The 134,881-nt window shown below is 50.7% G+C and overlaps 10 protein-coding genes, 2 long non-coding RNA genes, 9 other non-coding genes and 1 pseudogene across 30 annotated transcripts; 16 read left to right on the top strand and 6 right to left on the bottom strand.

Moving 5' to 3' along the window:
• The first annotated feature begins 10,032 nt into the window (after positions 1-10,032).
• Positions 10,033-12,473, top strand: CHRM1 (cholinergic receptor muscarinic 1). Its single transcript, XM_042906832.1, has one exon. It carries the CDS (start codon positions 10,090-10,092, stop codon positions 11,470-11,472), a length of 1,383 nt encoding a protein of 460 aa, XP_042762766.1. The 5' UTR covers positions 10,033-10,089; the 3' UTR covers positions 11,473-12,473.
• A 15,535-nt stretch (positions 12,474-28,008) lies between these two features.
• SLC3A2 (solute carrier family 3 member 2) lies at positions 28,009-34,828 on the bottom strand. The gene is made up of 9 exons (XM_042906022.1): positions 34,054-34,828; positions 33,199-33,372; positions 32,502-32,596; positions 30,675-30,743; positions 30,512-30,570; positions 30,170-30,350; positions 29,913-30,056; positions 28,604-28,687; positions 28,009-28,491 (listed from the first exon to the last, which is right to left on the bottom strand). The coding sequence occupies exons 1-9, from the start codon at positions 34,484-34,486 to the stop codon at positions 28,144-28,146; spliced, it is 1,587 nt and encodes a 528-aa protein (XP_042761956.1). The 5' UTR covers positions 34,487-34,828; the 3' UTR covers positions 28,009-28,143.
• A 15,351-nt stretch (positions 34,829-50,179) lies between these two features.
• LOC122201569 lies at positions 50,180-50,357 on the bottom strand (annotated as a pseudogene).
• Positions 50,358-52,984: 2,627 nt separating this feature from the next.
• LOC122200791 lies at positions 52,985-57,525 on the top strand. Of its 2 annotated transcripts, XR_006193934.1 has the most exons (12): positions 52,985-53,003; positions 53,376-53,426; positions 53,678-53,761; positions 53,988-54,038; positions 54,381-54,418; positions 54,609-54,657; positions 54,951-54,997; positions 55,181-55,215; positions 55,429-55,465; positions 55,858-55,900; positions 56,145-56,175; positions 57,296-57,525. It is a non-coding gene; the product is annotated as an uncharacterized LOC122200791 (long non-coding RNA). The 2 variants fall into 2 exon arrangements; XR_006193933.1 differs by lacking the exon at positions 52,985-53,003 and having other exon boundaries at positions 53,021-53,426.
• LOC122201522 lies at positions 53,496-53,571 on the top strand. The gene has a single exon (XR_006194222.1). It is a non-coding gene; the product is annotated as a small nucleolar RNA SNORD26 (small nucleolar RNA).
• LOC122201521 lies at positions 53,843-53,915 on the top strand. The gene has a single exon (XR_006194221.1). It is a non-coding gene; the product is annotated as a small nucleolar RNA SNORD27 (small nucleolar RNA).
• On the top strand, positions 54,237-54,311 carry LOC122201520. Its single transcript, XR_006194220.1, has one exon. It is a non-coding gene; the product is annotated as a small nucleolar RNA SNORD28 (small nucleolar RNA).
• On the top strand, positions 54,704-54,830 carry LOC122201527. Its single transcript, XR_006194226.1, has one exon. It is a non-coding gene; the product is annotated as a small nucleolar RNA SNORD22 (small nucleolar RNA).
• Positions 55,042-55,107, top strand: LOC122201519. The gene has a single exon (XR_006194219.1). It is a non-coding gene; the product is annotated as a small nucleolar RNA SNORD29 (small nucleolar RNA).
• LOC122201524 lies at positions 55,283-55,351 on the top strand. Its single transcript, XR_006194223.1, has one exon. It is a non-coding gene; the product is annotated as a small nucleolar RNA SNORD30 (small nucleolar RNA).
• LOC122201525 lies at positions 55,629-55,697 on the top strand. Its single transcript, XR_006194224.1, has one exon. It is a non-coding gene; the product is annotated as a small nucleolar RNA SNORD31 (small nucleolar RNA).
• On the top strand, positions 55,940-56,064 carry LOC122201526. Its single transcript, XR_006194225.1, has one exon. It is a non-coding gene; the product is annotated as a small nucleolar RNA SNORD22 (small nucleolar RNA).
• A 4,891-nt stretch (positions 57,526-62,416) lies between the features above and the next one.
• On the top strand, positions 62,417-70,995 carry WDR74 (WD repeat domain 74). 2 transcript variants are annotated; one of them, XM_042904976.1, is made up of 12 exons: positions 62,417-62,688; positions 64,938-65,380; positions 65,469-65,575; positions 65,667-65,788; positions 67,191-67,266; positions 68,064-68,210; positions 68,351-68,452; positions 69,657-69,757; positions 69,845-69,900; positions 70,229-70,374; positions 70,458-70,514; positions 70,816-70,995. In XM_042904976.1, the coding sequence occupies exons 2-12, from the start codon at positions 65,317-65,319 to the stop codon at positions 70,993-70,995; spliced, it is 1,158 nt and encodes a 385-aa protein (XP_042760910.1). In that variant the 5' UTR covers positions 62,417-62,688; positions 64,938-65,316. The 2 variants fall into 2 exon arrangements, with proteins under 2 accessions (XP_042760910.1, XP_042760909.1); XM_042904975.1 differs by lacking the exon at positions 62,417-62,688 and adding an exon at positions 63,367-63,698 and having other exon boundaries at positions 64,910-65,380.
• On the top strand, positions 63,362-63,552 carry LOC122201565. Its single transcript, XR_006194261.1, has one exon. It is a non-coding gene; the product is annotated as a U2 spliceosomal RNA (small nuclear RNA).
• On the bottom strand, positions 69,067-71,914 carry LOC122199702. 3 transcript variants are annotated; one of them, XR_006193600.1, is made up of 3 exons: positions 71,663-71,914; positions 69,827-70,088; positions 69,067-69,709 (listed from the first exon to the last, which is right to left on the bottom strand). It is a non-coding gene; the product is annotated as an uncharacterized LOC122199702 (long non-coding RNA). The 3 variants fall into 3 exon arrangements; XR_006193602.1 differs by lacking the exon at positions 71,663-71,914 and adding an exon at positions 71,051-71,463; XR_006193601.1 differs by lacking the exon at positions 71,663-71,914 and adding an exon at positions 70,813-70,897.
• On the top strand, positions 71,162-71,661 carry LOC122199701 (testis-expressed protein 54-like). Its single transcript, XM_042904979.1, has 2 exons — positions 71,162-71,275; positions 71,400-71,661. The coding sequence occupies exons 1-2, from the start codon at positions 71,200-71,202 to the stop codon at positions 71,603-71,605; spliced, it is 282 nt and encodes a 93-aa protein (XP_042760913.1). The 5' UTR covers positions 71,162-71,199; the 3' UTR covers positions 71,606-71,661.
• A 29-nt stretch (positions 71,915-71,943) lies between the features above and the next one.
• STX5 (syntaxin 5) lies at positions 71,944-92,383 on the top strand. Of its 2 annotated transcripts, none has more exons than XM_042904977.1 (11): positions 71,944-72,038; positions 72,741-72,984; positions 73,955-74,025; positions 74,181-74,236; positions 74,351-74,421; positions 78,938-79,054; positions 79,141-79,197; positions 79,372-79,453; positions 80,142-80,248; positions 80,419-80,540; positions 91,631-92,383. In XM_042904977.1, the coding sequence occupies exons 2-11, from the start codon at positions 72,760-72,762 to the stop codon at positions 91,788-91,790; spliced, it is 1,068 nt and encodes a 355-aa protein (XP_042760911.1). In that variant the 5' UTR covers positions 71,944-72,038; positions 72,741-72,759; the 3' UTR covers positions 91,791-92,383. The 2 variants fall into 2 exon arrangements, with proteins under 2 accessions (XP_042760911.1, XP_042760912.1); XM_042904978.1 differs by lacking the exon at positions 71,944-72,038 and adding an exon at positions 72,207-72,634.
• A 1,411-nt stretch (positions 92,384-93,794) lies between these two features.
• NXF1 (nuclear RNA export factor 1) lies at positions 93,795-104,291 on the top strand. Of its 2 annotated transcripts, none has more exons than XM_042904612.1 (21): positions 93,795-93,981; positions 95,822-96,005; positions 96,226-96,379; positions 96,993-97,076; positions 97,185-97,289; positions 97,431-97,466; positions 97,590-97,659; positions 97,807-97,895; positions 98,023-98,130; positions 98,262-98,371; positions 100,305-100,341; positions 100,651-100,719; positions 100,799-100,854; positions 100,990-101,097; positions 101,204-101,262; positions 101,367-101,482; positions 101,607-101,649; positions 102,237-102,309; positions 102,836-103,018; positions 103,736-103,796; positions 103,915-104,291. In XM_042904612.1, the coding sequence occupies exons 1-21, from the start codon at positions 93,954-93,956 to the stop codon at positions 103,951-103,953; spliced, it is 1,812 nt and encodes a 603-aa protein (XP_042760546.1). In that variant the 5' UTR covers positions 93,795-93,953; the 3' UTR covers positions 103,954-104,291. The 2 variants fall into 2 exon arrangements, with proteins under 2 accessions (XP_042760546.1, XP_042760545.1); XM_042904611.1 differs by having other exon boundaries at positions 93,796-93,981; positions 97,386-97,466.
• A 106-nt stretch (positions 104,292-104,397) lies between these two features.
• Positions 104,398-105,638, top strand: TMEM223 (transmembrane protein 223). Its single transcript, XM_042904614.1, has 2 exons — positions 104,398-104,801; positions 105,203-105,638. The coding sequence occupies exons 1-2, from the start codon at positions 104,486-104,488 to the stop codon at positions 105,493-105,495; spliced, it is 609 nt and encodes a 202-aa protein (XP_042760548.1). The 5' UTR covers positions 104,398-104,485; the 3' UTR covers positions 105,496-105,638.
• An 88-nt stretch (positions 105,639-105,726) lies between these two features.
• Positions 105,727-107,965, bottom strand: TMEM179B (transmembrane protein 179B). The gene is made up of 5 exons (XM_042904613.1): positions 107,811-107,965; positions 106,729-106,916; positions 106,512-106,646; positions 106,290-106,368; positions 105,727-106,082 (listed from the first exon to the last, which is right to left on the bottom strand). Exons 1-5 carry the CDS (start codon positions 107,904-107,906, stop codon positions 105,921-105,923), a joined length of 660 nt encoding a protein of 219 aa, XP_042760547.1. The 5' UTR covers positions 107,907-107,965; the 3' UTR covers positions 105,727-105,920.
• TAF6L (TATA-box binding protein associated factor 6 like) lies at positions 107,947-121,868 on the bottom strand. Of its 4 annotated transcripts, none has more exons than XM_042904609.1 (12): positions 121,625-121,868; positions 119,792-119,851; positions 117,415-117,574; positions 116,879-116,965; positions 115,103-115,253; positions 114,913-114,963; positions 114,080-114,174; positions 111,926-112,000; positions 111,568-111,788; positions 111,105-111,237; positions 108,958-109,086; positions 107,947-108,826 (listed from the first exon to the last, which is right to left on the bottom strand). In XM_042904609.1, the coding sequence occupies exons 2-12, from the start codon at positions 119,797-119,799 to the stop codon at positions 108,056-108,058; spliced, it is 1,881 nt and encodes a 626-aa protein (XP_042760543.1). In that variant the 5' UTR covers positions 119,800-119,851; positions 121,625-121,868; the 3' UTR covers positions 107,947-108,055. The 4 variants fall into 4 exon arrangements, with proteins under 4 accessions (XP_042760543.1, XP_042760542.1, XP_042760544.1 ...); XM_042904608.1 differs by lacking the exon at positions 121,625-121,868 and adding an exon at positions 120,591-120,667; XM_042904610.1 differs by lacking the exon at positions 121,625-121,868 and adding an exon at positions 120,591-120,612 and having other exon boundaries at positions 117,415-117,732.
• Positions 121,869-124,808: 2,940 nt separating this feature from the next.
• On the bottom strand, positions 124,809-128,437 carry POLR2G (RNA polymerase II subunit G). Its single transcript, XM_042904974.1, has 8 exons — positions 128,328-128,437; positions 128,085-128,194; positions 127,041-127,200; positions 125,781-125,831; positions 125,610-125,675; positions 125,442-125,513; positions 125,216-125,249; positions 124,809-124,992 (listed from the first exon to the last, which is right to left on the bottom strand). The coding sequence occupies exons 1-8, from the start codon at positions 128,337-128,339 to the stop codon at positions 124,979-124,981; spliced, it is 519 nt and encodes a 172-aa protein (XP_042760908.1). The 5' UTR covers positions 128,340-128,437; the 3' UTR covers positions 124,809-124,978.
• Positions 128,438-134,881: the final 6,444 nt, after the last annotated feature.

Genomic DNA, 134,881 nt, shown 5'->3' with positions numbered 1-134,881 from the left:
CCTTGCCACCAGCATCCCGCGGGAGGTTGACCCCCACCCCCGACATTGGGGTGCCAAGTCCCAGAACCTCCTCCTCTTCTCCCTCAGGGAACCCTGAATCCCACCACCCCCATCCACCTTCAGCCCCCCCAAGATGGACTGAACCAGGTTGCTGGCCACACGGACAAGCTGGATGCCAAGGTGGGTGTTAGGCCAGAAGCTAGTAGGAGACCAGACCAAGAGCCCCAGGGCTCTGGGGGAACAGATGGGCACATGGAAGGCCATCCCAGCCAGGGAACGTGGCCCTGACGTGTGCAAGGGCCCAGAGGGCCCTCTCTGTGTCCACGGTATCTTGGGCTCCCATAGGAGCAGGTCTCAGTCCCGTGTCCTGGTAATGCATGAATACTAATGGGCACCCATGCAGGCACCCATCCCAGGACCCCCAGACTCCACAATGTAGTGATGGGCTGGAGGCCACGAGCTCTGATTCTTGCAGACTCACCCCTGCGGAGGGGGTGGTCAGCTCTCCCTGGGCCATTCAGACAAGTGCTGCTCAGGGGTTATCGGTGCTACTGAGAAGGGTTCACCTCCTGCCACAAAACATACCACAGCTCCACCCAGGCTGACCCAACACCACCCTCCCCCTCCATCCAACTGGCCGGAAGGAGTCTGATTGTCTCCTACAGCCGGACAGTCTCCTGTCCTTGAGTAATCAGCTGCTCACTGAGCTGTCAGATAAGAGTTAGCTCTCTGCCCCCTGACCTCAGCCACTAGGCACACCGTGATCGCCGCTGCGATACAGCAGGCAGGGGAGGGGCTGGCGAGATGGGGCCGCAGAAGATGTGACTCTGGGGCCTGGAGATCTGAGAACCAGATCCCAAAGTGCAGAGAGGAGTCCAGAGTGTCAAGAAGGGTTTAGGCAGAGGTCACCTCAGCCCTAAAAAGGAGCCTCCCCATTGGAACAGACAGAGAGACTGAGGCTGAGAAAGGAGAAGGGACATGCTTATGGTCACAGAAAGGATATGTAGGGGTCCTCTTGGGCCGGGACCCCTTTTCCTTGCCCTCAGCGCAGCACTGCACTCCCACTCCCTGAGCAAGACGACGGGGTGGGGAAGCAGCAAGCTCTATGAGGCAGGAGCTTGGGCTCTGGAGGGGAGGGCGGGCGGGGAGAGGTGGGTGAATATCTCGCTGGGTTTCTGCTCTGCTGTGATGCCATGGTGATGCTTAGAAGGATGGGGGAGGGAGGGAGAGAGAAGAAAGGAAATGGGGAGGAGAACGCAAGGATTGAAGAGCAGGGGGCAAGTGATGAGGGGTGGAGCACTTCTGATGCTACCTTGGCAAAGTGACGTCGAGGGCCCAGCCTGCTGACTGTCTGGCTCTGGCCATGGTTTGGCTAAAGTCGGGCAACTGGTTAAAGTCCATCAGCAATGAGTGTATTTGGCAGTGGTTCCAGGGCTGACGCTCCTCTTCCGGCTCAGCAGCGCATTTATGAGCATTTAACTGATGGCTGCTGCCCTCCCCAGGACCATTTGGCACTCCAGTGACTGTTGAGCCTGAAAATGTGGTAAATTGTATTTGTTTACCCTGATTCCCGAGGCCAGGCATCAGAAGTAGGGATCTGTGCACCTGTAACGGGTCGAGAGCTACCTTCAGAGAAAAGTTAACCCAGGGGAAGAGAGCCACCTCTGACAGGCTGGCTTCTCCAGCAGAAGGGACCGGTCAGGAGATCTAGCCAGAAGGAACCCTCTTCACAGCACATGTGAAATCCCAGAAGCCCAGCCCCACAGGCCCCACCTCGTGTCTCCTTCTCCCCAGTATTACCCGTTCCCTCCAGTCAGGGCTCTGCCAGCTTCCCGGCCCAGAATCACAAGATGGCTTCATGCCTCCCTCCTGAATCTCTTCCCTAGCACCCTCTCATTCTCTGTCTCCCCTTCTCTACAACTTGGCCAGTGGTAAGAGTCGGGAAGCCCAAGTGTTCAGGAATCCCTCTCCCCATCAATCGCTCCTGACCTCCCCTTCCCTCTCGCCAGCCAGATCCCCAGCCCCTGGGGATTGGTCCAAGGCTCTGGCGGTCAACAGTCTGGGCAGCTGTTCTAGAGGCTCTGACCTCATCCCTTAACTCTTTGAGCCCAGGCTGACTTTTTCCTCTCCCAACATTAACAGGCCCCAACCCACAGCCGTGCCTGTCCTGTCACCTCACGCTGCTTCCTCGCAGCAGGTGCATCAGGGATCCCTTCGTCCATTTTACAGATGATGGGCCCGTGCTCTGGAGCCTGACCGCTGTGGATTCATCCTCATGCCCCTGAGCCTGAAGTCAAACAGAAGGACCTTATATACGTATTCATGTATTTATTCCACACATATTTGTTGAGCAACTCCGTGTGCCAAGCACTGGGATAAAGCAGCGAATGAGGCAGACACACCCGCTACCCTGCCTCTCTGAGAGCGATGGCTAGACCTCCCCCTTCCCACAGCGCTGTCATCATACATCACGCAGATGGACAACAGACACTGTCACACACACACACACACACACACACACACACACACACACACAGCTAGATTCTAAAGGAAGGCCTGATTCCCTCACTGACTCAGACTGTGGCCAAGCCAGTCAAGGTGGGCGAGGAGGCTGTCAAGTTCACGATTCCCACAAGGGCAGTTTAGAGTAGGCAGGGGTCCAAGAGGTTAGTCTTGGAAGCAGACTGCCTGGGTCTAAATCCTGGTTGCATCGTTGATGAGCTGTAAGGTCCTTACAGTCTCAGAGCCTTGGTTGTCCCTTCTGCAAATTGAGGATAATAAAACCTGCTTCACAAGGAGTTGTAACAGGTCAATTAAATCCTGAATATAATCTTTAGAGCCATGTCTGGTATATGGTAAGCAGTCAGCAAATATCAGTTGCTATGATAATATTAATAATATTATTAAAAGCTCCCAACAACCTTTATCAGGAGGCCATGGTCCCGAGAAAAAAGCACCTCCCTGCTTCCTTGCCCCCTTCCGGTGCCCCAGACATGACACCCTCAGAGGATGAGTCCCAACCCAACTCCACAAAGCTACAGACTCACCCCCACCATTTCCTGTTCTCACTCAGCAATGCACACACCCTCGCACACAAACAGTCATCCTACAGATGACCAGGGTAGGAAGTGACTTCCCCAAGATCACACAGCAGGGATTGGAGGAGGCCTCCAGGAATGTTCTCTTGAGCAAATCACTGTCCAAGAGAGGTTTGGGGGCAGACCCTTGCTTCTGATTGTGGAGGAAAAGCGGAGTTATTGACGGCTCTGCTCTTGGGCCCAGGGGCTCAGAAGATCCAGGGAGTGGCAAGAATCGGGGTCTAGTTCCCCAGAACTGCTACCCTTCTCCTTCCCCCAGTTGTCCCAGATGGGAGGCCTTAGGCCCTCCAGTTGGTAAGTGGGGCATAGAGGAGTCCGCTAAGTGGAAAGAATCCAGGCCCTGGAGCCCACAGGTCAAGGGGCAGAATCCCAGCTCCATTGCTTCCTGTGAGACCATCAGCAAGTCACTTAGTCCCCTGAACCTCAGTGTCTTCATCTGTGAAATAGGGATAAGAACCCTCGTCGGGGTGCCCTATGGATTAAAGGAAATGATATCATACATCAAGTGCCTGGCATGCAAGAGGTGATTAATTATGGTGGTCCATCAGTGTGGCTATTTTTTCTTAAGTTTTTTTAATTTATTTAAGCACTCTCTACACCCAATATGGGGCCTGAACTCATGACCCAAAGATCAGGAGTCACAGGCTCCTGCAGCTGAGCCAGCCAGGTGCCCCATCAATGTGGCTATTAAAATGAGCAGGTGGGAGGGACTTCCAGCCATTAAGGAGCGGGACTCCCAGCCAGCCTCCTCACTTCTAAGGATCATTTCTCATAGTTCCCCCATCATGAAAGCGTTTTTAAAACTCATCAAAGCTATAGCTAGCTTTAACAAGAGCTTGTGAGGGTCAGAGGTCGCCATGTTTCAGCCACAAGTAAATGTGATTCCAGCCCCAACTGGGAGAACCTAAGTGAGCCTTCAGCCTCTACAGCCTCCACTCAAGGACATGGGTCCTTTCTGATCAGAGTCTTGAGATGTCGATTTCAGGACCCTGTAAAATCTCCCCACATGCCAGGCGGGTTCAGCTCCTCTACTGTGCAAATGAGCACTGTGAGGGACACCTGGCTGGTGGAGCATGTGATTCTTGATTTCAGGCTTGTGAATTCGAGCCCTACGTTGGGCGTAGAGCTTACTTTAAACCATAAAAACTAGGGGCGCCTGGGTAACTCAGTTGGTTAAGCGCCCAACTCTTGATCTCGGCTCGGGTCATGATCTTGCACTCCGTGAGTTCAAGCCCCGCACTGGGCTAAGCGCTGACGGTGCACCTGCTGCTTGTGTCTCCCTCTTTCTCTGCCCCTCCTCCGCTTGTGCGCTCTCTCTCTCTCTCTCTCAAAATAAGTAAGTAAACATAAATTTTTAAAATAAATAATAAATTTAAAAAGAAAGAAAGAGAAAAAACAAATGAGTAATCTGGGGCTGAGAGAGGGGCTATGCCTGGATCTGGAAGGCCAAAGGGCACAGCAAGAGGTGGCTGGGCTGTGGCTCAGAATGAGGAATCAGGAGTAATAACAGAGAGGCACTTTGGATGCTGTCAGCCCCATCAGCTGGCAGATGCAGGGTGGCCAGGGAAAGAAAGGTTAAATGATTGCTAGTGATCAGATGGCTAGAGAGAGACAGTTTTGAGGGAGGACACACAAAATAACTCACTAATCAAGGTAAATAATATTGTAATGTAACATTTTAAAAATTCAAATGGCAAAAAAAAAAAAAAAAAAGCAACAAACTACAGCCCAGAGGCTGGCCGTCTGTTTTTGTAAATAAAGTTTCATTGGAACCAAGGCCAGGATTAGGGTGAGTCACGGGTGATAGGATTGTTTTGTGTAAGTGCAGTGTTAGATCCTGCCTTTGTTTAAAATTTGGCTCAGGGGCACCTAGGTGGTTCAGGTGGTTAAGGACATGATCTCCCTGTTTGCAAGTTCAAGCCCCACATTGGGCTCTGTGCACACAGCTCAGAGCCTGCTTGAGATCCTGTCTGTCTGTCTCTCTCTCTCTCTCTCTCTCTCTCTCTCTCTCTCTGTCTCTCTCTGCCCCTCCCCAGCTCACTCTCTCTCTCTCAAATATAAATAAACAGTGGGGTGCCTGGGTGGCTCAGCTGGTTAAGCATCTGACTTCGGTTCAGGTCATGATCTCGCAGTTCATGAGTTCGAGCCCTGCGTTGGGCTCTGTGCTGACAGCTCTGGGCCTGGAGCCTGCTTTGGATTCTGTGTCTCCCTCTCTCTCTGCCCCTCCCCCACTCGCACTCTGTCTGTGTGTCTCTCCCTCTCTCAAAAATAAACTTTAAAAAATTTTTTTAAATAAACATTAAAAAATAATAAAAAATAAAAATAAAATTTAAACAAAATAAAAATCATATCAAATTTTGTTCATGATGGGTTTTCCCACCAATTTCTTTTTCTTTTTTTTTAATTTTCTTTTTACATTTATTTATTTTTGAGAGACAGAGCATAAGTGGGGGAGGGGCAGAGAGAGAAGAAGACACAGAATCTGAAACAGGCTCCACGCTCGGAGCTGTCAGCACAGAGCCCAACGTGGGGCTAGCACCCACAAACTGCGAGATCATGACCTGAACCAAAGTCAGATGCTTAACCGACTGAGCCATCCAGGCGCCCCAGGCCTTTAAATATTGTATTAAAATATTGTTTTCTTGATCAATGAGTCTGGGGGCACCTCAGATTTTGCAACCAAGGCAAAATTGTCTCAGCTCCCCCCAGGGCTAGACCTGCTGTGGTGTAGGACCAAATCCAACACAGTGGAGGGCTTGTCACAGTGTTGAAGGCTGCACCGTGCCCAGGCAGACGGGAGGCCCCTGCAGCTCTGAGGTACAGCCTCTGAGGCCAGCAAGCTCCTCTTGTCTGACTCAGCCTTTTCAGGTAGTGGCCCAGGGCACCAGTGGGGGCTACATCGCTGCCCCAAAGCACCGGAGTTTGAGGGGTCGGGGAAGGGAGGCAGCACTCAGGCTAGGAGCCAGGAGACTTTGGGCTACACAATGCCTTCTTTCCCCTTTTCTCTGGGCCTCAGTTGCTCCATTTGTGCAATGGGAACTAAATAGCACCGAGTTCAGATCAGAGGGACAGGAGTTGCACAGGGCAACCTGCCAGGTGACATCCACCAGCACCTTACCAGGGAAAGCCCCTGCGTGCACAGTCCTATCCCGGCCTCCAGCCCAGCACCTGAGTTTGGGTACAGGAAAAAGGTGCAGCAGGACTCAGTAAGCAAGACAAATAATATTTTAGCACAGTACTTTTAAAATTCAGGAGCACCTGGGGGGCTCAGTCGTCTAAACGTCCGACTCCCACTCAGGTCATGATCTCACGGTCCGTGAGTTCTAGCCCCGCGTCGGGCTCTGTGCTGACAGCTCAGAGCCTGGAGCCTGCTTCAGATTCTGTGTCTCCCTTTTTTCTCTGCCCCTCCTCACTCGCGCTCTGTCTCTCTCTCTCCCTTTCTCAAAAATAAACATTAAAAAAAAATTTTTTTTTTAATTCAAGGGGCGCTTGGCTGTCTCAGTCGGTACAGCGTCTAACTCTTGATCCCAGGGTCATGAGTTCAAGCTTCACCTTGGGCGTAAAGCTTTCTTAAAAAAATAAAATAAAATAAAGTAAAATAAAATAAAATTCAAATTGGCAGGGCTCCTTGCCACCTCAGTCAGTAGAGCATATGACTCTTGATCTCAGGATTGTGAGTTTGAGCCCCATGTTGGATGTAGAGATAAATAATTAAATAAATACATACATACATACATAAAATTTAAAGAATAAAATTTTAATTGGCGGGGCACCTGGGTGGCTCAGTCGGTTGAGCGTCCGACTTCGGCTCAGGTCATGATCTCACAGCTCGTGAGTTCGAGCCCCGCGTCGGCCTCTGTGCTGACAGCTCGGAGCCTGGAGCCCGATTCGAATTCTGTGTCTCCCTCTCTCTGCCCCTAACCCACTCGCATTCTCTGTCTCTCTCAAAAATGAACATTAAAAAAGAAAAATTTTTAATTGGCAAACTGTGGCCTCCAGGCCAGCCATCAGTTCTTATTTTTTTAATGTTTTCTTTATTTTTGAGAGAAAGAGAGACAGGATACAAGTGGGGGTGGGGCTGAGAGAGAAGGAGACACAGAATCCGAAGCAGGCTCCAGGCTCTGAGCTGTCAGCAGAGATCCCGACACAGGGCTTGAACTCACGAACCACGAGATCGTGGCCTGAGCTGAAGTCAGACACTCAACTGACACACCACCCGGGTGCCCCCAGTCATCAGTTTTTATAAATAATGTTTCATTGGAACAAGCTGCTTAGGCTCAAATCTTGGTTCCTGCCTGTGTGATCTTGTACCAGTTCTCTTGCTTCTCTCAGCCTCAATTTCTTCATCTGTGAAATGGAGAGAAGAACAATCCCCGGGCCATAGGTTCCCTGTTAAGATTAAATGCAATAATGCACATGAGCACTTTGAGCAGGGACTGCCCCTCAGGGAGCACTAAACAGCAATGGTCACTATCATTATCAGTTGCTGCTGTCATAGTATTAGAATTTTTTAAAATTTTTTTCAGTTTATTTATTTATTTTGAGAGAGACAGAAAGGCGGGGAGGGGCAGCCAGAGAGAGAGAGAGAGAGAGAGAGAGAGAAAATCTTATCAGGCTCTGTGCTGTCAGCACATAACCTAACTCAGGGCTCGATCCCACGAACTGTGAGATCATGACTTGAGCCAAAACCAAGAGTTGGATGCTAACTGATGGAGCCATTAAGGCGCCCCTAGAATTCGTTTATTTATTTAAGTAATCTCTATGCCCAACGTGGGGCTCGAACTCATGACCCCAAGATCAAGAGTCGCGTGTTCTACTGACTGAGCCAGCCAGGTGCCCCAAGAGATGTTTAATCAAAGAAGCAGACGTTCATGGGGGGAGCCCTCATGGGTGCACATGCTAAGAGTCCACAGGCATCTAGTGCCTACCGTGTGCTAGGCCTATTCCATGCATTCTGCATCTGGGGACCCATTTAAGCCTCACAATAATTCCTCGCTTTGGTGGCTAGTCATTCCCATTGGCTGATGTCATTCCCGGTTTTCAGCTGAAAAAACCGAGGCACCTAGCAATGATACTACTCGCAGGGATCACAGACCCAGTAAATGGTGTTACCCGGGTTCAAAGGCAGGCCATCGAGCTCCACAGTCCAGGCCCTTCCACTGTGATGTTCCATGTCCCCCTGATGGGGACACTGCCCCCGACGCACAAGCACGCACTGACAGCCAGTCCTTCTCGCTCATTCTGTCACACTCCAGACTGCCATCCTGAGAGTCCCTCTCACACACCGGTTTACCGTGACCAGTGGAGATGACCTCCCTGTCACAGCCCCCCCCCCCACAAGGCCACCTATCATGCATCAACCTCCTCACAGGCACAGCACACTAGTCTCTCTGTCACAGACCAGGTCCTGAGGAGCACCAGGGCTTGGTGGGCCCTTGCCCAACATCTCTCCCTTGGAATTTTTCTTTTCTTTGTTTTTTTTTTAATGTTTGTTTATTTTTGAGAGAAGGATGGAGCGCATGCACAGGGGAGGGGTGGAGAAAGAGAGGGAGATGGGATCCGAAGCAGGCTCCGCGCTGACAGCAGAGAGGCCGATGCAGGGCGCGAACCCGCAAACCAAGAGATGGTGACCTGAGCCGAAGTGAGACGCTTAACCAACTGACCCACCCAGGTACCCTGGAGTTTTTCCAATGATACGGTCCCTGAGGCCACAGCTGCAGGTGGGAGGAGACCCCAGCTCTTCGATGGACAGATGGACACCTGAGCCCCAGAACAGGAAGGAACCAGCCAAAACATACAGCAGCAAGGCCACGGCTGAGCTGCGGGGGCCTCCTTCCCAGCCAGTAGGTTGCTGAGAAAGGGTTTTCCCTTTACCCACCTTTGGTGCCTGGGCTGGACTCCAGGCTCAAGAAAAATGTGGGGGATCTTCCCTTTGCCCTTGCCGTTCCCCACTCAGTTTGGACTCGGGAACAGAGCAGGGAAATAGAAGGGGCCTCCCACACCTCAGCTGGGGCCAGACCCCTGCCTACCTGGGAGCTGAGGCCCTCGTCCCCGCTGCCTGCTTTCACTCCAGGCTTTTTACCACCAGGCGAGCAGTCGGGCCCAGCACAACTTACCCGGCTGCCCTCATGGAGGATCTGATCCAGCTTCAAACGCTGCCTTCCTTCTCTCTCTCTCTCTTTCTCTATCTCTGTCACACGCACACACACAGACACACACGCGCGCACAGGGAAACCAGCAGACACACTAACATACACCTCTGTCCCCTTATCTTCCTCCCTCGCCTTCCCATCTTATTCGATGGAAGAATCCCACTGACGCTCTACATGCTCAGAGTAAGAAAGAGAAGCAGGTCCTAATCAGACTCACCTCCTCTGTCACTGGGGGCCAGGTTTATGTAGCTGCTCAGAGCCACGGTTGCCTCAGTGAAATGGGGATCATAAGAGACCTGCGTCCCAGAGATGTACGACAGTTAAATTAGGTAATTCAATGAAGCACTTAGTGCTGTGTCTGGCTGGTAGTAACTCCCTGGTAAATGAGAGCTTTAATAAAATTGAGTGAAGTGCTTTGAAAATTTGGCAGTGGTGTATACAAAGCGAGTCTCCCAACTCCTGCCACGTGAGTTAAGCAAGGCAAGAATTAGCAGCAATTTCCCGATGAGAAAATCGAGGCTCGGAGTCTGAAGGGGGACTCTGATCTCTGGATTCCAAGCCCCCTCCCCCCAGTGCCGCTGGCACATCCAGTCATGGCTGGGAAGGTGCGTTATAAATGACTGTGTGGGGCCACTGGTGGGAAAAGGGGAGGCTGTCTCGCCTAAAGATCTGAGGAGGCAGAGGCTGGGTTCCCGGCACCTTGCACCCCGAGCTGTCAGAGACGACCGGCAGCCCAACCGAAGGCCATGTCCTCTCTTTTCAGGTGATGACCTCCCCCTGAGGAAGCCCTGTAGTGTGACTAGAGAAAGGGGCTGCCCGCCCAGCCCCACCCGGCCACCATGAATACCTCGGCCCCACCCGCCGTCAGCCCCAACATCACGGTTCTGGCACCGGGAAAGGGTCCCTGGCAAGTGGCCTTCATTGGGATCACCACGGGCCTCCTGTCACTGGCCACAGTGACGGGCAACCTGCTGGTCCTCATCTCCTTCAAGGTCAACACTGAGCTCAAGACAGTCAACAACTACTTCCTGCTCAGCCTGGCCTGTGCTGACCTCATCATCGGTACCTTCTCCATGAACCTCTATACCACGTACCTGCTCATGGGCCACTGGGCTCTGGGCACACTGGCCTGCGACCTCTGGCTGGCCCTGGACTACGTGGCTAGCAATGCCTCCGTCATGAACCTGCTGCTCATCAGTTTCGACCGCTACTTCTCCGTGACCCGGCCCCTGAGCTATCGAGCCAAGCGCACGCCCCGCCGGGCGGCCCTGATGATCGGCCTGGCCTGGCTGGTTTCCTTCATCCTCTGGGCCCCAGCCATCCTCTTCTGGCAGTACCTGGTAGGGGAGCGGACGGTGCTGGCCGGGCAGTGCTACATCCAGTTCCTCTCCCAGCCCATCATCACCTTTGGCACAGCCATGGCCGCCTTCTACCTCCCCGTCACGGTCATGTGCACGCTCTACTGGCGCATCTACCGGGAGACGGAGAACCGGGCCCGGGAGCTGGCGGCCCTGCAGGGCTCTGAGACGCCCGGTAAGGGGGGCGGCAGCAGCAGCAGCTCAGAGCGGTCCCAGCGGGGGACTGAGGGCTCACCGGAGACCCCTCCGGGGCGCTGCTGTCGCTGCTGCCGGGCCCCCAGGCTGCTGCAGGCCTACAGCTGGAAGGAAGAAGAGGAAGAGGACGAAGGCTCCATGGAGTCCCTCACATCCTCGGAGGGTGAGGAGCCTGGCTCCGAGGTGGTGATCAAGATGCCCATGGTGGACCCCGAGGCGCAGGCCCCCGCCAAGCAGCCCCCCCGGAGCTCCCCCAATACGGTCAAGAGGCCCACCCGGAAGGGGCGTGAGCGAGCAGGCAAGGGCCAGAAGCCCCGCGGGAAGGAGCAGCTGGCCAAGAGGAAGACCTTCTCGTTGGTCAAGGAGAAGAAGGCGGCTCGGACCCTGAGTGCCATTCTGCTGGCCTTCATCCTCACCTGGACACCATACAACATCATGGTGCTGGTATCCACCTTCTGCAAGAACTGCGTTCCCGAGACCCTGTGGGAGCTGGGCTACTGGCTGTGCTATGTCAACAGCACCATCAACCCCATGTGCTACGCACTCTGCAACAAAGCCTTCCGGGACACCTTCCGCCTGCTGCTGCTCTGCCGCTGGGACAAGCGTCGCTGGCGCAAGATCCCCAAGCGCCCTGGTTCCGTGCACCGCACCCCGTCCCGCCAATGCTGATGGCCCCTCACCTGCACCCCGCCACCCCAGTCCCCGGGAGAGCCGGGTGGAAAGCGGGCAGGGGCTGCGACCTCAGACCCAGGGCCCTGCTCAGCCCTCGCCGGGCTTCGCAGGCCCCTAGGTCACCTTCCTGAACAGCCCAGAGAGACCCTGCCACCTTTCCAAACTTAGCTCTTTCCAGCCAGGGAATGAACCCGGGGAACTGGTTTTTCTGTTCCCTGCTGGGTGGGAATAGGCTCTTCACCAGGAAGAAGGCTGGGGGAGGAGGCTCCAGGCTTTGGATCCCTTGTTTGCCTTCAGGCAGGAAGTCTGTTAGGGAGCCAGTGGGGCGGGTCAGGAGAAAGAAGGTTTACATTTCAGTCATCTCTGGCCCCAGGGGGCTGGCCCAGATTGTGGGAGACGGCACCCCCTGGGGCGATGGCAAGCTTGCCTCTCAGGGAGCAGGGATCCCCCTCCCCTCCCCAGGCACAGCCCACTCTGCCGGGGCCCTAGGCACACTCTCCGGGATTGTCCAGCCTCCCTGAAAATGTCCCCAGAGTGTCCCTATGTGGGTCACCCCAAGGCAAATGTCTAAGCATCAGCAGGACAATGACACCAGAAGAGACCAGATGGGCTAGTCACACACCAAGTCCCAAGGCAGCCGCAGGACCAGGCATCGGGAGTCCTGATTGTCCCACTATGTAGTTTCCCTGGGAGTGAGGGGCAGGGGTCCCTGCTGTCCAGCCCCACACCTATGCCCTCAGTCCCTCCCTCCCCGGCTCACAGCCACCACCTGGATGGATCTGCTCCGTGCAGCTCTAGCCAGGCCTCCCGCATGCTGCCTGCCTCCGGCCTGCCCCGCACAGGCCTGGCCCGGCCCACCGGTCCTCTCCTGTGAGCTCCCAGTCCGACCATGCATGGCCTCCCAGCCGCCCTTATCTCCAGGCCCAGCCTGACCCCAAATGTTCTTTCCTTCCATCCTCAGCAAGTGCTGAGTCTGTGAATAAAGCCACGTGACTAGTGGGCGCAATGGGGCCTACTTCCCTGTGTGGATCCAGGGCCTGGTCTTAGACCAGGGCAGAATGGGACAGGGAGGGCCCAAGGATCATGGAGTGTGGGCCACTGTCCTGAGGGTGGTCCCAGGAGGGGGCAGCACTGAGTGGCTGGATCTACTGAAACCTGTGGGCCCCAGCACCCCGGGGGCCCCGGCTCAGGTGAGTAGGGCTGTAATGGGCAGGCCTGGATACCGGAAGTAGGGAGGCCAGGTGAAATAAACTGCCCTTGCCCATAGCCCAGCATATTTTTTATCAGCTTTGCCATATGTGGCTGCTCCGGGGGCCCTGTTACACCCAGGGAGAGCGGAACTGCTCCAAAGCCCTATTTATAGATGGGGAGACCAAGGCCCAGTGACCCAGGAGGACGATTCAGGGTTACCCTACCAAGCAACACTCAGGCTTCCAGGCAATTCACAGCCTCCTGACCCCTGGACTATGGAGATGGGGCGCCAGGCCAAAGCACTCCATAAAGGTGACCCTCAGGCCAGGTTCTAACGCATTTCATTGATTAGGGGAGCCCTAAAGCCTAAAACAAAGGAAGCGCAGAGAGGTTAGTCCCACAGCGTAGAGTAGTGGTTCTCAAAGTCTGGTTACCACTGGGGGTCCTCAAGACCACCCTTAGGTTCAAGGATTCACTAGAAAGATACCCAGAACTCAGCAAAACTGTTACACTCATGGTTATAATTTATTATAGTAAAAAGGATATAAATTAGGGGCGCCTCGCTGGCTCAGTTGGAGAAGCATTTGGCTCTTGATCTTGGGGTTGGGAGTTCGAGCCCCACAATGGCTATAGAGATTACTTAAAATCTTTTTTTTTTAATGATATAAATTAAAACCAGCAAAAGCTAATCGTACATAGGGCTGAATCCAAAAGAGACAAGCTTCCAGTTGTCCTCTCCCAGTGGAGTCATGGGGACAGCACTTAATTCGCCCACATGTGACAACATGCATGAAGGTTTGCTTGCCAGAAAGCCTACCTGAGCCTTGGTGTCCAATATTTCTACTGGAAACTGCTCGTGTAAGCATGGCTGACTCCAGTTACTTAGTCTCCAGCCCCTCCAGAGGTTAATCTGATACCACAAGGCCCAAAGCCCGTAGGTATGCAAAGATACGCTCATCAGGCAGAATATTCCAAGGGTTTAGGGGTGATCTCCCAGGAGCCAGCTAAGGGCCAAACCTTCCTTTGGAATGACCAGGGTTTGGACAACCCAGACCCCCTGAGTTAATCCTTGAAGGCACAGTAGTCCTGACCGGTAACATTAGTATCACCCAGGACCTTGTTAGAACTAGAGGTCCTCAGGGTCACCCCAGATTTACTGAATCAGAAACTCTAGCCATGTGCTTCATTGAGCCTTCCGGGTGTTCTGATGCAGGCTGAAGTTGGAGGAAGGCTAGCCAGAGGAATGAGGTCCTGGGTGGGGGCTAAACGCTTGCAGAGAGGGAATGAAAGTTCACGCCACACACAGCTGTCGGGACTTCCCGAAGCCCTTTTTTTTTTTTTAATTATTTTTCATGTTTATTTATTTTTGAGAGAGAGAGAGAGAAAGAAAGAGAAAGAATGCGAGTGGGGGAGGGGCAGAGAGAGAGGGAGACACAGAATCCGAGGCAGGCTCCAGGCTCTGAGCTGTCAGCACAGAGTCCGAAGCGGAGTTCGAACTCATGAGTCACAAGATCATGACCTGAGCTGAAGTCGGATGTTTAACCCACTGAGCCACCCAGGTGCCCCCCGAAGAATTTGGAAAAGAAGCTGCCAACACTATGGGCAGGGGCAATGCACAGAAGAGGTGGATGGGACAGGCTGGCCAGGAGCTGACAGGAGCACAGCACCGTGGAGAGTGGCCCCAGGACACTGACCCTAGACCCCTCTCCCTCCAGCATAGGTTTCTGGGCATCAGCTCTAGACTCTGGGAGCACCCCTCCCTCGCCACTGCTCCCTAATGGCCCTGAACCCCCTTTAGGGTTAAATGCCCTGCCCTGTGCTGAAGGCACTGGAACTAAAGTCCTGGTGGTGGAGAGACCCAGGAAGCCTGAGTGGTGTTGGGAAAATCCTGGAATCCGATTGGCCTGAGCTCCTGCTGGGAGCCAAGAGTGGGAGGACAGAGCTGGTATTTGCATTAGGAATGGGGTTAGCAGTTCATACTCCATCCTTTATCCCAGGCACAGGTCCTACCTGCCCATGCCCCCCCTCACCACACAACCCCAGGCAACCCTCTTATTTTCAGTGTCCTCATCTCTGAAAGGGGAATGAGTTCCTCGCTGAAGAGTGAAGAGGCCGAGACAGACTAAAAAGAAAGCATCTCCACGGCTCTGTGAGCAGTGTTACCCCAGGATGAGGCTGTTCTCAGGTAAAGGCCGGAAACCAAGTGCTTCCAGACCCACACCTTTCCCTCCACCTGCAGCAGGGGTTTCACAGAGTCCAGAGTCCCTTCCCCCACCCCACCCCACCCCCCAGCCAGGGGGAAGAAACCGGGCTTGAAGAAAGGAGTATCACGGGGCAAGCCTGGGTTGGAGGAGGGTGTGCAGTCCTGGAAGGCATCATCCCAGAAATGGGGCCTGGGCCCTGCAAGCCTCTGAAGCAAGATTCCTTCAGACCCAGCTGCCAGAAGGTGGAGGAAATGACTTGAGCCTGACGGGAGGCTCAGTGGCTGGACATGGCATCAGTCCACCCCAAACATTGTGCGCGCGCGCGCACACACATATACACACACACACACACACACACACACACCGCGGAGGGAGTCCTTCTTGGCCCCAGAAACAAGGCTGTCATACGTGAACGGGAAGTAGAGAAAGAATGAGGTGGCTCTGTGAATGTCACCTCCTCCCCTACCAGGTTGGAGCAGGCCCGGGGAAGGGGCAGGACTCTCCCCCGCCTCCCCACCCCTCCTGCCACTGCCCCCTCCCGGCCACCCCGCCTTCCCATCGTGTTACTTTAGCGCCATCTGCGGGCAACCGAGGGAATAGCCCTGCCGAGAATCACGGCGCTTAGAACCTGCCTGGCTGCTTCCCAGAGAACAGGACCACGGGGGCCAATGATGGTCTTGGCCACCTCGGTAACTGCCCCCACACCTCGGCAGGAACCCAGGGCCCCGGAAGGATCAGTTCGCTTGGCGACCACGCTAAACCTGTGGAGGCAGGCCCGACCTCTCTCCTCTACACCAGCTTCACCAGGCAAGCAGGAGACTCCGCAACCAGAGCAGCCCCACGTTCTCGCAGTGCCTTTAGGAAGCCTCAGTTTCCTTTCTTGGAGGCTGGCTCTGATTTTACAGAACAGATGCTGACCCAACCGGACATTCAGACAGCTATGCCTGCACACCTTTACAGCACAAAACGCTTTTGAATGCCAAGTGCCCCACACCAGCCTCAAATGCTAAAAACTTGGAGATGATGTCCTTGTTCTTAGCACCCTTGTAACACACACAATCTGCCCGACTCCGGGAATCAGACTATCACACAAAAGAGGCCTGAAAATTACTGTCACTCTCCCTTCTGGCCCCTCTACTTCCTCCATTCCCCCCTCTCCTAGAGTTCCTGGCCATCACCACCCATGCAGCGCTCAATCCAGAAATCTGGGAGTCATCTTGGACTCCTCCTTTTCATTCCTTGTACCCAGTTGGTCAGTCCAGCTCCCAAACAGTTCCCAAATTCAGCCAGTGCTCTCCATCCCCACTGTCAGCATCCTCGTGCAAGAGTCCTTTAATTCAGGGGTTAACAAACTTTCTCTATAAAGCGCCAGATAGTAAATGTTTTAGGCTCTGTGGACCAAGAGGCAAAATTAAGGATATTATGTAGATACTTATGTATTATAGTCTCTGTCCCAACTATTCAATTCTTCTGTTGTTAGGCAAAAGCAGCCATAAACAATACATAAGCAAATGAGCATGGCTGTGTTCCAATAAAACTTTATTTAAATTCCACTGAGATTTGAATTGCACATAATGTTCATGTGTCACAAAATATTATTCCTCTTGATTTTTGTATCTTTTTTTTACCATTTAAAAATGAAAAACCCATTCTTAACTTACAATGGGTACAAAAACATGCCAACCAGCTGTAGTTTGCCAACCCCTGACTTAATCGATCCCATTCCCATTCATTCTCCATGTTTCAGCCAAAGTGATCTTGCCAAAACATAGAACTGATGCTGGGCCAATCCCTTGCTAACAGCTAGCCAATAGCGTGAGATAAAAATGCAAGCCGCTCAGCCTCCGATAGCCTTCCATTCAGCCCTACTTCCTTTTTAAGCCTCTTCTGTGACCCCTCACCCCCTAGACCCTAGACAGCCCCTGAAATTCTCCTGGTCCTCACACAGACCCCAAGCCCACTCATTCCTGCTTTTCACTCCCTCCAAGTTTCTCTGCTTGGAATTTTCTTGCCCCGCTAAAAGGGAAAAGTTCTGTTTCCTTTACACTCTACTCACAAAATTTCTGACATCAAATGGGTGGGGGTTTTCCTTCCTACACCAGCCAATTCTCCAACATTAGCCAGGTGTCCGACCATCTATTCTTTTTTTTTTTTTTTAAGTTTATTTGTTTATTTTGAGAGAAAGAGAGCGCGTGCAGAGGAGGGAGAGAGAGGGAGAGAGAACCTCAATCAGGCTCCACGCTCTCAGCACGGAGCCTAGCGCGGAGCTCAATCTCATGAACTGTGAGATCATGACCTGAGCCGAAACCAAGTGTCAGACGTTCAACCGACTAAGCCACCCAGGCACCCCCCAACAATTGATTCTGATACTACCTATAGTTAACATCAGATCCCACTGGTTAAGGGCTCAGTGCCACGAGATTCCCCCCCCCCCCCCGGCAGGAGCCAATCTCAAGTAGTGGGTCCTGAGGTTACCCATACTTATGTCCGATGTGGCTACAAATTGGGAATTCCCACGATCCCCTCCTCAGGTTCAATATTCTTGGGGTTTTTTTGTTCAATAATTTGTTCACACACACAAAAATTGTTCACAGAAGTCAGACAAATACACATACTGGTTATATAATAGAGGATATAATAAAGGAGAATGAACAGATGAGCAGCAAGGTCCTGAAGGGGCTCGAGCACAGAAGCTTCTGTTCCCGTGGAGTTGGGATGTACCACCCAGCCAGCACATGAATGTGTTTACCAACTGGGAAGCCCTCTCAGACCCCATACTGTAGGGACTTTCATGGAGGCTTCACCATGTAATTGCGATCGATTATTAACTCAATCTCTAGCTCCTCTCTCCTCCCCGGAGGATGAGACAGGCACGGAAAGTTCTGAGCTTCTAAGCCCCCACCCTGAAGCTATCTGGCAGTCTATCAAGAGTCATCGCATTAGAAATCGCCCAGGAAATGCTGAAGGATTTAGGAGTTCTGTGTCAGGAACTGGGATGAAAGACCAAATGCTAAGAATAAAGATGCTCTTAACATCCCTATCACTTGGGAAACCACAAGAGAAGTTTGGGAGTAAGGCCAAGACTTTAGGAGCCAGAGTTTGTGAATTGGAACAAATCATTTCATTATTCCAAGGTCAGTTTCCTCACCGATAAAAAGGAGATGATTGTGCTGGGCCTGTCATATATGAAGCACTCAGCAAACATTGCTTTCCTTCTCCACCCTCCCTCCCCCACTCCCCCCCCCCACTGCCCCCACCCCATGGTCTTCACTGTCCCTTTCCCATGCTCCTCTGCCTCTGCCCAGTCAAATCCAGGGACTTAGAACATAAGACCATGGCCCCTTAGGATCAGTAAAGTCCTGGGCACATTGCGATACATTGGACAATAAGAGATCATTATTACATTATATTTTTGCTGCCTTAGACAACTGAGAACTAGACAGGAAGCCCATCAGTTTCACGGACTCCTTTCAGATTCCTATCAGTATTCTCCCTGCTCTGACAGGCAGACAACACTCTCTTTGGATCTTGAAAATCCCTCAAGATGGATGTCATTGTCTCTATCTGTGATTTTTTTTAAATGTTTATTTATTTTTGAGAGAGACAGAGACAGAATGTGAGTGGGGGAGGGGTGGAGAGAGAGAGGGAGACACAGAAGCCAAAGCAGGCTCCAGGCTCCGAGCTGGCAGCACAGAGCCCGACACGGGGCTCAAACTCACCAGCTGTGAGATCATGACCTTGATCAGTCATGCCTGCATAATGGCACCTCCATAAAATCCCTTAAATGACAGAGAACAGAGAGCTTCCAGGTCATGAGCACGTCAAGGTGCCGGGAGGCCATTGCACCTGGAGAGGGCATGGGAGGTCCATGTATACCTTCCCTCCCCCAAACCTTGCTCCATTCATCTCTTCTAGTTAGTTGTCCCTGAGTTGTATCCTTTATAATAGTAAACTGTTAATAGTAAAAAAAAGCACTGTCCTGAGTTCTGTGAGTCGTCCTAGAGAATTATAGAACCGGAGGAGGATGTTAGAGGGACTCTTTGAATTGATAATCCCTTGGTCAGAAGTGCCAGTGACAACCCAAGCCTTGCAACTGGCATCTCAAATGAGGGCAGTCTTGTGGGAATGAGCCCTTAACCTGTGGGATCTGATGCGGACTCCAGTAGACAGGTGCCAGCATTGAATTGAATGAATTGAATTGAATTGAATTGAATTGAATTGAATTGTAGGAGAATTGGTTGGCATGAGAAAAAAATAAATAAACACATTTGGTGTCATAGTGTTGTGAGGAAACTGAGTCTAAACTGAGGTTTAGACAGGGGTAGAGCAAAGAGTCCATCCCCAAATGATCTCTGTGCCCATGCTCTCCTCTTCACCCTGGCTGCCACCCTGGCTGAGCAACTCATTCAACTTAGCAGTGCCAGCATCATGATCTCCTCGGCCCCAGGGACCTCACTTCTATCCCAGAGTCCTCAACTGCTGTTTACACTCCCTTGTCCTTACTCCCCCACTGAGAACCTTCCCCCCACCATCAACCGTCCTCCCCTGAGAAGCCTGAACCATGCCGGCTTTCATCCACACCACAAGTATCCGCAGACCCCTGGCCCCTGGCTTCCACTGCAAATGCACCACTCAGATCAACCCCACCATCCAGCTTCCCTGATCCCACACATGGGGACATTCGAGCACAGCTGGGGGGGAAATCCTGCTACCTCACAGACTGGCACCAGAAAAAACGCAGGACTCCTGACCTCAGCTAATGGGCATCATTATGCCATCCACGTGTCCTTCTGCTTGTCCTCAGTCAACTGCCTGGCCTTATTCCCAAAGGTGCCCTCAGCTCTCACCTCTCCTCATGCCCCCTCCCCTCCACACTCACAACAGGTGTCCTTCCCTCCCGCGTGTTCATTTGAATGAGACAAGACTCTCCAACTCTTTGTTTAAGAAAACCTTGCAGTCTCAGTCGCAGGGGGGATTATTTCACCCCCTGCACGTGGGAGGAGAGGGATGTGCGGCTGCTCCCCCTCTGGCTTAACAAAAAAACTCACAGGTATTTATACCTTCTAGAAAACAGAGATGTGAATTTAAATAGTATTGCCAGGGCAACACATTCTTAAGGAAGACAAGCGATCAGCATCGCAAGATTTTAAAAGTTAAAGGTTGCTGTCACAGGACAAAGCAACCGCCTCTTAAATTTGATTGTCTGACAAGATTCCCTTGTTAGCAATAACATTTGCAAGGATGGTTTCATGATTCCGGGAAGGAATCTGCTTTCATTTCTGTGGCTTCAGAAAAAAAAGGGAACGTGTTCTCCTTATATGGAAGTGGGGGGGGCGTATTGTTTTTTTGGAGGGGTTTTTGGTGGTTTGGGGAGGACTTTTTTATTTGTTTTGTTTTGGGCACCACCAGTTAGGGGGGATCTGGAATTTTTAAGGCCAAGTGCTGAAATTCCATTAGTTAGCACCAGAAGAAACAAAGGCAGGTCTGAAGCCTGTTGTTCACATCGCCTGGCCGTCCATCTACGTTTCCTTCAAGCAGTGACTTTACCATTCGCCTACAGCCGGCCCTGTCCAACTTGAGTGTGCATGAGTCACCTGGAATCTAAAATGCAAATTCAGGGGCACCTGGGTGGCTGTCAGTTAAGCATGGGACTCTTGATTTCAGCTCAGGTCACGATCTCACAGGTTTGTGAGTTCGAGCCCTGTGTCGGGCTCTCCACTGAGAGCATGGAGCCTGCTTGGGATCCTCTGTCTCTCTCTCTCTCTCTCTCTCTCTCTCTCTCTCTCAAATAAATAAATATTAAAAAATAAAAATGTATTTATTTATTTATTTGGAGAGGAAGGGAGGAAGAGAGAGAATCCCAAGCAGGTCCCACACTGTCAGTGCAGAGCCCGGCAGGGGCCTCGAGCTCACCAACCGGGAGATCATGACCTGAGCCGAAATCAAGAGTCAGATGCTTAACTGAGCCATGCAGATGCACCATCAAAATAAATTTTTAAAAAATTTTTTTTAATTTTTTTTTAACGTTTATTTATTTTTGAGACAGAGACAGAGCATGAACGGGGGAGGGGCAGAGAGAGGGAGACACAGAATCGGAAGCAGGCTCCAGGCTCCGAGCCATCAGCCCAGAGCCCGACGCGGGGCTCGAACTTACGGACCGCGAGATGGTGACCTGAGCTGAAGTCGGACGCTTAACCGACTGAGCCACCCAGGCGCCCCAATAAAAAAATTTTTAAATGCAGGTTCAGGGGCATCTGGGTGGCTCAGTCGATTAAGCGTCCGACTTCAGCTCAGGTCATGATCTCATGGTTCGTGGGTTCGAGCCCCACATTGGGCTCTCTGCTGTCAGCTCAGAACCTGAAGCCTGCTTCGGGTTCCCCTCTTTCTGTGTGTCCCTCCCCTGCTGGTGTTCTCTCTCTCTCTCAAAAATAAATAAGCGTAAGTAAGTAAGTAAGTAGATAAATGAATGAATAAATGCAGATTCAGATTCTGATTCCAAAGGTCCGGGGTAGGGCCTGACACCCTGCATGTCTAACATGTAGGTGCAGTGGTTGCCATTGGGCCCCAGACACTGAATGGGAGGAGCCTGGGTGTTTATTCATATTTTCTCCCCTCTTCTCAAACCTCCACCCCCACCCCCAGGCCCCGCGGTTCTCACTCTCAGCCGATGACCTCATTTCCTGTTTTACTGAGAAAATAAAAAGCCATCTGTGGGCAGAATTCCACAAGCTCCCACCACATCTACCCAGCAATTCTGTCCTCGTCTGTGCGTCGCCGCATGATGCTGCTGCACTCCAGCCCATTTCCCCCTGTCCTTACCCTAGACCCCGTCCCCTCTCCCTCCGGCAGAGGCACCCACCCAGCGTGCGTCCTCTCTCCCCTCTCGACTTAAGCAAGTGTGCTGTCACTGTTCCCATCTTAGACACCAAAGATTTCAGGCCCCTTCTTCCTCCAGCTACTGCCTCGGTTCTCCCTTCCTGAGCTGCTCTGCTCTCTCTGGGCACTGACTCCAACCTGTCTCTTCTGACCCTCCTAAGCCCCTTCCGGTTGGCCTTTGCCCCAGCCTTGCCAAGGTCACCAAAGACCTCCATGCTGATAAACCGGGCAGCCAAGCCTCCATCCCCTCGCCCCATGCCCTCCCCCCCAGTACTACCACTGGCAGCACTGGATCCAGCATTGGCCCGTCACCTTGGTCTCCATGGCACACCCTCCCACCTACCTCACTGCCCCTCGCTCTGTCTCTGTTGCCCGCGCCTCTGACCGGGGAAGGGCTGGCATCCTCTTCTCTTCCCTCTCTACACTTACCCCGCGGGCCCCCTCCTGTCATTCTGTGGCTCTGCAAGCCAGCCGTACACACGACTCCCAGGTTCGAGCCCCCAGCCCACGTCGTGGCACCGATGCCGGAGCAGGGTGTCCTGCTAACGTGCCCACAGCCCACAGCTCTGTGTCCGACCACACGCACATTGGCAGTGTGTCCCCTTGGTGGCGGCCTCCCAGGCTGTTCCAGTTAAAAGACAATTGTACTTCCGGCTGCTTGGCACTTGGGCTTCCTGCCCCTTTTCCAAGTCTGGTCCTGCCCCCTCCTGGTAGTTCTTGACGGCCTTTCAATAAATTCTTTTCGCTGCTTAAGAAAACCAAGAACTCCGACTGATACCATCTAGAAACCTGTAGAAATCCCTCCCACCCGTAGAAGTAAAAAATTTCATTCCTCCATCGTCCCCTGGAAGTGCTCCGGAGAAGACCGCCAGAGATGCCACCAAACTCAAGGCCAGCTGGGACAGCCCTGCTCTAAGGGACACAAACCAGGTCTCTCCTTCTTGCCTCCGTGTCCCCACCCCCAGGGATCTGCTCCCTTCTGCGGGTCCCTCCTCCATGTCTGTCCCGTAAATGGTGCCAGTCCTTGGGTATCCAAGCTCTTCCTTCTGCCCTCCTCACCCCACAAGCTCATCGGGGCGTCCTTCACACTCACAAGATGGCGCCCTGCTTCCATTCCTCTGCTAGGCTGCAGACCATCCCCTGCTGGAAACCTCCACCTGCCCTTGGTGCAGTCCAAGGGCACCTACACCCAGCACATCTACATGGAAGTGACCCCCTTCCGGCTTCCCCGTCCACAGCTGCCTCTCTCCCTGCCTCCCCCATCCGGCTTGAGGGCCCCAGCCTGCTCCCCAGCCACCTAGGCTAGAAACTCAGGAGTCACCACACAGCTTCCTTCTCCCTCCGAGTCCGTCCCTCCCAGGCGTTTGTGAAATCCTGGAACTTCTTCTCTTGAAACATCTCTCCAAGCCATCCCCTCCTCTCCCACCACACAGCCTCTGGCTCATTAATTTCCACATCTTCCTGGGCTGTTCCGACAGCCTCCTAGAGGGGTCCTGGCCACCCTCAACTCCTTCTACAACAGCAGAGCCAGAGGGAGCTTTCTGGAACTCAGACCTGACCATGTCGCTCCCTACCGAGCACTTCTCTATCCAGTGAGAGCAGTGTTCTTTTCTCATTTTTCTCTGAGCTTCTTACAAAGATCTGGTGTCCTCTCCCAGACCTGCTGAAACAGGACACCCAGGAAAAAACCGGGACATTCCCCCCCACCAATCGTTGTCCTCAGGCATAACTCAGCACGTTTGGAAAACATTGATCTGGTGATTCCCAAACTGCTGTGGGAATCATTTCAGAAAGCTGGTTAAAAACCAACTCCCAGGGATGCCTGGGTGGCTCAGTCGGTTGAGCGTCTGACCTCGGCTCGTGTGATGATCTCGCGGTCTGTGGGTTCAAGCCCCATGTCGGGCCCTGTGCTGACAGCTCAGAGCCCGGAGCCTGCTTCGGATTCTGTGTCTCCCTCTCTCTCTGCCCGTCCCCCGCTCATACTCCCTCTCTCTCCCTCTCTGTCCCTCTCTCTCTCTCCGTCAAAAATAAATAAACATTAAAAAAAAAAAAAAAAAAAAAAAACCTCCCAGGCTCACCCCCTTGGAGATGCCGATTCAGTGGAATGTGAGAGATTTTCCCAGAGGATGAGTGGGACCAATCTTCTTCCTACAGAGTATAGACAACTTGAGCACGGCTGTTAAAGCCCTTCAAGCTTCAGCCTCTGATTGGCTCTCACCATTTCCAAATGTACGACACCATGGTGTCTCATCCTTACGCTCACCGCGCTGTCTCAACTGAGTGGCTATACATCATGTCCCCTCTGCCCGGGTGGCCCTGTCCCTCAAGTGTGTCACACGAATGCCTCTGTCTCAGTTCAAATGAAGACCTGAAGAAGCTTTTCCTGACTTCCCCTGGGTTAAACTCTTCCTCTGTCCTCCACGGAGCCTAGTTCACTTCGGCCCTAGAGGGGCCCTTTACTTCAGAGCCCTCGGCCTCCTCTGTAAACCAGATCCACAACATCCTCACGTGTACATCACAGTGACTTCAAAGAAAACAAAAAGGGAAATCTTGTAAAACCGATGATCTGGTTTATTTTTATTTTTTTTTTCATGTTTATTTATTATTGAGAGACAGAGCATGAGCATGGGAAGGGCAGAGACAGGAGAAGACACAGAATCCGAAGCAGGCTCCAGGCTCCGAGCTGTCAGCACAGAGCCCGACGCGGGGCTCGAACTCACGGACCGTGAGATCATGACCTGATCTGAAGTCGGACACGTAACTGACTGAGCCACCCAGAAGCCCCCGGATGATCTCATTTAAAAGTGCCCTTAGCCCTTAAGAGCCAGCCCCCAGTGCTTAAAATCCCAAGCATTTGGTCCTTTGTGGAGGCTGGGAGCCACGTGAGGGCAGGGTCCTGTTCACCCTGACTCCAGGAAGTTGAGAATGGTACCAGGAGCAAAGCAGGAATCAGAAACTGTATTCAATGAAGGAAGGAAACAGCAGAGGCGCATCTAACTCTGGCTCCCTCTACCTCGGGTGAGTCCAGCTGGCAACTTGGGACAGGCATTCTGGCCACTTGCCTCAACTATGATAATAGGGGTGCGAGTCCCTCCTTCATGGAGTAGTTGAGGGGCTAACGAGACAGCTTCTGTGACCGCATCTGCCTCTGTTTCCTTCCTTCTTTAACGTGGGAAGTGGAAGCGGAAGTCCTCAATGGTACAGCCTGCAGATTCAGAGGACCCACGCGTTGACCTCGTCGGCTCTCCCGCAGCACAGAGGTCCGAGTCTTACCAAGAAGGACCTCACCCAGGATCTCTGGGGGTTTCAGTGTCTGCATTTGACTTTTGGTTTATTCATTTGCTATTTTAAAAACAACTATGGAGAGGGGTGCCTGGGTGGCTCAGTCGGTTGAGTGTCCGACTTCGGCTCAGGTCATGATCTCACGGTTCGTGAGTTCGAGCCCCACATCAGACCTCTGCTGTCAGCACGGAGCCTGCTTCAGATTCTGTCTCCTCTCTCTCTGCCCCTCCCCTGCTTGCATTCTCTCATAAATAAATAAAAAATATGGAGGGAGGGAGCTAGTATTTGATGGGTACAGTCTCAGTAGTTTGGGAAGACAAAAAAGTTCTGAGGGTAGATGGTGGGGATGATCAGACAACGTGAATATAGATTTGTTTAAGTTTCTTTTTTTTTTCTTTTTGAGAGAGAGAGAGAGAGAGAGAGAGAGAGATCACGAGTGGGGGAGGGGCAGAGAGAGAGAGAGAATCCCAAGCAGGTTCTGTGCTATCAGCACAGAGCCCGATGCGGGGTTCAAACTTTCCAACCGTGAAATCATGACCTGAGCCGAAATCAAGAGTTGGACACTGGGGGCGCCTGGGTGGCTCAGTCGGATAAGCGTCCGACTTCAGCTCAGGTCACGATCTCGCGGTCCGCGAGTTCGAGCCCCGCGTCGGGCTCTGGGCTGAGGGCTCAGAGCCTGGAGCCTGCTTCGGATTCTGTGTCTCCCTCTCTCTCTGCCCTTCCCCCGTTCATGCTCTGTCTCTCTCTGTCTCAAAAATAAATAAACGTAAAAAAAAAAAAAAAAAAAATTAAAAAAAAAAAAAAGAGTTGGATGCTGAACTGATTGAGCCACCCAAGCGCCCCACAATGTAAATATACTTAATGCCACTGAACTGCACCTAAAAACAGTTAACATGGTAAATTTTATGATATCTATAAAATTAAACTTGCAGCCTTGCCCACCTCAGTAAAGGCAAATCCAGTCTCCCAGCTGCTCCAGAAGAAAATCTTATAATCATCCTGACTCTTCTCTATTGAGTGCCCCCCTAGGCTTATGAGTACCCCTGTATGAACGGGGAAAGGGTTTTTTATTTTTATTTTTTAAATTTTATTTTTTAAATTTACATCCAAATTAGTTAGCATATAGTGCAACAATGATTTCAGGAGCAGATTCCTTAATGCCCCTTCCCCATTTAGCCCATCCTCCCTCCCACAACCCCTCCAGTAACCCTTTGTTTGTTCTCCCTATTTAAGAGTCTCTTACGTTTTGTCCCCCTCCCTGTTTTTATATTATTTTTGTTTCCCTTCCCTTATGTTCATCTGTTCTGTGTCTTAAAGCCCTCGTATGAGTGAAGTCATATGATATTTGTCTTTCTCTGACTAATGTCACTTGGCATAATACCCTCCAGTTCCATCCACGTAGTTGTAAATGGCAAGATTTCATTCTTTTTGATTGCCAAGTAATACTCCATTGCTGGGAAAGAGCTTTTTAAAAAGTGAAAGTCGGGGCACCTGGGTGGCTTAGTTGGTGAAATGTCTGACGTTGGCTCAGATCATGATCTCACGGTTCATGGGTTCGAGCCCCGCATAGGAAAAATTTCCATCTAGTCTTTTGACCTGTCCCCTCCACCAAGACCCCCTTAGAGGCTCAGGCCTGACCCAAGCCCCATCCTGCAGGAACCAGTGTTCTTTCCATAAGAAAGCCATGGGGGCCAGACTTCACCCCCAGGTCTGTGAGGCCAGTCTGAGAATCATGACTACAACAGAAAGATTCAACACAAAATCCAGTGGGTTTACCTGCAGAACAAGTCCAGGACCCAAACACCTCCACTGCTGTTATCCTGCTGAGTCTGTTAAGCTACAGCCATTAACAGCCACCCTAACTAGCCTCCCTGCTAGGGGGACAGCGAGTCAGCGAAAACCCATCAGCCCACCCATGCTGCTCACGGCCTTCCAGCTCCCTCCCATCACTCAGAGTTAGTCTTACCTTCCAAGTCTGGCCTTTGCCCTCAGCTCCTGGGAGGTGATCTCTAGGCCTCTGGACTGTCCTGTCTGAGGACTTCAGACATCTGTCAAACAATGTGATTTGCAAGGAGTGCTTTGGGACACATGCCCTCTGGGGGAACTTGGAGAGTAAAGGTCAGGCACATGGGCACCCGGTTATGGGCACACCCAGGAACTCTGGACACCAAGACTCGGACGAGCTTCCCTGCTTGGCCACACCGTGTGTTACAAACCAGGGGGTCTCAGGGCCAGGACCCCACTGCGAGAGAACAATCCATTGGAAGCTTCACACTTGGAGCCTCCCCTTCCTCCCTGCCAGTCCCCCGCCAACGACCCCCTTTACTTCAGGCCTTTCGTTCACATGGCATCCACTTGGTGAGGTCTCCCCTCCCCCCTCCTCCAGTTCCCTTCCACCCCAAGCCCCTGCCTCTCTTCCTGCCTCACTTTGTCCTCTTGGAACACCATCACTATACCCACGGCACTTGAAATTGTATTCACCTTATTTCTTCTCCATTCCCTCACTAGACTAGAAGCCCTAGAAGACTAGAAGAGAGGGATCTTGTACTTCGTCCTCTCCTGTGACCCCAGGACCTAAAACGATTCCTGTCACATGCTGAGTGCACAACAGATTCTTGTTGAATGAATGCCCTCTAGTACCCTTTAGAAGCATCTCTTAGGAAACAGGCCACCCGGCTCCCACTCCTTCTCCCTGAGAGGCCAAGTCTGCAAAAAACAGGAAACCGGACCACCCTTGGCTGGAGACCACTGCTGAGGGGAATAAGGAAAGAGTCAGTAAGACTGAAGACCTCCAGGAGAGGACCCTGACCCAGACGCTAGCCCTGGCCCTCATACCTCCTTGTTGTTATGAGCCTGGAAGGCCCCTCCCTCTCTGGGCTGGAGCAGGTGCATGGAACTCTCTAGCCCTGATCACTGTCTTTGTGTGTGTGCGTGCATGCATGTAGATTCCTGCTGTGACCGAGTAAGGGAAGACAAGACCTCACCAGGTAGGAGTGACTTTTATTTGAAGCCAGAAAACATCTCTCAACTGTAATCTGTGACCGTAAAAAAAAAAAAGAAAAGAAAAGAAACCAGGACCCAAAGGGCCTGGGGAGGGGAGGGGTAATGGGTCCTGTTAGGCCACATAGGGGAAACGAAGCAACAGCCCCTCATGGGGCTCCACGTTTAGGTGCCCCAGCTCAAGAGAGGCCCCCTCCTCACGGCCCAGGTGGGTGCTGAGCAGCAGATTGACCTTGGTTGGCAGGCTGGCAGTGGCCGGCAACCTGGCTGGTTGGCCGACACCCCCGAAGTTGAGCACTACCAAGAAGCGCTCGTTCTGGTCCCACTGGCGGACGTAGGCGAAGAGGTCAGGCCCGGAGGAGAGTACATGGAAATCCCCGTGCAGCAGGGAGCGCTCCTTGCCTCGCTGATCACTCAGTCGCCGGAAGAGAGAGAGGAGGGAGCCAGGGTCTTCATTCTGGCCCTGCAAGTGGTGGTCACAGCAAGAAAGGATAAAGGACACCCCTGGGCACAACCTCCTACACGCCACCTGCCCACCCTCGGCCAAGCAGGTCTGGCCCACCCCAAACCCTTACCTTTACAGTCATGTTGTTACTTCCAGGTTCTGAGGTGTTGGGGAAGCTGGATTCATCCCAGGGCATGATTGGAGCCTTCACAGGCTGAAAAGCCAGGAAAACAGTATTTGGGAAAGGCCTGGGCCTGCTCTCCCTTCGCCTTCTGTTCCCAGCCCCATCCGTGGAGAGCCTCCCCCCGACGCTGGCCTAACTTCTCCTGGATAAGCAAGGCCGGCCCCCGAGTCAGGTCCCTGCCCGCACTATCGCGTCAGCGTGGAAGGCTTTTCTCCCAGCCACAGGGTTAGCTCCCTCACTGCCCCCCACTCCCCGGCTCAGGTGTCTCACTAGATCTTCTGTGGCCACACGATGGCAAACATCCCCCATCCCCTGTTCTCTAGGCCCCTGACCCTGCTCTCTTTTGCACAGCACTTAGCAGCACTGAGCATCTTTAAATTTTTTTTTTTTTTTTAACATTTACTTATTTTTGAGAGAGAGAGAGGCACAGCGCAAGTGAGGGAGGTGCAGAGAGACAGGGAGCCACAGAATCCAAAGCAGGCTGCAGGCTCTGAGCTGTCAGCACAGGGGCTCGAGCTCTAGAGCCGGGCGCGGGGCTCAAACCCACGAACTGTGAGATCATGACCTGAGCCGAAGTCGGGTGCTTAACCTAGACTAAGCCATCCAGGCGCCCCAGCATTGGGCATCTTTATTCTCTTTGCTTATTATCTAACTTCCCCACCTCCAGCTCTTCCGTGCCTTGCTGTGTCCTCTGTGCATGGCATATAGGAATTACTCCAGAAAACTGTGGAATAACCGCACGACCAGTTCTGTAAATATCAGCTTGGGTGTCAACCTCTAACCCTGCGGCTAGAGCTAAGTGAGCACCTTCATGCTCTTACCCCATCTCAGCACTGGCTACCATGCATTTCTCTTACTCCTCTGGGTCCCCCACTAAACTAGGAGTTGCTGGAGGGCACAAGGCCCAGCTGAATACCTACCTGCTGCCCACTGAACACATGAACGAGAATGAACGAACCAACCAACCAACCAACGGATGGCTCCCATATGGAACACCTACCAGGTCCCCGGCATCGCATCTTCAAATATGCTCTCATTGAATCCCAACTTCCCTCCAAGAAATGCAAGGCCCCAGAAGACGTGATCAAGACTAGGGCCGTGAAATAAGTTGCCGAGGCCACGCGGCTACCGTGGCTGACCAGGAGTCAAAGGCAGTCCCCCGCCAAGGCTCACGTCTACCTGCTGCCATCCACAGAAGCATCGTGATGGGGGAACACAACCTCCCCCACTGCGCCAGGGAGGCAGCAAGCCATACCTGGCCAGGCAGGGCGGCGGCCTCCAAGCCGATCTCATCTCCGTAGCTGAAAACCGGGGTCCCTGGCAGGGTGAAGAGCAGCAGGTGGTAGAGGCGGAGAAGATGAGCCGGCACGAAGGAAGTCAGGAGCCCCGCCTGAGACAACTGCAGGGATGGATGCACTGGTGAGCCCCAAAGCCCGTCTCTGCCTCCGTCTGCCCACACCTTTCCTCAAAAAGGCCTCCTCCCCCGCCTCGTCCCCTGACTGTGGTACTCACGCTCCAGCTGCACCAGCGACTGTCAGTGGCATTCAAATACTGGGTGACCAAGAATTCTATATGCTTCCCGGTGGAAATGGAGTCTGACAGGTATGAGCTAGTCAACAACAGGTCCTTAGTGGATCCAAGGAGGCTCAGAATCTGCTGAAGGTCAGAGGACTCAGTCCCTGCGATCAAGAGCCTGCAGAGGGCAAGGCAGGGGACAAGGTTGGTAAAGAACAAGCAAAGAATGAAAGTGAAGAAAGTTCTTTGGGCTAGGAAATCGCCCATTCCTTGGGTCTGGCACTCTACTGGGGGGTTCCCACCATGAAGCTGAGTTGGCAGGGGAGGTCTGGCACCTACCTGTCTTCGCTGAAGCTCTTGGTGATGTTCTGCCATTCAGCCAACAACAAAGACGCATCCTAGAAGAAAAGGAACAAAGTCAAGGAACAGAGAACGCCAACGAGCCCTGACGAGTCCCTCTGCTCTCACCCAGGCTCTGCCTCTCACATGGAAAGAAACTCACCGTCAGATTCTCCACGTCCCGAACCTGGAACCCATCCACACCAGCCTGCAGCCAAAAACTCAGAGCATCCTATAGGGAGGGGGCAAAACAACAGAGGAAGGGCTTCAACACTCTGATGCAAAGGCTTAGAAAATCCAGCCCATGCTAAACCTCACCTACCACGCACTTCCCTATGACCTAGGAAGAGTCACCTGCCTTGACTGGCCTCACTTAACCATCAGCCTTCAGCTCCCTCCCATTCTACACCATCACTGATTCTTTTTTTTTTTTTTTAAGTTTATTTATTTATTTTGAGAGAGAGAGGGAGAGAGAGAGAGAACACGCATGAGCAGGGAAGGGGCAGAGAGAGGGAGAGAATCCCAAGCAGGCTTCACACTGTCAGTGCGGAGCCTGATGTGGGGCTCGAACTCACAAACGGTGAGGTCGTGACCAGAGTCCCAACCAAGAGTCAGATGCTTAACTGAGCCAGCCGGGCGCCTCTCACCATCACTGATTCTTAAAGTTACAGCATTTCACTTCCGTATTCCTCCCCATTACAAATCACACAGCTTCTCCTTTGATATAGAAAAGGCCTAAGAGAAAAAGTATGTTGATAAACATAACTTCACTTAGGAGTGCCTGGGTGGCTCAGTCCACTGAGCATCGGACTTTGGCTCAGGTCATGATCTCACAGTGCAAGGGTTCGAGCCCCACATCAGACTCGCTGCTGTCAGCACAGAACCTCACTTCTGGTCCTCTGTCTCCCTCTCTCTCTGCCCCTTCCCCTGCTCACGTGCTCGCTTGCAGGCTCGGCTCTCTCTCTCTCTCTAGCCAAGATCAGAAGACAAGTATACTTACTCCTCTCCCGGTGTCCTGAGGCCAGGGGAGGGTGTGTGTAAGAGAGCAGGTCAGAGCAAGGCCAAAGATGAAAGAGTGAAGTTCAAAGCACAGCCCCAGGGCAGTTCAGATGAAGATTTGAGAAGAGAAGCCAGTTCTGCAAAACAGGCCCAGGCCTGAAGTCCTGGCATTGGTGGGCACAAGACATGGAACCCCACCCCCAAGACCCCTTTTCCCCTTTCTGTCTCACCTCTTATCTCCGTTTTCACCCGAGGCTACCAGTCCTCAAGCCATACCATCTGAAAACATCCCCTCATCAATAACTTTTAAGAGATTTTATTTTGTTCTATACCCCTGCTGAACTGGCCAGTGTCCTAGAACCCAGGCATTAGGAGCTTGGATGACAAAGTCCCACTTACAGTCTTTGAGCCTATACCTGTATTCAGGGAAAGCAGGTTACAGAAATGAGACTACTTGAGACTTCAAATCCTAAGCACCTCAAGCCCCTCTGAACCCTAGCTTCTTCACTGACAGATTAGAGATGAAAGAGACCTTGTGTGGTTACAGAGAAACTTAGAACACATCCAAAATACTTGGCCTGGTCCCAGACGCATAAGACCACAATGCTTACAATTTCAGACTGGGCTCCCCTCCAAAATACATCAAACAAGAACTGGGAAACCAGACACGGCAGGATTCCCACAGAGAAACAGCTTCCTCTCCCCCAAAGGAAGAAAAGTCAAACCCAGATCGCCATCTGAGAAATTCCTTTCCTGGCACTGTTACCATCAGAGTCGAGGAAACAAGGAAAATGAGTGACCAGAAAAGGAACAAGCAAAACCAGGGTGCATTGTTGGCCTACCCTCTGCCTGTGGGAGGGGTGTGCAAGCTCGGCTCCAAGGAGCAAGGGGCCCCTCAGCTGGAGCCAGGCTAGTTTACAAGGGCTTGCTAGAAGGATCAGCACAGCCCCAGCAGCCAACTCCCACCTGCCATGGGCACCAACACACTTACCTTCATCTTGGCGGCCACAGTGTCAATCTGAGTGGGGAGGAACCATGAGTTCTGGCCCTCATAGTTGGGAGTGAGGTCCAGAATGACCCGGATGCCTGGAACAACGGAGGAAAAAAGGGAGTCAGGAGAAAGACGTTGGGGTGTCAGGAAAGGAAGAAATCAACAAATACAAGTTGGTGGACTACTCCCTATGTATCATTTGGCACAAAAAGCTTAGATTTGAACCCCGGCAAAACCTATTCCATTGAAACAAAGATGTGAGTGGACGGGCTGAAAATCTTATCGGGCAGAAGGCATGTAATGTAGTTGAGAAGGCTAACCTAGGGGGCCCTGGGCTCCCCACCCCCAAAGTGAATCCTCTTAAAATAAGACAAGATTCTATTTGGATATTGTTCTCAAAAGGATCCATTCCTTTACAAGTTTAAAGAACACTGAATCAGCAAAAGCCTACATTTTGCAAATAAGGACACTGAAGCCCAGAAGGTAAGCGAATGCGCACACATCCAAGTAGAAAGTCTCTGCACCACTTGGCAAATTAATTTTAGGCTGAAGCCTAACAAACTGCAGGGAGCTTGTACCTGCCTTAGAAAACTCAGCCAGACAGGAGTAAACCAAACAAAAACCCTGTCCTGTCTTTTCTGTGGCCAGAAGGCCAAGCCCTTCCCAGCTGCTTCCTTGGCAACTCCGGGACACCCACTCTTTTTCTTGGCCGAATGCAAGAGATTGTCAAAATCTTCCTTGGAGCCGAGAACAGGGTTGATCTGTTCCAAGTTGGTCCCAGCGAGGTCATCTTTCTGGTTCTTGTGAATTGGGCCCAGCACAAAGCCTTTCACCTTCAGGGTGCTCAGGTAATCGAGGTGCCTCTTCAGGCCTGAAATGGGGAAGCAGATTTAAAGTGAAGGCCCTCTGAGGGGCACCTGGGTGGCTCAGTCGGTTGAGCGTCAGACTTTGGCTCAGGTCATGATCTCAGAGTCTGTGAGTTCGAGCCCCGCGTCGGGCTCTGTGCTGACAGCTCAGAGCCTGGAGCCTGCTTCAGGTTGTGTCTCCCTCTCTCTCTGCCCCTCACCTCCCCCTGCTCTGTCTGTCTCTCTGTCAAAAATAAATAAACATTTAAAAAAAAAAATTTAAAGTGAAGGCCCTCTGAGAGGTCCTTGATCGCCCCTCTTCTCTTCTCCCCTCCCGAAGGAACTAAGTGTTGGGGAACTAAGTGTTGGGCCTTGATGGCCCCTCTTCTCCCCTCCGGCAGGAACTAAGTGTTGGGGGGAAGTGAGCCTGAATCACGAGACTCAGAGGAGCTGACGCAAGGTGCCCGGTGCATTACTTCAGAAACCGTCAGCTACAGGCTTCGCAGGGTAAGTGAGGACGCTGAGTCAGCCATCCTCGTGGAAGAGGGCGTAGGGGCAGTTTTCTTCAAAGAAAGAATGGAGAAGCTACATCTCCCGCTTGAGGGTGCGGGACCGAGTACAGAATGGGGTGGACAACCGTCGGCGTCAATCTGGGGACAGGATCGGAGCCAGTGGCCCGATAACCCAGGGTCGCGCCCACAGCTCACCCGCTAGGTCTCCCTCCTCGTGGCCCTGGAAGGCCAGCAGGTCGCCGATGCGGTAGAGGGCGCCTTTGTGCCACCAGCTCTGCGCGGGCAGCTCGCGGCAGCGCGGCGCCCGCACAATGATGACCACCGCACCCGCCAGCATGCCGAGCCAGCCGAGCCAGAAGAGCACCAGCAGCGCCCAGCGGGTGCGCACCCAGCCGGGGCTGCCCGCCACCTTTAGCAGCTCCTCCTTAGACAGGCCAGTGAACTTGGCCGCGGCCGCTGCCTCTGCCTCGTCGTCGGCCACCTTGATCTTAACCAGGCCGTTCTTTTCGGCGCCGCTCGCCACGACTACGGCCATGGCTGCCCCGGACGCCGCATTCATCGGCTGCTTCTCGGGCTCCATTTCGTTCAGCTCCACCTCCTTCATGTCCACCTCGGTGTCCTGGCTCATGATGCCTGCGGAACCGGCGATACGATGCAGTCTGCGATCAAGCGGTGGCTGGACTCCGGCCCCGACCTCCCCGCCCCAACCCGGCCTCCGAAGAATTCGCGATCACGCGCAGCTCGGGCTACAGTGTTCGCGTCAGCGGTGGGAAGGGCGCAGCCTACCGGAAAGAGACGGGGAGCCCCGCCCCTGCCCGCCCCTTAAAGAGGAACGGCCCCGATTGCTCTTTCTGAGACAACACGGGTGGGCGGCGGTGGGGGGACTAGGCTCCGGAGCACGCTTCCCACCGCTGCGCGCCTCAATTCCCCGTTCTCGAACCTGTTTACCCCTAAAGTTCCTCCTAGTCGAACGCTAAGAAGGTTGAGCGCAGAGCCACCTCCAGGTGGGCGGAGTCTGATTTGTCCCGCCCCGAGGAGTGGACAAGGAGGGGACTTCCAGCACCGCGGGTGTCCCTAGGGCCCCTCTTCGCCACCGTCGAAGGCTGGGCCCCCACGCCGTGCTCCGTTCGCCCCTGGCCCTGGGCTCAAACCACCGCGTGGTGGGCCCAACTTCGCACGGCCGCTGGCGCTCTCAGAGCCAGCCAAACTCAGCTTCTCCCCTTTCCCCCACCTAGCCTTGTCTCCTCAAGCCTTTGGAACTTGGCGCCGGATCTCTGCTTCCCCGCAGGGCTTACTCCCACTCGCCCTTCAAGACTCATCTTGAGTTCATTTCAAATAATTCATCATGCAGCAACTATTAAGTGCCCGCTACAATACTTTGCTGTATTAATTTTATTGAGTTAACTGTAATGCAGTCTTCTCCCTGATGTTTTAAGATGAATCTGTTCGGACAGGAGAGTTGAAGCTGACCCCACCCCCCACCGCCCGTCTTCCCCTACCCCACCCCCCCCCAACCCCCCACCGCCAGTTTCTGGCGCCAGGATGTCGGGCAGCTAGGAATCCGACAGAAGAGCCAAAAGCCTGATGGGCTGTAGGAAACATTCCAAGGTTGGGCCTCAATTGGAGGCACCCACCATTTTCTTACAACAGACCAGACTCTACCCCACTGTTGCAGGGCCTCCGACAGATTGGCCCAATCTCCCCAGGGTGCCAGGATTCCCTTACCTCCTTATCACTTCACTATGCTAAGCCTTGGAGGCAGCCGCAGATGATGAGACAAGTTTAGGGCAAAGCATAAACTAGCACCCCGCACCCCCCCCACCCCTTTAGGTGGGATACATGTGATATTCCTCGGACACTCCTGGCTACCAGAGAACAAAGGAAAGGGGTTTAAGTGCTTGCCATGGTAATGAGGGAAACTAAAGCAAATGAAAAATTTAATTCCCTTACTGCCTATAGCCCATGACAAGTCCTCGAGACCCGAGACAGACAGAGTGATCTCCCTCTAGGAGCTCAGCTGCCTCAAGGATGACGCTTTGCTGGGGCCAAAGAGAATGTTGGTTTAACATTATCCCAACCACCAGGATCCTGTAAGTCTACTTCCTTTATCTCAACTGCCCCAGGATATATGCTGGCAATCATGCTGCAAGCTTATACCCCCCCTTATACATTTGAAGGATCTCATGACTGAGATTTTATTAAACGGTAATAAGTGAAACAGTAATTTCCCTGGCAACAGCTAGCCCCTCAAGGTCGTGGAAACCTTGCTTCCAAAATTCCTTAGAGACGTACTCTATCCCTGACCACCTCCCAAGGTGAGGGTATATAATGAGTTACCCATCATGACCCCAGTGCAGCTCTTCCTGCCCACGGGTCATGTCCCCATGCTGTAGTAAAATTATTGCACCAAAGACGTCCTCAAGAATTCTTTCTTGGTCGTCGGCTCCAGACCACCCCACCGTCACCCCAAAATTTCATCACAGAGGCCTTGAAGACCACCCAGCTTCCCTCCACAGAGATTCTGGGATGGAGACTAAGTGGGGCGGAGACAAGGTTCATAGCAGGGACTGCTGGACATCAACACCATGGGGTGCAGACGTTCAGGAACTACTTGTTCCTGACCAGTGCCAGCTGGATTATTTTCAGAGAGGAGCTGAAGGAAACAAGTTCTTTCTCCCTCTCCCACCTGGGCTGGAAGCCAAGGTAGCTGTGTGTTTGGAAGAAAGCAGAAGCCAAATCTAAAGAAACAGCAGACAGGAAGGGGGGCCCAAGGAGAGTCAAGGGTGTGAAAAGGCTCATCTTCTGCCATTCCCTTTCTGCATGCCAAAGCCCGTACCCTACCCCCACCCTAAGAGAGCCAGAACCAATTCTTAGAGGGAGGCAGGCGAGTGGATAGAGGGTGGAGTTCAGACTACTGCGCAAAGATGATAAGTCCAAGGTACCCTGGGCATGGCAGATAAGTGCCAACCAGAGGCTCTGAACAGACTTTAACAGGGTTGAAGTTCAAGGTTGAGAACTGGGTTCAAGAGCTCTCCTTGAGATTGTCCGGCATTACACCCCTAGAAACCTAATATCTCACTCACAGCCCTGTGGTTCCAGACAGATGAAGCCAATTCCATCTGCGTGCAGTAAAGAAGCTAACAACTTACCCCCCAAAATGTATGATCCCCACGCCTTCCACAGGGATTGCCCCTCCCCCTCCTCCCCCCCCCCCCCCCCCCCAGTGACATCAGCCTTCAAACACCTGCCAGTCTTACAGTACAGCCAGCTTTGTCAGGCCTCTGCATCTCTGGACATGCCATTCCGTGTTTTTCCCGTCCTGTTCTGCCACTCGGCCTCATTAGTTCCCATTCATTCAAGACCTAGCTCAGATGACAGTTTTTCTCAACTTCTATTTTCCATCTACCTCTGCCACAACACATATCCTGTTTGTTTATTGCATTTCCTTTTCTGAGCGTCTGTTTGCACTTCAAGACGAGTGGCAGAGACCTTGTCCAATTTGCTGATGGACCTGCCTGTTCAGAGATAACATATAGTAGGCACTTCATGAGTGTTTGGAAAATGAGTGGATGAACTATACCAGTCGAACCCAAATACTTCCCTCCTTACAAACAACAAAAGTAGCGTATGAAGATAAAGGGATAAAAGTGAAAAGAAATGTAAACAACACCACATTATATCATAAAAAAGGAAAACAAGGGCACCTGGCTGGGTCAGTCGGTGGAGCATACCACTCTTGATCTCGGGGTTGTGAGTTCGAGCCCCAGGTTGGGTGTAGTGATTACTTAAAAACAAAAGTCTTTATTTTTTTTTTTAATGTTTATTTATTTGGTGGGGGGGGGGGGGCAGAGAGAGAGGAGGAGAATGAGAATTCCAAGCAGGTTCCATGCTGTGAGCACAGAACCTGACATGGGGCTCAAACTCATGAACCATGAGATCATGACTTGAAGTGAAATCAGGTGTTGGTTGCTTAACTGACTGAGCCACCTAGGTGCCCCAAATACCAAATTCTTTAAAAAAAGGAAACCAAGGGGCGCCTGGTTGGCTCAGTCGGTTAAAGGCCGACTTCGGCTCAGGTCACGATCTCGCGGTATGTGAGTTCAAGCCCCGCGTCGGGCTCTGTGCTGACTGCTCAGAGCCTGGAGCCTGTTTCAGATTCTGTGTCTCCCTCTCTCTCTGACCCTCTCCCGTTCATGCTCTGTCTCTCTCTGTCTCAAAAATAAATAAATTAAAAAAAAAAAAAAAGGAAACCAAGACTTGTTACTGTTCAACCAAAAGAAAGTAATAAATCTGGGGGAAGGAGATGACCGGAAAACATGGAAAGACTGTACAGAAAGAGGCAGAACGTGGCTAGAGATCCTCAGATCCTTCAATGCCTTTTGATATAAAAACATATAAGACTTAATATTTACTGTAGGAACGCAAAGTAGATCATTAAAAAATATTTTTTTAAGTTTTATTTAAGTAATGTCTATACCCAATGTGGCGTTCAAACTCATGCCCCTGAGATCAAAAGTCACATGCTCTTCTGACCGAGCCAGCCAGGTGTCTGGAAAAGTATATGATTTGTCACGAAGAATTAAGCTCTCAAAACAAGGCTGGGACAGGATGGCTCAGTCGGTTGAGCGTCCACCACTCGGTTTCAGCTCAGGTGATGATCTCACGGTTCGGGCGTTCAAGCCCCACATTGGGCTCCATGCTGACAGTGTGGAGCCTGCTTGGGATTCTGCCTCTCTCTCCCTGTCTCTCTTCCCCTCCCCACTCGTACTCTCTTTCTCTCTCAAAATAAATAAACTTAAAAAAACTAAAAAAAAAGAAAAAAAGACTGAGACAACGCAAAGAGAAAAGGCAGCCCAACAATCCAGAGACCACGTGAGGCTACACATCTTTAATACTTTATGCTCAGGCAGACAGATGAGGGTTGGGCCCTGAAACGCAGAGCGCTAAGTGTACAGAGAAAATTCCTTTCTAAATCCCTGTTGCAAAAGTCCATGTCACATGTTTCCCAACAAATAAGGATTACAGTTGAGCCTCCAACAGCACAGGGATTTGTGGCACGGTCAAAACCCTGCGTGTAACTTCTGACTCCCCAAATACTTAACTACTAATAGCCTACTGTTGACCGAAAGCCTTACCGATAACATAAGCAGCTGATTAACACGTATTTTGCTTCTGACATGTCCATCGACCTTGGGGAGTTCAGACATTTGAAAAATGGATGATGGCTGAAAGTTACAGAACTGAGCATTTGGAGGTCAAAGCGCTATGGAGATGAAAGCCGAGAAGGAGGCCGACCCTCAGCCAAAGGGGCTCACTTGGCAACTGTCATTTGAAGAAGTGACATTGGAATAATATTGTTATTACGAATCCTGCAGGAGGGACGCTGGCTTCTAAAGAAGAGAACCGTCAGGGTTGTCTCAGTGGAGGATGGGGAATGTGAGGGGGGATAAAAGCCAGAAAGAGGAGAGGAAATACAGCCAAAGCCATCACTTAGAAGCGAAATAAATGTGCCATCTCAAAAGTACCTGATTCTAAGTAAATTAGACAGTGAACAATAATGCAGCAGCAAACCTTTCTCTCTCATTGCAACCAGATAGTAAAAGAGAGAAACATGGGGCGCTTGGGTGGCTCAGTTGGTTGAGCATCTGACTCTTGATTTTGGCTCAGGTCATGATCTCATGGTTCCTGGGATGACGGGATGAGCCCCCCATCGAACTCTGTGCTGGCAGGGCAGAGCCTGCTTGAGATTCTCTCTCTCTCTCTTTCTCGCTCTCTCTCTCTCTCTACCCCTCCCCGTCTCGTGCTCTCTCTCTTCCTCTCTAAATAAATAAATAAACTTTTAAAAAGTAGAAAAAAAGAGTAACATCAGAGATATAGCAGATCAACCTATGGGAGAAACAGAGAAGCATTTGTAACATAGTATCCTTGGACAGATGACATCAGATATTTAGCTGATCAGAGACAGAATACTGATCTCATCCAAGAGGCTACATAGTAATAAGGGATTAAATTATCCTTAAAATGGTGACTGAAGTCCCCCAACATCAGCTCTTTCTACCATTGTGGTCACACGATACTGGTGGGTATTGCTATTTTTCCAGCCCCTGTGACCTTCAAAACTTTCTATCATCACATCCTTTGGAAGAAAATCTCTTAAGTGCAGCCACACTCACGAGGTCTGGCATTAAGCTCTGCCTCCTGGATGGGAGGGAGTATTGACGTGAATTACTGGAGATTTTCTGTACAGGAGATTTATCTCTTCTCCCTCATTTATCTGGTTATTTGTTTTTTGTCAGTATGGACTTGTGCATATGTATTTTATCCTTTGGGTTAGAATTCAATACTATATTACTGGGGGTTTTGCTCAAACTGTTACAGCTTTGGCCGCTGTGAGCTCTTTTAGGTTGGCTCTTTTAATACATTCCTCTTTCTGCTGTCCCCCTGCCTCCCCCCACATACAGTTTTTTTGAGCACGTCTTTACTTCCTGGCACTACAAAATGGTCCAGGCTCATCTTGTATGTATGTTAGGGCCCCAGCCCTAGAATCAGCCATATCTCCAAAGAGCCCTGGTTCCTTTTATTGGGAGAATGGTATTAGAAACCAAGATCTGGGCACTTAGATGCCACCTTCTTCTCCTTCTCCTTCTCCTTCTTCTTCCTCAAGTTTATTATTTATTTTGAGGGGGAAGGGCAGGGGAGGGGCAGAGAGAGGGAGAAAGAGTCCCAAGCAGGCTCTGTGCTGTCAGCACAGAGCCCAATACAGGGCTCAATCTCACCAATGGTGAGATCATGACCTAAGCCCAACTCAAGGGATGCTTAACTGACTGAGCTACCCAGGCACCCTTCAGGTGTCCTTTGATGAACAAAAGTTATCCATCAAAAATGTTATCAGTCTTGGGGGCACCTTAGTGGCTCAGTCAGTTGGGTGTCTGAGTCTTGATTGCGGCTCAGGTCATGATCACAGAGTCGTGGGATCGAGCTCAACTTTGGATTCTGATCTGAGTGTGGAGTCTGCTTAAGATTCTCTCTCCCTAGGGGCGCCTGGGTGGCTCAGTCGGTTGAGCAGCCGACTTCGGCTCAGGTCACGATCTCACAGTCCGTGAGTTTGAGCCCCGCGTCGGGCTCTGTGCTGACCGCTCAGAGCCTGGAGCCTGTTTCAGATTCTGTGTCTCCCTCTCTCTCTGACCCTCCCCCGTTCATGCTCTGTCTCTGTCTCAAAAATAAACGTTAAAAAAAAAATTTTTTTTTAAAAAGATTCTCTCTCCCTGCCTCTCTGCCCTTCTTCCCCCACACCTCATGTGCTCTCTCTCTTTCTATCTCTAAAATAAAAAAAAATAGAATGTTATCAGTTTTGGTGTGATGGCTGGGATTGAAAAAATAGGGGTGCCTGGCTGGCTCAGTTGGTGGAGCATCCGACCCTTGATCCCAGGGTCGTGAGTTCAAGCCCCACATTGGGCATGGAGCCTACTTAAATAAATAAATAAATAAATAAATAAATAAATAAATAAATAGATAAATAGATAAATAGATAAATAAATAAATAAATAAATAAATAAATAAATAAAATAAATGAATGAGTGTTTTCTCTTATGGCCCACATTTTTACTTTTGACGTCTTATTTTAAAATGTATTATTGGGGCACCTGAGTGGTTCAGTCGGTCGGGCATCCAACTCTTGATTTCAGCTCAGGCCACGATCTCACAGTTTCACGAGTTTGAGTCCTGCATGGGGTCTGTGCTGACAGTGTGGAGCCTGCTTGGGATTCTCCCTCTTTCTCTGCCCCTCCCCCACCCACACTCTCTCTGTCTCTCTCAAAATAAATAAACTTTATAAAAAATTTTAATGTATTATTTGTTTTGGAAAATATTATTTGGTGTGTTATTTTAAGACTCTTTCTTTTTGTTTATTTGTGAGAGAGAGAGAGAGAGAGAGAGAGAGAGAGAGAGAGAGAAACACAAGTGGGGCAAGGGCAGAGAGAGAGGAAGACAGAGTCTGAGGCAGGCTCCAGGCTCTGAGCTATCAGTGCAGAGTCCGAGGTGGGGCTCAAACTCACAAACCCTAAGATCATAACCTGAGCTGAAGTCCGTGTTTATCTGACTGAATCACCCAGGCACCCCTAAAAATTCTTTCTTTACTTCAAGGCCTGAAAGATATTCATCGACATTTTCTATGCAAGAAGGTAAGGTTTTGTTTTTGACATTCAAGTCTTTAATCCACCTTTAATTGATTTTTTATTTATGGTAAAAGCCAACCTCACCTTTTTTATAAATGGGTAACTGTGATATGATAAAAGCAGAGAGAGAGAGAGAGAGAACACGAGGGCACAAGAAAGGGCATGAACCTTTGTCCCTAGTTCCTGATACTGAGCTCCTAAATCTCTTGGAATTCCTGGGTGATAAGAAAGCCTCTTCCAAAGAGACCACACTTGATGGTAGCTTTGGGGTAGAGACTGGCCACCAGAAAAATCAAGGCATGACTAGAGGGTTGTAACTTCCAGTCCTATCCCCCAACTTCCAAGCAGGGAGGAGGGGCTGGAGACTGAGTTAATCACCAAGGGCCAATGATCATGCCTGCGTAATGGAACCTCTGTAGAAACCAATCAATGGGGTTTGGAGAACTTCCAGGTTGATGAACATGTACCAGGAAGGTAACCCACCCCAAGCCCATGGGGTCTGAAGATCCTATGCTTGGAACCTTCCAGACATCACCCCATGTACCTCTTCATCTGGCTATTCATTTGTATCCTTTATAACGTCCTTTTTAATAAACTGGGAATAGTAAGTAAAGGGTTTCCCTGAGTTCTATGAGCTGTACAACAAATTGTGTCCACACAAAAACCTGAACACGGATGTTTATAGCAGCTTTATTCATCATTGCTAAAACTCAGAAGCGACCAGACCAAGATGTCCTTCACTAGGTGAATAAAGAAACTGGTACATCCAGATAATGGAACATTATTGAGCTATCAAGCCACAAAAATACAGGGAGGAATCTTAGATGCATATTGCTAATCTTAAATGCATAAGAAGCAAATATGAAAAATCTACATACTGTATGATTCCAACTATATGACATTCCGGAAAAGCCAACACTATGGAGACAGTAGAAAGATCAGTGGTTGCGAGGAGTTCTGGGAGTGGGTGGGGGGTGGAGGGCAGGCTGAATAAGCGGAGGGCAGGGGATTTCTAGGACCAGAAGACTATTCTGTACAATACTGTAATGGTGGATACATGTCATTAGACATGTGTCAAACCCCACAGAATGTACAACACAAAGAATGAACCTTAATGTAAACCATGGTCTTTAGTTAATAATAATGTATCAGTATGGGCTCATCAACTATAACAGGTGTACCTCACTAAAGCAAGACTTTAATAGGGGAAAGGGTGGGAGGTGGAGAGAGGGTAATGGAAGATATGGGAACTCCATTCTTCCTGTCCACTATTCTGTAAACTTAAAATTGCTTTCAAAAAATAAATTATATTGAATAAATTAAGGTGTTTACTACAGAGAAAACTAAAACTCAAAACTTTAAAGAAATGGATCCTCTAGCAAGTTTAGAACAGATTCCCTTTCATCCTCAAATTAGCAGCATTAGAACTGATTACCCAGTTTCTTTAAAATAGTACTATCAAGGGGCGCCTGGGTGGCTCAGTCGGTTGAGCATCTGACTTCGGCTCAGGTCATGATCTCACAGCTCGTGAGTTCAAGCCCCGCGTCAGGCTCCGTGCTGACTGCTCGGAGCCTGGATCCTCCTTCAGATTCTGTGTCCCCCTCTCTCTCTGCCCCAACCCACTTGCATTCTGTCTCTGTCTCTCTCAAAAATAAATAAACATTTTTAAAAAATTTTTTAAATAGTACTATCAATAATTTAATTCCAGCATAGTCACCGTATGGTGTTATCTTAGTTTTGGGTGTCCAATATAGTGATTCAACAATTCCGTGTCACCAGGTGCTTATTGTTATGCCCAGAATTCATGATCCCCAAAGACCACCAGGGAGCCAAGTCCGATGCAAAAGCAAAGAGCCTTTATTCGAGCTAGCTCGAGCTCAATCCCCTACCTGCACCGAGGCAGCGGTGAGATACTGGAGAGGGTGCGTTTCAAAAGCACAAAGGTTTTATAGGGATCATGGCCTTAGCCAATTGGCTGGGGAAGGGTCGTGGCCTCAGCTGATTGGCTGGGGAAGGATAGACCAATGGCTGCCAAGGTGTGGTCCCAGATCAGCAATTATCAGCGTCACCTGGAACTTGTTAAAAATGCAAAGGTTGGGCCTGGTGGTCACAGACCTACTAAATCAGAAACTCTAGGGGTGGGGCTCAGCGATCTTGTTTGAACAGATCTTGTTTGAACTTGTTTGAACAAGTCTTCCAGGAGATTCTGATGCACCTGAAGTTTAAGAACCACTGTGTCTGAGGTTGTTTAACATGTTTGGCCTCAGTGTATACAGAACGTTTCTCACTGGTCACCTATTAACCATTGGCTGTCAGCCTTGCTGTGCTATATAAATACCTAGCACCAAACACCATCCCCAGAGACTCTGAATAATTGGTTTGGGGAGGGGTAAAATGCTCCCAGGTCATTCTAAGCCTGGACAGGGTTGAGGGCTCCTGCCTCTGGCCCCTACCTGAGAGAAGCCCTCCCTCTTCTACTCACACTTTCCACGCCTCTCATACTCCCCTTCCTCCCACCTTAGACTTCGGAAGAATGCATCAATGCATCAATCGGTAGCCTGCTTTCTTAGAAAACATAAGTTACTCAAGGGGAGGAGGCGTGGTCTGAGGTTTGAGCGGGAACCTCTTCCTGCGGCCATGTCAGGGACGTAGTCACTAGTTGGCCGGCCTAGGTCTGCTCTTTCACTTATCACAAGCGCCCTTGTTAATCCCCATCACCTATTTCACCCATCTCCCCACCTCCCCTCTGAAAACCATCAGTTTCTTCTCTACAGTTGAGAGTCTGTTTCTTGGTCTGTCTCTCTCTCTTTTTTCCCCTTTGCTTATTTGTTTTGTTTCTTAAATTCCACATATGAGTGAAATGATATCATATGTCTTTCTTTGACTGACTTATTTCACTTAGCATAATACGCTCTAGTTCCATCCGCGTTGTTGCAAATGGCAAGATTTCATTCTCTTTTATGGCTGAATAATATCCTATTGTGTATTTGTACTACATCTTCTTAATCCTTTCATCTATCAGTGGATACTTGAGCTGCTTCCATAACTTGGCTATTATAAATGATGCTGCTATAACCATATGGGTGCATGTATCCCTTTAAATTAGTGTTTTTGTATTCTGGGGGATAAATACCCAGTAGTGCTATTAATGGATCATAGGGTAGTTCTATTTTTAATTTTTTGAGGAAACTCTTTACTGTTTTCCTTAGTGGCTATACCAGTTTGCATTCCCACCAACAGTGCATGAGTGTTCTTTTTTTCCAAGTTCTTGCCAACACTTGTTGTTTTCTGTGTCATTAATTTTAGCCATTCTGATGAGTATGAGGTGATATCTCACTGCAGTTGTGACTTTCATTTCCCTGATGATGAGATGTTAAGCATCTTTTCATGTGTCTTTTGGCCATCTGGATGTCTTCTTCGGAGAAATGCCTTTTCATTTCTTCTGCCCATTTTTTAATTGGTTTATTTGGTTTTGGGGGTGTTGATTTGTATAAGTTCTCTTTAAGTTTTATTTATTTAAGCAATCTCTATACCCAACGTGAGGCTCAAACTCACGACCCCAAGATCAACAGTTGCATGCCCTTCCAACTGAGCTAGTCTTGTGCCCCTGTATAAGTTCTTTATATATTTTGGATACTAACCCTTTTTGGATATGTCATTTGCAAAAATCTTCTCCCATTTAGTTGGTTGCCTTTTAGTTTTGTTGACTGTTTCCTTTGCTGTGCAGAATCTTTTTATTTTGATGAAGTCCCAAATAGGTTATTTTTGCTTTTATTCCCCCGTCTCAGGAGACATATCTAGAAAAATGTTGCTATGGCTGACGTCAGAGACCTTTCTGGCTGTGTTATTTTCTAGGATTTTTATGGTTTCAGGTCTCAAATTTAAATTACTATCAGTAATTTACAAAATACTTTTATAGGTAACTAACATTCAATTTGGGGGGTAGGGAATGAGACCTAAATGTTTTGCTCTACTTATAGAAAATTCTGTACAAAAAAGTCCAAATTGAGGGGCGGTTGGTGGCTCAGTTGGGAGAGTGTGTGACTCTTGATCTTGAGGTGGTAAGTTTGAGCCCCATTTTGGGTGTAGGGATTACTTTAAAAATAAAAAAAAAAATTTTTGGTAATTTTTAAATTATTTATTTATTTATTTATTTATTTATTTATTTATTTTTGAGAGAGAGAGAACAAGCGGGGGAGTGACAGAAAGAGAGGGAGACACAGAATCTGAAGCAGGCTCCAGGCTCTGAGCTGTCAGCACAGAGCCCGACGTGGGGCTTGAACCCACAAACTGTTGAGATCATGACCTGAGCTGAAGTTGGATGCTCAACCCACTGAGCCACCCAGGTGCCCCCAAAATAAATTCTTTAAAAAAATCCAATTGAATCTAAAAATTATTAGATTAAGAGTTCAATTAAAAAACTAGATGCAGAACAATTCTGTTCTGTATACCAGTAGCAAACAATGAGAAAAAAAATTTTTTTAAGTTGCCATTTATACTAGCAACTGTTAACCTTAAAAATAAAACTGTCAGTTATCTTACCAGAAAAAAAATGAGTTTATTCAGGAATACCAGAGAATTGCAATTCAGGACATGTGGGAAATTTGCAACAGTCTATAAAACTGAAAATACTCTTGCTGTTATCTGGAAATGTCACTCCTAGATGCATACCCCGGAGAAACTCTCATACGTGTGCACAAAGCAACATATGAAAGATTTCACTGCCACGTCAGTTACACCAATATATATCTGGTAACCTGAAAAATGTTCTATCACTAAGGGACAAGATCATCTGTAGAAAATCTCTAAATAGAGCACTATAAATAAATATTAAAGAACCAGGACATAAAAGACAAGTAAAATATGTGTCAAAAATATAGCATTAAAGAAAGAGGGGAAAGAGCAGATTTATCTTAAATTTTTTTCCCAAAAACCAAAAGACATAGTGGAATGCAACAGTCTGCATTTTAACTGATATTGACTCCAAAAGGGAGAACCATACCATTCATGGGGGTACTGCAATATCGGGTTGGTTTGTAGAATAGATGGAGAGAGCCCCTATTCAATCTCTCTGTTCCAAAAACGCACATAATAATAATAATAATAATAATAATAATAAACTTGATGAAGTATCCTCAGGTACAGGTTTACAAGATACTAAATGATAAGAACACATACTATTCATGGGGCGCCTGGGTGGCTCAGTCGGTTGAGCATCCAACTTCAGCTCAGGTCATGATCTTGAAGTTGACAAGTTTGAGCCCCACATTGGGCTCTGTGCTGACAGCTCAGAGCCTGGAGCCTGCTTCGGATTCTGTGTCTCCCTCTCTCTCTGCCCCTCCCCCGCTCATGCTCTGTTTCTCTCTGTCACAAAAATAAAGATAAACATTTTTTAAAAAACCATTTTTTAAAGAACACATACTGTTCTTCATCTTGGGCCAAGAAACAAAGAAACAACCTACAATTAAGATTCCCAGCAGAACTCGCTTCCCAGCTGTCCCTTATAAAATTCCACATCCTCAACTCTTCCAAAAACCAGTCTCACCCCTCTATGAGAGAGCTTCTCCTGGCATACTTCTCCACAGTTCAGGAAATAAGGAAATTCTGTCCTCAAACTGAATTTTTCCCAGAGGTGAATGCCCTACTCCCAGATCCCAGGAGAGCCCTGTTCATTTGCGGATCCCTTTTCCTCCACGAATGGAGGCAGTGCCTCTTGCTGCCAGGAGGGGGCAGACGCAGCCTCCATCCTCTGAGCGAGCTTCCTGTTGCCAGGAAGCTGTCGACAGTTCAACTGCATTTTTCCTAACAGCCTCTTCAGGAGCTTCCTTCATAGCACAGGGCAGGCACTCGATGCATTACAGTGTCATGCCTTGTTCTACACGATAGGGATAAAATAAGTTATACAGACTCGATTTCTGACCTCAGGGAGTTTATATAGGGAAGGGGTCAAGTAGAGCAAGGGAGGGAATGAGTAGTGATATTAAAACTGGAAAAGGAAAACGGGCCTTGTTGGCTCTGTCAGTAGGTACAGATTTTAACCTAAGAGCAAAGGAGAAGCACTGAGGATTTTGAGCTGAGATCAGACTTTCCGTTTAGAAAGATCGCTCTGGTGGCGCCTGAGTGGCTCAGCCAGTTAAGCATCCAGCTCCATTCAGCTCATGATCTCACACAGTTCGTAAGTTTCAGCCCCCGCATTCGGATCTGTGCTGACAGCTCAGAGCGTGGAGCCTGCTTGGGATTCTGTGTCTACCTGTCTCTTTGCCCCTCCCCCCCCCCCCTCTCTCTCTCTCTCTCAAAAATAAAACATTTTTTTTAAAAATTAGAAAGATCAGGGGCACCTGGGTGGCTCAGTCGGTTGGGCGGCCGACTTCGGCTCAGGTCATGATCTCGCGGTCCGTGAGTTCGAGCCCTGCATCGGGCTCTGTGCTGACAGCTCAGAGCCTGGAGCCTGTTTCGGATTCTGTGTCTCCCTCTCTCTGACCCTCCCCCATGCATGCTCTGTCTCTCTCTATCTCAAAAATAAACGTTAAAAAAAAATTTTAAAAAATTAGAAAGATCACTCTGGCTATAATGTGGAGAATGGGTTATAAGGGGTTGAAGTCATGAGATGCTTGGGTGGCTCAGTCAGTTAGGCAACCAACTATTGATTTCTGCTCTGGTCATGATGTCGTGGTTCATGGGTTTGAGCCCCACATCGGGCTCTGCACTGGCAGTGCAGATCCTGTTTGGGATTCTCTCTCTCTCTCTGCCCCTCCCACACACACTCTCTCTCAGAATGAATAAATAAACTTAAAAAAAACACACACACACAAAAAGAGAGTTAAGTCAAAGCCAGGGAACCAGTTTGGGAATCTGTAGCAGAAATCCAGGGGTGAATGGCTTACACTAGGGTACTGAGAAGGAGAAAAGCATCTACTGACATCCAGAAGCTGGCCTGGGATTCACACCGAGACCTTGGTGGTCTCCTGTTGAACGTAATTTCAGAATATCAACATAAGACAAGGCCACTCTGTGATCATGGTGGATCAAGGCAAAACAAGTCCATCCCATACGTCTGAGCACAGAAAAAAGCTTGAACATCGTCCAGATAGCAAAAGTCCAAACTGCTCCCTGTCCTCGCTAATATGAGTGATGGTTTCTTTACCAATCATAAGTCAGTCTCATTCTATCCTTCCGTCCTTCTAGGTAAGACTTATTAAGATACCCAATAATAAATGATGTCACTTCCTGAAAACATCAAATCCAGAGTAAAGCCTCACTTGCTTAAAATCTCCCACAAATCACTTAGCACAAGCCCAAATCCTGCAGTAAATTCTTTCTAACACCCTCTTACTGAGACACCCCGTGATTCCCCACGGGGTGTGTTCTTCCTCGCTGCAACAAATAACCAACTTGCTCCGATACAAATACGTTCCCGGAAGTGTTTGGCCGGAGAGGATTTACTGCATATCAGCGGCAGGGATAATGACCACGTTCTGGCTTAGACAATCGAGTCAAAGAGGGCACGTCGGGGAAGGAACAGATTTGTAGGAAAAGATGATAAATTCCATTGCGGACAAGTTGAGCTGAGCTGTTTATGGGCCATCCCAGTGAAGATGTCTGATAGACAGTTAGATACCAGGGTGTGCAGTCCAGGAGATCTTGTGTTGGGATGAAGTGGGGGAGATGGCAGCATATATATGGTAAATGAGGCCCAAGGTGATGGGTAAGCTGGTTTATCTAGGCAGAGTCTAGCGAGGGAGAAAACAAGTGGACCCGGAACAGAACCCTGAGGAACGGGTAGGAATAGATAGTGAAAAAGGTCAAGAAGGAAGAGGAAACCCAGGGGGGTGCAGGGTCCCAGAAAGCAAAGGTAGGGAGCACTTCAGGAAGAGGGGGAGGTCACCAGTGTCAAATGCCACAGAGAGGTCAAGAAAGATGGAAGCATCTTCTGGGATTAAGTGAATGAGGTCAGTAGTGGCCTCCGTGGAGGGGCGGGTACAGGAGCTGGAGCGCAATGGGTTAAGGACAGAATGGGAGAAAAGGTCATCGCTGGAATGGGGACGGTGCAGTTTCAGAGATTCCTACTTTGTCTTTCCCACTGTGATAGCTTTTTTCCCCCAGCCCAAAGACCTGATGTGGTGGTAATGCGCTCCAACCCCAAGTATATCAACCCCGTTAAGCACCCGGGGACCAGGGAAACGATGAATGGAGTACCCAAAGCAAGCTCTTATTCTAGCCCCCGCTCCCCAAATCAATGGAATACACTGTCCTCAGATACAGGAGGTATCAGATGTTAAACTGATAAGAACAGATACCACACTTGAGCTTAGCCAAAAGATCAATTCCTACCCGTATCAACTCCCTATTATCCCAAACCTTCCTCCCTCAGGTCCACAAATACAGCATATGAGCCTGTCCTTATAACCTTCAACATTCTCGTCTCCTCTGAGACCAGGCTAATCCTCCCCGGTGTCACGCTTCTCCACAATCCAGTAATTCTGTCATCAAATTGGGACTGTTTCTCCATGGAAGCTAGTAATTCCTGGCAAAGCGGTAGTTATTTGTATATCCACCTCCGTTAAGCGAGGCAGTGCCTCTTGTAGCCAGGTGAGGGCAGAGTTGCTCCCTGAGCAAACCCTCCCGGACCTCAGTAAGCAAGGAGCACCTGTGATATGTAGGGCAATGAATTGGGGCTGGAAAAAGGTCATTCGAAATTTATGGAGATAAACTGATATATACTGAGTCCTACTTAGTGTCTTGCATTCTGCCAGGCAACAGGGATACAATGATGATTTTCACGGGCATGATCTTGAATTAAAAAGAGTTATAGTGGGAGGCAAGGTGAATCAGGCTTGGGGAGGGAGTGGTGGTTAAAAAAAAAAAAAGCTGGCAAGGAAAGCAGGGGTCTTAACGGCTATACTGATGGGTCCTAAAGACGATGGAAAGGCACTGAAGTTTTATGAGCTGAGAAGTGAGACTTGATCATAATTTTTTATTTGGAAAAATCACTCTGGCTGCAAGGGGGAGAATGGATTGATTAGAAGGGAGGAAACCAGACCCAGGGAGCAGGTTAAATTTTTTGTAAAAACCTCAGGGTGAATGGCTTGAATTAGGGTAGCAGAAGTGGGGGGCATGGACAATTGGGTGGAATGAATAGTGAGGTGAAGTCCATTTTGGAAAAGTTGAGGAGTCTGGGGACCAACCAAGTGATAACGTTCATCCAGAAGGCAACTGGAATTACCGCTGTGAAGCTCAGGAAAAAGAGCCTGGGCTGGAGTCATAGGCATAATGCTGGTCATTAAAATCATGGGAGTGAATAAGGTGGCCCAGGCAGAGTGAGAAAAATAAAATCATGGGAGTGAATAAGGTGGCCCAGGCAGAGTGAGAAAAATAGCTGGGTGTGGCACCCAACTGGGGGTACATTACTGTTTAAGGAATGGCTACACTATCTACTTCAAGAGATCACTAAGACTGTTGCATCCACACGACTCCTGAAACAGAATGCTATGGGGACCAGTGACAGTCACAACAAACTTTATTACAATGAGAGGCAAGGCTGACCGATCAGGACCAACACTCTTGATAAGAGTGCGCCCGGAACAGCCGGGGTACAGAGTTTTTATAACCGATCACATCGTTTTATCATCACCTTGGAACAGAACAAAGAAAGTTTCCAGATGAGTCAGAAACAGTTGCCTAACGAGGTGTTTATTTTAGACTTTCTGCCTCTAAGTTGCAACCAGTGGATCCCCTTGACCCTGCCTCTGATGCTCTTTTCTTTGGACTTTTGTTTCCTTAATTGGTGAAGCCTAATTTACAAGAGTATGAGGCATAGTTTTCAAGAATAAAGCAAGGCTGTTATCTCTTAACCTTCAGTATCAACACAAAGCTGTTATTTTTCAAGCTAATCGTTAGCCCTATACTACAATTTAACCCTTACAAGACATTATGAGAAATGTCAACAGTGGGAGAGGACAGGGTCTCAAGAACTGTGGGAACACAGTGTTTCAGGACATAGGGAATGGATCAACTGGGTAGTGTTGCCGAGAGGTCAAGAAAGCGACTGAAAATAGTCTTGAGAAAGCACAGTGGACATGGCATATACAAATCAGCCAGGGAGTTTGTCAACATGAAAATTCTGATTCATTTGGTCTGTGGAAAGACCTGGGATTCAGGGGCACCTGGGTGGCTCAGCAGGTAGAGCACGCAGCTCTTGATCCCAGGGTCCGTGACTTTGAACCCCACGCTGGACAGTGGAGCCTACTTTATATATAACCTGTATATGTATACGCCCTGCTACAAGCCAAGCTCCTAGCGACATCGGACGGGAAAAACCGTCGCTCGGGAAAAATCAGACCCTGTCAGAAGATCCAAGCGGAGCAGGAGCACTGAGGGCCTGATTCACATTCCCAAAATGGCTCCGTACAAAAGGCCTTCCGCTCCCGGTACCCCACAGCCGCCCTCTACGCAGGGACCCTGCGCACCAGGCCTGCAGAGGCGCGCCGGGAGGCAGGCGTGTAACCGGGATGACGCCGGTCGAGACTTCACGATGAGGTCCAGGGGGAACCTCACGGGGAGGCGGAGCCTGCACACCAGTTTAGGGTGTGTGTGGGTAAGGGGGGGGCACAGGGAGTGGTGTGGGAGCAGGCGGTCGTGACCGGGACGGAGCGTCTCCCAAGATCGTTGCAAAGCCGGGATCTCTGCGTTCTCGTCCTAGAGAGCCGGCGGTACGGACCCCGCTGCAATGAGCGCCAGCGCGACTCCCTGAGTCGCATGCGCGTCTTTTTTCGCGCCACAGAGGCTGAGTGTGCGCACTGTACTCCCGCCTTCCCAGGAATTCCCTACCCACAACTGCCCAGGCTCGCGCGCTGTCTCCATATGCGCGTGCGCCCGCCATAGTCCCGCCCATAAATCCCGTGGGCCTCTGCGAGGTGGTATTTAAGTATCTCGCTGCGGCCCGTCTGCCTCATTTTTTTTTCACGGTGTCGGGTAAGTGTGTGGGTTGTTTACTTTATCCTTTTTAAAAGGTGAAGCGAGGGAAAAATAAAAAGTGAGCGTGGCTTGCCTGAGCACTAATACATTGCATTTATTGGTTGGTGGGGGAGGGGTAAGAGCTCGGCCACGGCCTTGAGGCCACGAAGCAGCCGCGGCGCTTTGTGAAGGACAAGATGGCGATGGCGGGCCGTGCCGGCGGCCCTCTCTGTGATGAGAACCTTTTCACAGACCTGTACTGAGCTCCGTGAGGATAAGAAACTCTGAAGAGACGGGCCTTGCACAGCCGAGATGCGACACAGTCGTAGCTCCGGCGGACAAAACGATTGTGAAAAAGCCGGTGTTGATTTAATGTCTTCTTGTCTGCAGGGTTCAGGCGCACGTCTGAACGCTAGAATGGAAAAGAGCCGACCTGTTAGGGTAAGTGGGTGGCCCTCTTTTACCCCCTCTTCCTCCGTTGTCGAGTGTACGGGGGCCCCGTGGGAAGTGCTACGGGGATGATACTAAGGATTGAACTCTCTCTTTCTGATGGAGTAGTGGAGAAAGCCTAAGAGTTCTGAGTAGCACCAGCCCGCAGCGAATGTTCGGGTGTTTGCGCGGAGGTAAGAAGACCGACTGCAAAGTATGAAACTAAGTGAGAGGTGCCCCCCCCCTTTTTTTTTTCCTTCCAGATGTGGTTCAGCTCAAAAGACCTTCCGGGTTGGAGGATGGGACAAGACCTATCCCTGCAAAGTAAGCTTCCAGTGATGCTCCAGGTGGGTATGCAGTGATTTACCGCAGTTAAAGGTGGGCACTGTGTCTAGATGGGGTTTGTTCTTGTTCAGATTATGCTGGCCACTCTGTGATGAACATAAAAAAGACAAGCATATGGCTGATCTTAAAAGTGATGTCATCTTCCTGCTGAGAAGTGGACCAAGAGTATTCAAGGACCTATGAATGGCTATTTTTAGGTACATATAATGCCTTCTTTTCTGTTTCCAGCGTCTCCTCCCCAGGCCTGAGGAATCCAGCTGCCTCCAAGGGTGAAGACAGGTAATTTTTTGACCAAATGAGGGGATTGGGGTGTCCTCTCCTGTTTGGCCTACAACCAGGAGAGCAAAGTGAGCAGTTTTGCCTTTTTGCTTCTTGCAGCTTATTCCTCTTAGAATGACTTTCCTGTGGAGGGAGAGAGCAACCCAACAGTACAGTTAATTCTTGAGATGGTGTGCTCTCCCTCACCCATATGTCACTGTCAGATGATTTGAATAGATATGCTGATCCTCTGTGAGGTACAACAATTAATAGCATGTTAGAGTTCTGATGGCAGTTTCTATTAATAAAGAAAGTTTGTTCTAGCCTAGTATTTCTTGATAACCATCTGGTCTCCTTTTGCAGGTCGTCCTGATGGTGGTAATATGTTGATTTACCTTATGGTGAGTAGCTTCTCCCAATACTGTTATTTTGTTAGCATATATGTGAACCCATCAAAGGGTGATTTTTTTTTTTTTTTTTTCCATCGTGTGGTTTTTATTTGTCTTGTCGTTGTGACTAAAGACTTGATCAGCCCGTATAGCTTTCTGGTTCTTTTTCCTTGTAGTGATGTTTCTTGATCTGTTTCTCTAGATGCCCACTGATGTGCTCAGGGTCGAACTCGTGGAAAGAGTTAAGGACGGTGAGTACTTGTAACCTTGCTGATTACAGCTTGCCCCAGAGTATAATGCCAATGAAGAGAGCAAGCATCCTGTCTTACCCCTGTTCTAGCCCCAGAGCCAGTAATGGTGAACCCACTGGGGCTAACTGGGTGAGAGGATGAGAATTTGTTCCATAAGGAACTGTCTGAGGTACAGCGTATCCCTGTCAATAGTATTTGCTTGGGTTTTCTTCACTTAAACCCATTAATTACATAGCTAGAATAGCTTTGGCTGTTTTAGATACTTGCTTGGCTAATTACATGATCTTCTTCAGGAGCAGCTTGTTCGTGTATACTACCAAAAGGCCTCCAGAGTTAACAGGTTAGTTGGTTAATGTCTGTGGTTCATGCCACCAAATAGGCAAGTTTCCATGATGAATAAAACTAGCTCACTATGACTCCAGAATGAAAACATGTGAACACCTGAGAAACTGGAAAAAGTAGGAATGGGGGGGGATGCCACGTGGAAGGACTTTTCATTACCCACAGCTTTGTCTTTCTCTAGGTATGGTTATCCATAACCTGCTCATTTGCTCAGAGGTGAGTAGTTTCCATACGTGATACCTGAAGCATATTGGGTACAAAAAAAACACCCTTTGGGGCCTAAACACATGATGACTTACATGGAATCTCGTTCGGCTGATAACTTGCTGTTGAGATTGGAAATCTGATTTTCCTAGAAATGATGGTTTTAAAGGGGAACGATTTATTGCTGAAGGTAAGCATTACTGACTCCAGTCTGGTTTGTTTCAGGTTCAGCACCTTCTCTGGAGCCCAAGAATGATTTGAGGTAAATGCCTTTGTAATGCTGTCATTTATAGCCATTATGTAAAGTTTACTAGGTGTTTTTAACGGGGAGGGGGCGACACTTTGGGTAGCTCTTCGAAGAAGACATTACTGACTTAATTCAGTCTTGTCTGTGGACACCCTGAACCATCTGTGACAAGCTCCCACTCACCAGTGATGAATGCAATACCGCCCCAGTCTGAACACTGTGACTGAAAGGTATTTTCTGAGCTGTGAGCTTATCTTAGAGTAAGAAGTGGTAAGTTGGCTGGTGGTTTCTATGTAAAATGTGCATGCAGAATACTACATAACCTTTATAACTGTGCCTTCCCTCTAAGCAATAGGGACCCAGGGGGATGACTGAGAGGCCTATAATTCCCAATCATTCTTTTACAGGTACCCTCAGCCATTTCTCTGCTCAGCTCCAGCCTGAAGTCAGGTGGGTAAACCTAGATACTAGATGGTCCAAATTAAAACTTCCCAGTGAAGAAACAGTCACATGTCTTACTTCCTGTTCTAGTCCCAGAGCCTGTAAAGGTGAACCCACTGGGACTGGCTGGGGGAAAAGAGGAAGCTTGTTCCAGAAGGAACAGTCTGAGGGATTACAAGAGATTTCTAAAGATGGGAAAGGGAAGGAAAGTCACTTTGACGTAGAGTTTTTTTTGTTTGTTTGTTTTTTTCAGGTCTGAAGAAGGAACAAGGCATAGATAATGGGTAGGTATTTGTCCAAATATTGGTGTTTATTTAATGTTTATTTTTGAGAGAGACCACATGTGAGTGGGGGAGGGGCAGAGAAAGATGGAGACACAGAATCTGAAGCAGGCTAACAGAAAAACAAAAGTATACCTGAAAGTAGGTATGCTAGGGGTTTTTTTTGTTTTGTTTTTTTTAGAAAGCAAGTAGGGGAAGTGGGGCAGAGGGAAAGAAAATCTTAAGCAGGCTCCATACTGAGTGTGGAGCCCACGTGGGGCTTACCCACATGACCAGAGCCTAAATCAAGAATCATGTTCAACCAACCGAGCTATTGATGCTTTCCAGTGTGAACTAGTTTAAAGGGTAGTCCCTTGTAAACTCAGTGTAGTACATACATTCTTCTTGTCTACCAAGAAAATGCACTTTATTCTGTACAGGAATTCAGTTCTTTATCAAAAGGGAATTTTCAAGTCCTGTTTTTGTACAACCTAGTTATTGCAATTAACATAATTGTTTAACCCTTTCTAAATAAAGGTTTAACCTTCATTGTGACTTGTGCATGTAGCCGGATAGAAGGAAATAATCCTGGGGAAGTTGGCAGTATCCAATTTAATGTGGCATTTTGCCTGATGGTATCTAGCTCAGGGAAGCATTGTTCAAGGAGCCTTCTGAGATCTTCCTTCCCCCAATACATGCCTCACTGCATGAAAAGTTTCCTGGCTTTGGGTGATCCTTAGCTCTGCCTTAACTTTGGCAGGCTTGGTTCATAAGGCACAAAGAGCCATAAGGCATAATCACCATTAAGGACCACTCAGACTCAAAATGTTGGCTGTCAGATTTTGGTATTTCACTGCCCTTTTTCTGCATATAAAATTCCCAACATTTCAGTGGAGTCTGCTTTCTGTAGGATCAGGCCAGTAGTCCCTGAATTTCTGTTCCTCTAATGAGTTTCTGGGTCTCTACATTCTTCCCTTTATCTGGAATTGTCCTGGTTCTTGTAGGTAACTCAGGGTGCCACTCAAAAGTCCCTGCTAGGGGGTACCTGGCTGGCTCAGAGCATGCAACTCTTGATCTCAGGATCCTGAGTTTCAACCCCGTGTTTGGGCAGAGCCTACTTCTAAAGTTTTTTTTTATTTTTCAGACAGGGAGACAGAATCCCAAGTAGACCTCATGCTGTCCAGTGCAGAGCCCAACGCAGGACTTGAACTCTGAAACTGAGATAACCTGAGCTGGATTCAATGGTTCGACATATAACAGACTGAGCCAATGAGGTGCCCCTAAAAAAATTTTTCTTAAGTCAATGCTAAAAGGGTTACTTTGGCCAATTATTGTGTTTATCCTGTTGGTGTAAATATAACTTGATGAGAATAACCCTGCTTGTGTCTGTCTTCCATTTGTTCTTTCCATGGGAAACCAGAACTTCTGTTCACTTAGGACATCTGGTAGGAATGCTCAGTGAACACCTGAATTGACATCAAACATCCATCTTTCCATCTACATGTGCCATTGTTTCTGAGCATAAATTTAGCAAGTGGCGTTAAGGACATGAATGAGTACTTGAAAATTTACAGTCTCATTCAGATGGATTGTCGCCTCACACATACCTAATGTTTTCAAGTCTGCTTTTTAATTGGCCCTGGGCAAGCCAGCTTTAGGGGTGGGCAGTCAAGCCCACAAACCTATGGCGCTGTTGGGGAGCGGATAGTTATACTTATGTATAAGTGGGATGCAAATAGGTTGCATAAGAAAAGAGACAAGGACCAACTTTTAAAGTTGGTGGGGAAAAAAAAAAAGCCTGGGAGGAACACAGGAGAAACAGTGAGCTACCACAAGCAGTGAGAATCTGCAGTGCTGACCAGGAAACATCAGATCACTTGTGTCAAAGCCACTAAGGTCAGGTGGACTTGAAACAAAACAGCAAGCGTTTAGCTTTTACTACAGACCAGCCACTATGCACACGACCTCTCACCCCAGTACTTACTGTGGGAGGTCTTTGCCAGAAGTATCCTTGGATAAAGGGGAACTAGCAAAGAAGCGACTTGTCCCTGTCACAGAATACCAGGGGAGGAGAGGGTTCCTATTCAAGGTCCTAGGTACTTAGCCATCAGGCCGGGTGCTATCTCTAGGAGTCTGGAGGCTGCTTCTACTCTAACCCAGCCGAGGGATTCAGCAAGGAGACGATGGAACCAAAGTTAGATCTAGGCTGGTACAGGGGCCAGAAGGTATTCACTGGAAGAGTCTGGTTGACAGTGAAGCCTTCCAGGAATACTATTCTCACCATTTGGCAAATGAATTCAAATTAAGATCCAAGTCAATGGCTACTCTGGCTAAAAGATGAGATAACAGACAATATGGAGGAACGGGGGAGAGGGCTGGAATGATTGAGGCCTGGCTCCTCGAGTTCCTGATGCTTCAGACCACCTTTCCCCTGAGCTTCAGGTACATCCACTTGCCCCTTGACCTCCTTCCCTGATCTATCTAACTGGACACAGTCCCTGGAGTCCCTGTCCTGCCCAGGTCTGCTCCCCTCTGACACAACACCCCGTCTCCCCACCTCCATGAATGGTCACAGCACTGAGCAGCTGCTCTGTCCCAAACCTAGCAGTGTACTGATCACAAGAGCCATGGCCTTGCTTTTGCGGTTGTTGATTGCTGTTTAGTTACATTCTTACAGGAGGGAGGGAAAGGGAAAATAGGACAGTGAGTGCATAAGATAGTTTGAAGTAACAGTGGTTTTCAAGCAGCAGTGACTTCATCCCCCGGAAAAAATTTAACAATCCCTGGAAACGTTTTTGGTTGTTACAACTTTGGGGATGGTATACTGGCATCCAGTGGGGAGACCCTACGATGCACAGGCCAGCTCCCTCTCCACCACTCCAATGAATCATACAGCCCAAAATGTCAACAGTGCTAAGTTGAAGACACCCTGAGATCTGTGAGAAATGCCAGCAGGGAACAAGAATCCGTGATTTGGTAAGAAGGTGGTCAGGGAAAGCGTCTCTGAGGAGGTGACATTTGAGCTAAGATGGGGAGTTCCGGAGGCTAAGGAAGGAACAGCTGATGGGATGAAACGGAGTCACTCAGGATGTATTCTGGAGTAGACGCAACAGGACTAGCGGACAGAGTGGATGTGGGGGTGAGTGACGGGAGCATAAAGGACACTGCAGTGGGGACAGTAGGGAATGCTTTTGGATAGCGTGAGTCTCAGATGCCTCCCTGACACCCAAGGAGTCAAGCAGACGTGGTATGGCATAGGAGTTGCCTGAGGCTGGAGTCTCCACCACTTACTAGCTGTGTGACCTGAAGTGGTTCAGTTTCTCCTGTAAAAGCGGAACATGACAGTCACCACTTCTCTCTTAAGGCTGTTACCACATACAAAGCACTCGGAACGGTGCCTGGCACCACTGACCAGTCAGGCTGGAGACGGAATCCGTTGTCACCATAGCACCGAAAGCCCAGGCACCAGATGAGAGGCTTTCAGTAGAAAGTGTGAATTCGAATTTCTAGAGAGCTGGGGGACGAGGGGCGGGGGGGGGGGCGGTTCACACAAATTAGCAAAGGGGGTGGTGGCATCGGTGGCCAAGAGGAGAACTGGTGCTTCTCTTCCAGGAGCTGCAGGAGCTGTCCAAATCCACCCCCGAGTTGCCACGGGAAAGTGGGCCCAGTGGAGCCAGCCCTGAGTCCAGGAGACTGTGCTCTCAGACGGCCCTGCCACAAGCCGAAGCAGGGCTTCCAGGACCATCCCCATCTATGCCTCCATTTTTTTTTTTTTTTTTTTTTAATGCTTATTTCTTTATTTGGGGAGAGGGGCAGAGAGAGAGACAATCCCCAGCAGGCTCTGCACTGTCGGCATAGAGCCTGATGCGCAGCTGGAACTCAGGAACCTGTGAGATCAGGACCTCAGCTGAAATCCAGAGTCGACCCTCAACCCACTGAGCTACCCAGGCGCCCCTGTACCTCCAACTTGATATGACCTCATTAGGTGTTTGGACGCCTTCAGTCAGGTTCTCCTGTCTCTTTAGGACTGTGGTTGTTAATGAATGGGCTTAGGGGGCCCTAAAGAATCCCCTCAGGAAATGGTATGCAAGACGTGTGTAAGGCAACTCATTTGAGGAAAGCTTCAACAGATTCTCAGAAGGGTTGGGAGATGCAGTTACATTAAAATCAAATTCTTCAAACTGACTAGACTGTTCTTTGACATGCTCTATATTGTGCTGATTTTTAAGTGTATATCATTTCTTTTTTTTAGTATTTTTTTTAACATTTATTTATTTTTGAGACAGAGACAGAGTACGAACGGGGGAGGGGCAGAGAGAGAGGGAGACACAGAATCGGAAGCAGGCTCCAGGCTCTGAGCCATCAGCCCAGAGCCCGACGCGGGGCTCGAACTCACGGACCGCGAGATCGTGACCTGAGCTGAAGTCAGACGCTCAACCGACTGAGCCACCCAGGCGCCCCAAGTTTATACCATTTCTTAAGAACACACACACACACACACACAAATAGAAAGTCTAAAATTGTTTAATCAATTTATAAACAACAAGAAAAGTACCATTAAAACATTTTATGGGGGGGGATGTTATAAGCCTTTGAACATGTGACAATGTATAGTGTGTCAGTTTTGTGAAAACAAAACATCAAATTTATTTTATTATTTCAATGTTTATTTTTGAGAGACAGAACGCAAGCAAGGGAGGGGCAGAGAGAAAGGGAGACACAGAATCCAAAACAGGCTCAGGCTCTGAGCTGTCAGCACAGAGCCCAATGCGGGGCTTGAACCCACAAACAGCAAGATCATGACCTGAGCAGAAGTCAGAAGCTTAACCAACTGAGCCACACAGGTGCCCCCAAGACATCAAATTTAAAATGTATGCACACGGAAAGAATACTCTTCCCTTGGCCTCACTCTGCCTGTCATCAAAGCCAGTGATTCTCTGTGATCCCTTCCGCTTCCCTCCACCTCTGCCATCACAGCCACCCTGCCCAAATCCCCTCCAGCTCTTGCCTGGAGAATCACAGGAGCCTTCTCCCAGTTTTCCCCAGTAGACCACGAACTCACGAAGCCAAAGGTCCTGTCTGATTTTATCATTGTAGAGTATGTGCTCCATAAGCATAAACAAATGGACACATGGCCTCCCAGGAGCAAAGGTTAATTTCCAAGTTCTTATGGTGCCTGCACTGTCAGTCTCCCATACTTGTATGGAAAGGGGCAGGGTAACAGCGGACTGAGGGTGAAGGAGCCACTCCCCACTTGCCTTGGCTTCAGAGGAGGAACAGGGCTGCTGCTGACTGCAGACCGAGCTGAGGAAGCACCGGCCACCAGATCTGTGTTCTGCGATACTTGGCTGTACATAGCCTGGGGCAGAAGGTGAAGCCCACTCAGCTAGGGGACTGTGGCCTTGCCCGAGGTTGGGTCCAGTAGAATTTGGAGAAGGTTCAGATCGAAAGAAACTGAACATTGCTTTTGCCCCTGTATTGGTTTTTATTGCTGTTGAAACCAATTGCCACAAACTCAGTGGCTTGAAACATAACAACTTATTATCTTACAGTCCTGGAGGTCAGATATCCAAAACAGGTCTCAGTGGGCTAAAATCAAGCTGGGTCCGCAGGGCTGCATTCCGTTCTGGAGGCTCTAAGAGAATCTGTTTCCTTGCCTTTTCCAGCTCCTAGAGGCTGCCCACATCCATCTGATGACCTCCTTGCATCTTCAAAGCTAGCAATGGCTCATCCACCTTATATGTGCTCCATCACTCTGACGCTGGCTCCTGCCCCCCTCGGACCCTGATGAGGACCTTTGTGATTACAGGCATCCACTAGATAATCCCAGATAAACTCTCCTTCCCCCAACTCTTAATTTAACCACATCTGCAAAGTACCTTTTGCCATGGAAGGTAACACATTGAGAGGTTCTGAGAATTAGCACGGGAGTATCTTTTTTGGGGGCAGTATTCTACCGGCCACACCTCCTTAATTCAGCCCTCCCTGGAGGCTCTGGATTTACATATGGGAACCTTTACAAACTGCCTGTTTATTAGCATCAGGGACACAATGCTGAGAACCTTGTTCTCTAAAATCATAGATTATAGAAATTTTGCTAGTTGAAAGCCTGTCAGTGAGAACAGAAGGTCCCACCTAGTCACCTTGACACAGAGACAACGGCCTCTATTTCCAGCCCGGGCGTAGAGCTTCAGTGAAGGGGATTTCCAACAACAGAACGTTCCACATTAGAAAAAAAAAAAAAGAAAAAAAAAAAAAAAAAAAAGAACGCTCCACATTTATATTAATATAGTTTCCAAGGAAACGGGACCTCAAGTCCTTTCTCAGTTCCCGCCTGATCATCAATCCTTTTCATACAGCCGGACTTCGCCTTGAGCCTACAAAAGAACTGCTTCGTTTACATTTTATCTACACTGGCCTCAGCCTGTCTCTCCCACCTGGGTTTAGGAATCGGGACCCTCCAAAACGCCTTTCTCCGGGCATCTCTTCCCTTGTGTGAAGGGCGCACGGTGGACGATGCGTCGTAAACGGCAAGATGTAAGTGGTTTGCGGGTGGATGGTACAGTCAAGGAGGAGGCGCGGAAGCGAGGGGAGCCCTAGAATGAGAGGGGAATGCAGCCCCAAAGCCCAACCTCAACTGGGTTCTCACTACCGCCGTGTAAGCGCGTTATTAGTCCCCAGTTAACAGAAAAGGAGATTCCAAGCAACGGGCCTTATGTCATCAAGTTAGGAACTGGCGAGCAGGGATCCCAATCCAGTTCTTCGGACTCCGAAGCCTGTACTTGGGATCGATAAACAAACGTCCCGGGGAAGGGCGCCACCACCTACCGAAACGCCTTCCACACACTCACCGAGAGCGCCGCGCGGCCTGCAGGCGGGCAGACAGGCCCGAGTCTGGGAGGCAAAGAGACCACGCCCATATTGAAATCCAGACTTGTATGTGGACCAATCCCAAGAAAGAAAATCATTGGCAGGGCGGGGTTATGTAAAACAAGCGGAGCGTGTACAGGCAGGCAATGCAGCAAAGACAACTATTTAAGATCTTTTTTAAAAAAAAAATCTAGCTATTATTATAAAGGAAGAATAATGAGACGTTGAATTTGAGAAATGTTACATATTTCAAGGTAACCTAATCATTATGTCATAAAAATCGCCACAATCTTAAAAGCTATAGTAAGGGTAAGGGTTGCCAGGAGGCGGCTGCAACGGCATCGCTTCTCGGCCTTTTGGCTAAGATCAAGTGTAGTATCTGTTCTTATCAGTTTAATATCTGATACGTCCTCTATCCGAGGACAATATATTAAATGGATTTTTGGAATTAGGAGATGGAATAGGAGCTTGCTCCGTCCACTCCACGCATCGACCTGGTATTGCAGTACTTCCAGGAACGGTGCACCCCCTTTTGGGGGAACAATAACGGTTTTAAAAAAAGAACGTTGTTTTTAGAGGAGTTTTGGCTCCGGTTTCGTAAAATAGTGTTTTATCTTAAACTTGCTAAGCTAGTGGGGCTGCTGAACACTTTTTCTGGTGTGTGGCTTTAACCCCAGGTATGACTTATGCGATTTGTGAGCACGCCTGCTTTCCCTTCTTCCCCACCCCCCGTGGGCTCTGTGCTGACAACTCAGAAATTGGAGTGTTTTTCGGGTTCTGTGTCTTTTCCGCCGGCCGTGCCCTGTCTTTGTCAAATACAAGTGTGCCAACGTTAAAAGGAATAATAAATTGCTCAGCGGGGAGCGTTCTGATACAAGCAAGTAAAGTAACTTGAGAATAATCCCCGTGGTTTCTTACTCTGCGTGCAGAAATTGTTTTCCTGGTATGTTTAGGATGTGCTTCTCCCCAAGGCAGTTTCTATTTGCTAAAATAACTTTCTCGGTCTGGGAGCTGGAGTAGCAACTTTTTTTTTCTCTTGCACTTTTAAAAAATGCTTTCTTTAAAGGGTTCAAAAACGATTTGCAGGGTTTGGGAGCGTGCGTAGTTTGGTTCTGCTTAGCTCTGTTTTATCCTGGATTAGAAAGGGGAACTCCCAGGGGGCCGGCCCAGCCCAGCCTAGCCTAAACCCCAGGTGTATCCCCGAGTTTACAATGAGAGGAAACCGTCCACCAACAAAGGAGACGTCTCACAAAGGAGTAATTTAAAGAAAGACTTTTAAGGTTAAGGTGGAGTTTAGATTTGATTTAATGTGATAGGTTCAATACAAACTAGGACTGTGGAGGGGGGACAAAGGGGTCAATATCCAGTGTACCCTGTGAAGTAGACATCGTGCTTGTTACCTTGGTAATAACGTTTGCGTAAGTGTGGAATGTTGTGCTCAGAACCCTCATTCACAGCTCTGCAGCTGAGCTGGAAATCGTGGCTGCTTCTCTGTGAGGCCTTGTGCAGGCAAGAGTGCGATGCTTTATTTCTTACTGATAAAATTTTAAACGGGCAAATTTCTGGTAGTCTAATCTCAGAGAACAAAATCTCTGTAATAAAATTGTAGTCATTCACAGGAAGGGTGGTTACATTTATGCAGCAGCAGCTTGTACCTGGGAGAAATACTGTTAATTTTGCAGTTTTATTCTCAGTTGGAGCTGATGTTTTTTACCATCACCAAACCTCAATGCGAGGAAATAAAAACGACGCGGCTACCTTCACTTTCTAGGTTTCTATTTTAAGATCATCGGTCTCATTTTCCTCATCCTTCGTCGGTTTGTGGCTTTTACGCTCGAGGTTGAAGCCATTGCGCCTCAGTGATTTTTTTTTTTTTTTTCCCCCTAAGGTGTGCTCGTCTTTCTTGTCTTGTACAGAAAACATATTACACGATGCTTTGGAGCAGGGAGGCGCCTTCCACTCCAAGTACACAACTGTCAAGTTACTCTCCAGATCTCCACAAGCACCTCCAGAGTTCGTAAAGCAAAACCAGCTGCAGAAGGCAGGGGACCAGGGGATCTTTACTCTTCTCTTTTTTAAGTTTGTATTTATTTAAGTGATCGCTACACCCATCGTGGGGCTTTAGAACTTACGAGCCGGAGATCAAAAGTCAGGAACTCCTTCCACCCAGCCAGCCAAGAGCCCTTCTTCCGGCTTTTTAAACTGCAAGAGGCAGCGTTCATCCGGATCAAACGCGGCGCGCTGGTGACGCAACGCTGCGCCGGAAGTGCGAGCCGTGGGCTGCTGGGTTCCGTTATGGCGGCTGCTGGGGCACGCTGGAACCATGTGTGGGTGGGCACCGAGACCGGGATCCTGAAAGGTGGGTGGCCGGGCCCAACATCGGGAAGTGGGGGGGGGGGGTGTCCCTCGCTCGCGACCCCGGCGCGACTGACGCCCGCCTCCCGCAGGGGTGAACCTTCAGCGCAAACAGGCGGCGAACTTCACGGCGGCAGGACAGCCGCGGCGCGAGGAGGCGGTGAGCGCCCTGTGCTGGGGCGCGGGCGGCGAGACTCAGGTGAGCGGCCGCTGGTCGGTCCCGAGCTGGGGGGGGATCTACGGTGCGGCAGCCTCGCTCTGGTCGCCATCCTGCCCTCCTCTGCCCGCAGATCCTGATGGGTTGCGCCGACAAAACAGTGAGGTACTTCAGCACCGAGGAGGGCAGATTCCAGGGCCACAAGCACTGCCCCGGCGGGGAGGGCACGTTCCGAGGCCTCGCCCAGGTCGACGGGTAAGACCGAGCCCCTCGCTGAACGCTCAGGTCGTAAGGACAGCGTGGAGGCTCTCGCGGGACTGCCGAATAATGGGCAATCAACCCTTAGGGACCCCAGGTGCTGAGTGACAGGCCAGGTGCTATTGAACACCTGCTTATTAATAGGCATTGGACGAAATGCAAAGGCTTGCAGGCGAACCAGACACGTGCAGTACCTGCCTTCATGAGTTTGCATCAAGGGTATTTTTCCTGGCTCCATAGCTTTTTGGATGACCCTGAGCAGGTCACTGAATAGTTTAGAGTATGTTTGAAAATGGAGACTAACAACCACCAACGATACGGTGAAGTTCCCAAAGGAAAGGATAGGGAAGGGTTAGTGGTTAAGTAACTGGGGGTAGCTTTCTTCCAAAGAGGGAGAAGGCTGTGAACAGGCTGTGTGGGTTTGGTGGTGTTCTGACAACTGACTAGTCGAAGTGCCTGTGTAGGTGAGTCACTTGAATTGGGCCATGAAGGATGGGTAGAATTTTGACAGGAGGAGAAAGGAGTAAGCGCGTTTCAGAAAGAGACTGCTGCCTGGGCTGAGGCCAAGGATTGGTGTCAGGCTACATGGTAATTTCAGGCAAGGTAAACAGTATTTGGGGGTGGAAACCGAGGGCGCATTTTAGTACAAGATGGGCAAGGTAGGTAGTGATTAAATGTGAAGGCCTTTCAGCGTCAGACTGAGAGATTTGCACTTAGGATTTTGCAGGTGGTTTTGAGCGAGGAGGGGTGTGGAGAATGGGTTGGAAAGAGTGGTTGAGAACCTCTTGCCAAAGCCCAGGCAAGCACCACCACAGCCTGAACCGAGGCGGGGAGGGTGGGCAGATGTGAAAAAGAACATAGGCTCGGGCTTTACACAGATCCTGGGGGAGGCTTGCTTGGGCTTCATGGGAGGGGGTGTGTGTTTTAGGGAGAGATTGACATTTAGTGTCTGGAATGCCAAACAGGGAACTTGAGAGAAGAAGCTAGTGTTTGACTTTGGCCAGACCCGAACGTGAGACCAGTCCCACCTCAGCTCTTTCAGAGCTACTGATCCTGACCCCTGGTGACCCACCCAAGGTTCAGAAAAACCGGCAGGGCCGGCTGCCCCCAGATAATAGCAAAGGCACTCTGCTTTGGAGTATCACACACTTGACTTTCCAGCTCTGGTTCTGACATTTAGAGCTGTGTGGGAAAATCTTTTTACACTTCTCAGAGCTTGAGTTTCCTCACTTACAAAACTGAGAAACCATCCCCCGTTGAGGATATTAAATAACAAACATGGGAGGAGGGAGTCTAGTTAATGTGAATCCGGGGGTGGGTTGACTAGGGCCCAGAGAACACTTTCATACTTACTTACTTTTTGTTGTTGTTGTTTACTCTAACCTCCCTCTGCCCACAGCACCCTCATCACATGTGTGGATTCTGGGATCGTCCGGGTCTGGCGTAACAATGACAAGGAAGCATCCTCTGACCCAGTAAGGCTCCCCTGCCCTGCCAGTGATGGGGAAGATGAGGGCCCGGGTAGGAACCGAGGGAGGGCTTTGGGGGAAGAGGGTTTTTTGTTTGTTTGTTTCTTTGTTTTGTTTTGTTGTTGTTTTTTAATTTACATCCAAATTAGTTAGCATATAGTGCAACAATGATTTCAGGAGTAGATTCTTTACTGCCCCTGACCCATTTAGCCCATCCCCTCCTCCCACAACCCCTCCAGTAACCCTCAGTTTGTTCTCCATATTTATGAGTCTCTTCTGTTTTGTCCCCCTCCCTGCTTTTATATTATTTTTGTTTCCCTTCCCTGATGTTCATCTGTTTTGTCTCGTAAAGTCCTCATATGAGTGAAGTCATATGATATTTCTCTTTGACTGACTAATTTCACTTAGCATAATACCCTCCAGTTCCATCCACGTCGTTGCCAACGGCAAGATTTCATTCTTTTTGATTGCCGAGTAATACTCCATTGTATCTATCTATCTATCTATACCACATCTTCTTTACCCGTTCATCCATCAATGGACATTTGGGTTCTTTCCATACCTTGGCTATTGTTGATAGTGCTGCTATAAACATTGGGGTGCATATGCCCCTTTGAAACAGCACACCTGTATCCCTTGGATAAATACCTAGCAGTGCAATTGCTGGGTCGTAGGGTAGTTCTATTTTTAGTTTTTTGAGGAACCTTCATACTGTTTTCCAGAGTGGCTGCACCAGCTTGCATTCCCATGGGGGAATAGGATTAAGGACTCCGGAACTGACTCTCATCTCCTGTCTCTTTCAGCTCCTGGAGCTGAGTGTGGGTCCTGGGGTGTGCAGGATGCGCCAAGACCCAGCACGCCCGCACGTGGTTGCCACGGGTGGGAAAGAGAATGCTTTGAAGGTGTGGGACCTACAGGGGTCGGAGGAGCCTGTGTTCAGGGCCAAGAATGTGAGTGACAGTGGTGGGAGGGGCTGGGGCTGAGGTTCAAGGAGGCTGAGGCCACTGAGTTGGGGGATGATGATGAAGAGCTGAAGGACAGGGCCTATGAGCCCTCCTGCAACCTGTCCCCCATCTATCCACCCTACCAGGTACGGAACGACTGGCTCGACCTGCGGGTTCCCATCTGGGATCAAGATATACAGTTCCTTCCTGAATCTCAGAAGCTTGTCACCTGCACAGGGTACCATCAGGTGAGGTACTACCCCACCTCTACCTCCTCCGGGGCTTAAGCAGCCTCCTAGAGAAACAACGAAACAACCTGCCTGTTGGGACAGGCCGACGCTTCATCCTCTGTCTCTGAGCTCCCAGAGGGAGCATTCCCCCCCACTCCCCGGCCCCCCGGCCATCCCAGCCCCATGGCTGAGCCAGAGACCTTCTGGTACATTGTAGGATGAGTTTTCTGAACCGTGACCCTTCCTTCGCTTCCAATGTGGAAAGGAGAAGAGAAGAAGGGAGAATTCTGCTTCTTTCACAGTAGAATCCCACGGTCCAGGTGTCATGAGAGGACACTGGGTTGGGTGTCAGGGGAACTGGGTTCTGGTCTTGATGCAGCCTCTGATTTGCTTTGGGACCCAGGCCTGACCCACTCCTCTGCATCCTCGGCTCCTTGGCTTTTTTTTTTTTTTTTTTTTTTTTATGTTTTCATTTATTTTTGAGACAGAGAGAGACAGAGCATGAGCAGGGGAGGGGCAGAGAGAGAGGGAGACACAGAATCTGAAGCAGGCTCCAGGCTCCGAGCTGTCAGCACAGAGCCCGACGCAGGGCTCGAACTCAAGGACCGCGAGATTGTGACCTGAGCCAAAGTCTGACGCTCAACCGACTGAGCCATCCAGGCGCCCCCTCAGCTCAGCTTTATAGGAGGGAGGGAGGGAGGGCAGGTGGGCCCGACTGGGGATCTTTACAGCTGGCCTCATTTGAAGTCCTAAGACCCTGGCAGGACTGGGTCCCTGTGTTTGTCCCATTTGCTTTGCTCCTGCATACTGAAATCTGATCTTGGGGATATGTCGCTGTTCAAAACACTGTGAGGGCTTACTCTCTCCTCTGTTGCTCAGGCTAAATTTCCCTGCCTGAAATTCAGTACTCTCTGAAAATTGGACTGGCTTGCCTTTTCATGCCAAGATGGGAGTATGGAGGGGTGGAATGCCCACACATGCGGACCCTGGAAATGCTGTCACCCCCCCTAACCTGGGGGACCTCTCTCCCTAAGCAGATCTCCTCTGCCCACTCTTCCCTAACACTCAGAGCAAGAGGGGGGTACGTTTCAGACGAGAAAGTTTCTCTAAGAGTGGGTCATAAGTAAGAAAGCAGCGTATGAAGGAGGGAGTGAAGATACGGACAACCCAGGGACGGCTATGTGGCGTGAGGGTGCTCTCGTGATGCTTCGGTGTTCTCCAGGTCCGTGTCTACGATCCAGCCTCTCCCCAGCGTCGGCCAGTCCTAGAGGCCACCTATGGAGAGTATCCACTTACGGCCATGACCCTCACTCCCGGGGGCAAGTAAGTGTTGAGAGGATACAGAGTGGGGCTCGGAGAGGACTCTAGGAGGCTCCTGCTGACCCCACCCACCTCTGGTCTCCTCCTTAGTTCAGTGATCGTGGGCAACACTCATGGGCAGCTGGCAGAAATTGACCTTCGGCAAGGTGAGTGGACTAGGGAGCCTTGCAGGAGGGGAAGAGGTGGGAGGAAGGGCAAGATTCCCTCTGGGGGTACAGTGGCATGGTGGAGCCCTCATTCAGGTGCCGATTGCCTGGGTTCAAATCCTGGTTCACCAGAAGCTGTAGGGTCTCGGACAAATTACTTCAGTTCTCTGTGACATTAGCTCCTTCACCTGTAAAATGGAGATATTAATGACAACTCCTGTCCCCACCTTATGTTGAGGTATAAATATTGAAACATAAAGCGACTTGAAACGGTAAACAATGGTTGTTGGCTGGCCGGCTAGTGCTGATGCCTCCCCTCCTCCTCCAGGGCGCCTACTGGGCTGTCTGAAGGGGCTGGCAGGCAGTGTCCGAGGATTACAGTGCCACCCTTCAAAGCCCCTACTAGCCTCCTGTGGCTTGGACAGAGTCTTGAGGGTGCACAGGATCCGGAATCCACGGGGTCTAGAGCATAAGGTGAGAGCTGGCTGCCTTGTGTGCCCCAAGCCACGTTTCCGTTTCAGTGTCCCTAGCTCCTTATGGCCCCTCTTGTTTTGCAGGTTTATCTCAAGTCTCAACTGAACTGCCTCCTCCTGTCAGGCAGGGATGACTGGGAGGTAAGCAGCTGGGTCTTGGAATGTGGGAGCAAGGGCACAGATGTGAGCACTTCCCCATGGAGAGAAAAAAGAAACAGCTGGAACACAGCCAGAACTGTCTGCCTGTCAGCCAAGTTACTTAAGTTCTCTGAGGGGGGTTAACAGTTACAATCCTGGCAGGGCTACTGCAAAGGGCCACATAGGAGCATGGATGGGAATAGTGTCCGGGAGCAGGAAATGAAAGTGCTTTCCCAACTAGATCCTCCTTCCCCGGGCCTCTGTTACTGTGCCCCTGATTCCTAAGTTTTCTCCCACTCACCAGGATCAGCCCCAAGAGCCTCAAGAGCCCAAAAAGGCGGCCCTAGAAGACACAGAGACAGATGAACTTTGGGCCTCCTTGGAGGCAGCCGCCAAGCGGAAGCTCCCTGATTTGGAGCAGACCCAAGGGGCTCTCCAAACCAGACGGAGAAAAAAGCAGCGGCCTGGATCCACCAGCACCTGAAGAGCCTGTGCTCACTTTGTAAATAAACTTTGTAAATAAACAGTTTAACACCCACCATGACCCTGAGCCTTTTGTGATGGGAGAATGGAAAGAGGACTGGCTGCTCCCAGCGCTGGTGCAGCGGGATAGCTGATGTCACAAAAGCCAGGTGCGGAGCCCGGTGGGCTGGCGTGGGTGGCACGGAGTTCGGGGCCGCTCGGGACCATGGGCTGCTGCCAAGACAAGGACTTTCAGACCTCCGATGAGCAGGCTAAGGAGGCTGATTCGGAGGAAGTCGAAGGTGAGACCCAAGACACACTAGCGGGACCCAGGGAGCGGGAGAAGGGGCTGCGCCGAAGGGGATTCCCCGGGAGGTTGGACCGGGGAGGGTAGAGCAGAGCTCAGTGGCCTCGTCATCCCCGCAGGCACCGAAGAGGTCGATATGGACTCGCCGGACCAAAAGACTCTCAAGTCGAACGAAAGCCTTCTGATCACCGTGCTGTGGCGGCGGCTATCCCTGTGCAGCCGTCGGGGCTCTCGTTCAAACAAGAGGCAGTCAGTCCAGAGTCAAAAGCATGCGTTACAGCAGAGCAAGCGGGAGGGGATCCTGGAGGAGCCGGAGAAGGGGTGACCCCAACCTGCTCTCAATCTGCCCCAGCCTCCGGAGAATAAAGTTTCTAACGTGTACCTTTCCTATCTTGCTTGTCTCCGCTGCCCGCTCTGGGCGCACTGGACACCGCCGGGGCTCTTTAAGGCCCCTCCCCTGAGGCTGGCCCAGCCCCCTGGGCCCCAGCTCTGGTTCCTCAGGGGCGGGGTCACAGGCGGCGTAGCCAATGGGAGGGCGGAGTTGCTCTTGCGTTTTTGGTGGGGGGGCGTGTCTCTCTGGTTGCTGTGCTCCAAAAGGTGTGGCACCGCCTTCTCGTCACCGGGGGTGGAGTTACGTGTGGGTGACGTGGCGGCTTCTAGGCTTTGGTCGGGTTTCGGCGGCTTTAGCGCTTGGGGAGGAGGCGGTGACCACCCGGGAGACTGTGGCAGTGGTGGCGGCGGCAGGCGGCAGAGAGGAGGTAGGACTCGCTCTAGAAGGGGTCTGGCCACCGTGTCCGCTCTGGGCAGCGGCTTTCCGGGGGCGGCGACGGCAGGGGGGGAAGGGAACCTGGGGCGAGCGGGCAAGTCCTGCCGGCCCGGCTCGGGATGAGGGAATACTTCGTCGTCCAATCAGGAAAGCCCCTGTTGAGAAAGACGTCGGCATTAGCTAATCGGTGGTCGCAGTCCCCCAGAAGGCGGGATTTGGGCGGGGGTGGGACTTCCTGTTTCAAATAAACACCTAGAGATTTTTTCCCCCTTCCGCCCACCGAAGTGTGTCCTCCTCAGGAGGTCCGTCACCGTTTCTCCCTGAGGAGTCGAAGGGATCCGCGGATACGAGAGGGCCCGGTTAGGGCCTGGGGCAGTTGCACAGGCCGGGCTGGAGCCTCGGGGCCACGGGACCTGCCTCTGGCCCTGTCTCTGTTTCAAGGCCCCCGGCCCGCGCTCTGGCCGCCCGAGCCAAGTTGGAAGAAGAGTCTGAGGAGGGGGAACCGATTGGGCCGGAGAGCGGGCCCCTGCCCGCCGTGGGCCGGCCCCAGGATCGGCGGGTAGCTTTGGGCGCGAAAGTCCGTGCCAGGTGCAGAAGGGACCCGAGGATTTGCTGGCTGGGGCGGGGGAGGGTGGGGGAAGGATTTATGGGGAAGGAAGCTGCCTAGGGAATGACACTCTCCCCTCCACAACAGTCCGAGGTTATGCGTCTCAATGATCCCGCGGAAACGCTACGGGTCTAAGAACACGGATCAGGGTGTCTACCTGGGTCTCTCAAAGACACAGGTCCTGTCCCCTGCAACTGCTGGCAGTAGCAGCAGCGACATCGCCCCTCTGCCCCCCCCAGCGGCCCTGGTCCCTCCCCCTCCCAACACCATGTCTTGCCGGGATCGGACCCAGGAGTTCCTGTCTGCCTGCAAGTCCCTGCAGAGCCGTCAGGTAAGGACCAGGAGTGGGAAAGGCAGGAGCGAGCCTTACTGAAATCTGGGAGAGGCTGTGCTCCAGCACTGTTGAGGGACTGAATTTTGGGGGTGACACGATGGAGAGCTGATCGAGCTTGGAGGGGGCTGGAGGATCTACTAAGCAACAGGGAATGGGGTGGGCCAGCTATCTAGAGGCAAGGACCTAGACTTTTTTTGTGTGAGAAATCCCCCAGAGGGTAGGGTTGTTACTTTGCAAGGAATATCTCAGGGTGAGAGGTGGCTGCAGTATTTCTGGTTTGGGTAAGGAACACGTTCTAGAAAGAGCCTTTAGCTCAGAGACAGGCACTTTGAATACTGGTTCTGGAATAGTCCTTACCATACGTTTGCTCAGTGACCACAGAATGTTGGGCCAGAAAGTCTAGTGGGACCTCAGTTTTTATATCTGTAAAATGAAAGAAGTTTTCCTGATAAGTAATTTTTGTCAAAATTCCTTTGCAGTGCTTTTTAAAAAAATTAGATTCCCTTGTTTCAGTCCAGACTTTCTGAATCAAAGTGGGCCCCGAGTGACTGCAGTTTGAAAGATTTTTACTGCTCTTCTGTATGATCACCAAGAGTTTTCCAGTTATCCTCTTTGATTTCCAGACTGGAGAAACAGAATGTTAATAGTGCCTGTCGTTTATTTAGTGCTTATAACGTACCAGGTATATGACTAAAGTACTTTATAGCCCTGATGCTGCTTGATTCCAGCAACTGCGTTTTATACAAGAGGAAATAGATATTCAGAATGGTGCATGTCACTTGCCCCAACCCCTCCAGCTAGTAAGTGGAGGAGTCGAGATTTGAACCTGGGTCCACGTGACAACTACTGACAAGATTAGACTGTCCGGTACAAGAGCTAGAGAGAATTTAGTGGGCACCTGAGGAATAGCGAAAGCTGGAAACGGGGAGGGGGAACTCAAGCTTCACCTCTTGATGTTGCTTTTCAGAATGGAATCCAGACAAACAAGCCGGCTCTGCGTGCTGTCCGGCAGCGTAGTGAATTTACCCTCATGGCCAAGTAAGTTGAGAGAAGTTACGTGGTGGGGTGGTGCGGTGTCTGGGAAGGAGTTGGCTTGCCTTTGGTGGCCTTGGCTGTGAGGGAGCTAATGTGGGAATAGGAACAGGTCCTGTCCTGCTCTTTCTCCTAGTGCCCTCACTAATGCTTGCTTCCAGGCGCATCGGGAAAGACCTCAGCAACACATTTGCCAAGCTGGAGAAGCTGACGATCTGTGAGTTCTTGGGGTCTTTCAGAGATGGGGCAGTGAACCAAAGAGCTCTAAGGAACCGGACTCCCTGAGCCTTGTCTTTGACCTCACCCGTCCTGGCCTCATTTGTCTCTACAGTGGCAAAGCGCAAGTCCCTCTTCGATGACAAAGCAGTGGAAATCGAAGAGCTAACTTACATCATCAAACAGGTGAGCTGCTAGCTGTTTGGAGCTAGCATTCCGGTCAGATCGCTTTCATCAATTTCCCCTTGTCTTGGAGGTCCAGAGCGAGTTTCTGGAGCCAGCCCCAAAGACCTTGCTCATCCATTGAGTCAGTGGACACTCTTTGGTCATGTGCTGTGTACAAAGCCCTGCTGGGCCCTTGCCTCACAAACCTGAGGCAAGAATTCCACCCTGAGGGCTTATTGTCTGTAAGGGGTATCTAGTCCCATACATTCGTACTCAGAACGAGTAGAAGGCAAGTGGCACAAAACAGAGCTTCAAAAAGATGAATGAGACAGCCTGAGGACGCTGGGAAAAAATGTTACAGAGGTGGGTGAAATCTGAACTGGTGTCAAGGCTTGTGTAGAGGCAGTGGAAGAACATTCCAGACAGAGGACACAGGGTGCAGAGGCACGGCTTATAAAAGAAAGTTCATGTCTTTGCTCAGATGTTGTTCGCCCAGGGAGGCCTACCCTGAGCGTGTTGTTTAGTCCTCCGGTGCCCCAAACTGTGCTTTTTATAGCACTTCATGCTTTCTAACATTCTGTATCATTAACTCACTTAATTTATTGTTTCCGTTCCCTCTCATCTACCTCATTCCAGCCCTCAACCAAAAAAAAAAAAAAAAGAAAGAAAAAAAGAGAAAAATATAAGTGCCCCAAGAGCAGAGAGTTTTTTCTTGCTGTTTTTTCATCTTGGGATCATAGATGTATCCCAAATGCCTGGAATAGCGTCTGGTGTAGAAAAGGTGCTCCGTGTTTGTTGACTGAATGACCGCCGGGGGGGAAATACCAGCCTGGAGCACGGATGGGCAGAGAGGCCAGGGAGGAGGCTGCCGCCGCTGTCCAGTGAAAAGATGATGGTGGCAAAGGCCAGGGCAGACGTGTTCAAGAGGTGCCATGCAGGGTAGGAGAGAGAGGATACCAGAACTATTGGGGCGCTATTGCGTAAGCTTTGAAGAACCACAGCCCGTTCTCAGACAGTCCAGTGGTTATGGTGTACCCTTGGGTGAGCTGCCTGACTACTCTGAGCTTCAGTGCCCTCGGAAATAAGAGGGGGCTGATAACAGCACCCACCTCGTAGGGTGGATGTGAGGATTCAGTTGTTTGTTTTTGGAGTCACTCACGTGATGGAGTGAGTTTTAGCTGCCTGGTTCTGGGGGACTCCCCAGTGAACAAGACAGATGGGGTACCTCCCCTTGAGGATTTCCTATCTGAAACTCGACAAGTAGAGTTTGTCAGACGACTTCGGGGTAGTGAATCCCATTAAAGACATAAGGGAAGTGAGTTCCTCAGGGTAGGGGCCTACTTTAGATGGGGTGATATAAGATAATCTGTGAGGGGCGCCTGGGTGGCTCAGTTGGATGAGCGTCCGACTCTTGATTTCAGCTCAGGTCGTGATCCCAGGATCGCGAGATCGAGCCCCATGTCAGGCTCTGTGCTGAGCATGGAGCCTGCTTAAGATCCTCTCTTTCTTGGGGCGCCTGGGTGGCTCAGTCAGTTGAGCATCTGATTTTGGCTCGGGTCAGGATCTCACAGTTCTTGGGTTCAAGCCCTGGGTCAGGCTCTCTGCTGTCAGCACAGAGCCTGCTTTGGATCCTCTGGCCTCCTCTCTGCCCCTCCTCCACTCTCTCAAAATAAATTTAAAAAAATTTTTTTTGAAAGATCCTCTCTTTCTTCCTCTCCCTCTGCTTCTTTCCCCTGCTCACACTCTCTTTCTCTCTCTAAAATAAAATTAAGGGGCGCCTGGGTGGCTCAGTCGGTTGGACGTCCGACTTCGGCTCAGGTCACGATCTCACGGTCTGTGAGTTCGAGCCCCGCGTCGGGCTCTGGGCTGATGGCTCAGAGCCTGGAGCCTGCTTCCCATTCTGTGTCTCCCTCTCTCTCTGCCCCTCCCCCGTTCATGCTGTGTCTCCCTCTGTCTCAAAAATAAATAAAACGTTAAAAAAAAAATTAAAAAAAATAAAAATTAAATTAAATTAAATTAAAAAGGAAAGGAAAGGAAAGGATAGTCTGTGAGAAGTGACTCTGAGACCTGAATGGTAAAGGAAAAGCCAGTTATCCAAAGATCTGGTGGGAGCACTTTCCAGAAAATGGGAATAGCAAAGGGAAAGGCCCTGAAGGGTGGGCCACCTTAATGCATCTGATAAACACGAAAGAGGCCAGTGTGGCTGCAGCAGAGCAAGTGAGGAGACTGGGAGGGGATGAGGTTGGGGAAATGGGCAGGGCTGGACCACACAGAGTCAGGTGTGAGCTGCACAAAGAATTTGGTTTGTGTTCTAACTTGAGTGGAAGCTCTTGGAAGATTTTCAGCAGAGGGAGGACCTGCTCCATTTCTGGTTCAAAGCTCACCGTGGTTGCTGTGTAGAGAGCGGATTGTTGTGGGTGGGCTTTAAGGGGAAGGTCATTTAGGAGGCTCTTGGCTATAGTTGAGAGAGCAAAGGTGGTGGTTTGGTCTAGAATAGGGTTAGGAGAGAAGTAGCCGAGCGGCTCGATTCGGAGCATCTGTTGGAATCGGCTGGGTTCTCTGTGGGCTCCGTGTAGGCTCCATGTGGATCAAGGGAAAAGAGAGGAGGACGGCTCTCCAGCGTTTGGTCTGGGCAGCTGGCGACTGGCGGTGCCATTTACCAAAACAGAAAAGGAGGGAGAAGGGGGAACAGGTTTTCGTTGGAGGTGGGGGGATTAGGAGTTGTCGTCCACGTTAAGTTTCACCACAAAGCGCAAGTTATAAGCTCCGTAGCGTGCCGTGTGGCGCACAGTAAACGAATATAAGGTGCCGAGTGCCTGGTCAGCGATCAGCCGAGTGTGGCTGCGTTGTGGCACATAGATGGGCTTAGGAGGTACGAATGTGTGACTTAGAAGCTTCCAGCTTGGGCACTTCGGTGGGAAGTGGTGCCGTTTTCTAAGCTAGAACCCTGGGGGGGGGGGGATTTTATGGGGAGAAAACCTGGAATGCAGTTTTGGCCACGGGACTCTAGGGAGGGTGCATCAGCTCTGAAGGGACAGCCAGCCAGCAGTGAAAATCATCCATTGGTCTCAGGAATGGTTGCTGTAGGGCGGGGGGACACCTGGGTGGCTTAGTTGGTTAAGCGTCTCACCCTTGATTTACAGCTCACGTCACGATTGCGAGGTTCGTGAGTTCGGGCCCCGCGTCAGGCTCTGTGTTGGTGCAGAGACTGCTTGGTATTCTCTCTCTCTCACTCTCTCTCAGAATAAGTAAATAAACTTATAAAAAAATAAAAAAAGAAAAGAATGGTTGCACCTGGAATACTACCTGGGGCCTATTGGAGAAATTCTAGAAGTTGCCTAATCCAGTTTGTCTTCCAGCCTATTCCTTGAACTCACTATTCCTGACCTCTTCTCCCTGGGCTCCCCACCCCCAACCCCCTGGGCAAGCTTTCTCTGCCACTCTGTGGCCACCTCCTTCATCTCTCTTGTCTCATGTGGCCCTTGGTAACTTGCCAAGCCAGATCGGGGGGCAGAGGATGCCTTGGTCTGGTGTAGAAGGCCTGGCTGTGCTACGGTACCTCCTTATGTGTGACCTCGGATAAGTCACAGCTTTCACTCTTTTGCAATAAAAATATTTTTTTAATGTTTACTTATGTTGAGAGTGTGTGTATGAGTGGGAAAGGCGCGGGGAGAGAGAGAGAGAGAGAGAGAGAGAGAGAGAGAGAGAGAATCCCAAGCAGGCTCTGCACTGTCAGCACAGAACCTGACGTGGGGCTCCATCCCATGAACTGTGAGATCACGACCTGAGCCAAGATCAAGGGTCACTGCTTAACCAACTGAGGCACCCAGGCTGCCCGCAATAATAATTTTTTAACAGAATTCTGTATATAAAAGGCATTTTGTTGATGTTTCTGGGCCGTCGTGGAGACTTTGACTTCCCTTCTCCTGCCTACTGCACAGGTGCTTTGTCAGTCAGTGTGCTCTGGGCTTGAGATTTTGGCCTTTGAAGCAGTTCTGTGGCCATGTGCCTGGCCTCACAGGGTAGAGTTGGGCCGTAGGGCGAAGAGGGTAAGCAAGCCATTTATTTACAAATGGATGAGACCAGGGGTGCCTGAGTGGCTCAGTCGGTTGGGCATCCGACTTTGGCTCAGGTCCTGATCTCACTGTCCGTGAGTTCAAGCCCTGCATCGGGCTCTGTGCTGACAGCTCAAAGCCTGTAACCTGCGTAGAATTCTGTGTCTCCCTCCCTCTCTGCCCCTCCCCCACTCATGTTCTGTCTGTCTCTCTCTCTGTGAAAAATAAATAAACATTCAAAAAAAATTTGTATACAAATGGATGAGACCATATTTCACCTCTTCTGGCTCTCCTCTGCAGGGACTGAGCCAGAGCAAAGTCCAGAGCTTGGAACATCCTAGCAGGCCCTTCTGGTCTGACTCTGAAGCACCCTCCCTCCCATTTGTAACTTCCGCCCTGCCCTCCATGCCAGAGCCGTCCATGCGGGAGAGACATTGGCTGAGGAACCCTTTGTTAACAGTTTTTCTGTTGGCTCTCCCTAGGACATCAATAGCCTCAACAAACAAATTGCCCAGCTTCAGGATTTTGTGAGGGCCAAGGGTAGCCAGAGCGGCCGGCACCTGCAAACTCATTCCAACACCATCGTGGTCTCCCTGCAGGTGGGACCTGGGGTTGGTAGAGGGGGAGGCAGAAGGGAGAAAGGTGTTGTCTTCCTTGGCTGATCCTCTCTCTCCTTTTCTTCTAGTCGAAACTGGCCTCGATGTCCAATGACTTCAAATCAGTTTTAGAAGTGAGGACAGAGGTAAGGAAAATCTGTAGGAGGGGTAGGAGTTTGGGGGTAAGGGCCCAAGGGAGAAATGGGGCAGGAACAAGTGGAGGGGTGAAGGTAACAGGGTCAAGGACCAACAAGAGGGCCTCTCTAACACGCCTGCTTCCCAGAGGCCTCAGGACCTTTGCATTTCTTCCCCAACCCCAGAACCTGAAGCAGCAGAGGAACCGGCGGGAGCAGTTCTCCCGGGCGCCTGTGTCAGCCCTGCCCCTTGCCCCCAACCACCTGGGTAAGTCATAGGTGACGAGGGGAGCCTTGAGGGGAAAGACCCAGTTCCTCTGGCTCTGATGGCATCCTCTAATCCCGTGATGGCAGCAGTAGGGTAGGAGAACAGACAAGCAAGGGACGTGCTAGGATTTTCAGAGGTCAAACCTCATTGCTGGCGTTCGTGATCCACACTCAGTCTACCACATTCTCGTGTTTGGGGCTGACGTCAGTCACATGCAGTACGATGACGGTTTCTAATCTTTTCGTGCACTTCATTCGCATTCTCTCACTTAATTTTGTTTTTAATGTTTATTTTTGCGAGAGAGAGAGGGAGGGGGAGAGAGAGAGAGAGATGAGCACAAGCCAGGGAGGGGCAGAGAGAGCAGGAGACAAAGGATCTGAAGTAGGCTCTGTGCTGACAGCAGCGAGCCCGATGCAGGGCTCAAACTCACAAACTGTGAGATCATGACCTGCGCCAAAGTTGGATGCTCAATCAACTGAGCTACCCAGGCGCCCCTCTCTCACTTGTCACCACCCCCCTCTGGGAAAGCAGTTGTTACTATCCCCCATTTTACAGTTGAGGAAGCCGAGGCTCAGAGAAGTTAAATGATTTGTCCAGGGTCACAAGGCTATTAAGTGCCAGAGCTGGGAGTCACATCCAGAGCACGTGGGCTTTGAACCTAAGAAGTGCTTTTTCTTTCTCTCCGTAGGGGGCAGTGCTGTGGTTTTGGGGGCGGAGTCCCGTGCCTCCGGGGATGTGGCCATTGACATGATGGACCCTCGGACCAGCCAGCAGCTGCAGCTCATTGATGAGCAGGTACCTGGGCTCTGAACTGGGGAGGAGATGCTCCTTTGTCCTCCCCTGTGGGCCACCAGCAAGGGCTGAAATGGGCCTTGCGTGGAATGGCAAGCGGGGACGGTCCTAAAGAGGCAGGCTCTACCCTGAGGAAGCTCCCAGTGCTCATGTGTGCTCTCTCTCCTCTGAAGGATTCCTACATCCAGAGCCGGGCAGACACCATGCAGAACATTGAGTCCACGATTGTCGAGCTGGGCTCCATCTTTCAGCAGTTGGCGCACATGGTTAAGGAGCAGGAAGAGACCATCCAGAGGTGAGACTCTCTCTTCCACCCTAGACAGAAGGACCTTCTCCTCTCCATAGGGTGGCATCCTAAAGCTCCCCCGGGGACAGCTTGATGCCCTTTGGAAGAGTAGAGTAAATCTGGCCCACCCACAGGGCCAAGTCCATCCATTCAACAAGTGTTTACTGAGCACCTGTTTCATGCTCGGCGACATTCTAGGTGTTGGGGATGTAGTGATGAGTAAGACCGTGGAGTCTCCATAGTATAGGTACGGAAGTCAATTGGGCAGGTGAGGGCAGCTGTTCAAAAGAATTGACAAGAAATTTCCGGGTAGTGATAAGGTCTACAGGGAGAATTATAACAGGATGACGTGTTAAGAAAGTGACTGAGTAGTTGCCTATCGATGGACTCTTAGGGTTCTTCCATATCTTGGCTGTTGTAAATAATGCTCCAGTGAACATAGGGGTGCATGTATCGTTTTGAGTTAGTGGTCTTTGGAGGGCTTTTTTTGTTGGTTTTTTTTTGGATAAACGCCCAGTAGAATTACTGGATTGTATGGTAGTTCTATTTTTCTTTTTTCTTTTTTTTTAGTTTATTTATTTATTTTGAGAGGGTAGTGGGCAGAGGGAGAGAGAGAATCCCAGTCAGGCTCTGCATTATTGGTACAGATCCCAATACGGGGCTCAAACCCACAAACCGTGAGATCATGACCTGGGCTGAAGTTGAGTCGGACGCTTAACTGGCGGAGCCACCCAAGCGCCCCTATTTTTAATTTTCTGAGGAATCTTCTTGCTGTTTCCCACGATCTCTGTATCAGTTTACATTTCTACCAACTGTGCACAAGGGTTTCTTTCCTCCACATCCTCGCCGACACTTGTTCTTTCTTTCTTTTGTTTTTTTTTAACCATTCTGACAGGTAGGAAGTCACGTATCTCATTGTGGTTTTGGTTTGCATGCTGACGAGTGATGTTGAGCATCTTTTCATGTGCTTGTTGGTCATCTGGATGTCTTCGCTGGAAAAACATCTACTTAGACTCTGCCCGTGTTTTAATTGGATCGTTTATGGAGTTCTTGCTGTTGAGTTGTATAAGGTCGTTCTATATTTTAGATATTGGCCCCTTATCAGATATATGACTTGCAAACTTTTCTCCCTCACAGTAGAAACGAACTTTGCCAATCATTTTCTTTGTTGTGCAAAAGCTCTTTAGTTTGGTTGTACTCCCATTTGTTATTTATGCTTTTGTTGCCCTTGCCTGCGACGTCAGGTCCAAAACACATGGCACTAAGTGATGTCAAGGAGTCTACCACCTATGGTTTCTTCTAGGATTTTTATGGTTTCAGGTCTGACATTCGAGTCTTTAATCCGTTTTGAGTTTCTTTTTGTGTATGGTGTAAGAAAGTGGTCCAGTTCCATTCTTTTGCATGGAGCTGTCCAGTTTTCCCAACACCATTTATTGAAGTGATTGTCTGACAGTTACCCATTGTATAGTCTTATCTCCTTTGTTGTAGACCAATTGATGTTACGTGGGTGGATGTATTCCTGGGCTCTCTCTCATGTTCTGTTGATCTTTGTGTCTGCATTTGTGCCGGTATTAGTTACTACGGTTTTTTTTCTTTTTCTTTTTTACTGTTTATCTTGAGAGAGAGAGAGAGAGAGAGAGAGAGAGAGCGCGCGCAAGTAGGGGAGGGCTAGAGAGAGAGAGGGAGGGAGAGAATCCCAAGCAGGCTCTGCACCATCAGCGCGGAGCCCAACATGGGGCTTGAACCCATGAACCATGAGATCATGACTTGAGCCAACACCATGAGTTGGACACTTAACCGACTGAGCCACCCAGGCACCCCGATTACTAATGTTTTGTAGTATAGTTTGAAATCAGGGAGTGTGATATCTCCGGCTTTGTTCTTTCTCAAGATTGCTCTGGCTATTCAATTTTATGATTCCATAAAATTAGTGTAATTTTTGATAAGGTTGGATTTCTACCATTTTACTGTTTGCTTTTTCTTTTTCCTGTTTTCTTAAGTGGCTCCTCTAGGGATTACATCATCAGCTTTTACAGCCTCCTTCATGTGAAATGGAAGAACTTCGCAACCCTCTCATCCAGCCTTTACACTCTAGTTGTCGTATCTGTTGCACTTACATACGTTCGAAATCCCCTAATCCAGTATTATGGTTTTTGTTTCACAGAAATTAAAAGGAAAAAATTGTCTTTCGATTTACTTCTCTGTTGACCATTTCCAGCGCTCTCCATTCCTTCCTGGATATCCAGTTTCTGTCTGGTATCACTTCCCGTTAACCTGAAGAACTTTCTGTAGCATTTTTTGTAGTGCAGATCTGCTGGCATGTTTTACTTTCCTTTTATCTGAAAATTTTTTTATTTCACTTTTATTCTCTTTCCCCCCTTTTTTTTTTTTAAATGTTTTTTGTTTTTGAGAGAGAGAGAGAGAGAGAGAGAGAGCATGAGTGGGGGAGGGGCAGAAAGAGAGGGAGACACAGGATCTGAAGCAGGCTCCAGGCTCCTGTCTGTCAGCGCAGAGCCCGACATGGGGCTCGAACTCCCAAACTGTAAGATCATGACCTGAGCTGAAGTCGGCGCTCAACCAACTGAGCCACCCAGGCACCCTTCTTTCCCTCTGTTTTTTAAGTTTATTTATTTTGAGAGAGAGAGCGTGCACGCAGGGGAGAGGCAGAGAGAGAGAGAGGGAAAGACTGAGAATCCCATGCAGGTTCCACACCGCCAGCGCAGAGCCCAATGCAGGGCTGGAACTTACGAACTGTGAGATCATGACCTGAGCTGAAACCAAGAGTCAGATGCTTAACATACTGAGCCAACCAGGCGTCTCTCTCTCGCTCTCTCTTCTTTGAATTTATTTATTTTGAGAGAGACAGACAGACAGACAGTGTGTGGAGAGAGGTGGGGCAGAGAGAATCCCAAGCAGGCTCTGAATAGTGCAGAGCCCGATGCTGCGCTTGAACTCAAACCGTGAGATCATGACCTGAGCTGAAGTTGGATGCTTAATCAACTGAGTGACCCAGGTACCCCTCCTTTGTTTTTGTTTTTTTTTAAATGTTTACTTATTTTGAAAGAGAGAGAGTATTAGAGCAGCATGTGTGCACACACCAGCCGGGGAGGGACCAAGAGAGGGAGACAGAGAATCCCAAGCAGGCTCCACACTGTCAGCAAAGAGCTGTCGCGGGGCTCGATCCCACAGACCATGAGATCATGACCTGAGCTGAAAAGTCAGGACACTTAACCGATTGAGCCACCCTGGTGCCCCTGTTTTGTAGTTGTTTTTTTTTGTTGTTGTTGTTATTTTTATTTATTTTAATTTTTTAATGCTTATTTATTATTGAGAGACAGACTGCGAACAGGGGAGGGGTAGAGAGAGAGGGAGACACAGAATCAGAAGCAGGCTCCAGGCTGTCAGCACAGAGCCCGACGTGGGGCTTGAACTCACAAACCGCAAGATCATGACCTGAGCCGAAGTCAGACGCTTAACCAACTGAGCCACCCAGGCACCCCGTTTTTTTTTTTTTTAAGGTTTATTTATTTTTGAGAGAGACAGAGCACAAGCAGGGGAGGGGCAGGGAGAGAGGGAGACACAGAATCCGAAGCAGGTTCCAGGCTCTGAGCTGTCAGCAGAGTCCAACGCGGGGCTCAAACTCATGGACCCGCGAGATCATGACCTGAGCCAAAGTCGGACGCTCAACCGACTGGGCCACCCAGGTGCCCCCGTTTTGTGTTTTTAAAGGTAGGCTCTATGCCCAGTGTGAACGCACAACGCCAAGTTCAAGAGCCGCAGGCTCCACTGGCTGAGCCAGCTAGGCGACCCTACCCTCATTCTATAGAGAAGGATGTTTCCCCTGGTGATAGAATTCTGGATTTATGGTTTTTCTCTTTAAGCACTTCAGATGTATCACTCTACTCTCTTTTGGTCTTTTTTGTTCTTAATGAGAAGGCAGTGGTAACATGAACTGTTTATGTGATGTCTTTCTCTCTGGCTACTTTTCAGTTGTTTGGGGGTTTTTTGTTTGTTTTGTTTTGTCTTTGTTTTTCAGCAGTTAACCAGCATGTGTCCAGATGTCACTTTCTTTGCATTTCTCTTTCTTGGGGTTGGCTGAGCCTCTTGAATGTGTACATTTGTATCTTTCACAAAGTTTCAGAACTGTCTGGCTGTTACTTACTCAGACTGCGCCCAGTTCCTCCCACAATTTCAGCCTCTTCAGCTCAGTACAAGGGGGGCCAGCGGCAGAGAGAGGGGCAGAAGGAGATGTGGGAGGTAGAGGAATCCACACGGCTCCGCGTGCCTGCCCACTTGCTCTTAGGCCTTTTAGCAGCGCGCAGTCTTGGTTGATCTTTATTCCCCAGGGCGCCTAGCAGAGTGCTTTCACGCTGGGGTATAGGTCGAATGAAACTGGTGAACACCTGGATTTGTATAAAGCAGGTTTCCCTGTGCTGATCCATTAAGCAGCCTCACATATTTAATTAGGCAGAGGTGAAGAAGATAGGTCCCTGGCCTCACACTTGGAGATTCAGATTCCGTGGATGTGAGTGGAGTGGCCCGCCAGGAATCTCCCATTTTTATGTAAGCTCAGAGGGTTCTTCTATTTATTTATTTTAAATTTTTTCTTTAATGTTTTATTTTTGAGAGAGAGGGAGACACAGAATCCGAAGCAGGCCCCAGGCTCCGAGCTGTCAGCACAGAGCCCGACGCGGGGTTCGAACCCACAGACTGTGAGATCATGACCTGTAAGCTCAGAGGGTTCTGATGAGCATCCAAGTTTGAGAACCACTGGTTAATAGGATGTTTGTTTATTCAACAACTATGGTACCGGCCATTTATAAGGTGCTGTGAGTACAGCTGTCTTGGTCTTAGAATCAAGAGACTTCAAAAGACTGACACTTACTTGGTTCAACTGATACCTCGGGAACTCCTTACTGGCTTGTTCCACAGACACTCCACAGCTCCTCAGGCTGTGATGTATTTTGAATGTTAGAATATTACTGTAGATCCAGTGAGACAATTATAAAAGGCATTGGGGTTCTGTGTCCATCGCGTACGTGTTTTAAATAGTTAACACGATAGCACGCGTGCAACTTTACCTTCTAGTCTTCCTTGCAACAGCGTCCTAAGTATCTTTCAGCGTTAGTATTCATTTGGTCGTTGGTTTAGCAAACACCTGTTGTCGCGGCTGCGAGCTAGTCCTGCTGGAAATGGGGATAGGACGGTGAAAGACAGTCCTGGTCCTCGTGGAGCTCATGTCCACTCGGAGCGTCATACGCTGACAGTTGCAGTTCAGCATGGGAAGGGCAGGAAGTGAAGGAGATAAGGGAACTCAGACTAGGTACCTCTTTCTAGAAGTAAAAAAAAATACCGAGCTAAGTCTTGAGGAGGAATGCCAGCCGAAGAAGGGGAAAGAAAAGGCCATTCTCTGGGGTGGGGGGGGGGGGGGGGGGCGGGGAGGACCAGCTCAGAAATGAAAAAGAGCTTGGGTGGATTCCAAGAATGCAGCACTACCGCACAGGGCATGGGGGGTGGTGAGGGAGGGAACCGGAGGGGGCAGGGCCGGGTCGCAAAGGGCCGGTGCGCCACAGCAAGGAGTTTGTGCTCAGGGCGAGAATACAGGATGAAGTAGATTGGCGCTGGGTAAAGGGACGAGCTTTGTTCTGGACATGCCGAGTGCCAGATGGGACATCCGAGTGGCATGTGATGTGTGGTCTGATACTCACAAGAGACTTGGGGGAGTCTGTGGCCTCCCTGATGAGGGAGGCCTCAACCAACTAAGCCACCCAGGGGCCTCTTAAGTTTTGTTTTTAATGTTTATTTATTTTTGAGAGAGTGCAGGCGGGGGAGGGGCAGAGAGAGAGAGGGAGACACAAAATCTGAAGCAGATTCCAGGCTCTGAGCTGTCAGCACAGAGTCCGACGCGGGGCTTGAACCCACAAACTGTGAGATCATGACCAGAGCTGAAGCTGGACGCTTAACCAACTGAGCCACCCAGGGGCCCCCTGAAAGGATGAAAGTTTTAAAATAGACCTAAACTTGGGGCGCCTGGGTGGCTCAGTCGGTTAAGCGGCCGACTTCGGCTCGGGTCACGATCTCGCAGTCCGTGAGTTCGAGCCCCGCGTCGGGCTCTGTGCTGACCGCTCAGAGCCTGGAGCCTGTTTCAGATTCTGTGTCTCCCTCTCTCTGACGCTCCCCTGTTCATGCTCTGTCTCTCTCTGTCTCAAAAATAAATAAACGTTAAAAAAATAATAATAATAAAACAGACCTAAACATTCTTCTCTTTGCTTCCTGCATGCCGGTAGATCTGGATTTAAGCACCCTCTTTAGAAACCACCGATGTAGGGGCACATGGGTGGCTCAGTTGGTTGGGCATCTGGCTCTTGATTTCAGCTTGGGTCATGATCTCATAGTTTGTGAGCTCGAGCCTCACATAAGGCTCTGCGCTGACAGTGTGGAACCTGCTTGGGATTCTCTCTCTCCCTCTGTGCCCCTCCCTTGATCTCTCTTTCTCTCTCTCAAGATAAATAAATGAAATCAACTTAAAAAAAAAAAAAAGTAATTTAGTCCTAAGTTCTTCAGTATGTGGATTCCTGGGTCCCATCCTAGACTTTCTGGACGTGAGACATGAGAATTTTCATTTAGGGGATGCCTAAAAGGTGTTTCTTTGAAAAGAAAAAAAAAAATTTTAACATTTATTATTGAGAGACAGAGAGCCACAGAGCCTGAGCAGGGGAGGGGCAGAGAGAGGGGGAGACACAGAATCTGAAGCAGGCTCCGGGCTCTGAGGTGTCAGCATAGAGCCCAACGCAGGGCTTGAACTCACAAACTGTGAGATCATGACCCGAGCCGAAGTCGAATGCCCAACCGACCGAACCACCCAGGCACCCCAAAGGTGTTTCTTATTTTTTCTAAGGGTATGAAAACTGCTGATCTGTTACTCTCTTTGTTTTCTTTTTCACACCATTTTATAAATTATGAAATTTCTAACTAGAAAAGTGGGGAGAATAGTACAATGAACACCTATACGTTCCTTTTACCCAGATTCGCTTAGTATTTTATCGTATTTGCTTTCCTTCTCTCTCTCTCTTTTTTTTTTTTTTTTTAATTCTGAATCATTTGAAAGTAAGTGCAAAGATCATGATGTTTTTATCCCTGAATACTTTGGCACATATCTGCCAAGGTCTGGTATTCTCCTGACCGGCCACAATGCCATTATCATAGCTAAGAAAACGAACAGTTCTCTAGCACTGTCCAGTATTTAGTGCATACTGAAATTTCCCCAGCTGTTCTTAAAAACTGCTAGAAAAGGGGGCGCCTGGGTGGCTCAGTCGGTGGAGTCTACGACTTCGGCTCAGGTCATGATCTCACGGTCTGTGGGTTCGAGTCCCGCGTCGGGCTCTGTGCTGACAGCTCAGAGCCTGGAGCCTGCTTCGGGTTCTGTGTCTCCCTCTCTCTCTGACCCTCCCCTGTTCATGGTCTGTCTCTCTCTGTCTCAAAAATAAATAAACATTAAAACAAAAATTTTTTTAAACTGCTAGATAAGAGTCGCTAAAATGCTAAAAGCATTTTTTTTCCCCCTTCAAGACCCAGGCAGTATTGACAGGTGGCATTAGATTGTTTTGCCTCTTTAGTCTGCCTTCTGAAGCTTTGCTTCTCGTGGCACGGACTTTCCTTTCAAGAGGCCAGTGCCTCTTACAGAAAGTCCCACGCGTGTATTTATCCAGTGTTGCCTCACGATTGGATTTAGGTTCTAGATTTTTGGCCAGCTGTGTAGGTGATTGTTATCAGTAGGCACGTGGTGAGGTCATCCTTTTCTTGGCGATGCCAGGTTTGGTCACTTGTTGACTGTGGTGACCATCCCACCAAGTTTTCCATGGGGTGACGATTTGAGGCCGTGTGAACTTGCAGCTCCTTCCGCCCATGATGGTCCTTGCCTGATTCATTTGTAACATTGTATATGGCAACATGGCAATTCTCTTATTCTTTCCTCTCTGCTACATTTTTACAGCTGGAATCCTTCTGTAAAGAAGGAGCTTTCTCAGGGCGCCTGGGTGGTTCAGTCAGTTGAGCATCCTAACTTCGGCTCGGGTCCTGATCTCCCGGTTCCTGAGTTTGAGCCCTGCTATGCTGACAGCTCAGAGCCTGGAGCCTGCTTCAAGATGCTGTGTCTCCCTCTCTCTCTGCTCCTCCCTTGCTCACATCCTGTCTCTCTCTCTCAAAAACAAACATTTTTAAAAAATTTAAAAAAATCTTTTTAATGTTTATTTGTTTTTGAGAGACAGGGAGAGAGAGACAGAGTGAGAGCGGGGGAGGGGCAGAGAGAGGGGGAGACACAGCATCTGAAGCAGGCTCCAGGCTCTGAGCTGTCAGCACAGAGCCCGTTGTAGGGCTGAAACTCATGAACCGTGAGATTGTGATCTGAGCTGAAGTCGGACGCTTAACTGAGCCGCACAGGTGCCTCCCCCCATTTTTTTTTTTTTTTTAAAGGTTTCTTGGGCGCCTGGGTGACTCAGTTAAGTGTCTGACTTCAGCTCAGGTCATGATCTTGTGGTTCGTGGGTTCGAGCCCCACATCAGGCTCTGTGCTGACAGCTCAGAGCCTGGAGCCTGCTTCAGATTCTGTGTCTCCCTCTCTCTCTGCGCCTCCCCTGCTCGTGTGCGCTCTCTCTCTCTCTCAAAAATAAACAAACGTTAAAAAATTTTTTTTTTAAAGGAGGTTTTTCTCTTTAAACATTACTAGGAATAATGGATTATTTTTACTCAATGTAAGATAATCCATTACCATTATTATTTTATGTTTATTTATTTTGAGGGGGGGAGGGAGGGGGTAGAGAGAAAGGGAGGAAGATTATCCCAGGCAGGCTCTGCACCATCAGTGCAGAGCCCAATGTGAGGCTCGAACTCACGAACCATGAGATCATGACCTAAGCCGAAGTCGGGCACTTAACCTACTGAGTCACACAGGCACCGCCATCATCATTGTTACTATTTTTTAATATTTATTTTAGAGACAGAGTGTGAGCGGGAGAGGGGTTAGAAAGAGGGAGACACAGAATCCGAAGCAGGCTCCAGACTCTGAGCTGTCAGCACAGAGCCTGACATGAGTCTCGAACCCTCGAACCATGGGATCGTGACCTGGGCCAGAGTTACACACAACCAGCTGAGCCACCCGGGTGCCCCATCATTATTTTGTTATTACAGTCAGATTTCCTAAACCTGGCCATGTGGAGCTCCTTAAAGGCAGCTTCTGTATCCTCTGAACATGACCCAACTCCTCTGTTGGTCCTTAGGAAGCTTTGGGGAAACTTACACTCCGAAAACTAAAATCTCAGATCTCTGAATTGTGGTCAAATAATCTTTCCAGTCCCTAGGTTTAGTGTTTTCTTCCATTCAACCTCCTTTTTATTGTCATCCCCAACGTACACACACCTTCTCGTGCTCTGGGTTTTCCTGCCTCTCCATCCATCCACCCCTTTGTCCTCCCCACCTTGCAGACTTGTTCCCTTTCTATTTTCTTCAGCCTTCTTCCCAAGCCATTATTTTCCACCCCCGTCATTTCCATCTTTACTCCCCCCCTACTTTCTCCAAGTATCCTGCCAATACCTAATTTTTCACCACCAATACCCTCTCCCATTAGTTTTCATTCATGGATTCCCATTTAAAATCTTTCTTAGGCCAAGGGTGCTTGGGTGGCTCCGTCGGTTGGGTGTCCTACGCTTGATTTCGGCTTGGGTCGTGATCTCATGGTTTGTGGTTTCAGGCCCTGAGGCGGGCTCTGCACTGACAGTGTGGAGCCTGCTTGGGATTCTCTCTCCCTCTCTCTCTCTGCCCCTCCCCTGTGCATGCTCTCTCTGCCTCTCTCAAAATAAATAAATTAATTAAATTTAAAAAGTTTAAAATCTTTCTTATGCCTGACTGCATTGACTATCCATTTTTGTTAAGTAAAGCCATTCCTAATGGTCAAGATGAGCTTTCTGGGGTATGCCAGTGGAATCCACACTGAGAAATGAAATTCCAGCCCAGAGGTAGGAAACCTGATACTAATTGAGTTATAGCCACTCTGATATAAATAGGGAATCATGTACAGTCCAGGCTCCTGTATCTGAATTCGTTTTAAATGTATTCATGTGTGTAATCTCTCCACTTAACACGGGGCTTGAACTCAACAACCCCAAGATCAAGAGTCACATGCTCTTTTGAATAAGCCAGCCGGCACCCCTGGGCTCTTGTATTTGGACAGAGATTAGTTCACAGTTCTCACGAGCACCTTCTGAGGACCTTGGGCTTACAGCCACTGGCCCAGCCTCTCATGTTCCAACTGGATTACAAGGCTCCACCTTTTCGGTCCCCAGAGCTCACAGAGGTCTCTGCTCCCAGGGACTCCCTTTGCAAAGACCTGGGTTTGCATTGGGTTTTCAGGATTGCATATGCAGTTTGGCGGGGAAATGTTTTACTTTCCTCAGCGGTGTCTCAAGAGGTGGCCCTTCGTCTGAGGACTTCTCTATATGCTGGAGAGACATGTTCGACTAATTGCAGGGCTTTTCTTCTCCCCTGACTTCCTGTCCATATCATGCAGTTTTTCTTCCTGTCTTAACTCAGAGCTGGGATTTCCTAACTCTAATGATCTATGGATGTTCCCCCCCCCCCCGCCCCCGCCTTGTTACAAATTCAATACTGTTTTTTAGACGAAAATCAATAAATCCTGATGAGCAAAAAATTCAAATAGCCAACATTTTGGCGGCTCTCACTAAGGGTTGGGCACCTTCTGTTAACTCATTTAAGGCCGACAACAACCGGAGAGGCCGGGTCGGTGTATCCTCATTTTCCCTCCTTTGCAGTTGAGGAAAATGAGTCGGGAGGCTGAATGACTGGCTCAAGATCATAAGCTAATAAGTTGCAGAGCTAATTTTCAAACCAGAGCCAAGACTTGTCTACGTTACCCTTCCAGAGCTTTCTCTGGACACAAGTGCGTATACACAAAAATGGGATCGCAATGTATGTACCTACTTCCCACTCCCACACGTTGTGACTATCTTCCCGTGTCCGTAACTATAGTATAATAGCCTTCTTTTTAATCCGGTGTCCTTCTCTTTCCTCTTTTGGCTCTGTCCCCAGGATCGACGAGAACGTGCTGGGAGCCCAGCTGGATGTTGACGCCGCCCATTCAGAGATCCTCAAGTACTTCCAGTCGGTCACCTCTAACCGGTGGCTCATGGTCAAAATCTTCCTCATCCTCATTGTCTTCTTCATCATCTTTGTGGTCTTCCTTGCCTGAACCCTCTCTACTCTGAGGCACTTCGTGGGGGTTTGGAACCCTTTTGGGAGGGCAGGTGGCCAGTGCTGCCGCTGAGCCTGTGCAGGGTGCTGGGGAGAAAGGCCCTGTTTCCCTAGAACTGCTGAGAATGGCCACTGCCCCTGACCCCTGACCCTTTGCCTCTGGCCACCCTGTCCTCCCCTCACCACCCTCAGGCCCACGAAACACACGGTTCTGGATTTGTACTCTGCTGTGAAGTGGCTGGAAGAGAGCAGAGGCCAACTGGGGGCCTGTGGAGGAGGTTGTCTCCACTAGGTAGGAGATTTTTAGAAACTCCCCAGCCTCTTCCAAAGGAAACTTTGGCAGCAAGGGGAGATGATGCCGTTTCCCCACCTTCCTGCGAGTGAGGAGAGGAAGCGAAACTGCCCCCCTGGGACCAACTTTCCCATCTGGGTTAGAATTTGACCTTTCTTCTTCCTTTCTTCACCACGTGAGGCAGGGGGCCCTGAGCCCCTCGGCTGCCCGCACAACCCCAACTCTGGCTGCTGGTGACTCTCTCTGCCAAATGTGCTGCAGCCCGTTTTCTCCCAATTACAGCAAGACTGTCAGCCTCACTGGCCCTGTCGTCATTTCTGGGTGGGAGCGTCGAAGGGCCTATGCAGTGAGCACACCGCCCAGTACAGGGACCGAAAGGCCAGGCCAACCGCTTGAAGGGCCAGGCTTTGGGTCCCATGTACACAACTGCCTCCAGGTGGAGGAGGACTCAAGTGCAGCATTTCATTAGCATGGAAACTTCCCTTCGGAGGGGGAATCGGGACCCCAGAGGGGGTCCTTGTTTGGTAGCAACTTCCAGGACCATCTCTAGGAGCATTTGTACCTGTTTCAGCTGCATCCTCTGACCAGCTGGCCCCGTTTTTCCTTACGCTGGATGACACAGGAGCTCTGCCTGCTGCAAGGAGTGAAAGGCGAAGAATCTGTTCCCCGCTCCAACTGAGGCTCTTGGTCCCCTCCAAGCCCCTCATCCAAGCCAGTCACAGGAGGATGGAGGCCTGCCTGGAATATCCACCCTCTGGGGAAGTTCATATGCTTCTTGGCCAGGACCCACAACCAAGTTTCTGAGGTTACTGGAGTCCCTCCCCCCCCATCTCACACACCCCAAAAGCAGCTCAAGCTACAGGAAAACAATAACCATACACCAAGCTGGCCCTAGAACTTTGGCGAGGGTCGGGGTGGGAGGGTGGGGAAGTCGCCTAGGAGAACCTATGGCTTTTCTTAGCCAAGGCATTTTACTAGGTCCCCTTGGCCTCTGTTCACCGGGTGTCTCGCTTGCATCCTCACTGCCCAATTGACACAGAATGTAGGTCTGGCCCAGCACGTCTGTGGTGGGTGAGGAGGTTGTGAAGCCAATTGCTTGCCAAAGTCGGAAGTGCAATGCTCCTTTGACTCGGCAACTCTTGGGAGGATGTGGAGATCGGAAATTCATTTATTTCACAAATGTTTGTTGAGTTCTTGGTGCGTGCCAGGCAGGGTACTGAGCCAGGGGTTAGAGAAAAAAAAAACCAAACCACCCATGAATTTGTCGAGGACCCTGCCCTCTTGGGGTTTACGTGCTAGTTTTCTATTGCCTGATAATCCATTTTATAGATGAGGAAAGCGTGGTACATATCCGCAGCTGGCAAATGGTTGGGCCGAGACTTAAGTACTGAGGTCTATGAACAATCACTCCCGCTCCGAGGCCCGGGCCTCCCATTCCTCGGAGGGCCCTTCGTGCGACCCCCTTTCTTGTTCCTCTCGGAGTCCTGGGCTGCACCAGCCTGCTGTCTGCTCCGGCGCTAGCCCCAGAGGTGCCGGCCTAGCTGATGCCCGAAGAAAGAAGAAAGCAGACCGCGGGCCGACTGGGCCCGCCCCAACCTTGCGCGAGCTGTCGGCGCCCGGGTCTCTGGTGCGGTAGGCAGAGGCGAGCTCCGCCCCGACCCAGCTGCCAGCCGAGTGCGCACGCGCAGCGGGCCGCGCTCCTTCGGCGGCACCGCCCACCACCGGGGGACGTCGGCGGCGCGCGACGTAGTTCGCAGGATAAATGCGGTGGCGCCGGGCGTAGGAGCGATTAGGCTGGGGTGCTTGGGTGTTCGGACGTTTGGCGGGGTCGTGGCCCGCGCCTGAACCTGCCCTGTTTCTCGCTGTGCCATGGCGGACGAGGGGAAGTCCTACAACGGTCAGTGCTGGCTCTCTGGGCGGGAAGCGAGGCGATCTGGGGCCCGGTGGGCGGTGCCGGCCTAGGCCGCAGCCCCGGGGCGGGAGGCCGCGAGGGGCCGGGTGTCCGCGGCGGGGGGGGGCGGGGGCGCGGCGCGGGCCGGGGGCGAGGCCACCCGGGGGCCCGGCCTCCATCGAGGCTGAGCGCCCGAGGCGTTGGCTCGGGAATCCTGGCGTTGCGTGGAGCTTCGGCTTGGAGCGGGTGGCTTGGCGGCGGGGTGGCGAGATTCCTTTGAACTTTGTAGGTGGTTGATGCTTGTCAGTTCAGTTTGGCGGCCAGACTCTTCCTTTAATGTGAGTCAGTGCCCGCCCAGTTCATCGGCTGCCGGTGTGCTGCTTTCCACCTCGTCCAGTCTGTCTTGCCCCGCCTCCCCTGCGGCCTTGGCTTTGGCCTAATGTTTTAGACCTCCACACCAGCTCCCTGTGCTAGTCCGAACACTACACTGGATTTTAGTCCAGAATAGTGGGTAGGAGCGCAAGAAGACCGAGGTTTGAATCCTGAGTTGTCTTCACTAAGCTTGAGTGAAGTCCATTCCCGGGTCTCACTTTCTGTCCCCGTAAGGAGGTAGTAACAGTATTTATTTTCTTAGTGTGTCCGTGTATGTGCTAAAATGAGATCATTCATATCAGGTGCCTGGAGCATAGTGCCTGACACTGGAGAAAGTTCTCAGTGAATGTTAGCTGTGCCTTCTATTCGTTCCACACCCCCCCCCCCACCCCCCACCCCAGGGTCATTTCTTAGGGTTCATTGTTTGCAGAGTCCTTACTAAGCAAGAGGCAGATCTTTTTAGGAATAACAGACCTTTTTTTTTTTTTTTTTTTTTTTTTTAAATAAGCCATTCCTACACACCAGGATTCAGAAGGTCATGTTACCTGAGAGCAGTCAAGGACCCTTGGTTAAGCTCCCCGAGCTGTCATTGGAACCTGAGTCTTAGGAGTTGTCTCCTGAGTTAAAAGGCATTCTGGGGGCACCTGGGGTGGCTCAGTCATGTAAGCCTCCGACTTTGGCTCAGGTCATGGTCTCACAGTTTGTGAGTTTGAGCCCTGCGTTGGGCTCTGTGCTGACAGCTCAGAGCCTGGAGCCTGCTTCGGATTCTGTGTCTCTGTCTCTCTCTGCCCCTCCCCTATGAGTACTGCTCTGCCTCTGCCTTGGTCTCTCTCTCAAAAATAAATAAACACTAAAAAAAAAAAAAAAAAAAAAAAAAAAAAAGATTTTTTTAAAAAGGCATTTCTGGCCAAGGAAATGAAGAGTTCACTCCCAAAACTTCAGAGTGGCAGTTTGAGAACAAGAGTTTTTAAAAAGCCTTTAAATTGACCACCTTTGTAACTGTATGCCGTTTGTCCTCTGTATGCAAAAGTATTGTTTACTGAAAGCTAATGTAATCACTGTAATTGGTTGATTTTAGAAGATGTGAGAGAGGTCACCACCCAGAGTTTGAGAGGGGTTAAATAGATTTGGGAGGCTAAGAAAGCAAGTTTCAGGTGAATTTCCCCGGGGGTCCGAGTTGTGTCTAGTTCTGCTTTGGGTCCACTCACACTTCCACATTGTGCTTCTCTTCTCTGTTAGTTCCAGTTTCTGATTCCTTTTCCTAAAGCCCTACACTGTCTTCCAGTAACATTTCCCTCATGCCGCCATGCCACAGAGAGGGTTCTCTCTCAACAGACAGAAGTTGGCAGGGAAGTGGCCCCTGTAGTTACTGTGTATCTCATCCGATAGCAGGGTGCTGGATACTGTGACTGCCCCAGCAAGGTAGCTGGACTAGCAATGTACTTTCTAACTGATGTTCTGCTTTTAACCCCAGAGCACGATGACCGTGTTAGTTTCCCTCAAAGAAGAAAGAAGGGCCGGGGTCCCTTCCGGTGGAAATATGGTGAGGGGAACCGTAGGTCTGGAAGAGGAGGTTCTGGCATTCGGTCTTCCCGCCTGGAGGAAGATGACAGAGATGTAGCGATGAGTGATGCCCAGGAGGTTCCCCGAGTACGATAGTAAGTAACCAGTTGATCTGGTTTGAATTTAGCAGCCCATTTGTTTGATAAAGCTCTCTTACTGGCCACGTCACTTCTCTTTCCACCTGGAAAAGTGAGGGATGCCAGGGCCAGCTTACTGGTTGAGCAGTCTTAGCTGTAATCCTGACAACGGTGTGGGCAGGCCTTGGAGAAGACATGCCTAGTGTTTGTGGGCATTTTGTTCTCTGCTTCCCCATAGCAACCCCTATGCTGCCCGACCCAACCGTCGAGGTGACAGTTGGCATGATCGAGACCGCATTCATGTTACCGTGCGGAGAGACAGAGCTCTTCCAGAGAGAGGAGGGGCTGGCACCAGCCAGGACGGGACCTCGAAGAACTGGTTTAAGATTACAGTGAGTGTCTGGGGAAGTGGATGTGCAAGGGAGACAGGGAGCTGGGCTCAGAATGAAGGTTTCTACTTTTCACGTGACAAAATCAATCTCTTCCTCTGTTTTCTCCACAATCAGGTGTCTCTCCTTTCTTCTAGAACACCCAAGAGCAGGTTAAGAAAAGGAGTAGGACAAGCAGGATGCTGGGGGGGGGGGGGGGGGGCAGGGATGGGGACACCATCTAAAGGGAAACATGAAAACTGGTTGGGAGATGGAGTAATTCCTCTGAATGCCTCCATTTGGCTCAAGCCAAGTGTGGGGCTTCGGGTCCCTTAAGTTCCCTTAAGTGAAATCATGACCTTAACCGAAATCAAGAGTTAGACACTTAACTGACTGGGCCACCCAGGCACCCCAAGAAATGCTAAGTTTAAATGGACAGAAAGGAGGGCAAGGAATCCATGTCTGGCTTGAGTTAAAAAAAAAAAAAAAAAAGAAAGAAAGAAAGAAAACAAAAAACTTTTAACTGGCCCTTTCTTTAGAAAACCTTGTGAGGGTCGGCGGAAGGTGTGAAAGGAGTAGACCGGGGCTGCCGGTCAGCCTTCGTTCCACATTGTTCCCTTCTCTCCCTCTCGTCTAGATTCCTTATGGCAGAAAATATGACAAGTCATGGCTCCTGAGTGTGATTCAGAGCAAGTGCAGTGTCCCTTTCACCCCCATCGAGGTGAGATAAGGCCTGCGTGGCTGGCTGGGCACCAAGGAAGGCGAGGGGCCAGCTGGACCAGGGGCCCTGGGCTCCCGAGCCTCATGCTCTTGTTTCCTCTTTGTGCAGTTTCACTATGAAAACACACGGGCCCAGTTTTTTGTTGAGGATGCCAGTACCGCCTCTGCGTTGAAGGCCGTCAACTATAAGATTTTGGATCAGGAGAACCGAAGGGTGTGTGTCAGGGGCCTGGCGTGGCTGGGGGTGGGTCTTGGGCCCGCTGCTTAGGCCTCCCCGGAATTCACCCTGCCCTCTGTGTCTCCCGTGCAGATCTCTATCATCATCAATTCTTCTGTCCCACCCCATTCTGTACAGAACGAGCTGAAGCCGGAACAAGTGGAGCAGCTAAAGGTGAGGCAGGCTCGCGTCCTGTTTCCCTCCAGTGCCCCCACTCCCCACATGCACTCCCGCCACCCCCCCCCCCCCCCCCCACAGAGCCCCAGTGACCACCGGCCCATTTTCCCTCCCCTGTAGCTGATCATGAGCAAACGATATGATGGCTCCCAACAAGCGCTTGACCTGAAGGGCCTCCGTTCAGACCCAGGTATGGCTGATAGCTGTCCCGCTCAGAGAGGTGGGGACCGAGCGGGGGGATCTGTCAGACGGGGACGGTTTGAGAATGGTTTGGTAGTAACTCTGACCTGGGAAAGCCCTCTCAGACTCGCCCTTCCTTCCTTTCTGTGTGCTGAAGACTTGGTGGCCCAGAACATTGACGTTGTCCTGAATCGCAGGAGCTGCATGGCGGCCACCCTGCGGATCATCGAGGAGAACATCCCCGAGGTGAGGCCTTTGTCCCGTTTTGAGAGGGGAGGAGGCGGGGTGGGGTGGGTAGGATGGGGTTGGGAGGCAGATGCGTCTCTGAACCCTGTGTTGGTGGCGCTTCCTCTAAACTTTCCTCTGCCCGCAGCTGTTGTCCTTGAACTTGAGCAACAACAGGCTGTACAGGCTGGATGACATGTCCAGCCTGGTGCAGAAAGCACCCAACCTGAAGATCCTCAACCTCTCCGGAAACGAGGTGAGGCAGGAGAGCCCGGTTGTGGGCGGGGTGAGCAGAGGGGGGCCCCCGGGAGGGAGTTTCCGAGCTGGGACTCTCGCTGCCTCTCCTTACCGGGGTCTCTTGCCCGCTCTCTGTCCCCGTCTCTGCAGTTGAAGTCCGAGAGGGAGTTGGACAAGGTAAAAGGGCTGAAGCTGGAAGAGCTGTGGCTCGACGGAAACCCGCTGTGTGACACCTTCCGAGACCAGTCCACCTACATCAGGTCAGTTGTGGCCTCTGTCTCCCCTCCCGGGGACCTTCACCCCCTGGGAGGCTGAGCTAATGCACCCTGACCAGCGCCCGTCTGCAGGAGCTGTGCAGCCCTGAGCTGGAGCCGCCTGTCCTTTGGGAGGATCACGTGCTCCTCCCTTCGTCTGTCCGTGTGTCCCAGCTTGGCCCCAAGGTCTCCTCTCCTTCCTTCTCACCTGACTGCCTGTTCGCTGTCCTGTGGTCTTGCCTCTTCCTTCCTGAACACTGCCTTTTCTAGAATCTCCCTACCCTACTGTTCCAGGAAGGGCACCTCCCTTTTTCTACCACGACCAGGGGGTGTCTTGCGTATGCCCCGTACGTGGAGCTGCCTTGTGCTAAGAGCCCGGTATTCCTGGGCTGAGAAAGCCCTCCCTCCCCGGGACTTCCTGTTGATGGGCCTTCCCTTCTTTGTCTCACGACGGCCCCTCTTGCCGTGCCAAGAGGGACTCTCCTCTCATGGTCCACGTGCCCAAGGCTGTTGCCTGGGCTTTCCCACTCGTGCTGAGGTGGAGGACTCCTTGGAGCTGGTGCCATGCAGTGTGTCTCTCCTGCCCGGAGCTGTGAGCTGGGCCCTCCCTGGAGAAGAAACCTGGGTTCCCCAAGCCGTGTGATCAGAGCCGGGGCCCCGCCAGCAGGCGAGGGCGTCCCAAGGCAGGTGCTGGGCGTGGAGGCCACGGGGGCAATGGCTACCAAGGAGACAGAGAACTGACCCTCTCGGGGGGCGCCGCCCCGCCCTCACTCACACACCTCACGTCACCCTGCTTGGCCCCGGAGGATGGCTGGTTAGCCAGAGACGGGTAAGATTCCTCAGGGAAGGAACAACCTAAGACAGGCACAGTCGCAGAGGGGCCATCAGGAGAGAACTTGGGGGCCAACAGAGGTGGGGCACAGACCCTCACCCCCCCAACTTTGCAGGGGCCTGAACCCTCAACCTTCTGAGGGAGGTCTCCCGCCCCCATGGCTGCTTCGTTTCCCACGCCCAGCTCAGATCGGGACCCAGGTAGCCGGCAGAGACCTGGACGACAGCAACTGCCCTCTCGCTGCAGCAAGAATTTGTTTTCCGTTTCTACCTTGGACCACAGGGAAAGGGGCAGCTGAAGGAAAAGGCTGTGTTGGGTGTCTTCTTCCCTTTTTCCTTCCTCGTTCTTCTAAATGCCTCCTTGCCTGATAGTTCTTTCGCCTTTTCTTTGCTTCCTCTTTCTTTTCTCTCTCTCTGCTCCCCCTCTGTCTCCCCCATCTCTCCCCTGCCCCATCCTACCTTCTCTCTTCTTTTTTTTCCCTTTTCTTTTCTTTTCTTTTCTTTTCTTCTCTTTTTTTCTCTTTTCTTCTCTTTTCTTTTTTTCTCCTTTTTTCTCCTTTCTTTTCCTTTCTTCTCCTTTCTTCTCCTTTCTTTTCTTCTCCTTTCTTCTCCTTTCCTCTCCTCTTCCTTCGCCTCACCTCTTCCTAAACCCTGCCTTGCTCATCTCCCTGCCCCAACATCCTGTGCCATCCCTGTGGTGTTTCTGGTCTTGGCCACGGCCAGACTGGGCAGAACTGATGGATACCTGTTGAGGCAGCGGAGCCCCTGGGCTCCCACCCCATTCCCTCCTCCCGGGGCTGCACAGGTGAGTAGGTGGAAGGTAAGGGGGGCAGGGTGGGGAAGGACGTCCTGGCTTAAAGCCCGGGCTGGGAGCGCTGTTCTCGTGGCGCTCGGATCAGGCAGAGAGAAAAGGGTCAGCCTTCAAGGCAGTTGTCTTTGGGTGCCCCGGGTGAGGTGGGGAGTGGGGCCTCTCTCCCAGGAGCTCAGAGGCTGGCGGGAGTGAGGACGGGAGGGGCTGTCCCTTGGGCGTTGGTGTATGTGCTCCTAGAGCAGCTCAGGAGGCACGGTGGCTCTGAAGCATCACTCACTTCTGTCCTGTTCTTGACAGCGCCATTCGCGAACGATTTCCCAAATTATTACGCCTGGTAAGTCCTCAGCTTTTTTAATTCTTTTCTCACGAGCATAGCCTCTCCCACCCAAAAGGTCCCACCTCACGTATGTTTGTATGACCATGAATTTGGAGACATGGAGCCCTTGGAGAATCTGGCAAAGGTTATATAATCTTTCTTCCCAGAGAAATGCCTGTAGACAAAAGTTGTACCTATCACAGCTCCTGGGATCTTTTCCATGTCTCTTTGTCCTCTGACCCCCTCATTCTTAGTTCTCCCATCTAATTACTCATCCAGCCTTTTTCATCTCTGTTTATGCTGTCAACTTCCACTTCCTTTCTGCAGGATGGCCATGAGTTACCCCCTCCGATTGCCTTTGACGTTGAAGCCCCTACGACGTTACCGCCCTGCAAGGTAAGAAGTGGGGCAGAGTTAGAACTCGTGTGGGGAGGAGAGTATTGGTTACGGGATTCTGATACCTGTTTGCTTCCAGGGAAGCTATTTTGGAACAGAGACCCTGAAGAACCTGGTCCTGCATTTCTTGCAGCAGTGAGTATTGCTGGAGGACCCCTGAGGCTGGGGAGAGGTGGGCCAGCCCCAGTGCCGCTCACTCGGGGCAGCTGTTGGGTCGTTCTGTGGATCCAGAGCGGGGAATTCAGACTTGCCCTTTTGTGTTTCCCGCAGGTACTATGCGGTGTATGACTCTGGAGACCGGCAGCGGCTCCTGGACGCCTACCATGACGGGGCCTGCTGCTCCCTCAGCATTCCTTTTACCCCCCAGAACCCTTCCCGGTGAGTGTCACTGCCCGGGACCGGCATTTCTCGGCAGATGCAGGCTAGCACCTGCCAGCATCCATCCCACGCTGACCACCGCCTCCTTTTCCACTTATCCCCCTAGAAGCAACCTGGCCGAGTACTTCAAGGACAGCAGGAATGTGAAGAAGCTCAAAGACCCCAGTAAGTGTGTGATGGGAGCAAAAAGCCTGGGACGGAGGTGGGAAGGAATCGGTCACAGGGCTCAGGAGTGTGTGGCAGCCCCTGACCTTGGGTTCTCCCCACAGCCCTGCGGTTCCGCCTGCTGAAGCACACGCGTCTCAACGTTGTTGCCTTCCTCAATGAGTTGCCCAAAACTCAGCACGACGTCAACTCCTTTGTGGTAGACATAAGCGCCCAGACAGTAAGCACCTGTTTCTTCCCTGGCCGGAGCCTGAACTTAGGGAAGGAAGGGGCGGTCACGAGGCATGGGGGACTTAGGCTCCGGCGGGGAGCCCACCTGGTGACTGACGCTGCTTCTCTTTCAGAGCACATTGCTGTGTTTTTCCGTCAACGGGGTCTTCAAGGAAGGTGAGAATCTTGGTGGAGTCTGGAGTTTGCAGAGTGGGCCCCTCCTGCAGCTAGATTTTTTTTCTCCGCACTCTCGGCTTCTCAGCTACCTTCCCTCTCCTTCCCTGACCTCCTCCTCTTCTGCCCCAAGCCGTCTTCGTGAGGCCTACCCTCTCCACCTGTCTTTCCTGTCTGGGATATGGGACAAACCTGAGGATTAGGAGGACACAGGCTTTGGTGTCAGGCAGGTCCAAGGCTCCATTCCAACCTTGGTCCCGTGTGCCCGTGGCCAATGTACATGAACTCTGAGCTCCAGATTCTTTATTTGTAAAAAGGGGTAATAGCCATCCCCTAGCGGTGCTGTGGGGAGTAAATGAAGGGCTTGCCGTAGGACCTTGCACACAGATGTTCTGTGGGTGGGCTAACGGGTGGTTATTGCCCTCGCTGGCCCGACATTCCTCTTCACCTCTGCCCCCCTGTACACACGCAGTCATCCGTCTGGTCTACTTCAGGTTAGTCGTATCAAGTAAGACCGTGATGGGAGAAGCTTTCGGTAAACACAAAGCGTGGCTGATCCTAAGGGGTCGTTGCTGTTGTTAACATTACAGTGGATGGAAAATCTCGGGATTCTTTGCGAGCCTTCACTAGGACATTTGTCGCTGTTCCTGCCAGCAATTCAGGGTAAGTGTTTGGCTTACCACATGGGGTCCCAGTCCCAATCCATGGCCAGCATGTGGGAATTGGTAGGGGCGGGGATGGGGGAGCCGGTCCTCAGGATGTTTTCAGAATTTCAGAAAGGCTGGGGGGAATCAGGAGGAGGCTCTCACAATGGTGGTGAGCTTGGCTCTGGAGCTAGGCTGGGTTTTTCATCCTGGCCCCACCACTTCTAGCTAAGGGCAGGTTTCCTCGTCTGGAAACTAGCATATTTACTTCCGTGGCCTGTCGTGAAGATAAGTGGGGATGAGAACTGTCCAGAGTTGGGGGAGAATGTGTAATTCTAGTGTGTTTGGTAGAGAACCGCATACACGGGTTGTATGGGAAGGGTCGTAAATGATAAAATGTAATGACCAAGAGTGGGGGAGGGGTACTTTGTGAATGCTGAAAGAACCTGTCGAGTGTAAGAGTGTCAAGTATGAGAACAGGAATAAAGTTGGGAAGATGAGGTGGTCTGTTTGTCCAGCTGTCTAAAGTGCTTTTTGTCCCACAGGCTGTGCATCGTAAATGACGAGCTGTTTGTGCGCAATGCCAGCCCTGATGAGATCCAGAGAGCCTTCGCCATGCCTGCACCCACACCTTCCTCCAGCCCAGTGCCCACCCTCTCCCCAGAGCAGCAGGAGATGCTGCAGGCATTCTCTACCCAGTCTGGCATGAACCTTGAGTGGTCCCAGAAGTGAGTGCTGGGCATGTGTAGCAGTAGGGGGAAATGGAGGTAGGGGTGGTAGTGAATAATGAGTGCTCCTAAAATTGTAAAAACCAGAACTTATAAATACGGTCCATAAAAAAATGTGGCCTCTGCATAAATCAGCATCACAAAATTTAAAGCCCAAATGAAGTCTCTTTATATATACTGTTTTACAACTTACCTTTTTGTTTATCTTGTGAACATCTTTCGCTATCACTATATGTGTGTGTGTGTGTGTGTGTGTGTGTGTGTATTTTAAATGCTTGTGTATTTTTGAGAGAGAGAGAAAGGGATAGAGCATGAGCGGGGGAGGGGCAGGGAGAGGGGGAGACAGAGTCTGAAGCAGGCTCCAGGCTCCCAGCTGTCAGCACAGAGCCCAACATGAGGCTCAAACTCACCCTGCAATCATGACCTGAGCTGAAGTCAGAAGTTGAACCGACTGAGCCACCCAGGCACATCTCCATCACTGTAAAAATCACCTTCCTCCTTTTGACAGCTACTTAGTAATCCTTTGTATCCAGTAGGCCATTGATAGACATTTGGATTGTTACAAGTTTTTCATTTGTATACATAGTGCAAGAATGTATATAATTGTTGGCACACACTGGCAAGTGTTACTATATAATGGATTTTGAAGTGGCATCTAGCCATCAGGGTGAGTGCGTTTTGGTTCTAATGAAGGTGCCTGTTCTTCCCCCACTGCAGGTGCCTCCAGGACAACAACTGGGACTACACCAGATCTGCCCAGGCCTTTACTCATCTGAAGGTAAGTTTTGGGAATTCAGTAGCAAAAAGGCCAGAGATCTCTGGGCCTTCAAGAGGGTCAGGCAAGCTGGGGGTGGGGGAAAGGGGCTGGCCCTGCTGACCTTTTCTTTTTTGCCAAGGCCAAGGGCGAGATCCCAGAAGTGGCGTTCATGAAGTGATCCGTAGTCATGCCCCAGAAGAAGCCCCCTGTAAAATAGCCCTTGGATATTGACGTCTCCTTGTCATGGCTGTCGTTTTCTCCTCTCTGGCCCCGACCGACCGAGGCCACCCTGTGACTGTGACCGTGACCGAAGAGGATGGGCTGCCGGATCCCTCTCCTCACCTGCCTTCTGGGAGACTTCTGGAAGACTTCTGGAAGATTGAGCCTCACTGGTGCCAGGAAGCCAAAGCTTACTTTGTAGAACTGACACTAAACTACCGAAGGACCTAGGTGCTTTGTGTACTTAACCCCAGAACCCTCCTTACTTTTTAAGATAAAGAGTGATACTGTATTTTGTGTCACGCGTGCTAGATTGTTTTTGCCCCGCCCCTGCCAGGAGGGGGCGCGGGGGCGGAGCCTGGCGGGCAGCCCCACCCCCACCCCCGTCCTCCCCTCCCTCCCGGGGCTGGACCCAGGCTGCGGGCAGCTGAGCGCTGGGGGCGGGGCCCGCCTGCCGGAAATCCCGCTCCAGAAGCAGCGCCGCCGTAGTAATGGCGGCGCCCGGGCGGCGGTGGCCGGTGCGGCTGCTCCTCGCGCTGCGGCCGCTGCCCGTGCACCGGTCCTTGCACGCCGCGGCCCCGCCGCGGGACGTGCTGCTCTTCGAGCACGAACGGGGCCGCTTCTTCGCGGTCCTCGGGCTGTTCTGCGCGGGCCAGGGCGTCTTCTGGGCCTCCCTGGCCGTGGCAGCTTTGGCCCGACCCCCGGCCCGGCCGCTGTCTCCAGACGCGGAGTTCCCGGACCGCGGCCGCTCGGACCTGCGCTCCATGCTCTGGCGCTACGGCCTGGCGCTCGGCTGCGGCGCCATCGGTGAGGCGTGGGCTGGCTTCCCACCTTGGGGACGTGGGGTGGCTGGGCACGACCTTCCCTGCTCCGACAAGGACAGGGAGGGGCTCCCGGCCCTCCGAGGCGGGCAGTACTGGAGGTGGGAGGGCCTTGAGCCAAGCTCTCGGACAGGCCTAGGGTGAGGTCGGCCTCCCACTCTGCGAGCTTGAGCAGTTACACGGCTCTGGACCCGTCTCCTTGTCTTTAAAATGGGGGTGGACATTAAAGTTGTTGGGAAGGAATGACGGAACACAAGACCCCGGGGTAGAAGAGGAGCTCAAAAAATGTTACCATCGTCGCAATTGTTTTAATTTGGGGGGACCGGAGAGGTTCCTGCTTAGCTCTCCCGCGAAAATGCCCCACCCCAAACTTTGCTCTTCCTGCAGGTACCCTGGTACTTGGTGCCGGTCTCCTCTTCTCCCTCCGTTCTGTGCGTTCAGTGATGCTATTGGCTGGAGGAAAGCAGGTGACCCTCACCACTCACGCTCCCTTTGGCTTGGGTGCCCATTTCACCGTTCCTCTGAACCACGTATCCTGCATGGCCCACCGTGGTGAAGTCCCTGCCATGTTGCCTCTGAAGATCAAAGGCCGGCGCTTCTACTTCCTCTTGGACAAAGCTGGACATTTCCCCAACACGAAACTCTTTGACAACACTGTGGGTGCCTACCGCAGCTTGTGAAGAGACCACTGCGGATGGCTCACCCCTCCCAGAGGGGAATAAAAACCGGAGCTCGGGGATGGGGGTCACCCAAGGGGGCCCAGGGTTCATTAACCGCAAATAAAAGAGCAGTCATCCCAAAGGCAGCCGACAGTACCTCTGACTTTTGGTTCCGTGTCTGTTTGGCTTTCGCTCCCGTCCTCCGATCCACCTGCCGACAGTGCTTTCAACACCAAGAACTCAGCACCAAGATGAAGGAAAAAAGTAATCTAATATTTTGGTACAAAAACAGCTGTAGGAAGAGAGGTGGAGGGAGCCCATGGTCACGTTTCCCTCGTGGAGGGAAAAACAGGCTCCCGGTATAAACAGGGCCACGTGGGGGCAAGAGGACCGTAGGCACGTGGGCATGGAGTCTTTGGCTGCAGGAAGGATTTTCTGGTTACTCTTCAGGAAGGGGAAAGGCGTGGCCCAACAAGAACATCTGTCTCAGAGCTCCATTCGGGGTCCCCCCGCTCCAGAGGCCGATAAGGTGTGGCTTCAGACTTCCACTGCACCACCTGAAGCATCAAGACCACACACCACAATACCAGATTCACCCAAGAAGAGGTCTGTGGGAAACAGGAACAAGAGCGTGAGGAACGTGGCCATCTTGAATCCAGTTCCACCCACATACAGCTATTTGCTCGCTGTCAGGTCAACAAGCCCATCAGCCCCTCTCAGCCTCTCACTGGTGGGCACCCTGACAACTACAGATGCTTATAGGAGTCTGTGGACCCCTGAGTTTCCACCTAGTCTTTCATGTCCCAGAACCTCACTTCAGCATCGTATAGGTTGGAGTAAAACTTCAGAGCGGTTCCAGGGGGTGTCCATGGAATTTTCTGGGCTTCGGAGCAGCTGTGAGGTCAAAAGATGGTGGTGAGAAAGGGAGGATATACCCCAAACATACCTGTGCCCGGATGCCCTCTGAGAGGAGAACTGAGAGGGACAAAAAGGGAAGGCAGTCAGCCCGAGCCAGGGTTCCCTCCCTCTCCCATTACCTAATTGTAATGTTCAGGGAGACGATGGATTTGCAGAGAGAACGGGTGCCAAATCGAAGGATACAGGCAGACACTAAGACCAGGAAGGTGGCTATAGCAGAGATGGCCAGTGCAATGCGGAGCCCTGTAGGGCCTCTGAGGAGGGAGAGAACAAGCCTTGTGGTTGGAATGGGCCTTCCCCGAGCTCAGCCCCTGACTCTCAGGGTAGGGCAGTCACCTGTGGGAGTCCTCGATGCAGCTGCTGTAGACCCAGAAGAGCAGGAGCAGGAGGCAGTAGAGGGCCAGGAGGCCAGAGACCCCGGCCACAAAGTAGCAGAGGGATGGGGCCGAGGGTTGGGATAAAGCCAGGGAGGAGCCATTGAGGGCGGCCACGCCGTACAAGGGACAGTGGCTACTGAAGGAACCCTGTGAAGAGAAGCTGCTGAGTCCTACCTAGATTTCAGGTTAGAGCCTGGGTGCAGGCTCCGGGCAGGTGTGAGGGATAATCTAGGAGAGGGCCACCCTAGGAAGTTATTTATGCACTGTCAGTTCCTGTTTCTGGGCCAGTAGACTGAAGGAGAGGGCCTGCTGGGGAAGTCAAACCTGCAGCGGACAGAAGGATCAGGAAATAGGCGGTGGTTATAAAAGACAGTGAGCTTCACAGATGCCTCACAAGTTCTGGTCTCCCCTCTGCAGAAAGCCTAGAGTAAAACCAGAACTTGTGTAACCTTCAACTATCTCCGATATTTCCTAATCTGTAAAAAAAACAAAAAAAAAAAACACGAAAAAGGCATAATCGTGCCTTATAGGGTTAAATGAGCCTGTTTATTAGCAAGATTGCAGGCTGGGGGCGGGGGGGGGGGGAACCCTCCTGCTTTGGGCATTTTCTACCTCCGTATTTTGTCATTCACACACCGTGCTGCAATCGTGTGGAAGCTCGGTCATCTCCGCTACGCTATGCTTTATTTCCTGGCGTAGCTCGGCACAAGTGCCTGAGTTAAAACGTGTAGGCAGGGCCCGGGCCGATTTCTGTTTCAGAACCAGGGTAAGGTGATGCAGCCGCAGCCACCAGACCCGGCTACGTGTGGTGCTGGAAGACACTCCGGAAGACCCGTCCCTAGGCCAGGTAATGACTTTGAAGAACAACGTGGGCGGGCGGGGCCGGAGAGCGCGATCGGCGCCGGTGCATCTCCGCCGCAGACGGGCGCCCGCCGGGCCTCCCCCGACGCCCCGGCTCCGAGGCGCAGCGCGACGGCACCAGGCCGGCCCCGGCCAGCCCGCCCCCGCCTACCCGACCCCACGGCCGGCCCCGCCCCGCACCTGCGTCCGGGTCAGCGTCGCGGCCGCCACGGCCCCGCACAGGAAGGCAGCTGTGAATAGCAAGAGCTCGAAGCGCTGCAACCAGGGCAGCGCCATGGCGCCCTCGCCACTAGGAAGCGCCGCCGCGGGAGCCAACCGCCCAAGCCCCGCCTCATCCGGCGCGACCCACGAGCGCGCAGACGTCACTTCCGACAGGGGCTTTATTTACAGAGGCCGGGGGGCGGGGCTGGGGGGCCAGCGCCGCTTCAGAGCGGCAGGTACAGCGAGTAGTCCGACAGTGCCCAGCGGCGGGCCGGGCGGCCGGTGCGGCCGATCATGGGCAGCTTCTGCACGTAGCGGGAGGCCGGGCTGGGCCCGTACGGCGCGGGGAAGGCGGTCTGGAAGAGGCGCCCGCGGCATCGCCTCCCGGCCTGCCGCCCGGCAATAATGAAGCGGAAGTGGGGGGCGCCGCGCGGGGCGAAACGGCTCTTCTGGAAGACGTCGCGGGTGCCGGCGCCGGGGCCCTGCTGCCGGGGCGCCCCCCGCGCCCGGTGCACGCGCGGCAGCGGCCTGCTCTCAGAGGCGGCGGGCGCGGAGGCCGACGCGGGGCCGCCGCTCCGGGGACTCTCGTCGCCCTGCGGGCTGACCATGGCGTTGGCCGTCAGCTGCGGCATCTTCCGCACCGAGTCCGGAGCGGCCGCCGGCTCCTTCTTGTCCCCGGGCGGCCGCGGAGTGGTGGGCGCGGGCTGGCCCGTGCCGAAGCGGGTGGCCAAGCTGTCACCGAAGAAGGCGTACAGCTCCCGGTAGATGTCCGCCAGGGTCACCGACGGGGAAGGATCCTCCGGCCCCGCGCCTCCTGGCGGCGGCGGGACGACAGACCCAAAGCCTGGCTCCGCGCTGCCCCCGGAGGGAGACTCCTGCAGGAGAAGGCTGTCCCAGGGCAGGTCGTCCGAGCGCCGGCACCCCCTGCCGCTTGGGCCCCCCTTGCTGGGCTCTGCCGCCTGGGCCTTCATCTTCAGCAGTCTCTCCACGGCCACCTGTAAGAGCAGAGGGACTAGGATAGGCAAGAACTAGGAGGCACCTGGGCCCGTCGAGTTTTCCAAAGTTAAGGCAGGTGAGCTGCTGAGCTCACGCCAGGGAAGGGAGACTGGAAGGGGCAGGCGCTCACCAGAATGGCTCCGTAGACCTTGTGTCCATCTGCTTTAACTTGGGCATTAGATACGGAGTAATCATCTAGCACAGCCTGCAGATTTGTCCAGTAAGTGGACAGGTGCGGGTACAGTACTCGTTCTACTGCCTGGAAGGGAAAAGGGAATGCAGTAAGCACCTTGTTGCTTATTGCCTCTCAAGTACCCTTGCCCACGGAAGACGTACTTTTACCTCTGACAGGAAATTCTCAGCTTGGCGTATTCAGCCAACGTTTATTTGGAACCCACTGTATGCCCAAGCCTCGGCTAAGCACTGAGAATGAAGGTCAGGTACAAAGACCACGTAAAGTGACCCTGTTATCACTGACATGTATGACAAGGGCTAGAGGATATAGGTAATGCCCATTGCTAACAGACAAATTTAATTTGCCAACTATTAACCCTATACAGTCAATAGGCAAGTACTATTGCTTAAATGTACACTGGGACTCAGTTCAGACCACCTGCACAAAAACAAACAACCGATCCGAGGCCTGGACTCCGATTATATGATTTTAATCCTGTGATTAATTTTGAGGAAAGCAATTAAGACTTCACAGAGGATGGATGGCCTTGGTGGCTCAGTTAAGCGATGGACTCTTGATTTTGGCTCAGGTCACAAGCCTGCTTAACATTCCCTCCCTCTCCCTCCACCCACTCCTCTCACTCTTGCACATTCTATTTAAGTTTATTTATTTTTGAGACAGAGACAGAGCATGAACGGGGGAGGGGCAGAGAGAGAGGGAGACACAGAATCGGAAGCAGGCTCCAGGCTCTGAGCCGTCAGCCCAGAGCCCGACGCGGGGCTCGAACTCACGGACCGCGAGATCGTGACCTGAGCCGAAGTCGGATGCTCAACCGACTGAGCCACCCAGGCGCCCCTTGCACATTCTATTTAAAAAAAAAAAAAAAAAGACTTCACAGAGGATGTGACATCTGTTACAGGCTTTGATGCGTTAAGAGTTCTTTGGTTAGGCATCCACAGCCTGAGGATTTGAAAACGTTAAATCGGGGTGCCTGGGTGGCTCAGTTGGTTAGGCGGCCGACTTCAGCTCAGGTCATGATCTCACGGTCCGTGAGTTTGAGCCCCGCATTGGGCTCTGTGCTGACAGCTCAGAGCCTGGAGCCTGTTTCGGATTCTGTGTCTCCCTCTCTCTGACCCTCCCCGTTCATGCTCTGTCTCTGTCTCAAAAATAAATAAACGTTAAAAAAAAAAAAAAATGAAAACGTTAAATCAACAAGTTCCGAGAAAAACACAACTTAGCTGACTCAAGTATAAGAGCTTAAATAATTCTATAACTGTAGTAGTTAAATAAAATATCTAACCACAAAAAAAGACACGGTGCCAACATTTACAAAGACAGTCTGAGAGCTTATCAAAACAAACAAGGGGATGCCTGTGTAGCTCAGTCTGTTATGCACCTAACTCTTGATTTTGGCCCAGGTCATGATCTCCCAGTCTGTGAGATGGAGACCCGCATCAGGCTCCGTGCTGAGCCTGCTTGGGATTCTCTCTCTCCCTCTCTCTCTTCCCCTCCCCCACTCAGGCTCCTTCTGTCTCTCTCAAAATAAATAAGCATTAAAAAAACAAAAACAAACCCTGACTACAAGAGGAATTGAGGGGTGGTTCCTTAACATGATTAACAGAGAATGGCCAGGAATTTATGAAGTGGGGATATACTAATACCTGCCATGTAGAACTTCTGAAAGGATAAGACATGTATACACAGAAAGGCAAGCTATCAAATAGTGGGGCCTAAGGCAAGAGCTCAGTACATGGCAACAGCAAGCATATACCTTTTTTTTAGTTTTTTAATTTATTTTTATTTTGAGAGAGAGAGAGAGAGCAAGCGGGGGGGGGGGGGGGGGGGGCAGAGAGAGAGGGAGACAGAAAGAATCCCGAACAGGCTCCATGCTGTCAGCGCGGAGCCCGATGTGGGGCTCAAACCCACGAACCGTCGAGACCATGACCTGAGCCAAAATCAAGAGTCAGATGCCTGAGCAATTGAGCCATCCAGGCGGCCCAAGCATATACCATTTTCCTGATAAAAGACACACAAATACTATTTTTCTGATTACAAATGGGAGCTCTTACGGCTCTGTGTGTGGGAAAGGCCGGGGTCCTCACCTTCCAGCCGAGGGCATGCAGCCCCACCACAGCCCCGTAGTGAGAGCAGAGAGGCCGCACGGGGTCTGCCAACACCTTCTGCAGGGAGAGCAGGATCTGCTGATAAAGGCCACTCACAAGGTCCCCGTGTGTCCTACGGGAGCGGCATTCGGTCAGAGAGGAGAACGAGGCACAGGGCAGCCTAAACTGGACTCCGGTCGGGGCGCACCGGGGTAAGTGGACAAGGAAGGCTAAGGGGGAGCGAAGGCTACCTGAAGGGCCGAAGGGCCCAACCCTGGGGATACCGGGTGTCCGTCTCTAGAATCCCAGCGTGCCGAGGCACACCGACTGGGAAGCTCTAATGGAAGAGGCTCCCTGCCCCCTCAACGCATGGCCTCGAAGCCAGACGTCTCACCCGCCCCCGAACGCAACCCCTCGGCACCGTGACAGCCCCACCCTTCGTTCAGCTAGGCCCAGCGGCTACCAGAAGATGTGGCTGAGCAGGAGGGCAGCTCCATCCCGAAGAGTCCAATGGTCGTTCAGAGGGTTGATGGAGGCAGCCAGTGGCTCCAGCACGCAGTAGAGGACACTCCCTACCAGGGAGCGGACATAGGGCCCCAGGCAGAGGTGTGGGTTCCGAACCAGGCTCCGAGCCACTTGCAGGAGCCGGTGCAGCTGCTCCAGATCGTGGCTTACAGATTTCACCTGTTTGTAGAAGAGGGTCGCTTAGGGGGACACGAGGGTGCAGGTAGGAGCCCACCGCCGCGACGGCGCCTGCCACGAGCCCTACCCGGTTATCTCCCCACAAACCGTCCCCACCCTGCCCCAGCCGCGTCACTCACCCCACTGACCACGTAAACAAAGTAGGGGAGGAGTGCTGCGATCTTGGAGTTGGTCTGCAGGTCCTGGAGAGCGATCTGAAAAGGAAGAGGCCAGACTGCACTGGGTCCTCCAGCCCCAAGTAGAAACTGACATTTAAAAAAAATTTTTTTTTTTTTTAGATCTTTATTTATTTTTGAGAGAGAGAGACATAGAGCGCGAGCAGGGGAGAAACACAGAAAGAGGGAGAGACAGAATCCACGGCAGGCTCCAGGCTCTGAGCTGTTAGCACAGGGCCCGATGCAGGGCTCGAACCCACAGAACTGCAAGATCACGACCTGAGCCCAAGTGTGGCGCTCAACTGACTGAGCCACCCAGGTGCCCCTAAACTGACATGTTTTAGAGGACAGTTTACTTCTTATGTATGACAATTTAAATGTTCTCTCTCAAAATAAATAAATTTTTAAAAAATGTAAATGTTCATATTCTTTGATTATTCAAGTGTACTTCTATAAATTTAACCCACCATAAAAGTTACCCATTTACACACATACCCACTCACAGCACAGTCTGTAATAATAAAAACTGCCCACAACCTAAGTGGCCAACGTGGTTTTAACTGAGAAAAGCACTTGTTCTAAAACCAGATGTTTACTATAATACCACCTTGGTTTATACTAGAGAAATTACAGTTAAAACTTGGGGGGGAGAAAACATGTTTCCATGGGAAACTTTCACTTTCTTTTTAAAATCTTTTTAAATTTTTTTTTAATGTTTTTTTATTTGACAGAGACAGAGTGAGAATGGGGGAGGAGCAAAGAGGGAGACACAGAATCCGAAGCAGGCTCTAGGCTCTGAGCTGTCAGCACAGAGCCTGATGTGGGGCTTGAACTCACGAACCATGAGATCACGACCTGAGCCGAAGTCGGACGTTTAACCGACTGAGCCACCCAGGCGCCCCTGAAAAAAATTTTTTTTGACGTGTATTTATTTTTCAGAGAGACAAGAGACAGACAATGAACGGGGGAGGGGCAGAGAGAGAGAGGGAAACACAGAATCCGAAGCAGGCTCGAGGCTCCCAGCTGTCTGCACAGAACCTGACACGGGGCTCGAACTCACAAACCACAAGATCATGACCTGAGCCGAAGTCGGATGCTTAACTGACTGAGCTGCCCAGGTGCCCTTTTATATTACAATACTTCTATAATAAACATGCTGATACAGCTTTTATAAGCAGCAAAAAGAGTTAAGTACATGAGAAAAGTCCTCTTAACCCTGAATCTCCACTACCTGTGACCTCCAGACCCCTCTGGATAAAGCTCCTATGCTCAGGCACTACAAGAGCAGACAGCAGACTAGTGGGAAAGGAGCTCAGCCCCCAAGCCCCGCACCCATCCCATCGGCACGGTGCCTGGGGAACCGGAGCCAAGCTCCTAAGGAACGGGAGCAACAGCCAGACATGGGAAGAAGGATAGAAACCCCGAGAGGCCACCTCGTGGAGCAGACCAGCAAACTAACGCTCGCCCGACTCTGGACACGGGAGGACTGACCACAGGCAGCCTGCGGAGTCCCAGAGGCTAAAGCGGCAGGGTCTCTCCGAGCAGGTCTGGCCGGGCACCCTGACCCCGGCTCCTTCCGCTTCCCTTCTCTCCCTCTCAAGTCCACACAAATGAGAGCCGCAACGTGGCTGCCTCACTCGGCCCCAAGTCAACAGGCACCCCAGAGAGCAGGCTCTGGAATCAAGGTGTGCGGGTACTGACCACCCGAGTCCCCCCAAAATGGCCCTGCTGAGCTGCCCGTTCCCTGGAGAGCAGGGGTTCCCACTGGAGTGGGCAGAGCAAGGCGGTCCTGGAGGAGGGCGGCCTCAGAGCCCTGCACCCCCGCTCCCACCCACATCAGGTGTGTGCAGTGGACAGGAAGTAGGGGCCTGAAAGAGCTCTGTGGGGGGCGCCTGGGTGGCTCAGTCAGTTAGGCGTCTGACTCTTGCTCTGGGTTCAGTCATGATCTCCTGCTTTCTGGGATCGAGCCCCGTGTCGGGCTCTGCGCTGAGCATGTGGAGCCTGCTTGGGATTTATTAAGTAAATAAATAAACTTAAAAAAAAAAAAAAAAAAAAGAACGAATTCCATGGGGATTTGAAAACTGGACTTTGTGCCCCAATTCGGGTCCACTCGCTCACCTTCATCAGCTGCGGATCGTCCCCCAGCACGGCTCGAGTCACTTGCTGGTAGTACTTGAGAAGGTCATCGGTCAGCGAAGACACGGCGCTGGGCACTGTGGGAGGATGGGCAGGAGGTGGTCAGGGTCAGCCCAGCCCAGCCTCACCTGCCGGCTCCCCTCCCTCCCCTCCCCACCAGAAGCCTGTTCACACGGGACTCCCAGAGCACACAGCCACCAACTCCTCGGAGCAGCCCTGCTCAGCCCTGAGCCTGCAGGCTTTCCACGCCTCTGTGCTCCGTACTGTGCCTCCCACCTGTCCTCTGCCACGCAGGTTCCTGCTCAGTCCTCAGTCCCTCCTGGACACTTGCCCTCAGGGGACCCAGTCGCCCAGACTTCTGTGCTAGCATCCAACACCCGGCATCATGACTGGTCCCAGGTCTGGGCTCATAGCTCCAAATCCGAGCCCTCTGGGCAGGGACTAGTGCCCACTCAGAACGGGGCATCAGTAAATACTCGTGAGATGAAGAATCAGAGGTACAGGGGTGCCTGGGTGGCTCAGTCAGTTAGGCGCCCAACTCGGGTTTTTTGTCCAACTCGATTTTGGCTCGGGTCATGATCTCACGGTTCATGAGTTCGAGCCCCGCATTGGGCTCTGCGCTGGCAACGAGGAGCCTGCTTTAGGTTCTCTCCCCCGCCTCTCTCTGCCCCTCCCCTGTTCACGCTTGCGCTCTCTCTCAAAATAAAGTTAAAAACAAACAAAAAAAAGAAGCAGAGAGGTACAGGAGCACCCCCCCGCCCTTAGCTCCTAAGGAAGGAAAGTCCAGAAAGCCCGTTCCCCGTACTACCCCTTACCTGATCCTTGAGGCGCCAGGTTCCCTTTGCCATCTAGGTAGGACACATGAACTAGAACCAGAGCACAGATCGGTCAGCTAAGGGGGTTCTGCCCCTCGTAGCACCACCGCATGCAGGAGTTCTGCCCCACCCACCCCTCCTCTGACAGCCCAGTTCCTGTCCCCACCCCATGCAGGACCTCGGCAGTCACCTCTCACAGCTGTCTCGGCACAGCCTTTAGGGATGTTGGTGGCCAGGGCCAGCTCTACCAGGTTCACCTCTCGGTCCTCAGGGAAGTAGAGCTCGCCCTCCCTGGCAGGGCGCAGGGGCAGCGCCTCCTGGGATCCGTAGCCACACACAGCCTGAGCAAAGAGAGGATCGGAGGGCAGGCTGAAGCCAGGGAGGAAAGAGGCGATCTACCGACCAGGGCAGGGAGCCTACGTTTGAGGGAAATCCAAGAGTCTGAGAAAAGGGGAGATGCCTGAGGCTTCAGGCCTATTGCCGGGAATTTGGCTGGAGCATCCGGTACTCACGGGGTCAGGGAGTAGAGCCTGGTCTGTCCTTCCATAACCATACGGGCTCTGAGACCCAACCCACTGCCGCCAGCCCTCCAAACATTCACCCAACTTTGAAAACACTATATTTTTTTAATAATTTTTTTTTTTTTTTTTAATGTAGGGGCACCTGGGTGGCTCAGTTGGTTGAGCGTCTGACTTTGGCTTCGGTCACAATCTTGGGGTTCGTGAGTTCAAGCCCTACATCGGGCTCTGTGCTGAAAGCTCAGAGCCTGCTTCAGATTCTCTGCCCCCCAACTTCCCGCCCCTCCCCTGTTTGCACTCTCTAAAAAATAAACAAAAAGCATTTTTAAAAAATTAAATAAACTTTTTTTTTTTTGTTTTAGAGAGAGTGCGTGTGTGAGCATGTGGGCAGAAGAGAGGGGCGGCGGGGGGAGGGAGAGAGAAAGAGGGAAAGGGAAAGAGAGAGAGAGACAGAGAGAGAATATTCCAAGCAGGCTCCTCACTCAGAATAACTTGCTCCCAGGACCCTGAGATCATGACTTGAGCCGAAATTAAGAGCCAGACGCTCAACCAACTAAGCCACCCAGGTGCCCTCCCCCTCTTTTTTTAAAGTAAGCTCCAGGCCCAACATGAGGCTCAAACGAACTCACAACCCTAAGATTAAGAGTCGCATGCTGGGGGGGCGCCTGGGTGGCGCAGTCGGTTAAGCGTCCGACTTCAGCCAGGTCACGATCTCGCGGTCCGTGAGTTCGAGCCCCGCGTCAGGCTCTGGGCTGATGGCTCGGAGCCTGGAGCCCGTTTCCGATTCTGTGTCTCCCTCTCTCTCTGCCCCTCCCCCGTTCATGCTCTGTCTCTCTCTGTCCCAAAAATAAATAAAAAATGTTGAAAAAAATAAAAATAAAAAAAAAATAAAAGAGTCGCATGCTGGGGCACCTGAGCGGCTCAGTCAGTTAGGCATCCTACTTCGTTTCAGGTCATGATCTCACGGCTGGTGAGTTTGAGCCCCACATCGGGCTCTCTGCTGTCAGCACAGAGCCCGCTTTGGATCCTCTGTCCCCCTCTCACTGCCCCTCCCCGGCCTGTGCTCTCCCCCCACCAAAAAAGAAAAGTCACATGCTCTCCGGAGCCAGCCAGGCACCCCAACGCTATTCTCTTCTAAACATGATCTTCTTCCCTCAAGTCCCTGCCCCACAACAACTGTGCAGGACAGTCTAATACTCACATTTATGCCCAGGCTCCTCCCTTACCCAGAATGTCTCCTCTTCTCTTGGCTTAGCCTAACCCAAGCCTCCCTTTAAAGCCCGGCTCAAGTCCCAGTTCTTCCAAGGCTTCCCTAACCTCCTGGCCCCCGGGCACCTACCCTGTGGTTTCTGTGAGCTGCCCCTGTGTGCACATTTGGTCTTTAGGTCTGTGCTGGGCATGGGGTGGGTCGTGCCACCTGAGCCCTGTGCAGCCCGCGCTCAACTCACCTCCACGCTGCTCCAGCGGAGGGCCCTGTTGAAGTCCTCGACAGTCAGCTTCCGCCGTTTGGTATGTTTCATGAATTGAGAGCTATTCTGGGAGGGGAGGAACAAAGTCAGGGGACAGGGAGAAGGGGGTATGGAGTCCCCAGGGGAAGAGAGACAGCCTGGGGAGGAGGCAAAGAGGACACCAGGAAGCCCGGAATCTGGCTCTGCTCTGGTGCGGACAGCACCCCCCCGTGTGACGTTCCCTCTCTGGGACCCAGTTTCTCACACGCAGAATGTGAGTGTGAACTTGCCTGGCCTGCCTGGCGGGGCTGTTGAGAAGAGGGGCAATGGGGGGGACGATGCCCAGCCAGCACTTTGTTTGCCAGAAGCCCCACTGGCTGAAAGGGGAGCTCCGGAGAGGGCAAGGACCGCCTCTGTCCCTCAGAGCTCAGAGCAGGTGCCGCAAATACAGCTGTGTAATAAATCCCTGTGGGAGGCAGCCATCAAGGAGAGACTAAGGGGAGCGGGGAGGGGTGCGGGGAGCGAGGGGGGCATACCTGGGTGGCCTCTCTGAGACGGTAACACACATCCTCCGCGAGAAGAGCTGCCACCTCATCGCTCAGCTCCAGGCCTGTGCTCTCCGCCATCAGCCGGACTGACTCCCGAGGGATCTCCACAAACCGCCGCTCTTCTCGCTCGGACATGGCCCCGACGGAGCTGGGAGCCAGGAGAGAAGGTTTGAGAAGCCACCCAGTCTCTCTCAGGGCCCAGGAGCCCGACTTCAAGGCCTTCTGAACCAGTCTCGCTGCTCTTGTTCCAGAATCCCTGAACAAGGAGCCGCAGAGGCTCGGAGTGTCCAGGCGAGGAAACTGAGGCTAAGAACAAGAAACAGACGAGCTGGGTCAGACAACAGGGATGCCTGAGAAAGCGCCTGGCCTCAGGGGGTTCACAGAACTGGGTCCCAGCCATGATCTACCACCTCCTGAGTGACTGTGACTGAGAGCCCTGGTCATCAGCTTGTGCCCTGGTGTCCGAACTTGTAAGATACAGGCAATCGCCGCTGCCCTCCCTACCTCACAGGGTGGCTATGAGGCCAAAACGAGACGGTGTATGAAAAAGCCAAGGACCAGAACACCACCCAAAGGGATGATGGAAGATGTTACCATGGTTAGTTACAAATAAAAACTTCAGGGGCGCCTGGATGGCTCAATCGTTTAAGTGTCTGACTTCTGGTCCGGTCGTGATCTCACAGTTTATGAGTTTGAGCCCCGCATCGGGCTGTCTGCTGTCAGCGCAGAGCCTGCTTCGGATCCTCTGTCCCCGTCTCTCTGCCCGCCCCCCTCAAAAATAAATAAACGTTAAAAAAGAAAAAAAAAAAGTCATGTTTTCTTCCTTCTGATTCTTGCTACCACCACTATCTACTAAGTCTTGATGAAAACACTACTTGTATCCTGACACTCCGTTGCTCAGAAATCTTTAGTACTTCCACGCTGGTTCTTTTTTTTTTTTTTTTTTAATTTTTTTTTTTTCAACGTTTTTTATTTATTTTTGGGACAGAGAGAGACAGAGCATGAACGGGGGAGGGGCAGAGAGAGAGGGAGACACAGAATCGGAAACAGGCTCCAGGCTCCGAGCCATCAGCCCGGAGCCTGACGCGGGGCTCGAACTCACGGACCGCGAGATCGTGACCTGGCTGAAGTCGGACGCTTAACCGACTGCGCCACCCAGGCGCCCCTCCACGCTGGTTCTAAAAGAAAGTCTAAACTCCCCAGCTTGACATTTTTCTTTATTTATTGAGAGAGAGAGAGAGAGAGAGAGAGAGAGAGAAATGCAGAGGGAAAGAGAGAGAATCCCAAGCAGGCTCCACACTGCCAGCAAGGGGCCCCATACGGGGCTCAAACTCACCGACCGTGAGATCGTGACCTGAGCTGAAGTCCGTGACGCTCACCTGACTGAGCCACCCAGGCGGCTCCCAGCTTGACATTCTGTATTTGGTCCCAAATCCCCCCAGCTATTCAAGCTGATCCCTCCTCCCAGTAAGACCAGCCTAGAGTCTTCCAGCCTGCCTGGTGCTCCACCACCAGTGCTCAGGCTGGTCGTCTCCCTCTCTACTCCAAGCCCCCACCCCTCCTCTTTGCTAAGGCAAATCCAGTCTGTCATTTAAGGTCTTCCTCGCCAAATGCCATTAGGGATTGTCAGGCTTTTAGTAGCTGGGCTTTTGCCCATGTGTCTGATCTTCCCCAGTCTGGCTTAGAGGTCTAACAGCAGGAACCTGCTCTTCCGTTCACAGGATATGGCAGAATAAGAACCCAACAAAAACAGCAACTGATGGACGATTCCAGTGACGGACACCACAACGAGAGGGCAGGCCCACGAGGGCCAAAGTGAGGCATCGGCACCACAGGCAGCAAGGCCCAGTTCCAGGTGCTTCTGGGTCACCAGTGACCTCCAGGTCCCTAAATCCAAAAACCTCCAGGTCCCTAACCCGGCCTCCCGCATTTCTCCCAGTGGCCCTACATTGCCTTTGGAATCAAGAACAAGCCTGTACCATGGTTCCAAAGCCCTGCGTATCCATCGACTTCTGCAACACTTCCTTCCCTCTCGTGTTCTGCATTCCCGCCACGGCCGCTTCCCATTTCCCCCAAAACACCCGATCCCAGGACATTCGTACACGCTCTTTCCCCTAGTTGAAACACTCTCCTCCTCCTCCACCTCCAATCTCTTTGTCTAGTGGGCTCCTAGTGGCTCCTTCAGATCTCAGTTCAAATGTCACTTGCTCAGGGAAGTCTTCTCAGACCTCCACAATGTCCCAGTACTTGGCCTTCAAAGCGATTAGCACAGTTGGTAACTATACAATTGTGTAACTGTGTGGGTAACACCTCCCCACTATATTGTAAGCTCCATGCCCAGCTAGGATCATGCCAGTTTGCTCACCTTTGCATCCCCAGAGTCCGGCACAGGGTCAGCACATAATACTCCTTCAATAAACGCTTGCTGCAAAACCGAATAAAGAATAGCTATTTTTCCCAAGCACATGCTATGCCTGAGGCACACAGTTAGGTGCTTTATATGGCTTATACCTCATCTTATTCTCAGTAACAATGAGACAGATGTTATGTAAGTATCGTGTCTATTTCACAGCCAAGGAAATCAAGGCTCAGAGAGGTTAAATGTGAAATGACTTGTCCGAGAACATCCAGCGAGCACTAAGTAGGCAGCAGGGACTCAACTCCTGTTCCTAGTCATCAGAGCGGTAGGCTGTGTGAGGGACAAGGCCTGGATTTCCAGCCCGAAGACTGGAGTTGGAGGCCCGCCAATGGATAATTCTGAAGTTTCTGTTTTCCTGCCTGTAAAATGGGAGCATGAAGTCCTGCCCACGGGCAAAGGTCTTTCCTTATTATGTGCCTATATTAAGACCCACAAAGTCCTGGCTCTGACCAAGGTCTCCCCCTCCTCAACCTCCTCTCCTCTGCATCCCCAGCCACTAGCCACACTGGTAAAGTGGCGTGGGAACTGACCGCCACGGGCGTCGGGGGAGCGCATCCTCCCACCCAGCCTCCCTTCATCCCAGATCCAGAAGTGCTGGGGTAGGGTGGAGGAGGTCAGGGGTTACCGAACTTGGGTCACGTGGTCAGCGAAGGGGGCGGGCCCCCAGCGGAGCCGGCGCTAAGGCTAGTCAGTGCGGGGCCCACAGCGGGACGGAGAGTCCTTGGGCCTGCGAGGGCCTGCTCACCTGAAGGCTCTGGCGCGGCAAAGGCGGCTACCCGGACGGCGGTGGCGGCGAAGGCAGCTCCCACTCACCCTGCTCACCCTAATTCCCTCTCTCTGAGCCCAGGCCCCGCCCTCCAGGAGCACAACCAATCGGCGAGCGTCCTGCGAAGTTCCCGCCCACCCGCAGGCTTCCCGCCTCGCGATTGGCCTCTGTTAAGGGGCTGTAAAAGAATCTGGGCGCAGGGGGTCACGTGAGGCTGAAGAGTCGGACTTCTTAAAGCAACAGCTCTTGGGTGTTTTGAGAGTTGGTATGTATGGTTTTGTGTGTTTTATGTTTTATTTATTTTTGAGAGAGAGAGAGAGAGAGAAGAGACTTCAAGCAGGGTAGGGGCGAGAGAGGGAGACACGGAATCTGAAGCAGGCCCCAGGCTCTAAGCCGTGAGCAGAGCCCCATGCGGTGCTTGAACTCATGAATCGTGAGATCATGACCCGAGCTGCAGTCAGACGTTTAACGGAGTGAGCCACCCAAGTGCCCTTGTGTATGTTTTAAAAGCGTATTGTCAAGGAAAGCGTCTCTATTCTTTTGATCTCGTCTGCACTTTGAGTTTCCAAGCATTTGCATTTATGTGACTGCAGCGAAGCTTTAAACTTTGGTGTGTAAATTAGTTTTCTTGCCCACTTGGTGGGGCTCAATTTACCCCTCCAACATCACCTGCAGGACTGATGGGGCTCCCACTAGGTATTTTCTTTGGGCAGAAGAGTCTTCTCACTGGGACAAGCTCACGTGCAAAATACAGACTCTAGGGCTGTGCTCATTACGGCACCCTTCCTCAGTAAGCCAACTATAACGCCTAACCTGCCTCGATTTCCTTGACCACTTTACATGCACATGCTTTCCTAAACTTGGACAGCTCTCAATTCAGAACCAAGTGGGTTTAGTGGGTTACGGATAGTATTTGGAGTCAGACCAACCTAGGTTCAAATTCTACCATCGCTTTGGGGCAAATTGCCTAACCATATTTTCGCCCAAGTGCAAAATGGGGTACTGATACTCACTTCACAGGGTTACTGTAGATTAAGTGAGATGATGTCTGTGAAAGCACTTGGCAGAGTTGAGGTTGAATCTTCTTGTACACCTCAGGAGGCAGACAGTGAATTAATTCCTTTATGTTAATTCAAAATGAGGTCGTTTGCAATGGGCTATTCATTATAGAAAGGAGTTTTCTGCGGAGGAGCGTGAATGTACACATCCTCGCCCTTCCTCCCTCTCAGGGTAAGATGCTGCTGCCTCTAAAAAAGATCCTCCCAGGCTAGAGCTGGGAAGGCCAGATGGATGTGGTGGAGGTTGCCATGGCAACACCACCTAAGGAGACTATGACCCTGCTGAGTCTCTTCCAGTTATAGTCAGTATGACATCTGCTGTAGTGTCAGTACTGTGCTTGAACACTGGAGTGTCTGTCCACCTCTGCATAAAGGGAAGCGGCAGGGCCTCCTCCACCATCCTGAGTCTGAGGTCAGTTCAGCAGGATCTGGGCTGCTGGCAGCTCTCCTTGCTGAGGTGTTAGTCTGGACAGCCATTGGCAAGCTCAAAGGCATGACACAATGACAGAAGGCCCAGGGGCCTGAGGGATATAGTAAAGCTGTATTCAAGCACTTTGGGGCCCATTTGCCCCCAGCCTCAAGGGGAGGCAGGGGCCAACGAGAGCAGTAGTGAGACCCACATGACCACAGATAGGAGAAAGGTGGGTCCCACTCACTCCCCAGCCACCTAGAGCCTGGCAAAAAGAGCTAGGATGGCTTTGAAGGCAGACTGACAAGTTTAAAAACAAAACAAAGCTCCACCACTCACTAGCTGTGTACCCTTGGCATTACACTTCGTCTCTCTAATCTGTTTTATCAGCTATCAAGTGGACCAACAGAATCTACTTCGTGGAACTGTTGTGGGCAATGTGTGTAAAAGATTTAGCATTAGGCACCTGAGTGGCTCAGTCAGTTAGGTCGCCAACTTCAGCTTTAGGGCATGATCTCACAGTATGAGTTCAAGTCCCGCATTGGGTTGTCTGCGGTCAGTTCAGAGCCTGCTTCGGATCCTCTGTCTCCCTCTCTCTGCCCCTACCCTGCTCAAGCGCTCTCTTGCTATCAAAAATAAAATGTGTATTTTTAAAAATGCTTTATTTTTGAGAGAGCACAAGTGGGAGAAGGGCAGAGAGAGGGGACAGAGGATCCAAAGCTGGCTCCGAGCTGACAGCAGTGAGCCCGATGTGGGGCTCGAACTCACGAACCGCAAGATCATGATCTGAGCCAAAGTCAGGTGCTAAACCAACTGAGCCAAGACGCCCCGAAAATAAAATATCTTTTAAAAAAATTAGCATTACCAGGCAGATACTCCTGTTACCTGTGACCTTTTTAAGAGGCCATAACTTTCAGTTACAAACCTTAAAAAGAAGAGGCCTGGAGACCATCTCCAGACCGTCTGGACTTAATCCCCTCTCCACACAGCACACACCTTCCTGGCAGCTGCCACACCCCACGTCCTCACCGGCACCCACATGTTCACGTTCCACAAGCCACTTCTGTCCATCAGTCACTTCCTTGTAGGCCTGGTGTTACTTCCAGATTATCCCCAACACAATTAACGGATGAGTGGTTCCATTTGAGAACTTGGGAAGAATTTTACTCCGTGAGACACATGCTGTTTACAGCCTAGGGGAAATCCCTACAGCCTGAGTAATCAACTCACCGTATACTGAAATGGTAACATGACTTCAACGTGGTTTCCATGGGGAAATTCATTGCTAATCCAGCACACTTTCCCAGATTCAACAAGCTTGGAAAACCTGGCCCAGTGCCAAGAGCTGGAGATACAAAAATGAGAGGGATGCGTGCAAATCTACAATGATCTCAACTGACTCTTTACCTGATAAAAAACAAAAAAATGAGGGGTGCCTGGCTGGGTCAGTCGGTCAAGTGCGAGACTCTTGATCTCAGGGTCGGAGTTCAAGCCTCAAGTTGGGTGTAAAGATTATGTAAAAAAAAAAAAAAAAAAAAAAAAGAAATAGAAAGGAGACAGGAGACAGTAACAAAACAGCATGTTTTGTGGTCCACTGTAAAGGTGCAAATGTTAGAGCTTCTATCTGTCCAGGAGTGCTAATGGCAAGAAGGAAACCACATTCAAAGGCCAATTTTTTTTTTACCGTGTTTCAGCCACTATTCTGCTTCATATCGGAGTTTCTAGACCTTGACATGATTGACATTTGGGACCAGATAATCATTTGCTGGCGGGGGCGGGGGGGGGGGGGGGAGATATCCTACAGATTGTAGGATGTTTAGTGGCATCCCTGGCCTCTACCCACTAGAAGGCAGTACCATCCAGGACCCAGCTGTCACAACCAAAAATGTCATTGCCACATGCCCCTGGCGGCAAAAATCACCCTAGTTGATAATCACTGCTTTGTATGCATTATATAATAATTATAGGGGCACCTGAGTGGCTCAGTCAGTTAAGCATCTGACTCTTGATCTCAGGGTCGTGAGTTCAAGCCTCGAGTTGGGCTCTTCACTGGGCGTGAGGCTTACTCAAAAAAAAGAAAAAAAAGAAAGAATTGACGGAGATTTGCTAGATTAGCAGGCAGCAACCCAACGGGCTAGGAAAGGGCATTCCAAGGCACACAAATATTACAAAAGCAGAGTGTGAGCATACCGTGAGGGAGGGTAGCGTGTTTGTTTAATCTTATAGTCATTTCATGGAGTTCTGCTGTGTTACCCTGACATTTTGAAGCCTTCCACATCTTTGGTTCAGTTTAGTGACTGATTAGCAAGTAAAGGCTTCTGTTGTTTGTGACTCATCCTAGGAAGGATTGGGACCTGTCACCCCCCCACCCCCCCCGTCTGTGTCATCACTGTCCTCTTGTTCACCTCTCCCTACCCACGATCTCCTCTCCCCTAGTTCCCAGCTTTACCCTTGGTTAGTTTTAAGGGTGCGGGAAGGCCAAATATCCTGAAACCAGATTGGAACTCGGAGTGACTCTAATGACAGTATCACTTGCAGCAACCTGAAGACCTAACTTTAGTGCCCTTCCTTCAATGAGGTCAACTTTAGCTCTCTGCAAGGGGTTAGTCAGGTCCCCTGGGTAGCTGAGGCTAGTTGAGGCATCAGGCCACCAAAAGAGAGGCAAGTGAGCAACTGGCCCCCAGCCTTTTCTAAAAAAGAGTTGTTCTGACCGAAGAAAGGAGCTAACACTTCCATGAGAACAAGGACCTTTTATGGTTAGAATTGCAGAGTCGCAACTCTGGGGACAAGGAACCTTCTTTGCCTCCCCACAGCAGCCAGACTGGGCCTCTGGACAACGTGGGAAGCATGACAGTCACATCTCCTAGATAAGGACCAAATGAAGCAGCACACCCCGGTGCTCAGCTCACAAGCCCTGCAAGAACAGGAAAAGCACATCAGTCAAGCTCGCAGCTTGGGGGCGGCCATTACCATATACTTCCCATCCCACAGGGCACGTGTCCTGCATCTTCCAAGCAGACAGCATGAGAGTTCCTTTCATCTGTGACTCGCGCATTAAGTCCCACATCCACCCCCCCACCCCCATACACCTGTGCCTTCTCCAGGCAACAGCCCCGGATGCGTGATCAGGCACTCACCCAAGTAATCGTCCATCAGGGAGCCGATAGCAAACTGCAGGAGGGAAGGTGAAAAGGACATAAAGTCTTAGCAACCACAGAACTATCCTCTAAGCCCAGCCCCAGGCCTTCTGCCCACCCATCCCCTCTTCCTGGCAGAAGAGAGCACGACATCCCCAGGAGCTGTAAGAAGTCAACAGCTCCCAGCTCTGCCTGGTACAGGCAGGAAGACAGGCAAGGGACTCACAATGTCATTCTTGTCCACTCGGGTCCCCACGATCTTCAAGCGGATCTCATCATCCTGCTGAATCACAATGTCCTGGGGAAGAGGAACAGTATACTCAGATACCCCTCACGCCGAAATCCCTTGGAGGGCTCATTCTTCCTCCCTCTCACTGACTTCCTCCCTCCTCACCTCATCCATCGTCTTGTAACATGGCGGGTTGGAGTTAGGATCAAACTCCATCTCTGATGGGATGGACTGAAAGGAAAGCCAGACTGGGTCAGTGCTTTACAGGGGTGCCTTCTGGAGATGGTCACGATGGGTGTCTCTCCTCCTTGGCACCCCCAGCATGCCCAGACTTACATGCCGAGAGATGAAGCAGGACATAGGTCCAATTTCTGTGAAGAGTCCAACCTAAAAGGCAATGAGTGATGTTGCTTTTTCTTTTACCGCCCCCCCCCCATGTCTTCTAAGCTCATCTTTGTCTGATTCCTAATATTCTTGATGTCCTGAAACCACTCTGGATTGTATCATTTGTTTTCTGGTCTCTCTTCTGTTAAGCTTTCACTTTATTTATTTTCATATCATTTTTATGAGAAGGCACAAGTGAGCAAAGGGCAGAGACAGAGAGGGAGACGGGGCGGCGGGGCGGGGGGAGGCAGGGTTCACACGAAGCAGGGCTCAAGTTCACCTGATGCGAGACTCACGAACTGTGAGATCATGACCTGAGCCAACGTGAGATGCTTAACTGACTGAGCTACCCAAGCGCACTCCCTTTAATTTTATTTATTTATTTATTTTGAGAGAGGGAGAAAGGGAAGGAGGGATAGAGAGAGAATCCCAAGCAGGCTCCGTAGTGTCAGCACACAGCCCGACACCAGGCTTAAACTATGAACCCTGAGATCATGACCTGAGCTGCAATCAAGAGTCAGACGCTTAACTGGGCCACCCACGCGGCCCTCAAGCTTTCATTTGAAGTTAAGCAAACAGTGCGGTAAAGAGCCAAGGCCTGGGACTTGTCAGTCCACAATTTGAACACTTGTTGACCACATGACCTTGGCCAGTAGGCTTAACTTCTCCAAGCTTAAGGTTCTATAAAAAGGGATGGGGCACCTGGGTGGCTCAGTAGAGTAGGTTAAGCATCCACCTCTTGACTTCGTCTCTGGTCATCATCTCGTGGCTCATGGGTTTGAGCTCCACATCGGGCTCTGCACTGTCAGCACGGAGCCTGCTTTGGATCCTGTCTCCATTGCCCTGCCCCTCCCCCTTCTCTCTCAAAATTAAACATTTGAAATAAATAAATAAATAAATAAATAAATAAATAAATAAATAAATAAATAAATAAAAAAGGATAAAAGCACCCACCACAGTCATCGTGAGGTTTTGCACATTACCTGGCCCACAGTAAGTACTCCACGAATGGAGGCTGTGCTATTGTTGACTACTCAGGCTGACTTACATGACCCGGACGGAGACAGCACAAGATTACGGTACCATTTAACAGGTGAGGCAACTGAAGCACAGACTGACTCAGCCAAGGACACAGAGTTAGCAAGAGGAGTTGGAACCCATCTCACATCTTCTGAGCGGCCACCCAACTGCCTCCGCTATGTATAGTCTCACCTTGTTGACTTGAGTGACAACAGCATCCACGACCTCCCCTTTAAAGGGGCGGAACACAATGGCCTTGTACTTAACTGGATAAAGGACAAAGCCTCGGCCTGGCTGGATCACACCAGCACCAATATTGTCAATGGTGGTGACAGCAATCACAAAGCCATACCTACAAGCATGGGGAAAAAGAAAGGCACCGTGTGTGTAAGAGCCTCTAAAACCATCTGCAACAAGTCAGTGAGCCTGGGGGTTGGAGAAGAGCACAAAGGGAAGTAGAGGACACCCCGACCCCAGAACTTAATGACTAAGAGAAGACAGGATACTGATCAGTATTCAAAATGCCAAACACTGCTCTCATAATAATTTCACAATAAGTGTCCAAGAAGGCTGAAATCCTTGAGCCAAGAGACCTCAATCGTTGGGATGCCTTAGAATCACCTAAGAGGAACTTCTTAAAACACACATTCCCAGGCCTGTCCCCAGTCTTGATTCTATAGGGACAAGATGAGGCTCAGGAACTTGCATGTGGTTATTCTGATGAGAGAGGCCAAATACTCCATAGCCCTGGGCTCATCCCACCCCATTCATCACTGTGTGAGAGGCCCTTATGTGCAGAGCCCAGAGATGTGCCAGGCCAGGTCCCTGGTCGTGTGGGAGAAAGAAAACCAGCAGAACCACAGGAGAACAGACACAGGAACAATGATTAGGCTGTGAGCTCCATGAGAGCTGGCTTGATTCTATCTCGTTCACTGCATTGTTCCCAGAGCCCAACACACAACCTGGCAGACGGCAGAAGCTTTAGAAACGTTTGCGGAGTAAATGAGTGAACAATCTCAGCTGAAGTGAGGAAGTCTCATGATCCAGCTTTGCAGAGGGCGCCGTGGGAACCCAAAGCAAGGAAGCAACTGACTGCCTGGGGTGCCTGAGAGGGTGAGAGGGTTCCCCAGGGTAGGTGGCAGGTCCTCGCAGGATGAGTAGGACCCGGGGAGAGGTTGCAAGCCTCGGGCGCCACACGCGCCTCAGATCAGGTGGCACGGAGGGCGCAGCACTCACTTGCCGGTGCAGGTACCCTCCACCTCGGTGAAGAGCTTCTGCTTTACCGTGTTGAGCAGGTTGGGGCCGAAGTAGCGCGGGTGCAACAGGATCTCGTGCTCCAGGGAGATCTGCAGGGAAAACGGGATGGAGACCAAGCAAGGCGCGGCAGCGACCCGGGGTGAGGAGCAACCTTTCGTCCCGGCGCCACGTTTCGCTCCTCCTCTCGACCCTGCCCTCGCCGCCACCCCGTGCTCTGCTCACGTGGTAGAACATCTTCCCACGGCGGACGGGACAGCAGCCGAATCCACTCCCGCCGGGACTGCGGCGCCTCTGGACCAACCGGAAACACACAGCCGCAGCAACTCTGCTTCCGGCCTGCCCCAGCGAAGTGGGCGGGACTCTGCCCTCTCCGCGGACCCAATTGGGCATCGCCGTCGTGGGTGGGAAATCTGCGAGGCCCCGCCCCCTCCTCCCCGCCCACCGGCGGTCCGACCGCCGGACTCCGGTAAAGCAAGTGTCTGGCCCAGAATGGGTGCCCGGTAAACTCTTTTAAACGGAATTAATTAGCTAATAAAAGACAACATAAATAAAGCGTTTTAGCAGAGTGCATTCGTATAGCAAGTTTTTGAAGACTGTTTTCACATAGTAAGCATAGTAAGTAGCTGTTCTCATCTCATTTAATCTCTACAGCAACCCCACCAAGCAAGATTTATTGTCCCCGTTGACAGATGAGGTTCCAGGCTCAGAGGGTTGAGGTCACTTCAGGGTCACTCACGGCCAGGATTCAAATTCAGGATGTCTGACCCCAAGACTTGCATATTCGGGCTTTCCAGATTTTCATGCAGCCATTCGTTCACCAAACATTAACGGAGGGGAACACCCACCCCATGCCGGCAGGTAGTTTGGAGATGAAGCAGCCAAAATCAGAGCCCACAAGGCAGCGCTCCCTCCAGGTGTGAGAAAACAGATCACTGCACTCCTCCTTCCCATTTCCCCATTCCTTCCAACACGCGCGCGCGCATGCACACACACACACACACACACACACACACACACACACACACGGCTTAGAGAACCGGTGAGCCCCTGTGTGTTCCTTCAACTCTACCCACATTTTTGTAGACAGTCCCTTTATTAAACTCACCTCAATTAGCCAGAGTGAGCATGCAATCTGTTCCCTGTGGAGACCCTGACTGATAAAAGGTCCATACAGAAAGAAGCAGAAACCATGAGCCACAGACCCATGAGAAAGGCTCAGCAGTTGACTCTAGATCCACGACAGTCCTTGGGGCCTTCCTTGAGCAAACTCCCTGCTGCCCGAATAAGTTTTTGTGTGTTGTAAATAAGAGAGCCTGACCTACCGTCCTGCAAGAATAAGGACATCCTGCTTCCTCAGAGCTGTCACACATCAGTTCCCATTGACATTGCCCATTTCCTAGAATGGCTGAACCCACCAGTCAGCCACTTAGACTCCATGCAGATCCCGTTGACCATGGTCAGGCAAGGAAGTATATGAATGGGCCTCAGCAGTCCTGACTTCCTCCTCTCTCTTATTTTCTAGCCAGCCTCCCCTAAGGACAGCGGTGTGCTGGAAACAGCTGCAAGAGCCTTTTTTTTTTTTTTAAAGTAATCTCTATACCCAACATGGGGCTGGAACTTACAACCCCAAGGTTGAGTCCCATGCTTTACCGCCTGAGCCAGCCAGGTGCCAATTGTTAATATTTCAGAAAACTTGCAAGCCAGTTTTTAAATACAGCCTTTATTAAACATTTAATGAAAAAAATTAATGATGTTTATTATTATAACATACAATTAACTGAAGTATACTAAAAAAAGAAACAAAGGCAGAGGTATAGATGAAACAAGTTTGGCAATATATTGATAACTGTTGAAGCCAGATGATGGGTTATAGTGGTTTCTTATATTTTTCTTACTACTTTTGTGTGTTTGACATTGTTCAAATAAAAAGTTAGAAAAGAAAACATGGCACGCCTGGGTGGCTCAGTCTGTTCAGCATCTGATTCTTGATTTTGGCTCAGGTCATGATCTCAGGGTTCATGGGTTTGAGCCCCACATCGGGCTCCACACCCACAGTGGGAAGCCTGCTTAGGATTCTTTCTCTCTCCCTATCTGCCCCTCCCCCACTCATGCTCATGTGCTCTCTCTCTCAAAATGAACTTTTAAAAAAGTTAGAAAAAAAAAAAACAAAGGTAGCTGTCATACTGTAACTTCTAATAAGAAAAACATAGGTGGTCTTCTCTGTTCCTGGCACAGAGCTCCTAAAACCCTTTTCCTAAAGGGTAAGAGTGATGAAGGTGTCTCCATATTCATAACAAACCCTTTTCAATCACACCCAAGTTTATGTTGATGAGGTGATATTTGAAAATCATCTCATAACAGGGGCTGGTTGCTGGGGTACCCAATCTCGTGATTGGAGGGTTGGAACTCTCAACCCCCTGACCTCCAGGGAAGGAAGAGGGGCTGGAGGTTGAATCTTTGGCCTACGGCCAAAGATTTAATCCAGTGTGTGTGTGTGTGTGTGTGTGTGTGTGTGTGTGTGTGTTTGCGTGTATAACGAAGCCTCCTAAAAACCGAAAAGGATGGGTTTCTGAGAGCTTCTGGGTTGGTGAACACCTGGAGATATGGGGAAGGTAGCACTCTAAGAGAGTATAGAAGTCCCATACCTTTTCCATACCTTGCCCTGTGCAGCTTTTTCACCTAGCCATTCCTGAGTGATACATCCTTTTATAATAAACCAGTAATCTAGTAAGTGAAATGTGTCTTTGAGTTCTGTGAATCACTCTAGCAAATTAACCAAACCCAAAAAGGTGAGTAGGGAAAGAGTTAACAGTAGGCACAGCCAGATGAGGGACCCTAAGAGAGGCTGATTGCAGCTGGGAGGGCTCCACCAAGGGACCCCCGCCCTAGACTTCAAGGCTCACCACAGTGGCCCTTGGCCCTCCTACTCCTGGTGGTGTCCACAGTGCCCTGGTTGCATATGCGGGTGGGATGCTATAGCTGTGTGCAGGTTTGGGGGAAAAAGGGATAAAAGCATTCCAGATCTGCCCGTGCTAGGTGTCATGAATAGAGTCTCACAAACTGTTATCTAGTTCCTGATAAAGTCCCAATAAAAAGTCAGAGACAAAAATCATACCCAGCAACCCAGTCGGCATCCCTCTCACTCCTGAGAGCTTTGTACTTTCCTTCAATAAACCCTATCGCTTTGCTCACTCTCTGCTGTCTGCGAGATTCACTTTTCAACTAGGTGGGATAAGGACCAGCATCTCTCCAACCCACCTGCACCAAAGGGTTCTTTATAACCTCCAATCTATAGCTAGTAGATGAGAAGCATACATGACAACCTAGACTTTCAATTGGCATCTAAAGTTGGGGGTGGGGGAGAGGGAGCACTCTTACAAGACTGAGCTCTTAACCCGTGGAACCCGATACTATTGCCAAGTAGATAGATTCAGAATTAAATTGAGTTGTAGGACATTCAGCCTGTGTCTGAGAATTACTTGATATGTGTGTGTGTGTGTGTGTGTGTGTGTGTGCTGGGGGGGGGGGCGGGGAACACATTGTAATTAGAGTCAGAATTCTTAACAGATACTTAAAACTAGGGGCACTTGGATGGCTCAGTGGGTTAAGCAACCGACTTCGGCTTAGGTCATGATCTTGAGATTTGTGAGTTCAAACCGTGCATTGGTGTGGAGCCTGCTTGGGATTCTCTCTCCCTCTCTCTTTCTCTCTCTCCTCCCCTCTCTTCCTGCCCCTCTCTCACTTTGTACTCTCTCTCAAAATAAATAGAAACTTTTTTTTAAATTTTTAAGTTTATTTATTTACTTTTTAGAAAGAGAGTACGTAGGGGAGGGACGGGGGTGGGAGGGAGAGAATCCCAAGCAGGCTCCTCGCTGACAGTGCGGAGCTGGATATGGGGCTCGAACTCATGAACTGTGAGATCATGACTGATAAAGGAGCGTGGGGCAAGCTGAGGACAAAATGCAGGCTAACAGCACCCCCCCCCCACCTCCTCATGGGATATGGGTGATATTCCTTGGACACTCCCGACTACCCCCAAACAGGAAAGGACAAAAACAAATGGTTAAACTGGATAAGAGTCTTTACCAGTTTACCAGAAAAAGGCAATCCCGTCAACAGCCTAAAGTCTAGGAACTCCCTACTGTCTTAATGTTAATGCTTAATATTAATGCTTTACCAGAAAGAAAAACAACCTTAGCTTGACAGTAGCTAGGCCTTCAGTAAGTCTTAAGTATGTGAAAATCTCCTTGGAAACTCCCTCTGGACTTTATCTCCCCCAACTCCATAAAAGATCCCCCCCACCCCGACACATACAGTGCACCTCTTCCTGCCCACAGGTCCTGTCCCCGTGCTTTAATAACATCACCGTTTTTGCACCAAAGACATCTTCAAGAATTCTTTCTTGGTCATCGGCTCCAGACCCCATGAACCCCCCATCACCCCAAAACTTCATCAATGACCTGAGCCGAGATCAAAAATCAGACACTCAACCGACTGAGCCACTCAGGCACCCCTAAATAAAAACTTTTCTTAAAAAAAGGTCCTCACCCTCTTTATTTATTTATTTTTTTAACGTTTATTTTTCAGAGAGAGAGAGAGAGAGAGAGAGAGACAGAGTGTGAGCTGGGGGAGGGGCAGAGAGAGAGAGAGAGAGGGAGACACAGAATCTGAAGCTGGCTCCAAGCTTGAACTCATAAACTGTGAAATCATGACCTGAGTCAGAGTCAGATGCTTAACCAACTGAGCCACCCCAGGTGTTGAGGTCCTAACCCTCTTTAAAAACAAATAGATACTGGGGCGCCTGGGTGGCTCAGTCAGTTGAGCGCCTGACTTTGGCTCAGGTCATGATCTTGCAGTTTGTGAGTTCGAGCCCCGCATCGGGCTCTGTGCTGACAGCTCGGAACCTAGAGCCTGCTTGGGATTCTGTGTCTCCTTCTCTCTCTGCCCATCCACCACTTGTGCTCTGTCTCTCAAAAATAAATAAATAAATGTAACCAAAAAAAAGAAAAGAAATAGATACTTAAAGCTCACCACTTCCTGGGGTGCCTGGCTGGTTAATTTGGTAGAACATGGGACTCTTGATCGCAGGGTTGCGTGTTTGAGCCCCATATTGGGTATACAGATTACTTTAAAAAATTAAATTAAAAAAATAGAATCTTAAAAAAACAACAACTCATCTCTTCTTCCTCATTATTTCACCACAGTTTACTATTATCATTGCTCTTGATGTATTGTGTCTGCGTGGTATGGTAAAATATTAAATCATAATTGCATAAGCAGGTATAAGAATTCCAGTTGCTCTGATATCCTCATCAGCATTTGGTATTGTCAATAGGCTTTGTTTATTTAGCTATTCTAGTAACTGTGTGGTAGTATCTCACTGTGGTTTTAATTTCTATTTCCCTAATGACTAAAGATGTTCAGCATCTTTTTATGTGCTTATTTGTCCACAGTGATGTATTCAAAAATCAAGTCTAATCATGTCACTCCCCTTCTTAGAACCCATAAAAGATGGCATTGGCTGCCTCCATTTTGACCTCAAACTTTCCAGTTGGCTTTTTCATGCCAGCTTGTCTCTGGGCTCTAGGGAAAGACCCTGAAGGCAAAGCATCCCTTGAAGGACTCCAAAATTACCCCCCTCAAGCAATAAGTAGTGTCCCAAGCAAGCAAAACCCCACCCATGACTGACTCCAAGACTTGATCTTCACTGCCTACCCACCCACCCACCTTTGCCCTGAATTCTCCTCTTGAAAACACGGGAATGTTTTCCATGCTTTGGAGATAGTCTTTGAGATGCTAATCCACTGACTTCCCAGATGTTGGTTTCCCTACCACAAGTTTATCTGCCTTTGGATTTTGTCAGCAATGAGTGGCTGTGCCTGGTCTGTCCCTGCACCCTTGTACATATCTATGTTGCATCAGTGAGGAAGTCTCTAGCACCAAATGGCACTCTGCAAATACTGGAATTTTAAAATATGGGTTGATTGAACCTCATCTCACAATGAACCTATTCCTATCTCTCTGAGCTCCCCAGGCATGGGTTGGCCATGATAAATTTTCCCCAAGCCCTGATCCCTTTACTTCCAAAGCTTCAAGATCAGAGATAAGCTAGAATAGAAAGAGAAAACAGCAATGGAGAACAATCAGCTGTATTGAGATTTGGCATACAAAGAAAGTCTATTGGAGGATTATTTCAGTTACCTTTTGCTATCTCTTTTTAGAGATGATGATGTCTGTCACCTGTTTCCTAAAAACAAACACAAGACCCAGGTCCTGCTGGAGGGCAATCTCTAAGCAAGGATCATCCATCCCAGCTGCCCCTCTTCCAGGTTCTGGGCTCTTCCTTCTGTGCCACAACCCTGAGATCAAGACTTGAGCTGAGATCAAGAATCAGATGTTTAACTGACTCAGCCACCCAGGCACCCCAGGCATATCTTACTTAAGAAAAAAAATTTAAGAAAATCTAGGTCCAGTATGCATGGCAATACCCCAGTGTGGCAAGCATTCAGTCTTTGTGCCCAAACTCTGACTCACCTTCAGTTTGATCTCTTCTGAACCTGTAGAATACAGGATTGCTTAAGCTTCCCAGCCTATGTTCTTTACTGCTTAGTAACTCTACCAGTCCTCTACCATACAAGGGATAATCCCTTTAGTCCCTTGGTTTTAAATAACATCTGTATGTTGATGATATTCCAAACATGTATCTCCAGACCCAAAATTACCCCTGATCTTCAGGCTCACAAGTCTAACTGGCTAAGAGGAAGCAGAACTCTCGG

Source organism: Panthera leo, chromosome D1 (assembly GCF_018350215.1).
Source record: "Panthera leo isolate Ple1 chromosome D1, P.leo_Ple1_pat1.1, whole genome shotgun sequence".
Classification (NCBI taxonomy): Eukaryota; Metazoa; Chordata; class Mammalia; order Carnivora; family Felidae; genus Panthera; species Panthera leo.
This window is presented reverse-complemented; position numbering and strand designations above follow the sequence as displayed.

Coding starts and splice junctions, on each gene's coding strand:
- CHRM1 (XM_042906832.1), top strand. CDS start 10,090: ATGAATACCTCGGCCCCACCCGCCGTCAGCCCCAACATCACGGTTCTG.
- SLC3A2 (XM_042906022.1), bottom strand. CDS start 34,486: ATGAGCCAGGACACCGAGGTGGACATGAAGGAGGTGGAGCTGAACGAA. Junction 30,744..32,501: donor CTGTGGCCGCCAAGATGAAG/GTAAGTGTGTTG, acceptor CCCTCCCTATAG/GATGCTCTGAGTTTTTGGCT. Junction 30,057..30,169: donor GTCGCTGGTGCAGCTGGAGC/GTGAGTACCACA, acceptor CCATCCCTGCAG/TTGTCTCAGGCGGGGCTCCT.
- WDR74 (XM_042904976.1), top strand. CDS start 65,317: ATGGCGGCTGCTGGGGCACGCTGGAACCATGTGTGGGTGGGCACCGAG. Junction 65,381..65,468: donor CGAGACCGGGATCCTGAAAG/GTGGGTGGCCGG, acceptor CGCCTCCCGCAG/GGGTGAACCTTCAGCGCAAA. Junction 68,453..69,656: donor CCTGCACAGGGTACCATCAG/GTGAGGTACTAC, acceptor GGTGTTCTCCAG/GTCCGTGTCTACGATCCAGC.
- LOC122199701 (XM_042904979.1), top strand. CDS start 71,200: ATGGGCTGCTGCCAAGACAAGGACTTTCAGACCTCCGATGAGCAGGCT. Junction 71,276..71,399: donor TGATTCGGAGGAAGTCGAAG/GTGAGACCCAAG, acceptor TCATCCCCGCAG/GCACCGAAGAGGTCGATATG.
- STX5 (XM_042904977.1), top strand. CDS start 72,760: ATGATCCCGCGGAAACGCTACGGGTCTAAGAACACGGATCAGGGTGTC. Junction 72,985..73,954: donor AGTCCCTGCAGAGCCGTCAG/GTAAGGACCAGG, acceptor GTTGCTTTTCAG/AATGGAATCCAGACAAACAA. Junction 79,055..79,140: donor CCATCGTGGTCTCCCTGCAG/GTGGGACCTGGG, acceptor CTTTTCTTCTAG/TCGAAACTGGCCTCGATGTC.
- NXF1 (XM_042904611.1), top strand. CDS start 93,954: ATGGCGGACGAGGGGAAGTCCTACAACG. Junction 97,077..97,184: donor TCCCTTTCACCCCCATCGAG/GTGAGATAAGGC, acceptor CTCTTTGTGCAG/TTTCACTATGAAAACACACG. Junction 101,650..102,236: donor CAACGGGGTCTTCAAGGAAG/GTGAGAATCTTG, acceptor TTAACATTACAG/TGGATGGAAAATCTCGGGAT.
- TMEM223 (XM_042904614.1), top strand. CDS start 104,486: ATGGCGGCGCCCGGGCGGCGGTGGCCGGTGCGGCTGCTCCTCGCGCTG. Junction 104,802..105,202: donor GCTCGGCTGCGGCGCCATCG/GTGAGGCGTGGG, acceptor CTCTTCCTGCAG/GTACCCTGGTACTTGGTGCC.
- TMEM179B (XM_042904613.1), bottom strand. CDS start 107,906: ATGGCGCTGCCCTGGTTGCAGCGCTTCGAGCTCTTGCTATTCACAGCT. Junction 106,917..107,810: donor CGACGCTGACCCGGACGCAG/GTGCGGGGCGGG, acceptor TTCTCTTCACAG/GGTTCCTTCAGTAGCCACTG. Junction 106,647..106,728: donor TGCATCGAGGACTCCCACAG/GTGACTGCCCTA, acceptor CTCCCTCCTCAG/AGGCCCTACAGGGCTCCGCA.
- TAF6L (XM_042904607.1), bottom strand. CDS start 120,423: ATGAAGGGAGGCTGGGTGGGAGGATGCGCTCCCCCGACGCCCGTGGCG. Junction 109,087..111,104: donor TGCATGCCCTCGGCTGGAAG/GTGAGGACCCCG, acceptor TTTCCCTTCCAG/GCAGTAGAACGAGTACTGTA. Junction 108,827..108,957: donor AGGTCTACGGAGCCATTCTG/GTGAGCGCCTGC, acceptor CTGCTCTTACAG/GTGGCCGTGGAGAGACTGCT.
- POLR2G (XM_042904974.1), bottom strand. Junction 125,832..127,040: donor TTGTCACTCAAGTCAACAAG/GTGAGACTATAC, acceptor ATTGCCTTTTAG/GTTGGACTCTTCACAGAAAT. Junction 125,250..125,441: donor GAGTGGACAAGAATGACATT/GTGAGTCCCTTG, acceptor TCCCTCCTGCAG/TTTGCTATCGGCTCCCTGAT.